A 144,179-nucleotide genomic window follows, 5' to 3' on the forward strand; every position below is an offset into this window, starting at 1 on the left:
TGTTTAGGTGCCACTTGCATTCTAGTCTGTTGACATTTTGGTATGTTTCCTTCCAGTATTTCTTCTATGCATTTACATGCTTATCCATGTAAATACAAATGCAAATATGTGTGTGTGTGCCATAGAGAGTTTAACCTTGCCCCAAAGGAGTCTGGCCTTTGCTCTTGGCTCCTGGGAGGTGATCTTTGTTTGCCTGGGGGCCTTGGGCTAGCCAGATGGCAACAAGGTGATTGAAGGTAGGGCTGGTCAAGCCAGAAAGCCCAGCAATGTGATTTAGGGCGGTGGCTTTGGGTCATGCGCTATCAGTTGACTAGACCAACCATATGGGCAATTGATCAGTCAGTCAATCAATCATGCAGATGTAATGGGGCCCCAGTAAACGCTCTGAACACTGGGCTCTGGTGAGCTTCCCTTGTTAGTGATGCTCTGTGCATATTGTCACATCGCCATGTCAGGAGGGTCACCTGTCCGTGACCCCAGGGGAGAAGACAGCAGAAGCTCCATGTTTGACACTTCTCATGGACTCCACCCTGCCCACTTCTATTCTTGGCTGATTTTAGTCTGCGTCTTTACCCTGTAACAAACCATAACTGTGACTATAAGAGCTTTCATTAGTTCTGTGGGTCCTTCCAACAAATTATTGAAATTGAGAGTTTTGGGAACCCTCCTTAATTTGCAGTTGGTATGAAAAATGAAGGTGGTCTTAGGGAGAGAGCCCTCTAATTTTGTAGTTGGCCTGAACTCATAATTGTGTGTGAATGTGTGTGTGTGTATTAAAATATTGCATAATTGGGAATTACATTCATGGCTCTGGGAATTGAATTATTTCACCTTTCATAGGCTTGGAGACCGTCTTTAAAGCTTCTGTGCCTCAGTTTCCTTATGTGTAAAATGGGATTAATAACAACACATGTGTCCATAGAGCTGTTAAGAGGAGTAAATGGATGAGTATTTGTAAAGCTTTTAGGACAGTACCTGCCATGAGGTTAGGGCTCCATAAGAGATGATGATGATGATGATTTGCAGACCATTGAAGTCTAGCTTATCGCTTTTAGTAGCTGATTAATGGATATTAATTACTTCTATTAGTTCTCTCTGGGTTTCTAACAAAGAGACTTGCTGGCTGGAGTGCTTTATGAGAAATGATTCTTTTGCTGAACTACAAGGTCAGGTGAATTAGCCAACTGGTCTAGAACAAGTATTTATTGAGCACCAACTATTTATTGTACAAACACTAATTTTGCACAGACTATATGCAGGGGCCCTGTCCTGATACCTGTGGGATTATAGAGACAAGTGTATTAGGGGAAGAAAAAGAAGGGAATCCATTAGACTATCTACTAAGTGTCAGACACTGTAAATTTGTTATTTCAGTTAATCCGCATGACACCCCTAGGAGGAAAATATTATGACCCCATTTTCCAGAAAAGAAAACAGAGACTCAGTTTAAGAAATATGCCCAACTTGACATGGCCAGAATGTGTTGGGAATAAGACTGAAGTCCAGTTGTGCCTCATTTCAAAGCCTGTTCATTTTGACCTGCATGTCACTGCTGGACAAGACAGGAAACTTGCCCTGGGAGAGCTCATTGCTTCTTTGGAGAAGGGATGGTAGAGGTGGGGAATATGAGACATAGGACAACTGAAGAAAGCTCGGACTCTTATACACACTTCCCCATTTCTTAAGTTGCTTTATCGCTCGACATATCATTGGACTTTTCAGAACAACTCTGATGTAGGCAGGCATCATTATTCCCATTTACAGATGAGAAAACTGAGGCTCAGTGGGGCTAAGCACCTTGTCCAGCTTAAACATCTAATAAGGGGCAGACCTGGTAGTTGAATCTGCATGCTTCAGTGAGTGAGGGACTTCCATTGTGACCAGGAAAGTCTCACTCCTGTTGGCAGCCCCAAGACCTCTCCACCAGTCCCTGGATGGTGGGCTGCATTTTCTTTGACACCCAGATTTTTTTTTTTCTGGTCTAGCTGCCCAAGTCTTTGGGACACTGTAAGCATATTCCTTTGGGCTCTTGGCAATGGAGCATTTCAAAACTGAACCTAAATTAAAACGAAAAGCCTTAATCAGTTTTCTTTGCAGCTTTATGTGCAAACAAATAAATGGCTGTCTCTGGAAGGTTCTCTCCATTTTTCCAGGCATGGTTCATCATCAGATACATGCTTCCTTTAGGATCCAGTGGAAAACTAATGAGAACTTAATCTCTGATGAGCAGCGTAGGAAAAACCCAAGTTGAGTACAAGCTGAGTGCAGGAATGGTCACAGGGTAGTCAACGAGTGACTTAGAATGCTTTTCTTTATAACCTCAGTGTGGGCATCAAAAGACTGGCTGAGCTCTGAGCTACCAAAACAAGGTCAGGAATAAAATTTATTTTTTGCATAAAGCTCAGTTTCTGAGACACCCGTGGACGGTGCCCTTCCCATGGAGGGAGTTATGTGGGCAGAACCTGGCAGCCTTTGCAAAGACACCAGCCATTCCTCTCTCTGGCACAGCTGCTATGGCCTAATGGTGTCCCTATCTTTCCTGGAACTCAGGATCGTTTTCTTTTTGGAATCATAAATAAACTTGGGACAAATATTGTGACCATCCTCTCAGGCTCTTGTTCTGAGGCCCACAGGATTGCTGGGATTTGGGGGAATTATTCAGGAAACTTCTGCTCTGACAAACCTTTGCTCAGTGGAAGCAATAGCTATTAATTTGCCCATTCATCCAGCTAGTTTTAACGGGGCCCCTACTATGTCAATGTACTAGGAACTGGAGCGACAATAAGGAATGGACAAGATGTGGATTCCCCAGGAAGCTTGAATACTCTTTAATCATGATAAAGTGTTTTCACAGCCACAGCTGTAGCTGGTGCCCACAGCAAATATGTAGGGAGGGCAGGAGCTGGTTATACCCATCTTCCAGATGAGGAAACTGAGGTTGGAGAAGGTAAAGTGACTTCCTGATAATCCACAAACCAGTGATTTTTGGAGGAACCAGGTCTTCAAAATCACAGCTTTTTTTGTTTGTTTGTTTGAACCTTGGACTTCAAAACTAAAAAACTGCATATTTTGCGGGGGAAGTGACTTAATATTTAGAGCCTCTGTTTCACCTCCTATAAGATGAGGGTAAGAGAAACTGTTCAGCAGAGTTGCCAAAATTGTTGAGTTAGACAATGTAGATGGATATTAATTAATAGATGTCTATTTGTAGAAAAAGACAAAATAGATAATAATATGATTAAAGCACCTGATATGTTGCCAAGAACATAAGAATAATCACCATTACAATAGTAAATTGGCTAATATATACCGAGTACTTACTATGTTCCAGAGAAGTTCTAGTATTATCTCCATTTTACAGCTGAGAAAACCTAGGCATAAGGAAGTGAGGTAACTCACACAGTTTATTGATAAAAATGATAAAGCGAGTATTCAAAGCTTATAATACAGGTATATATTTTATATAACTATCATCCATGTCCCCCTTTTATTTCATCAGGGGAAAGAAATGGCGATTATTATTTTCATTTAATTTTTTATAGTTTTTCGATGACAGTTGACATATAATATCATATTAGTTTCAGGTGTACACCATAGTGATTAGACATTTATATAACTTACAGAGTGATCACCCCAATAAGTCTAGTACCCGTCTGACACTGTACATAGTTATTACACTATAATTGACTATAGTCCCTATGCTGTACTTTACATCCTCATGACTAATTTTATAACTGGCAATTTGTACTTCTTAATTCCTTCATCTTTTTCACCCATCTCTCCAACTCCCATACCATCTGGTGACCATCAATTTGTTCTCTGTATTTATGAATTTGTTTCTGTTTTGTGTGCTCATTTATTTTGTTTTTTAGATTCCACATGTAAGTGAAATCATATGGCATTTGTCTTTCTCTAATTTATTTCACTTAGCATAATACCCTCTAATTCCATCCATGTTGTTGCAAATGGTAGTATTTCATTCTTTTTATGGCTGAGTAATATTTCATTGTATATATGTACCACATCTTTGTCCATTCATCTAATTGATGGACACTTATGCTGCTTCCATATTTTGGCCATTGTAAATAATGCTGCAGTGAACATAGGGGTTTATGTATCTTTTCGAGTTAGTGTTTTGGATTTCTTAGGATAAATACCCAATGGAATTGCTGAGTCATATGGTAGTTCTATTTTTAATTTTTTGAGGAACCTCCACACTGTTTTTCATAGTGGCTGCTCTAATTTACAATCCCCGGCAGTGCATGAAGTTTCCCTTTTCTCCACATCTTTGCCAGCACTGTTGTTTGTTGATTTATCGATGATAGCCATTCTGACAGGTGTAAGTGATATCTCATGGTAGTTTTAATTTGCATTTCCTTGATGATTAATGATGTTGAACATCTTTTCATATGTCCTCTTTGTCCATCTGTATGTCCTCTTTGGAGAAATGTCCCTTCAGGTCCTCTGTCTATTTTTTAAATTGGATTGTTTGTTTGTTTTGTGTTAAGCTGTATGAGTTCCTTATATATTTTGGGTATTAACCCCTTATCAGATGTATCATTGGTGAATATCTTCTCTCATTCAGTAGGTTGTCCTTTGTTTTGTTGATGGTTTCCTTTGCTGGGCAAACACTTTTTCGTTTGATGTAGTCCCTTTGTTTTTGTTTGTTTGTTTCCCTTGCCCGAGGAGACATATACAAAAAAAATTACTAAGAGCAATTTCAAAGAGTTTACTGCTGATGTTTTCTTCTAGAAGTTTTATGGTGTCAGGTTTTACACTTAAGTCTTTAATCCATTTTGAGTTTATTCCTGTATATGGTATAAGAAAGTGGCCTAGTTTCAATCCCATTTACAATTACAACAAAAATAATAAAATACCTTGGAATAAACTTAATGAAGGAGGTAAAAGACCTGTGCTTGGAAAACTATAAGACACTGAAGAAAGAAATGGAAAAAGATACAAATACATGGAAGGATATACCATGCTCATGAATAGGAAGAATTGACATTGTTAAAATGTCCATATTCCACAAAGCAATCTACTGATTCGATGCAATCCCTATCAAATTACCAATGGCATTTTTCATGGAACTAGAATAAATAATTCTTCAATTTATGTGGAACCACAAAAGGCCCTGAATATTCAAAGCAATCTTGAGAAAGAAGAACAAAGTTGGAGATATCACGCTACCTTAAATTGAAACTATACTACAAGGCTATAGTAATCAAAACAGCATGGTGCTGGCATAAAAAGAGACACATGGATCACTGGAATAGAATAGAAATATACCCATGTATATATGGTCAATTAATCTATGACAAAGGAGGCAACAATATACAATGGGCCAATGGGGGGAAAGACAGTCTATTTAATAAATGGTGCTGGGAAAAGTGGACCAATACATACAAAGGGCAATGATTTTTGAATTATCAGAGGAAAGGATGACTTATAATAAGCAGACTTTTCAGCTATTATGCTGTGTGTAGCCTCCTGAAGGAAGCCTCAGTTGTCTCACTTTTTCAATGGGGATAACTATATTTCTCTCAAGGTTGTTGTGAATATTGAATGAAAAGAGTCTGAAATGCTTTTTAAACCCTGAAGTGCTTTCCACAATAATATATGCTTATTCTTGTATGTTAAACTCATGGGGCCATAGCATTCTGTTCTCTAAGTGTGTAATGATGGCATTTGACACAATGATAAATCAGTCGTCTAAGTCTACAGCCCAAAAGATGGCATTTTATTGGGGCAAAAATACACCCAGGTGGCCATTTTGGAAATTTCAAGTATACTATTTAAATTATCGTGTTTCCCTGAAAATAAGACCTAGCCAGACCATCAGCTCAAATGCGTCTTTTGGAGCAAAAATTAATATAAGACCTGGTATTATATTATATTATACCCGGTCTTATATTAAAATAAGACCGGTTCTTATATTGATTTTTGCTCCAAAAGACACATTCGAGCGGTGATGGTCCAACTACAGTGTTTCCCCCAAAATAAGACCTAGCCGGACAATCAGCTCTAATGCATCTTTTGGAGCAAAAATTAATATAAGACCCGGTCTTATTTTGCTATAATGTAAGACCGGGTCTTTGTAACATAACATAACATAACATAACATAACAACGGTATGGTATAGTATAGTATAGTGTAATATAATATGTAATATAATATAATATAATTGTATAATATAATATAATATAATATAATATAATATAATATAATATAATATAATACTGGGTCTTATGTTAATTTTTGCTCCAAAAGACGCATTAGAGCTGATTGTCCGGCTAGGTCTTATTTTCAGGGCAACACGGTAGGTCTTATTTTTTGGGGAAACACGGTATATGCCTGGGTATTGATGACTCACTTTTCAAACTGAAAAGCTGACTGTAATCTCATTTTTAAAGGACCTATTCAGAAGCTGTTTTCTCTTTTTCATTTTGCCTTTAATAACCTGTCTCTTGTCTTAAAAATTATGCCTGGTATCATTGTGTTGAGGTTCATAATTCAAAGGAAAAAAGAAAACAACCAAAAATTAAAATTTCTTGTTTCTCAGGAAACAAGAAAAACAGAAATTCCCTCTACTACTCCACCAAATTTCAGATATGAGAAAAAAGAAACTTCAGGTAATAGTTTTTTTATATAGATTAAAAAAAAGGGTATTTTTTTAAATTGTGGTAAAATACATACAATATAACAAAATTTACCATTTTAACTATTTTTAAGTTTACAGTTCAGTGACCTTAAGTACGTTCACAGTGTTGTACAATCACTACTACTCTCCATTTCCAGAACTCTTTCATCTTCCCAAACTGGAAGTCTGTCCCCATTAAACATTAACTTTCCACCCACCCCACAGCCCTTGTTAACCTCTATTCTACTTTCTGTCTCTATGAATTTGACTACTTTAGGTAAGTCATGTAAGTGGAATCACATAATATTTGTCCTTTTGTGTCTGGATTATTTACTTAACTTAGAGTTTTCAAGGTTCATCCATGTTGTAGCATGTTATGAGCTGAATTGTGTCCCCCCAATTAAAATTCATATGTTGGGAGTGGCCGGTTAGCTCAGTTGGTTGGAGCATGGTGCTGATGGCACCAAGGTTGCTGGTTTGATCCCCGCATGGGCTACGGTGAGCTGCTCCCTTCTTAAAAAAAAAAAAAATTAATAAAAAAAAAATAAAAAAAAAATAAAAAAATTAATATGTTGAAGTCCTGAAACCCAGTACCATAGAATATAACCACATTGAGAGATCAGGTTTTTACAGAGATAATTAAGTTAAAATGAGATCATTAAGGTGGACCCTCATCTGATATGACAGGTGTTCTCATACGAAGAGAAAATTTGGACATAGACATGTACAGAGGGAAGACCATGTAAAGACACAGGGAAAAGATGACCATCTAAAAGCCAAGGAGAAGGGCCTAGAACAGATCCTTCCCTCATAGCCCTCAGAAGGAACCAACCAACCCTGAAGAGACCGTATCTTGGACTCCTAGCCTCCAGAACTGTAGAAAATAAATTGTTGTTGTTTTGTGTTAAGCCATCTGGTCTGCGGTCGTTTGTTATGACACCCCTAGCAAAAACCCACATGTATCAGAAACACCTCTCTTTTTATGGTTGAAAAACATTCTATTGTATGTATAGACCATGTTTTGTGTATCTATTCATCTGTTGTTGGACACCTGGGTTATTTCCACCTATTGCTGTTGTGAATAATGCTGCTGCTTTGATTATCGGTGTAAACGTATCTGCTTGAGTCTCTGCTTTTGATTCTCTTGGGTGTATTCCCAGAAAGAGAATTGCTGGATCATATGGTCATTCTATGCTGAACTTTTTGAAGAACTGCCAAACTGTTTTCCACAGTGACTGCACCATTTTACATTCCTACCAGCTAAGCACAAGTGTTCCAATTTCTCCACATCAATGACAACAATTGTTATTTTCCCTTTTTTTGGGGGGAGGTGGGTAGGGGTAGGGATATGTTTGTTTTTTAATCCTTTTTCACCTGGAGGTATTAAAATGAACAACAAGGAGTTCCACTTCTGGGATGGCAACGTAGGCTCCTAACAGGCGGATCCTTCCTCAGAGAACAGCTGTAAACGCTGGATGAAATACAAAAACCAGTACCTGAAGGCTCTGGAAAGTGCATAAAGGGAGCAGATTTTGAAAAGGGCCAAAACTTGAAAGAAGGGACCAACACGGAATAGTTTCCAGTTTTTATGGTTTTAGCTTGAAGGCAGGGTACAGTCACGGTGAAATGAATAGCCGTTAAAACTCCAATAGTAATTCCACCATCTTTCTGGCCTGGGAACCAGAGCTACATTCTGTGGGGCTTCTGTGACCATAGGAGAATGGACAGTGGAGCCCTGGACAGGAGAGAGCTGGAGAAGGGGAACTTCTTTATATTCTTTATATTCTTTATATTCTTTCTCCCAAATGCTTCTGATTGAACACTGAAAACACATGTGCAAGTCAGATGTAAGCAACTTCCAGCCGCGGCTAAACAACATCAATTGTGTTTTTATATATTAGCTGTAAACAACTGGAAAATGACATTTTTAGAAATTACAGTACCAACAATGAATTAGGAATAAATTTAACCAAAGATATTCAAGACTTTTACAAGGGCAGACATCTGCAAGACTTTTACAATGGAAGACATCTTATCGGCAGTAAGAGAAAAGAAAGAAGACCCAAATAAAAGGAATGACATGCCACAGTCAGAGATTGGAAGACTCAAACTTGTTGTGATGACAATTCATCTCAAATTGATGTATAAATTCAACACAATCCCAGTCAAAATCCAAGCAGGCACTTTTGTAGAAACTGACGAGCTGAGTCTAAAGTTTATGTGCAAATGCAAATGACCTCTTTATGTGCAAATTGCAAAGGCAAATGAATCAACCAACACAATTTTGGAAAAGAACAAAGTTGGAAGAGTTAGACTTACCCTACCTTGTCTCAAGACATACTATAAAGTCACTGTGACCAAGGCAGTGTGGTATTGGCAAAGCGTATACATACACATATATAGATCAGTGGAACACAAGAATGTCCAAAATAGACTCACACACACACATGTGGTCAACTGTTTTTCAACAAAGGTGCCAAAGCAATTCGATGGGGAAAGAATGATTTTTACATTCTATTAGCCAAAGCAGCCCGTAAGACTAGTCCAGATTCAAGGAATGGGGAAATAGATTCTACTTTTGATGGGGAGGTCAGCAAAGTCACATTGCAAAGGGCGTGCCGACAGGAAGATGTGATGGACTGGATCCATTTTGGAGTCTATCACCCCAGGGAACATGGATGAGCCTTTGGGACCACTCATCAGACAACCCTACTTGTCTGCCCTGGTCTCAGCTCAAAGGAGGTCTCACCTCCTCTGAGAAGCCTTCCCAAATTATCCTACCTCAAGGTGACTCACAATTACCATTTATCACACTGGCCTGTTTAGCTCCTTCGTAGCTCCTCTAGAATCTTGTTCAGTAATTTCTTCATGTGTTCATTGTCTGTTTTCCCCTTTAGGATGTGAAAATAGTTTAAGATGGCTTTGAAATAAGTGAAAAGAATGAGACTGGGAAGGTACCCAGAGATCAGGTCATGAAGTGGGGAAGGAGTTTAGACTAAACTCCCAGTATGGAGTTTAGACATTAAGTTACAGAGAAACAAAGAATCAGAAGTTTAGAGCAAGAGGCTGACCTGATAAAATCGATATTTTCTAACAAGATTCCTGTGGCAAGGGCAGTAGTGGTGAATTCCTTGGGAGGCAGTGTGAAGGGAGAGTTGGAGGGGGTGAGAACAGGGACACCTGAGGGTGGCTTTGATGGTCTGAGCGAGAGTCGGCCTGCGCGAAGGGTCAGCAGGTCCATCAAGGATTATACTGCTTGACTTCCCAACAGAGTATGGAAATTTAGATGTGTTATGTGGAATCTCGACGATTTTTCATTGTTGGCAGCTAATAAAAATGTTTAAACTATGTTGGGGGTGAGCTGTGGCCTGAGCCCCACTGGACAGCCTCTCTGCCAAGCATAACATAATCATGATTTCACAGGCGTAATTGTAGCATAACTTGAGCGCCTGGAATCCAGGTTATTGCTCTGAATGGCTTGTGTGTGCAACCTAAGATATAGCACCCAGGAGACAGGGTCAAGAGGTGGGAGGGCAAGGAGCGGGAGGGAGCTGTGAGCTCCGTGGGGAGACAGGGGCCAGCTCTCTGCCGTCACTTGGGGGAACCAGGGGTTCTGATTCATGGGGAAGACTCGAGGTGTAGCTCTGCTAATTCTGCACTTCAGTTGCCTCCTCTGCAAAGTGGGAATATCAATTCTTACTCCTCAGAGCTGGTGGGTGGAGAAAACAAGAGCATGTAATTATTTATGTGGTAATGACCGTGAACCACACGCAGTCCGGGACCTGTTGCCTAAGTGAATTCACCAACATTCACAGCAACTCTGTGAGGTCATTATTATATATTCCTTTTTCCTATGGGGACACTGAGGCACAGAGAAGTTCCATAACTTGTCCAAGTCTACATAGCTAGAAAGTGACAGAACAGGATTCAACCCAGGCTTCAGAATCTATGCTCCCCGCCCACCTCTCACGCTATGCTTTACTCCCAGATGTGAAAGTTTCTGGCAGATTTTAGGCCCTCAGTGCAGTTCTTAATGTATTCCATTGGTGGTTATTCCTGTGTACGGGGCTGTGTGCTAGGCTTTGGAGGTGGAGTGGCAGGCAAGACAGTCATGGCTCCTGCCTGCGTTTGATCTTTGTGGAGTATTTGCCGAGTGCAAGGCTGTGTTTGGGGGGAGGATACTGAATTGAATTAAAATGTAGGGTTTTTTTTATTATTCATGTATGATGAGGCTGACAGACCAGGAGAGACTGCCATTGAAAAGACAAGTTTGTTACAGACAGTTCTCAGCAGGAGGGAGTAAGCCACACCCTGGGGGGCCACCCAGGGAAGCACCCTAGTCAGTCAGGAGGCAGGAGAAGCAAGAGGAATGTGTGGGCAGGAAACTGCATTGTGTTTTTCTTGGGAAGGAATGGGGAGGCAGTGTAAGCAGGCTGAGGGTTTTAGGATTGGAGAGTCTGAATGATTTGTGGGGCTCTGGGCTGCAGGGGTGGTCCCTAGTTGTCCATTACAGGATGGGCTTTGGGGTGATTTCAGGCAGGGGGATAGTGTACCTGAGCTGTCGGAGCCCAAGGAAAGGGCAAGGGGCCAGGACTCACAATGGTTGGTTTGCACATCAAAGGTGTGCTCCAGGCAAACTGCTTGCTACCTCTTAGAAGTGGCTAGCCCCAGAGAGGGGCAGCCCCTCCCTCTTCAGTCAGTGAGGCTCTAGAAGTCAGAGCATCAGAATACAGGACAATAACAAAATATAGTTAATACAGGGACACAGTCTCTGACATGAAACAGGCAAGGTTTAGCCCTAGAGGAATTTACAGGCCAGGATGGGTGACCAACCATGCAGGGAATAAACAGTGGCAAACTCAGATGCAGGAATTCTCTTCTTCTTCATTCCTTTATCAAGCATTTATTCATTCATTCGGTCGTACTTACTGAGTGCCTGCTATGTGCCGGGCACTATTCTGAATACTGGGGAGTAAAGCATAGACAAGGCCCCAGCTCCATGAAGTTTACATTCTAGCTGGGGAGACAATAAGTAAACAAAAAAATAAACAGAGGTACTCCTATCGTGATATGCTGTACAAAGAAAATGAACTATAGGGATTATTAAAGAATAAGAAATATATATCGGTCTCTGTGCCTGCTTCCTGAAAACAGAGTTGCCCAAATTCTTGTAAATAGGTGTGCGAGGCGCATCTTTTGTTCTATTGAGCGGACTCTTGGTGGGCTTCAGGATGGGGGCTGGTCACTAGAAACATCAAACCGTGATTCGAAGCTTGGACTTTTTAGCCCCGTCTCCCATTTTCCAGAATGGGGAGAGCAGCTGGAGACTGAGTTAATAATCAGTCATGACCATGTGATGAAGTCTCCATAAAAGTTCCTAAAATATGGGATTCAGAGAGCTTCCAGGCTGGTGAACACACTTGTGTGCCAGGAAAGTGGTGCACCCCAACTCCACGGGGACAGAAACTCTTGTACTTGGGATCCTTCCAGAACTCGCCCCATGTACCACTTCATCTTGCTGTTCATCTGTACCCTTTATGTCTTTTATAGTAAACCAGTAAACATAAATGTTCCCCTGAGTTCTGTGAGTCATTCTAGCAAATTATCAAACCCACGGAGGAGGTTGTGAGAACCCTGATTTATATCTGGTTGGTCAGAAGTATCGGTGACAACCTGGGACGTGAGATTGGTGTTTGAAGTAGGGGCAGTCTTGTGGGACTGAGCCCTTAACCTGTGGCATTTGCGCAAACTCTAGATAGTGTCAGAAATGAGTTAAATTGTAGGACAGCCAGCTGGTGTGGGAGAATTGGTTGGTGTGGGAAAAAAGCCACACATCTGGTCAAGATGTGTTCTGTGAGTAGTGAGTGTATTGAGCCGGAAAAACCAGACTTTTCCGTTAGTTGGTGTAGAGGATTTTTTCCCTCATAGAGATGTAACATAGAATGACTGAGGACGGGCCTTTCAGGTAAGGTGGTCAGGATGGCCTCTCTGAAGGGGTGATGTCTGAGTTGATGCTGGAGCTAGCCATGTGGTCGGGGGAAGGAAGGAGAATCCCTTTGCATAGCAAGTGCAAAGGTCCTGAGGCTGGAGCTGGCTTTGTGTGTTATACCTTAGGCACCTTGAAAGTGAGGGAGGGAGTGGTGGAAGGTGAAGTTAGAGAGGTTGATGTCCACCATGCTGTGCCACAGGCCATGATAAAGAGACTTGATTTTATTCTAGGGGGAGACTTCACAGCCTATAAATGAGAAATGACATAAGCTGCTGCATGTCAAAGTCAGCATGTGGGGAATGGGTCACAGAGGACACGAGTGGAGACCAGTTGAGAGACAAGTGAAGTCCACCTGATGAGTGACGACAAGTGCCTCCTGAGCGCCAGGCGCCACACAGAGCAATGGAGACACCACAGTCCAGTCCCCTGGGGCTCACAGTGTAGTAGAAAGCAGACCATGAGACCATTACAAATGTGGGACAAACACGAGCAGCTCATCCCCACCACCTGCCTTTCCATCGGGCTTTGTGAACCTCGTCACCCTAACTGGGCCATAGGGTTCTCAAAGTGTCCAACTTTCTTTCCAGAATTGCTCTCCTGCTGGGAGAAGCCAGCAAAACCTCTAGTACAGTGGCCTCTGCAGAGCGTCTGAAGGACTTGCAAAGCCCAGCTCTGCCTTGGAGTGCTAGGGCCACCTCTTCCTGAAAGAGCTCGTGATGGAATGTTCTGGGTGAACTGTGAGCAGGGCTCTAGGACCTTCAGCATGTGCATTGAATCTGGGCCGGGATCTTGGGCTGTTTTCCTGCTGCTTCCTGTTATGCTTTCTGGTTGGAGTATATGGCTCAGAACGATTTCCCCCGGCTAGTCAGGGTTTTAGTGTGGATTCTGAGAGAATGGAGGTTATGTTTCTCTGTCATGGTTCATGGAACCACAGTCAAACTCTGGCTAACATAGAGATCTTATCAGCCATCAGGGACTAGGCTCAGTGTGGATGAAACTAATTGGGGTAGCGGGATTCTGTTTTTTCTTAAACTGAGAGCCAGGAATAAATTGCTTTTCAGGGAGAGTCTAAGTGAAAAATTAGAATAAAACAAGAAAAATGTGTTTTGCTGGATATCTGGTAATCTACGATGATGCAGTCAAAGAAACAATACCTCCTTTGCTTTCCTACCGAATTAAATTCTCTGAACTTTGGTCAACAATGAGAAAAACAACAACAAAAATAGTGATAATAACATTATGAATAGTTGCTACTTGTCTCATTGGTTGCTTCCATAATTTAAAAAAATTTTTGAGATGTAATTGACATACAACTTTTGTAATTTTAAGGTGTACAACATGTTGATTTGATACATTTATATATTGCAATACGACTTCCCCTGCAGCATTCGCTGACACTGCCGTCATGTCACATAATACAATTACTTTTCTGTATGAAAACAAGACTGCAGATATTCCTGCATCTGCCAATTCTCAATGGCCTTTAGCTCCAAATAATCCATATGGCAAAGAGCATATTTATTCTAGTATCCTTCACTAATCTAGGCTTAAATTCGTAAACCACCGTTCTTAAGAAGGATCTTGTGACCAGGAACCAGGAAAACCTGGTTTCAGTCCCAGATCTGCTACTTCCTAGCCATGTGGTCTTGAGAAGTCACGTTTTCCCAGGGCCTTGGATTCCTGCAACACATTTTACCATCTGTGAAATGCTGTGACACCTATACTGGTTTGCCTGCTACCAGCCAAGTGACCCTGAGTTTGTTCCATAACTTTCCTGAGCCAGAGTTTCCTCATTTGCAAAAAGGAGATGAATAACACCTACTTCCACATACGCAAAACACGGGCCCACGGTAGGACGGCCCACCACATGCTTTCTAGGTTGTATTACTGACATATTTGCCTGCTTACTTGAACGGTCCTGATGTTTTCCCTGCCATAATTTTACTCCTCTCCGTGCTGGATATCTGGTAATCTACGATGCTGCAGTCAAGGAAACAAACACCATTTTTTCAACTTGTTCTTCCAAGTGCTATGGGGTCTGTCAGTTTTTGGGGAAAAACAGGACTGAGCAAGTGTTCACCAGTAATGTGAGGCGAGGAGCTGCGATTGTGTTTCATGTATAAGATCTGTGTCTCCCGATGTCAGACAGAAGGGGACACCCCTGGGTTCCCTCCGGACCCTTTACAAAGTGGTTCCCTTCCTGCCATCAGCATCTTGTCTGGGATAATGGCTCCAGTCCTCTTCCTGGAAGACCCTGAACTCTGGTCTGGCCACTGGCAGCTCAAGGGCCAAAATGCTGCTCCAACTGGTTGGTTAATTAAGAAAAAGAAATGTGGGGAAATTTCCTTTAGTTCTCCTCCTATTCATCACCATGTGGGTTGCTTGGACAAAGTTTGTGGGATGGGTTTCACTTATAGCATGTGTGAAGCTGTGATGCAAGGCTGAGCTAGATAGGACTTGAAGAGGCATTATTAAATGAAATGTGCTCTTTACAACCTTTGCCCAAATTTCCAACCTCATCTCCAGTCATTAGACTTTTTGCAGTCCTCTCCTCTCAACGACACCCCGTTTCCTGCTCTGCTGATTTTGAACCATGCACTCAAACTATCCGCTGTGCCTTCTCTTCCCTCTTAATGTCCCTCCTTAAGGAACTTCCAGAAGGAGACGGGTGGGCAGCCTGGGAGGACACAGGGGATTTCTATTCCTGCCTCTCTAGTTAGGCGGCCACTAGCCAGGGATGAGAGCCTCATGATGAGATCTGGTGTAGAATTTTTCTCCTGGTTCCTGGTAATCTGAGGTCTATAGGGCAACCTCATCTATTGCTATCAGTTTGAAGCATAAGCTGATTGGACGGGTCTCTAGCTGCCTTCCTCCTGCTGTTTCTTGCAGCCCTACCTTCATTTATTTCACATATGAGGTGATTGTATAAAATTTCATTGACATAAACAGTTCAAAACATCTTTGAACATGCCCAAATTAGCCGATTAGGTTCTACTATGAGAATGTTCATCTCAAACCAGATTAAGAGAAAGCTGATGTTTCTTCTGTGAATATCAAATAAGGAGGCCATAAGCACATAGGGCTCATTCTAATTTACACAAGCCTTTCTTATCTGCTCTCCTATTTGATCTGCTGCCGTCCTCAGAGGTGGGCAGGATGGATGGTGTCTCCCCAATATACAGGTAAATATTGAGGTTTAACCAGGTTTCATGACTTCTCTGACGTAGAAAGCTCAGATCTGAGTTTAGGCTTTCTGTCCTCTAGGCCAGTGTTCCTGTTTTTTTTTTTTTTTTTTTTTTTTTTTTTTTTTTTTGGCAAAAGAGTGTTTAGTCTATAGAAAAGTTTTATAAGAATTTATTTGAGCCAAAATTATAAGGACATGCCAGAAGCAAAATCTCAATGGGTTGAGAAAATGCTCCAGAGAATGGCAGTTTTGCAGCTTATTTTAGACATTAGAATAAAAGGAGGCGAGATAAGGAGGGTTACGTGAAATCCCTTGGTGGTAGATTAAGGGGGCGGAAGAAAGCAAAGTGGAGAAATCTCTGGGATTGGATAAAAAGTAAAACGGAGAGACACATGCTCCTTTTACATTGGTGGGTACAGGATAGTTAATAGTTAACATTTCCAGCACAGAGAGATGGTATGCGGAGAACAAGATAAAAAGAGAAGGGTTCTGTGCTCTTCTTGTGCTCTGGTGCGTGTGGTTGTAACTTTGAGGGGTCTAGAAAAAAAATTATGCTGAAATTTCAAAGGTATGTTATCCTAGATGCACGAGAACAATGGGCAGAGATTATTTAAGGTAAAGACTGACCTTTGCTAAGGAAGCTGTAGGCCTGGGCCATAACTAATCTCCATAGCCTGTCCAGTTAGGAATTTATGACCAGAACGTCCTGTGTGGTCTCTGAGTTTGTGAGACCTGCCATGTGAGCCCTGCCTGAGCTTGTCAGGTTTAATATCTGGCCCCCTTTTCATTCATAGTTTCATATCTAGAACCCCCTAAGAAAAACTGTGGAGCCCTGGGTTGGCTGAAAGAGGACCGTGGCTAGAAAAAGCCTAAGCTAATAAAGGGGACCAGCGTACACCACCCCAAAATGAATTAAGGGCCCTTGAGAATCAGCAGCTGCAGGAAAAGCTGTTAAAACAGGGCACAAATGGAAATTTCTATTTATAAAGTTGTCTCCCTGACTGGTAAAAGGAAGAGAGGAGTCTTATTCTTAACAATGAAGAAAGTTCAGGCTTGAATCTCTCTAACTAACCTTACTAAACAACCCTTGTTTGCTGTACTTTTCCTGGTCACCTTCCCATAACTTGCCTCCCATCGCGAAACCCCTAAGACCCTTTTTCTTTGTTTAGACTAAGATGGTCTCTAAGCCTCATTCATCTGGCCACCTCCATTTTTTTTTTTTTTTTTTGTGAACTGCAAATTATATAATAGGCACTTAGTTAGAACTATTTTTTTTTCTTTTTTTAAATCCATCTTTTATGAGCTTGATTCTCAGGCCCCAGTCAATGAATCTAAGATGTGTAGAGGGGAAAATTTTTTTCCCTTTCCTATGCTAGTCTGCAGCAGTACCCAGATACCAGAGCAGCAATGGGACGGGTGCAGCAAGCACAGTCAAAATAGTGGCCTAGTCCTCAGAAAGTTCCTCTCGCTAAGCGACAACTGAGGTTGCCTCCTTGGATGGGTAATTTGGTGCTGGGGTTTTGTGTCTGCCATTTTTCCTCTTCCTAAATTCTTTCCTGCAACACAGCAGTTACAGTGTTTGCAGAGAAAAGCCAGCTGTTTGGCCCCAAGTTTATGGGTGGTGGAAACCCCTCTTCTTCTCAGTAGAAAGGAAGTCTGATGCTCTATGCATCTCTAAGGTGCACATTCGAATAACCTTTCAGACTGCTGTCCGGTTGTCTGCATTTGACTTTGCCTTTTGGAAACAGCCCTCACTGGAGAAAAGAGCTCTGATTCTGCAAGGAACACACAAAATCCACATTCGCTCCGTTTCTTACTATTCTTTTCCTTTTGGTTAGCGCCCTAACATGGAGAGTGTCAGATTGTGTCATAAAACCTTTGTCTGGATCTGGGTTTGCCTTTAAACTTGGGATAGAAAGAAGTTTCTTAGAGTGAACAGTGCCCTGACCCCAGAGTAAAATTGATCCCCAAACTCTCCATATGACACCAGTGGCCCATAAATAGGGCCATGTGTGCATTTTCACGAGGGGAATCCCATTGCAAGATAATAAAAAGCAATCACAACTTGGGCAAAATACCTCACTCTAACTAGCAGATTGACAGCCTAACAAAACATGAACCAAAACAAATAAGAGTATCCCCCAGAAAGCACTTGTGACTGAATATGAAAGAAAAAAATAAAAGTCAAAAGAACAGCTGTCCTCCTTAGGCCAGCAGTGGACTGCCAGGTATTTTCTGACGAATGATTCAGCTTCTCACTAGTTCAAAGAAGTGTCTCTGGAGCCATTGAAACTGTTGTGTAGTCATTCCAAAATCAGGTATTTTCGTTTTAGGCTGTGGGTGTTTCATCTAGACTATTTGGCATTTTCTTCTAGGCCCCTGTTTTAGTAACCCTCTGATGTACAAAAACCACTTTATTTGAAAAATGTGTATATAGGTAGAATCATGGCTCCTTCTTTCAGACCTGCACACTAATTTGGAAGTTGTGATAATTCAGCCACTACTGAACTGATTTCCTTTAGTGAAGTTACACTGTACATATATGGTGTGAAAACCACTTGTCGGGGAGTGGGGGGTGTGTGTGTGTGGTGGGTGGTGGGTGGTGAGAGAGAGAAGTTTAACTCCTGAAAGGAAATGGCAAATTTCAAACTCTGGTTCGAGATGAATCCAGTCCATTTACCATATCAAGCCATGAGTTTCTCCTAGATGGAAAAATATAGGTTGCCCTGCCTTAGAAATTCAACTTGTCCTACCCTGTCACACTGGGAACTGAGGAGCCAAACAACCTGTGTGTCTAACCAGCTCCCTCCCTGAGGAGGATTTCTTTATAGGAGTTGTTTCCAACAGACCTGATGTCACCATATCCGTGGATTTTAGCGTCCCATCCACTTCAGTAATGCCTTTGTAGGGGCCGGAGGAGGAAACTCTAGCACATTAAATGTACATTTTTAACTCTAAGATGAATCCCCATTTTAGGAACGTGGTTTTCCATGTCATGTGTCCTGTGGAGCTGTGGAAACAGGACAGTGAACGCGTGTCCTCCATATCTGCAAACTCACAGATGACATTACTCACGTGGAAAGACACAAGAGGCCGTTTTAAAATACTGTTTTATAAGTCACGGTTTGTACAAATAGAGACCACCCCTCCCTGCAACCCCTGTTTGTCTAACCAGCTAAGGCAGGATTAACAAACTATGGCCCACTGGCCAGATTGGGTCCAGCTCCTGATTTTGTAAATAAAGTTTTATTGGAACTCAGCCATGCTTATCTGTTTACATACTGTCTATGGCTGCTTTCCCACTACAACAGCAGAGCTGAGTTGTTGCAGCAGAGGACACATGGCCTACTAAGCCTAAAATATTTACTATTTGGCTCTTCACAGAAGAAGTTTGCTGAACCCTGGTCTAAGGTTATCAGGGAGGCGAACTGGCTGCCGGCAGACCCATCGTAGCCCATGGTTATGTTTTGCTGGTGTTTTAAAAAGAGAAGTAAAAAGCAGCCATACATGTAGATTGGCTCCTGCTGTTGGCACCTGGACTACGTCATGCATTTGCCTCACTGCCTGAATCTTGTAGGCACTGGACTTCCCTCACTGGTTAGCAGATCCAGGAAGGGTGTTGGCTTGGAAGTCAGGAGACCTCGGTTGTGGTCTTGGCTCCTCTACCTTGAGCTTGCTTTGTGACACTGATAAAACTACTCTACTCTCTGGCCTCAGCTTCCCCAATTCTCAGGCAAGGGGTTGGGTTACCTAGCCTCTAATCAACCGTTTCAACTCTAACACGCTGTAGTCTTGCTACTCCCAGTGTGGTCCTCAGATCAGCACCATCAGTGCCCAGAGCTTGTTAAAAATGCAGAGTCCCAGGCCCCCACCCAGACCTACAGAACCGGAACCCACATTTTAACAAGCTCCCCAGGTGATTCTTACAAATACGAGGTCTGAGAAGCACTTCTCTAGAATATCACCTTGCTGGTGTGATATTCATAGCAAATGCTTCTCTCCACTTTCCAATTTGAAGGCCCTTGGGGATTTCAATTTCTGAGTTGTTTTTACTCCTAGGGTGAGTTAGGTGACACATAAAATGTATGGTCTTGTTCGTATAATGTTTTCCCAGCCTCCTCCCACGTACTCTTTTAAGACTTCGTGGGACCCATTTTGAGTCTAAGAGTCACTCATCGTTCTTAATACATACACAGCATGAATACAAGACCCAGAAGCAATGGGGGGGACACAGAGGGGAGTCTAACCAACAGATTTGCTTGGATCCTTCCTGCCTGCCCCCCTTAATTCACATATGCGAAAGTGAATATGCTAAGTTTCCCTTCCTGATGCAGGCTTTTCTGCCTGAATTTGTTCAGGCAGGTCAAAACAAAGCAAAACTCTTATTGAGTTTGTTGGACTTTTCCTTTCAGCGTGAAATAACCTGCATGCCAGGGTGGCACGTTCTGGGGAGACTCATTTTGAACCTCTGCGGTACCTACATTCACAACTATGTATGTGGGTGTGTATCAGGATGCTGAAATGTCTCTCTCAGTGGGCATTGATGCTTGGGCATTTATAGAAGGTCTCAGAGATTAGAAAGAAGGAAAGGAAGTTTGCTGATGGACTTTAAAAAAACACATTTTTTTCTTTTTAAACCAGTCTCCAAGAGTAGAGGAGACTGCAATTGAGCCATCTTCTTCCATGGTTTGCCATTGGGTAAAACAAATAACAATAATAATGATAAAAGCCGGTACTTATTGAATACTTACTATGTGTCAAGAGCTGTTTTAAATCTTTAAACATACATAAATCCATTTAATCCTCAAAACAGCCCTATAAGGGAAATACTATTACTATCTACATTTTATAATGGAGGAACCTGAGAACAAAGTGAAATGGCTTATCCAAGGTGCCACAGTAGAGTCAGACTTAGATTTGAGGCCCCTCGCTCCAAAGCCCACTCGGTGCGTGGCAGTGTTGCATGGCCGGATGTGTTGGGTTTGTCTGGTGAGCCCGTGGGAAAGATCATGACTGCTAGTAACCTGTTTGCTAGGAAGCTGGGGTGGAGGAGGTTGGGGAGGGGGCGGATCCTGGGAAGGAGCACAGCTGGGATTCTGCTGGAATTCAGGCAGGTCTGAGTAGATAACTGTCTGTTATTTCTCTCTCTCCTCTGATAGATTGTAACTCCTTTAGCACAGGAATGTGTCCTTTCTCCACCGTTGTATGTCCAACACGTAGCACGTGTAGTAGGTACTGAGTAAGTGCATGGTAAGTGAACGAGTAGAAGCATGAATAATTGAGTGAGTAAGCGAGTAAGTGGCCTGTTGCTTGGAAGACAAACCACGGAGTCTGACATAAGTACAATCTGGTCAAGGTCTAAATCAATTACATAATCGGTTGAGTCTCTGAGCATCTGGAGCAATCAGCAAGGGCTTCCTGGAAGAGAGAGCATTTGTGCCAAGAGCCTAGAAGCAGAGGTGGCAAAAGTGTGGCCTTTCAGGAGGGGGCAAGCACCAAAACTCAAAGTTTGCAAGCCCTGGCCCAAGATGTCACAGACACCTCCCCTGCAAAGGCGGACCACACAGGCAATGTATTGAGCTGACAAATACCTTCCTACTTGGCCTTCCATCCAGCTTTGGCACAAATGGTCCCTTGTGTTGGCCAAGGATGCCCGCCTGCCTGCTCCTGCTCCCTCTCCCCTTATCAGCTGAAGATGAACTCCACAGAGGTCTCTTGTCAACCTAAGCCCAAGCCATTCCCTTGTAGGGCAAAGGCTTGTGATGCTTTGCAACCATATTTCATAATGCAGCAGCCTGCATAACCTAACATATTGGGATCATTAGCAGCTTGTGTCACTCTTCTATTTTAAAACTTTCCATATTTGAACTCATGGAAGTACATCCTTCACGTTTATTGAACTTTTCCCATAAAAGCAATTTTAGTACGTCCCCGTCAAATTTAGTAAGTCCCCATCATGAATTAAACAGAAAAGGCCACAGTAAAACCTTTTAGACATTTCCTTTAGGGAATACCATTTTATTTAGGCCTTTAAAAACATTTGTCTTTTCTTGCCAGTAATTAAAAAAATATCAAGACAAATGAGATTTTTAGTGGCATGATAATTACTTCAAGATGAAGTTTGTGACTTGGCTTCTACGCTCGCTCTTTGTTGCAGCTCCTCCCAGGTCTCTCAGGAACCTCCATTTCCCAATCCTGGGACAATCTTCGTCGCCTAGATTCTGTGGGTTAGTTCTCATCCAGTTTCTTTGACTGCTGCTTTGCTCCTGTAGTTTTAGCCACCCTCTCTCTTTGGTGAACTGGGCCAGCTCCACTTTGCCCAGAAGGCTGTTCTTTGCCACCTCCAGCTCTAACAGTGCTTCTCTTTTTCACAAGGGGCCTGTTTCATGTCATTTGGGTGTGGCTGTCTTTTCGAATCCTTTCTCCTCCCCATCGGAAGTTGGCTGGTTGGCATTGTGCTCGAGGCACTGCCAATCATAGTACTCCAGCCACCTGGGCACAGTAGTTGGTCAAAAGATAGGCACATGACCCACATTGGAACAATCAAAGTCATTCCCAGAAAGCCCCCAAAATAGACACTTCCTTTTCATTGGGGTCACTTGCTCTAAGGACAAAAGTATCCCTAACTGCTGCTGGTGGTGACCGTGTCTGCTACAGTCTGGGTGAGCCTGCCTGAGGATAACAGAGGTGAAAGATGGAGAAAGGAAGCAGATTCTTAACTTCATAATTTGAACTACTGGGTCCAGTTGTTCCTGAAGCTGGTGCTTCTTTTGAACTTTCTCACTAGAAAGTAAATTCTATAATGTGGAGACCTTCCAATTTGGGGGCAGGGTTAAACGAGTTTGAATTGGACTTCCCTTACTTGTAGCAAGGGAGTCCTGGATATTATTTCTTTTGTCTGCAAGTCCAAATCCTTTCTGCTGCTCAAAAACCAATGTTGTCCCAAACTTAGACAAAAGAAACTCTTTATGCTGATGCCTGCAGTTTTTATTATCATAGAATAGAATCAAACCAAGGGATCATTTTGCTTCAAACTAGTAGAATCAGACTGAATGCAAATAACAGTTGAGAAAAAAGAGCAAACACAATTCTTTCAACAGCATCATCTCTAATCTTGTCTTGTCAAAGGCAGAGGCATGTAAATGGCCACCCTTTCGCGTAACTTTCTCGTATTTTAAGCCAAATATCTGGAGCCAAAATCTGATAACCCAGTGAGTCAAGTATTCGTGCCATTATTATTTGTGTCCCCATGGGACAGATTTGATTAAAACTGCAAATGAACTGGAGAGTGTTATGGCCTCAGAAATGTGTAATTCACCCAAACTGAAATGAGAAACATATAGGCATCAGTCACATTGTTTTTGACTACAATTAACAAGATCCCCACTAATGAGAAACTCTATGATGAGGAAATATATTACACAATGAGGAAATGTATCACCCTGCATAAAGAATAAGGAAATATATGTCTCATGTAACAAGAAGCCTAGAGGGGAGTTCTCTGGCTCGATGACATACGAGGGACCTATGCTCTGTTTAACTCTCATCTCTATCATCCTTGGCTTATTGGCTCGGCTTACTTGTCTCTCCAAGGCTCTAAGATGGCACCAGGAATTTCAACTCCAGAGCACACCGTTGAAGAAGAGGGAACTCCTTGAGAAATGGCCGATTCCAAAGCTGGGGTAAAGAAAATAGAAGACGAGCCAGGAACTCCTTCTTGTGACAGGATGTAAAATTGTATTTAAAGAATGATGGGGACATGTCAAAAGGACACAAAGCCAACTTGAAGGAGCTTTCTTGGACCAAATTTGGAACAATTTGAGCATTAAAATAAACGCTAGTAGTAGATGATAAACAATTTGATAAAATAGAAATCTGAAACTCCAAACTGATATAAATAACTGAATCAATCAAAATAGGGAGAAGATAGAGCTTTTGCTTATAGTAGAATGCTAATTAAGAAACATTGAATGAATGATTGAATTAGAGAACTTAACATTTGGCGACTATCATAGTAATAATTCAGTCAAGAGACATCAACGTATGTTAAGAGCCAGGAGGTGGAATTTTGATGAGGAACAGGATATTAACATAGTCTCAAAAGTACCTTCCTGCAAAATGCTCATTAAATACAAAGGGAAAAAGAGCAACAACATTGGGAAAATCTTGCATAATCAAGTGTTTAAAATTAATATCAACACTAATGAAACAAATAAAAATCTTGTATCATCGGATAGGGTACAATGAAAACAGCATCACTTCCATGGCATTCCTACCAAATATGCATAACTTGAATCTAATTATGAAAGGATATCAGACAAACCCAATTTGATGGACATTCTACTCGGGAAGTGGCCTTTAATCTTCTAAGATGTCAAGGTCATAAATGCCAAAGAAAGAACGAGGAACACTTCCAAATTACACGAAAGAGAACACTAAAGAGAAAAGATAACTAAATGAAATATATAATCCTGGACCAGATCTTTCTGTTATAAAAAGCCTTATTGGGTCAATTGGGAAAACTTGAATTAGAGTTGAGGATTAGCTGATAAAGGGTTCATTCCTGATTTTAATGGTTGTTTGTGGTGATGTAGGAAAATGTTCTTGTTTGTAGGAATTACACACCAAAATATTCAGGAGTGATGAGGCACTGTGCCAGCCACACCTCAAATGGTTCAAGAAGAAAACTTCTTTGTTTTCTTCTTATAACTTTTTTTGGGTAAGTTTAAAATTATATCAAAAGAAAAAGAAAGAAGGGCTATTTCCTCCAGAGCATCTCTTTTCATTAAGATAGAAAACTTTTCTAAGCATCTCCCCAATGGAAAAGCCCCTTTGGCTGGGATTGGGCCACATGTCCTTTCTCCAGCTGCAAAGGAGGCTGGGAAAGTGAGTTTATAGAATGGGACGTGGGCTCTTCCCACAAGGAAGACAGATGGGGGTGGAGAATGGCAACATGCAGGCGGTCACCAGAGCCTGCCTCAGTCTGAAGTTTTGATATTTGCTTTAGGCCATTTGGGAATACAGTGCCATTAGCAACAGTGACTCATGCAAGAGCCCTCGGCCGTTGTTTGCTCTTTCCTTTAGTTGCTGGGCATTGTACTAGGATTGGAGAGGCAAACACAAGAGACTATCCTCTCAAGAAGTTCATAGGGGAGCCTTTCACAAACTAATAATTTTAGCACAATAGAATCAATGCAATGATCGCTGTAAGTCAGGGTTATTGCTACAGCACAGGTGAACCTAAAATCCCCCAGAGGGGAGGATAAGGCCAGGGAAGTGTTCCTAGAGAACGGAAGTGATGGGAATGGTGACTCCTCTGCTGACAACAGTTAATAGTGTAACATTTTAAAGCATACATCATTCCGACTCTGGCACAGAATCCCACCCAGCTCTGGCGGCCCCATGGAAGAGGCCGCAGTTGAGCACAGTGTGGGGAACTCCAGGAGAAGGGAGCAGCCTGAGCAATGGCACAGAGGTAGGAAAGGCGTGGGGTGCATACAGGGACCTGTAACCTGTTCATTTGGCTTCTGAAAGGGGAGCAGGAAGCAAGGTGCATTGGGGCCAGGAAAATTAAGAAACCTGAATGCAAGGCAAAGAAGTTTCAACTTCTGTGTGTTCAATAGGGAGCCCCTGAGTATTCTGAGAGGAGAGTGCACGATCAGGCTGTGATTCTGAGCAGTTCACCTGAGCAGTGTGTGGAGGGGGTGAGTTCGTGCCAGGGAGACTCACTAGGAGACTGTTGTCAGTCTGGGCAGAAACTGTTCAAGGTGAAATATGACCTTGGAGCTGGAGGGAGAGATGAAGGGAGAGAAAGGACTGTACTGAGTGACCCCTCAGGTGGGAAGGGGGCGTGTCAGCGACGACTCCTGTGTTCCAAATGCAAGGATGGGGTGTCATTAGTAGATGCAGGAAGGCAGGAGCACGCTCTGGGTGGTGGCCAATGGGGTCTGTTGGGGGTCATCACTCCCACCCACAGTGGTGTGGACAAAGTCATCAGGACAAAGTCAATTAGGCGTCAGGCTGGGGTTTCAGCAGAGGAGACATCATGTATTTGATAATCTCCCTGTCTAGCCATCACCAACCCCTGCTTTTTAAAAACTCTTGGAAGGCTCCCCATTGCTTCCAGAACAGAAACCGGTCTTTTCTGTCACCCACAAAGGTGGAGTACCTCTAATGTCTCAGTGCTAATCAAACGCCCCATCGCTCTTTGTGCTCCGGCTCCACCCATCTTCTTTGAGTCTCATGCATGGGCCATGGTCACCACTGTATCTCCAACACCAGTAAATAGGTGTTGAATAAACTGGTGCTGCTTCAGCCTCAAGGCCTGTTCCAGGTCCATCCTCATCTACATCTTTAACCATTGCCCTTTTCCTCTTTGCCTACTCAGGGGCACTCGTATTCTAGATATTCGTGTCACTATCCTAACACCCCTCACTTGGTCTAATATCTTTCAGATACTCGATAGCAGCACGTACCTCCCCTCTACAGCATTCATCGGAGCTGTAATTTTACACTGACTGTGGGAGTATTTGACTGGGGCCCATCTCCCCTATAGACTGTAAAATGCAGGGGTCGGGCGGCACTGTTTTTCCTTTGCGTGCTGTACCCCTGTACTGAGCATGGCACTTGGAACTCTGTAGTGCTCAGTGAAGATTTGTGGAATGAATGAATGAGTGAGTAAATGGGTGACTATTCCATTGGTGTTTCTGGGGGGGTTGATCGAAGGGAGTTTCTGAATGTGTAGGAGAAATCGGGAAGTATTAGGTTGGTGCAAAAGTAAACTCGGTTTTTGCAATTATTTTTAACCTTTTAAACCGCAATTACTTGTGCACCAATCTAATAAAAGTCTAGAGAAATAATGGGTCCTCAGACTAGAAAGACAACTAAACCAAGTTTTGGAAGGATTCAGATGTCAGGGTGAGAACGTGGTTCTTAATTGTGTCAGTGAGGAGCCATGAAGGTGAGGTGAGGAAGACGACACAGGCACAGCTTCCCGTTGAGAAGACAGACACGACACGACAGGGAAACTGAGTGTGGCTGCAGAGGGGGCTGGCACCTTAGAAGGATATGGCAGTCGCTTTGGTCAAACTTGCAAAGCACATGAATGAGGATATTGCAGGTAAGAGATGATGGCGGAATTTGTGTGGTAACATGTAAGAGACTTGGCAACAGATGGGAAGTTTAAGAAAGAAAGAAGCCCCGTGGTGAGGGGATTGTGAGTCCGTAGGACTTGTGTCTTTTTTGTCCTTATAGCCACAGTAGAAAAAGAGATGTCTTTTCTTAGAAATTGTGGAAAGGAAACTAATTTGGGGGCTGCAAATGCTCAGAGAGGCCATAAAAAGAGAGGACATCTTGACCAAAGACCTATTCTATTTGGTTCATTCCATGTTCAGTTGGCAACATTTAAAGGAAAGATTTCTCATAAAATTCCCGTATTTCTTAGGATCTGTCCACACTGGTCACCATGTCCCATGTGGCACCAACCACTGGTTGACTTAGGTGGCTCTGTTGGGCTGCTTACCTGCCTGGGCTCTGAGGGCAGCTGAGTTGGGTCCCTGCTCTTCAAGCAGCTCATCGGTTCTTAGAAGGCTGCTCTTTGGTACGTCATGACACGTTGCATGTATGTTCCCATCAGTGATCTGGGGGTGCCTGACACTGGGATGGGCGTTCTGCTCCCAGGACCTACACTCCCCAAAGAGCTCTGGTGAGATGAACAGGCACACCAGCACTTACAGTGCCTTCTGCCAGCACCAGCATTCAGGGTCACAGGGCTAAATGGATACTGTGAAATCAATCTCCCGGTGTAAATAATTAGATAAAGGCATATGTGGATTGCATAAAATGTTTATTGATATGTTTATCATGCCAAGAAAAGTTTTTTATTTAACATTCAAATTCCATTTGAAAGGAGGCAACAAACAATTGTTGGGATCCCAGCCTGCTCCTGGAGGAGCTCCCACGCTCACAAAAAAGCACGCACATTCTATAGCTATGTGATTTCATCACTCAGAATTGCATTCTGGGAAACTCCTCCTAGAGATCCCTTGCAAGATGCCAATTGTGTCTTTCGTTGGTAGCTGGGAAACAACAGCAACAAAAACAAAAATAGCAACAAAAACAAAATAACTCCATCCTACGACTTCTCAGAACATTTCTGGCTTTGAAACTATTGACTCTCACCACCACCCCACCTAGAATATATGTGTGTATATATTCCCACTGAAAAAATAAATCATTGTTTTTGTTGCTTGCTGGCTGTTGGGTCAGATGCTTAGGATGGCCTCAGTGCACCTGGCTTTCCTTCTCGGTGGGCTCCCGTGAATTCTGGCTATGGGCAGGCAGCCTTTCAGGAGCGTTTGGACTTGCTACAAGTTGGGCACAGAAGCTGACCCTTGGTGACGATGTACGCCCGGCCACTCAGCAACTGCTCGCAGCCCTCACAGACGAAGTGCTTTCGGTGCCAGGCCAGGTCTTCCACGCGCTGGTAGTCCTCTGAGAATATTATCTGGGGAGGAAAGCAGAAGAAATGAACCTAGTAGAGACAGTGTATTGAGGGCAAGTTGTAGGATGGTGGTTTATCCTACCCTATTCTTGTTTTGACCCTTAGATACCTCAGTGGAGAAATCTGACATCTTGGTGAAGGTTGTGGTTGCATCTTAGCTTCTTGGATGGAAAAAAAAGTCCTCCACCATCAGCAGGTATTATTGATCTAGTCTCTGAGATACTCTTTGGGTCAAATGCAAAGCGCAGTTTTCTTCTGAGACAGGATTACATACCCCAGTGAGGACAGTTTAATGATGTTAGCTAAGTTACCAATGGCCAGCCTTCAAGAGCAAGAACACACAGGGTCACTCAAGCTTGGAATAAAGTGACACTTTGCAATCTATATGGTGAGAAACCCCCGAGGCTCAGAAAGAGAAGAATAGCATACTGGTTAACTATGCTTTTGGATTTTGGGGTCAAATAGGAACCAGGGATGAGGTTTCACTTAAATACTAAACAGCTTCGTGACTAGGGGCAAATTGCTTAATCTCCCTGCATCTCAGTTTCTACATCTGTAGAATGGGGATATAAATGCTATCCATCCCATAGGGTTTTATGAGCTACTACTCATGAAGTGCTTGGTATAGTGGTGGATACAAAGTCACTGCTGTATGACTATCATTGACCTCTGAGCTGCACTTTTCTCACATGTAAAATGGGGATAATGATTCTCTCCTCCTAAAGGATTGTTGTGAGATATCAGGGCACATCACACATAAAGTATGTAGCAAATAACTGACCCATTTGTAAGCTCTTAATAAAGGATAGAGTGTTATTACAGTGAGTATATTGTTGTGCTCACAAAAATGAGGTTGTGGGCCTGGCCTGCTGACTGTCCTTTTCCTTCCTAATATCGCTTGATGACAGTTATTAGGTGAGAGGCTTTAACTTCGCATGGAGACCAATGGTGGGAGGTGGTAGAGGCAGATATTGCCTTAAAGCGAAGAAGACCCTCACGTGTGCCAAAGATGAAGATAGTGAGTTTCCTGTCACCAGATGCATGCAGATAGTAGCTATTCTCCTCCTAGTTAGTATTGTTATTATTAATAGACCTTAGAATTCCTCTAGTGTTAACCCATATTGGAGAGTTGAACCCCTTTATAGCACGTCTAACTACTGTATGGCATCGTGTTACGTTAATGTTGTATTACATCATGTGTGGTATCCTCAGACGAACAGCAGCTCCCACTCAGTAGTCACTTGGTCAGGCCCATGCCAAGCATTTTCATGCAGTATCTCATTATCTGCATAGCAGCCCCAGGGGATGGGCACTGTTATCCTTCCCATTTTACAAGTAATAAAACTGAGGCACAGGAGTTAGGTAGCCACACGACTAACAGTCGCAGAGTGAGGTGTGAATATGGATAACCCTGCCTCCTGGTGCATGTCCCCATGTTCTTCTGAGCACTTACAGAGTGCTAAGGCACTCTGTGTCTCCTGGGGGGCAACTATTTGCCCCATTTTGCAGATGAGAAAACAGAGGCTGAGAGCATGAAGTGAGACCTGAGTCTCAGTTTTCCCATCTGTGGATCACGTCATCAATGAAGCCTTATTCCCCTTGGCCTTTGGGTCCTCTCCCACAGTAGAGGTGTCATCTACCAGCCCCCACCATCCAGCCCCACCAGCTCTTACCTCATCACAGCCGGAGCACCGGGGCCGGACACTCTCACAGTAATGGCGGCCACACCAGGGCGCACCGTCCTTCCAGAAGTAGATGAGGTCCACCAGAGGCTCGGAGCACTTGAAGCACACAAAGCAGGCAGGATGCCACTGCTTGTCGTAGCCTGCCCTGTCTGAGTAGACCACGGGGCTGTCGGCAGGGGCCACTTCCTTGCACAGCTCACAGACCTAGAAGGGTGGAGGAGGACCCCAAAGATACAAAGTAGTCAGGAGGGCGTGGTGACACAAGTTTGGGTTTTGACTCCAGTCTCTTTACTTCCTTGGTGACCTTGAGCAAGTTACTATACCTCTCTGTTCCTCAGTTTTCTCATCTGCAAAGTGGGATAATAATATTGCCTACCTCGTAGATTGTTGTGAAGACTAAATGAAGTACTTGTTTAGCACAGTGATTCTCAAACGTTTTGTTCTCAGGACACTTTATACTCTTAAAAATTATTAAGAACCGTAAAGAGTTTTTGTTCATATGGGTAATAGCTATTGATATTTCCCATAAGAGAAATTGAAACTGAGAAAAAATAACTAATTATGTATTAATTCACTTAAAAATAATAAACCACTAACATGTTAACATAAATATTTGTAATGAAACACAATTCTAGTTTCCAAAACGGAAAAATTTAGTGAGAAGAGTGGCATTGTTTTACATTTTTGCAATCTCTTTAATGACTGCCTCAATAGAGAACTGCTGGGTTCTTGTAACTGCTTTTGCTTTTCATCTTTTGCACTATGTTGTTTTCTTTGAAATATATGAAGACAATCTGGCCTCGCACTGATATGAAGTTGGAAAAGGAAGGAGGAGCATTTTAATAGCCTTTCCCAATAACTGTAGATATTTTGTTTGATTCTATATCAAAATTCAAGGGGTAGTTTCTCAAAAGTTAATGCAGAATTTGAAACCATATCAATCAACCTTTCATCCTTGTTACGTGAAAACTCATTGGTCCGCCTTGCAGTTTGAATGGATTTTTACCCATGTATGAGTATTTTGCATTAAACTTTAAAGTTTAGAACACAAAAATTGCGAAGATAGTAGAGTTCTCATGTATCCCATACCCAGTTTTCTCTGTTCTTAGCGTCTTACATTAATGTGGTATATTAGTCACAATTAAAAGTACTATACTATGTTTCTCCGAAAATAAGACCTACCCTGAAAATACGCCCCAGATGGATACATTTACGTTATGACGATGTTCCAGAAGAAGATGACATGCCTGTATTTGAATAAATGTAGATTGTTGTACATGAAAAAAATAAGATATCCCCTGAAAATATTCCTCAATGTGTCTTCTGGAGAAAAAAATATAAGACCCAGTCTTATTTTTGGGGAAACACGGTACATATGTTATTATTCACTAAAGTCTAAACTTTATTCAGATGTTTTTACATTTTACCTAATGCCCTTTTTTTGTTCTAGGATTCCACCCAGGAAACCACATTACATTTAGTTGTCATGTCTCCTTAGGCTCCTCTTGGCTATGACAGTTTCTCAGACTTTCCTTGTTTTTGATGACTGACAGTTTGGAGGAGCGCTGGTCAGATATTTTGTAGACTATCCCTCGATTGGGATTTGTATGATGTTATTATCATGATTAAATTGGGAGGAAAACCACAGAGAGGTAAATTGTTATCCTCATGACGTCCTCCTCAGAGTACATACTCGGTCCCTAAAATCTTTTGAGTCGTTTTGGTGTTATCTCCTCTTCAAATCTCTGATGGTGACCACAGTGATAACAGCTGTCATTTCCTTAGGGCAGGTCTACATCTAGCACTCTGCTCAGGATCTTGCACTCATTTCTGATCCCTCTTACCAGAACCCTAGGGAGTTACTTTCCCTTCTAGTTATCTCCCTTTTGGAATCATTATTTTCCCCAAGATATGGCAGAACTGAGGTTCCGAGAGATTCAGAGACTGCTTGGTAACGTACAGCTGATAGGAGGCAAAGCTGGGATTTGAACACTGACCAAGCCTGCCCCAAAGCTAAGGTTCATTCTACTATACCAAGTGGCCTTTCAATCAGGTGTTGGCAAACTATGGTTGTGGCCAAATGCCGCCATGGCCTGTTCTTGTAGAACCCACCAGTTGAGAATGGACTTGACGTTTGAATTCCAATTCAGTGAAATGTTTTCTGCCCCAAAATAATTCCGGTTTTCTCATTAGCAGACCTGTGGTATGCACTAAATCGTGTGTCCCCCAAATTCCTATGTTGAGGCCCTAACCCTAATGTGACTGTATTTAAAGATGGGGCCTTTCTGGAGGTAACCAAAGTTAAACAAGGGGGTAAAGGCGGGGCCCTAATCAGACAGAACTGGCATCCCTATTAGAAGAGAGACCAGAGATTAAGCAGTTTTCTTTCTTTCTCTCTCTCCCTGCATGTTCACAGAGGAAAGGCCGTGTGAGGACACAGTGAGAAGGCAGCCATCTGAAATACAGGAAGAGAGGCCTCACCAAAACCCAACCCTCCCAGCACCTTGATCTTGGACTCCAGCCTCCAGAAATGTGAGAAAATAAATTTCTGTTGTTTACACCACCTGGTCTATAGTATTCTCAGTTCCTAGTTATGGCAGCCCAAACCGACTAATACAACCTGTATCACAAAATCTTGTGCTTGCTTATATTTTTATACAGTTGACCCTTGAACAACATGGGTTTAGACTGCAGGGGATCCATGCAGTTTAAACCTGTGGTGTTCAAGGGTCAGCTCTATTTTGAATATAATAAAAATAAAACATAAAATAAAATAAAAAAATAAAACTTAAAAAGTTGTGAAAATTTGTTTTCTCTCTTGTTACATAAAGTACCAATGTGATATCACTGATTTTGGCTCTTGGCCCACAACCCCTGAAATATTGACCGCCTGGCTTTCCACAGCAGATGTTTGCTGACTCTGTCTTTAGATGAGAACTCCATCTTACTAAGCACCACTTACCAATTATGTGTCAACCCAAATCAAAACAGTTATTGGTTAGCCATATAAAGATGAGTAGGCATATGTTAAGAGCCTAAACACGTAGTTGTCTTAATTTAAATACTTTAATTACATACTTAGTATACTCCTGTATACGAAGAGGGAATAAAAATTAAGATGGTCAAAACTGGGGCAAGAAAACCAAGTGACAAAGAATGTCCATGTACTGATAGCAGTCCCTAAGCATAGTGGCTGTTGAATGAATGTCTAAAGAACGTATTTGGTTAATTGATCCTGACTGCCTGATGATGTGCCTTAGAACTTGCCCAATTTGTGGTTTCAGTTATGCCCACAAGAACGACTGGTGTGAAAAATCCCATGTCTCTGCACATGGCTGAGTCCCTGGAATCCATCAGAGGGTCTGAACCAAAAAGTAAGTGATGAGTCAGCATTCATCTCCCCCACCCCCATCTCTTTAGCATACCTTGTTCGTGTAAACTATTTGGCAAGGGCTGTTGGAGTACCAAGCGAGCTTTCTGTCTGGCTTTCTAACTTTTACGGAATGAAATTTCCAGTCCTTTTCTTCCCACACAGAGGGACGTACTGTCGATCCACCACAGCTGGTCAGTTATCACCATGATATATCAGTGGGGCTCCTGACTCCACATTTCCAGATGTTTGCTTAACATGCAAGTAGGAAAGAGGGAGGGGTAGAAATGTGTCTGGATATGTCTGGGGGCAGGCACCCTCGACCCACAGGGGAAACTACAGGGATATGAGGTCAGAAAGGCAGTTTGGGGGTGATCATGGGTGGCTTTGAATCCAGGCTAGAGGTGAGGATTTCCTTCTGGAGGTCATAGGGAGCCATTAACGGTTCTGGAGGTGAAGAGAGTAGTTCTGGTTTGCACTGTAGGGAGATAATTTCGGCGGCTGCATGGCGGATGGAAGAGATTTGAGCTCACAGACCACAGAGCTTGGTCTCAATTTCTCAGCTATCTGAAAGTCCTTTGTCAAGGGCCTCTCTGAGGCGTGCCTCTTCCCTCATTGTTTCCCCAGAATTCCTGGCTCTTGGCCTGTTACTACCAGTAGCCAGCCCTTTTAAGTAAACAGTGTCACTGCCATTTTATGAAAACAAGATGTCTGGGTAATAAGCCCTGTCAACATGTGTCAGAAACTAATTTCCTCTTCTTGCCTCTGAGCTGTTTTCTGTGCCCCTTTCCCTGTCATCTCAAAGAATGATAGATCTGACCGTGTCCTGGCTCTGTCAGCCTGGTGGCCTCTCAGCCACGAGGGCCAGGCTGGCAACCAGGAGGCAGAATGCCTAGCCTGCTTGGGTCCTATGACCCTGGCCTGGCTTTTCTCTGCACAAACTTATTTCTTACAATCCTTGGTACTGAGGTTTACAATTTCAAAATTGCAGTGGGTGGTTGAGAGTGGGGCTAGCTGTGTGACCTTAGGTAAGTTACCCAATCTCTCTGTGCCTTAGTTTTCATTACCCGTCAAATGGGGCTACTAATACCGTGTTTCCCCGAAAATAAGACCTAGCCAGACAAGCAGCTCTAATGCGTCTTTTGGAGCAAAAATTAATATAAGAGCTGGTATTATATTATATTATATTAGACCTGGTCTTACATTATATCATATTATATAAGACCCGGTCTTATATTATAGTAAAATAAGACCAGGTCTTATATTAATTTTTGCTCCAAACGACACATTAGAGCTGATGGTCCGGCTAGGTCTTATTTTCGGAGAAACAGGGTAATAATACTAACAACATTTTAGGGTTGTTGCGTAGATTAAATGAGATAATAGAGTTAATGGCCTTTATAAGGGCTCAGTAGTATTAGCTAAAGTCTCCTGTTATTCCCTACCCCAGCCCTCCTTATACACGAGAAACCTGAGGCTCAGAGGAGTTAAACCACTGTCACAAGATGACAAAGACATGTTAGAGGCGGGATTTGCATTTGGTTTGGAGGCCCGGGGTTCCTTTCTGTAATACTGGGACCGGGTAGGTTGGCCATGAGTTATGCGAGTTTCATCGTCTGTCACTACCCCAGACGCAGCTACAATCACTGCCTGGCTCGGCGGGCCTGCTCCTCTCCCTCTCCAACCCCACTCCCTCTAAGACAGTGATTCTCAGACTTGATTCTGCCCCAGCATCCCCCAAAACCGACTGCTGGGCCCCAGCCCCAGAATGTCTGGTTCAGTAGGTCTGGGATGGGGCGCGGGAATTTGCAGGTTCCCACGGGATACTTACTGGTGTGGCCAGGAAAGCACACTTTGAGAACCACTGGCATACGGTGTTTAAAAATGACCTTATATACAAGCGCAGCGACAATGATGTCACCAATTTGATGTGGTTACAGCCGAAGCCAGTTGGAATTCCTGGGATGCTTACATTCTAAACTATTTAAAAGAAAGCCCCATGTGGTCATTCTTAGGCTACTGCGCCTGTGAAGGGGAAAGTGTCCTTAAGCAGAAGACTTTTGGGAAACTCATAGACACAGACAAGAGTTTAGTGGTTACCAGAGGGTAAGGGGGGAGGGGGTGGGAGATGAGGGTAAAGGGGGATCAAGTATATGGTGATGGAAGGAGAACTGACTCTGGGTGGGGAACATACAATGGGATTTCTAGATGATGTATTACAGAACTGTACATCTGAAATCTATGTAACTTTACTAACAATTATCACCCCAATAAACTTTAATTAAAAAGAAAGGCATAGAGAAGAACATTGATCATCAGCATATTGGTTGGTTCTTATTCATACTTACAACTGTCTAAATTCAGAACTTGATCATGAGATTCTTTCCAACATTTGCCATACAACTTAGTTTGTAGACTTTTTCCCCCTGGGGGGAGGAGGTGAGGCAAAGACCTGTCATCCGTAGAATAAAGGTGAAGCTTCTCCCTGTGCCACTGAAGTTTGGCTCTCTCCTTGTTCAAATGGTGAGCGATTCTTAATGAAAAGGGTCTAAATGAAAGAGTTGGGGAATTCTGTACTTTGGGCCTTTGTAATGTATGAAAACACTTGCTTTGAGAAAGCTGAGGAACGTTTTAGATTCAGCTGTCTCAGGTGCTAAAACCCTGCAGTGTTGGAGTTCCGTCAGTGTGTGGAAATGATGTTGCAAATTTTTAGACCCTTCTCCAACCAGTGGGGTAACTAAGTGCCTTCCTTTGAATGGGATCCCACCTTAATGGCTTGCTTCTATCGAATGGAAGGTTTGCTACAGATCCTCGAGGAAGGTCATAAAAGGCTACACAACCTCCACAGGGCTCCCTCTCTCAGTACACACACCCTGGCCCTGGGCAGGCAGGCAAGAAGTCCCGAGGTCTCTATGCTAGGGCAACTGAGTGCAGAAAACAGAGAAACTCCTGCTGGTCCCACCCCAGGCCATCTGCGTCTTCCCAGCAATAAGGCCAGACGTGCGAGTGAAGGAGCTTCAGAAGGTTCCAGCCCCCAGCTTGTGAACTGCTCCAAATAATGCCACTTGGACAGAGATAAGATATCCCCACAGAGCCCTGCCCAAATTGCTGATTTGTGAGCAAAACAGATGTTACTGTTTTAAGCCTCTACATCTTGGGCTGGTTTGATAGACAGCATTAGGTAACTGGAACATCAAATGCGGGTACGTGGAATTATTAAGACTTCTGAAATGGAAGTCATCAAGACACAAAGTGTTTTAGGCAATGGTAAATTAAGGACAGTGGCCAAGGGTTACACAGCCAAAGAGCTGTCTCTAAGGACTGTGTTGGCCTTCAGAGAGGGATCAGCAGATATGGAGAACCCTCTAAACCAGCAATAATCTCTCCGTCAGGGTTGCCAGAAGTTCTGTTCCAATCCTGTTGTCTCTTCTGGAAGGCTCTTATCCAAAGGCCTACCCAGTCTAAACCCAGAGTGCCTTGTGAAATCTAAACCCAGAGTGCCTTGTGAAAATCTCACTATTACAATACAGTAAATATTAACACAAGGGCCTTGAATTAAGGCGCTGAGTTCTTTCCAATACAAATACTCAACAATTTATTTATAAACAGCATCTCTTCATTTCCTCTTATGGTGATTATTCACCATCTTTGCTTTGCAGCCTTATGTATCCCAGAGTTTTTTTCTTTTTTTAATTCCTTTTCTGGCCCAGTGTCATTTCTGGCATCCTTAGCCTCTTGGGTTCTCTTCCCCTACACTGTCATCTTCCTGAGGCTCCTGATGGTGCAGGATGGGCAGTCTGGGCCAATGGTTAGGTCCATGGCCTTTGGAAGGAGGGCTACACCACGGCTTCATCACTGGTCAGACAAGTCACCCACCTCTCTGAGCCTCAGTTTCCTCATCTGAAACATGTGGCAGGCCACGGCTTGTGGGAAATGCTTTACACGTGGAGGTCAACTGTCGTTGGCCAACCACTTCGCGTCACGCTTCTTCTAGGGGCAAGCTATCCAATATGGGGCTCGCTGTCATGCAAAGTAAAACGCTAAGCATTTCTAACTGAATCTTCCTCAGTGGGTATCTGGTGAAGGGCAAAGGTGGAGACAGGACGTGTTCATAAATGCTATGCTTGTAAGAGAGAACGCCAACCGGGGGTGTTCTCGAATCCAGCTTTGTGTAGGATGTGGGCAACGAGTGACTTTCTGCAAAAGGAGGCTGTTGAGTGGGGAAAAGCCTTACATCTGGGCATGGCCGAGCGGCGGCCTCACACGGTGCCTCCAGCAAGGGGCTCTGGCAATGGGAGCATCTATTATTTGGAATCTTTGTGGGGCTTGGGGCGAGGCAGGCCTGAGTCCCAGTTCTGGCTTAATCGCTCACCAGCTAGCTGACTAGACAATGGCCTTAAGTCTGTTTTCTCACATTTTTTTTTTGTCTGTGACTCAGAGCAGGAAATACATTTTATGGCCTGACCTAGCATATAGACACACGCACACATACACAGTTTCCAGAAGAATATTTACCACCCTTGAAGCACTGTTTGTTTTCTTTTTAAATTAAAAAGGAATTCTCATTGTAATTCACTAAAAGGATTTACTATCCACTGAAGGGTTGTGACCTGAAGTTTGAAAATAATGTCTAACTTTGCTAAAAACTTCTCTTAATGTCCTAGCCTTTAAAAGGGGGGATAATATATGAGGTATGATAATTAAGTTTGCGAACTCATGCTAGAAAAAGTGCTACATACCTCATTGCTGAATATCACTATGGTCACCTTTGATGTACTCCCTTTGGGAAGCTATGCACCGATGCCAGTGCCTAGTCCACCCTTCAAAGCAATTTTGGAACTCTTTTTCTGGAAGGGCCATCAGAGCTGTCGTATTACCCCTTGATGTCCTGAATGTCATCCAAATGTCTTCCTTTCAATATTTCCTTTATCTTCGGGTAAAGAAAGAAGTCTTGGGGGCCAGATCAGGTGAGTAGGGAGGGCGTTCCGATACAGTGATTTGTTTACTGGCTAAAAACTCCCTCACAGACAGTGCCGTGTGAGCTGGTGCAGTGTCGTGATGCAAGAGCCATGAAGTGTTGGCGAAAAGTTCAGGTCGTCTAACTTTTTCACGCAGGCTTTTCAGCACTTCCAAATAGTAAACTTGGTTAACAGTTTGTCTAGTTGGGACAAATTCATAACGAATAATCCCTCTGATATCAAAAAAAGGATAGCAACATCGTGGAAACAAGTTTGCGAACGTAATTGTCAGACCTCGTACCTTAGAGTATAAATCTTAGAATTAAATAAAATGACAGTATGAAGCCTCTGGCTAATGCCTGGCACAACCTAGGTGATCAGTGCATGGCAGATGACATCATCATCATCCCCATCATTCATTAACCCATAATAGCAAAATACAATTGGGTAAAACCAAAGTAATTCATAAAAAGCTAAAAATATTTTTTATGGTTCTTCTAGTCCTGGGGTCAGCAAACTACATCCATGGGCTAAATCCAGTCTACTGCCTGTGTCTGCAAATAAAGTTTTATTGGAACACAGCCATGGTCATCTGTTTAGATACTGTCGGTGGCTGCGTTAGTGCCACAAGGACAGAGGCGAGTAGTTATGACAGACCGTATGGCTGCAAGGTCTAAAAGTATTTGTTCTCTTCCTTTTACAGTAAAAGTTTGCCAAACCCTGTTTTAGTCAATGGAATATTATGCAGTCTACTTCAGAAAGAAAAAAAAAGAAAAAACATGCTTGTGAAGCCTATGTGGCAACGTGGAAAAGTATTTATAGTGTAAAAAGTGGGATAAAGGGAATTTTCTGTGGGAAAAAAAAAATCTCCTTTCATATTATTAAAATATTTCCACCATAAAGAAGGAGGGAGGCAGATGCAAGAAGCCTGGTAACCGTGGTGAATTTTCAGGGCTGCTTCTCTAAGCCTCTTACCCTCCTGTCCCTGAGCTCAGATGGGCACAAAGCATGGGGGTGAGGCAGTGGTTTCAAATTCCCAGAGAAGGGCTGGCAGGAAAGCCAGGCTGCCGAGCCCACAAGCCAAACATCTGCTCAGACAAAGGTTTGGAAGTCCCTTGCCCACAAATATGTCTCTTGTTGGGGCTGGAGTGGGGCTGAGCCGCCAGCTGCTGTAAGTTTCCATCTGAGAGGCAGACCTCAGTGGTTGGGTGGGGACCCAGGCCTCCAGTCCCCCCTCTGTGCATTCTTATGGGGAAAGGGGACCAGATTAACAGATCTTTGATTCAAGGAATGTCATCACTTCTGTTGATCTATTCTCCTTCTCCTACTCACTCTCTTTGGTGCCATCTCTTGACCTGAAAAAGGGGATGGTGTGTGGAAGAGGCTGGCCAGGGGGTTCCGGCAGGGGTGATCAATACCAAAGGGTGGAGATTCCATTCTATGGTATGTTCTGGCGTTCTTTCCCCTTTCTTCAGTTACAAATTTGGGGTGTAGGGAAGGGCGGAAATGCCTGGGCAAAATGACCATGGCCAAGAAATCCGTATATTCAGTTTCTGAGAGAATATCCAGTAAGCTCTCTGAACGCAGGGAAATGGTTTGGTGGAGCTGTTCGCAATCAGAGCACTAAGGGCAATGCCCCAGGGATGCAGGTGCCCACAGGTTCCACCCAGGTGGGAGAGGTGGGGAGCGGAGGGCCTGGGAGGTGGGTCTAGGGCTTCACCATTCTGGTGTGAAAGGGTCCAGGTTGCTGGAGTTGGCAGCTCCCTGGCCACAGAAACTTTTGAAGGCCCCAAGGCCCATGGTGGATGGGACTGGGGTGGGGCAGGCAAATCCTTCAGTTGTTCTTGGCACGAAGACCAGAGGCCCCCCAAATTCTCCACTGTGCTGGGCTGTGAATTACTCCAAACATGGCCATTCACCACAGCAAACCTAAACACATACCCCCTTGCATGGTTGTACCCACCCTGCTGGGTCCCACCCAGGACTGCTCAGACTCCACAAAACTATGACACAGAAGGACCTGGGATGGAATCCCAACGCTCCCTCATCAGCAAGTTAATCTCCCTGTGCCTCTCAGGCTCTGCATCTGTGAAATGGACATATTTCTCTTGCCCATCCTCTCTTGCTGGGTGTTAGTGGGATTCAAAGAGATGAATGGGTCTGCTGTGCAGTAACAGTTCCCTCCCCTCCACGCACACACAGTGGGACAAGTGAGGGCAGGAGAGGGAGGCTAAATATTTTGGGTTTTTAATTGGCCTCACTGACTTAAAGGGTATGCTTTGGGAGGGACGGGGGGTGAGTTTGTGTCTGGGATTTTTCTGCCGTGGTGTTCCCTCATGAAGAAGGATTATGCTGAAGGCATTTTACACATGGCGTCCTGCCTCTCCTAACCTCAGTGTAATCATAACACTTTCAGAGGACTGAAAGTCCGTGTGGGCAGTCGGCGTGGGCAGCCACAGCTCTTGGGTTCATTCTCAGATGTGCCACAGCTAATTTTAGGTCTCCCTGTCCTGTCGGGGGCGGGGGAGGGGCTGTGTAAAGGCCTAGGAGCTGAAAGCTGGGGGTCGCGTGCAGATCTGCTAACTTTGCTCAGACCCGCATAACTAGACAGCCCTCGCCCCTAGGAGGGGTCGCGTTCAGACAGCGCTCTTCCCCCCGCCCTCCCACAAACCGGCTGGCTGGCTGTTATCTGGCTTCTCTCAGAACTCAGCCTGTGGGTGGGAATTCCACACAGGCGAGTTGGAAAAGACTTTTGGCAATAATGTTCCTCTGGTCTGGATAACCCTTTCCTCTGAGGACAGTTTGGTGGAAGGGTCTGGGGAGGGCTCGGCAGCCTGACCCTACTTGCCCCGGGCTGAGCCCCTCCCAAGGTCTCTGGAGAAGGACATGACTGCAACAGGCTGAGCTGCAGCACAGTGGGGCCAAGTGAGCTCACAGGAGAACTGCCCTCCAGTGCAGGCTGAGCACAGCTTAGAGGAAAGTGGGAGCTCATGGTCTCAGATTGCTGCGTGTCCAAGACATGGGTGGCTGAGGCTGGGGATACAGCGATGTGTTAGATTCTGTGCCTGTGTTTCCAGAACTCAAAGGATGTGCTGTGCAGCGTTCACAAAGGTGGACCCCTAAATCAGGAGGCCAAATAAACCTAGAAAATGCCTGGGTTATCATTTTCTGGACCCTCACCACAGACCAAATCGGTGATATAATTTTTGCTGAGCTTATATGTAAGGTGATTTTTCACATTCTTTACCGTTGGTTCTCAAAGTGTGGCCCCCAGGCCAGTATCAGCATCAACCTGGATACCTATTAGAAATGCAGTTTCTCAGGTCCTACCTATACCTTCTAAGTAGGGAACTCCAAATTTGAACAAGCCTTCCAGGAGATACTAGTTTGAGAACCACTGCTTTAGCCTACTAAAAGCTCTGAGAAGTCCTGCTGTAAAGAAACTCATTTTGTTCACTCTAATGTCTCCTAAACTTACACGGCCATATGACCCTTTTATGGCTTAATATCCATTAGCTTTGTGAGGAATAAGCTTTGGGAAACAGAGAAGATGGCCTAGAGGTCTGACAGAGGTTGGTTCAAATCCCACAGCCTTTTCTCACATCTCTGGGTGGTTAGGAGCTTGGAATCAGACGCTGCAGAACTTAGCACTGCCCTTGGTCCACAGCACGCACACTAACTTGTAGCTGGTGCGAACAAGAACCATCACTAGTAGAGTGATAAACCCTAACATACAAGGTGTTACCAGTATGGTTCCGGTGTAATAGTTTCAACCTGTCCTTCATTATGCCTCCATTTTATTCATAAATCTCTGTTTGGATTGGAGGTGTCAGGGGGAGTCCTACAATTTCCTCCCCACACCCGGGTTCTCAAGATGAATGCCCTCACCACTTCTAGAAAAGTTCATTGCCCTCATCAGGGGAGCAAAAATCAGAGTTCGCGCCTGACTCGTGGCTCTGGTAACTGTCCTACACTGCCCTTTTATGAGAATCAAGAGGAGCCCAGCACTCAGGATGGCCAGCACCCCCATCCACGCACTGGGGTACGGCTGAGCAGTTCAGGGAGTATAGCCTGTGTCTGCACCTCATAGGTGTGTGGCCTGGCAGGCTATCCAGCTACCTTTACAGGATTTGCTCCCCGGCTCCGAGGAGACAAAGAAGGAGTTAAATAAGAGCATCTAGTCTCCTTTCTTCCTGAAACAGACAACAAGCCGGGCTTTGTGACTCTAGAAAGAGTACTGGATCTATGTTTTTCTGCTTAGAAACTGTGGGACCTCAGAAATGTTACCTATCACCTATGAATCTCTGATTCCTTATTTGTCAAGAGGGGTTGGTGGAATTCACCCCACCAGGCAACTGTGTGAATTAAGAAAAAGACCCTGAAAGGGTAAGCACACTATTTGGCACAGAGCAGGTGCTTAGTAAATTGACCTTGAGAGCTTATCATCCTCCTAGGCAAAATGGCCATCCAAATTGTCCCCATTGTTCCAGGCTCAATTTGTTCGAACATTCATTTATTCATTCATTCATGGACCACATATTTATTGAGCACCTACTATCTCTATCGAAGGCACCTGCTGCAGATACAGAGATGAGCAAGACAAGACCTCAGCATCTACAGAGGGTGACAGACATGAAGCCACTAGTTACATAATCACTTACCAAATTTAGACTGGGGTTCAGGTAAGGAAGGAGAAGGCTGTCTTCCCCAGCCAGCCCCAGGCCAATCAATATTGGCTTCCTTTGGAGTCTTTACCTTATTTTCCTTCTGTGGAATTTGCCATTCACTGTCTGGTCTTGTTTAAATGCTTCCTAAGTGCCAGCACTATTTCCTAAAATTGACTGTAGGCAGGGCTGTGGGACCTCAGGCCACCTTTGTCCCATTTCCACACTGAACAAAATGTGGGGCTGAGTCGAAGATAAAATACGTTCTCAGATCAGCATCTCTCTCTTGGGAATGGCAACTGGGAAATGTCACAACGACTTAAAGAAGTTGCTTTCTCACTTGGAATTACACAGCCTTTGTACTTTAAGGACAGACAGCTATTTGAGGGTGGAGAGAAGGCAGGGCTGGGGAGGAGATGAGTTTATAAAACATGGTCCCTGGATCTAATTTTTTAAAAAGTCCCCGGGGCATGTATTCTTCCTGAGAAATGGGTCTTTTCAACATCATGGCCAACTTTGTGGTAGAGAAAATAAGTTTTGTTCTTTTGTGTTAGAGTTCTCAGATAAACAGTGTGAGGCCCTCGTTCACCGGATGGCACAATCCCAAATGGGGGTCGGAGATGCAGGATGCGAATTTGGGATCCCAAGTTTAAGTCACCGCAGGGAAGAAAGAGGCCAGCCTTCTCTGGATGTAGTGACAGCATTGTTTGGGCTGGCATTCCCCTGGGATGTCTGGCTCAGCCTGTTCCCAGCAAGGCAGGTAATTTGCTTGAGGGCCTCAGGTATTGGGCTCTATCTCCAAATGTCAAATAGAAGCATGAGGCCACTTGGCTGATGGGGAGTGGGGTGGGGCAGCCAAAGGTAGACGTGAGGCTGGGGAACATGAAACTTAGCAAACAGTAGCCCCCTGGGGCACCAACCTCAAGCTAGTGCTCTTACCTCCTGGGAACAGAATAAGACAAATCCATCCCTGAGGCTTTCACTGCTCAGACCCTGGCCCCTCCTTTGTGTTTCCCCCAACCGTACATGGTCCATACTCCCACTAGAGGAAGCCTTTGGAAGCACAGCTCAGGTCCAGTGCTACTTCCCACAGAAAGCCTGCCATAGCTGCCATGGCCCTCAGCGGACAGCCCTAAGTCCACAGCCGTCTCCCATGTGGGGACAGTGTCCTCTGCCTGTTTGATTCCCTGGGCTTGCCACACAGTGCAGGCTGATCAATACTTGAGTAATGAATGGATGGATGACCTGACTCCTCAGGAAGCCTGCCCCTGCTGACCTTGCCGGCCTCGTGTCCTGCCTCCCCTCAGCTCACCATGCTTTCAGTCACATAGGACTTCACTGCATTGTCTGACTGCACCGTGCTCTCTGGAACTCAGGGCTTTTCCACTCATGCTCATTTCTTTAGTATAGCACAGGTCTTCCCCTCAAAGCCCGAAGGCCGGGGTGACTCCTAGTTCTTCTGAAGCCAGCTTGGGCCTCAGCTCCCAATCCAAGCCTACCCACACCCCAAGCAACCTTAGATGCACTTTCTCTAAGCTACGACAGTTTGGGGGTCTGTGACCTCCACTGGATGATGACCCCTTGAGGGCAGTGGCCTTGTATTATTTTCCAAGGGCAGTGTCTGGCACGGAGTCAATGAGCCCCAAATAGCTGTAGAGGCATGAATGAGTGAGGGCATGAATGAGGGGAAGAAGCCTGGAGCTGGGGCACGGACCACACAGCCCTGGCCTGGGCGGTTGCAGCAGCCCTGGGGGCCCGGGAGACACTTACGTATTCTTTGGCTGGGTCACCGATGCTGCCATTGGTGGTTGGGGCGGTGGGCTCTGCGCCGTCTGGCTTTTCCTGCTGCTTCCCCTCCTCCTTGGGCAAGCCACCCTGCCCAGGGAGAGCCACTTCTCCCACGCCGAGGGCCTCGCTCTTATACTGCTTGACAAATTCTTCCATGAGTTTCAGCTCGTTCTCCAACAGTCCGCGGCAGCGAGAGGGGTCCTGGTCATAGATGGGGAGCTGGTGCATGAGCTGGCGGCGGCGGTAATAGGCACCCTCAGTGCCCGTCACCGGTTGCTTCTCCTTCGGGATGAGCTCCATGTACTGCAGGCCCTGGGCAGGAGGAGAGAAACCAGTCGTGATTCTTCAGCCCCCAGGCAGCGATCTGAGAATGGGTCGGATCTGGAATAGGTGAACAGTTTCCAGCTTCTTCAGGGTTTTGCGGACCCCAAGGATTCTTGGGGAAGAGATGTTGTGAATTTTGGTAACACCCAAGAGAGGCTGAAATAAGCGTTCACGCTCCCCCAAGTTGTAGTTACAGATCACGTTCTCGATGAGAATAGTGTAATTTAAGTAGATGTTCATTTTGGCTTTGCTGGTTTTGCAACATGGATTTTTGTTTCCTTCAACACTAAATATTTTTACTTCACTTACCTCCATGGCAAGGCTCCCAATTGGAAAAAAAATGTCAATCGAGTTTAAAATTGCTTTTCTTTGAAAAACGTAATTAAATCATTATGGGTGTAAGATTTTTCATGGCTTATTAATTGAAACATATGCAAAGGCACCTTCTAATCGAATTGGCAGGGTCTCGAGTCAATAACATGTCCATGTCGATATGAATGGTAACCATCTGAATATTAATATGTTCATAGATAACTGTCCAATTTAGCCTTTTTTAAAATAAATGAACAAAAATCTTATACTTGGTGGGTCCTAGGGATGGGGAGAAAGGGGGAAATAAAGGTCAAGGTGAAACAGCTTGAGAAACTGTGAAAGGAACTGTGAGAGGCCATTGTTTATCCTTTACGCCTGTTCTCCATTTCTATGCCAGACCCTAGAACCTGACCTAGAACCTGACACACCCACCAGGTTGCCTGATTCCCACTGCCCAGGTGGCTGCTGCCAGAGTTTCCCTCTTGGAACTTGCCTGCCCCGTATCGCATCACTGGGGCCGGGCTCATCTTGGGATTGTGTTAAACAACTTGAGAATTCATACTGCAATTCATCATGAGCAGTCCCGTTGTTGCCTGATTTTAAGGAGTGGTGAGGAACCTGGAGGGGTATACTAGTTCAGAGCCTGATGTTAGCTGAGTTTCATCATAAATGAATTCTGGATAAGAGTATTTTTAGAAAAGGGAGAGGAGGTGACCGGGTTCCTGCAGGACTCAGCAATTGAGGGGTGGCTGTGGATGGCCCTTGGTGGCGCTGCCCTAGTTCCCGGGGACACCTGGCTGAGATGCCTTCTGGCACTAGGCGCTCACAGCATACCCTGTTAATCCCTGTTTGTCTGTACAGTCCCTAATACACTTCAGGGTGCTTTCCCAGACACAGGCGAGGGCCTGGAAGGTGGACAGAGTCCTGGGGTGTCAGGACATTTGGATTTCTAGTTCCAACCCTGCTGCTACTTTCTGTGTGAGACTGAGAAAGGACCCAGCCCCCTGGGCCTCAGTTTCCTCATCTGCAATGCTCAGGGGAGACTGCATGATTGTTGGGGTCTTGACCATTGTAAGAAGTCTGTGGTGACCTCATTTGACCCTCACCACAACTAAGAGAAATGGGCAGTAGCAATAACCCAAGTTTACAGCCCAGGAAAGGGGACACGGAGGTGATGGATATTCTGGTTGGCCAAAGAGGCCAAGATCCTTCACCCAAAACTTGGAAGAACAAGAATCCCACATGGCTGATGAGGGCTTTTCCTTGACTCTGTCTTAGGAAGACCAGAGCAACCCGTGATTTCAGTCTTGATCACTATGACATTGCCGGTGGCTTTCCAGCACAAACACGCCAGACAGGTAGGTCTGAAGAACCTAGTTTCCAACTTCACGCTGCATAAGAATCACTTGGAGATCTTGTGAAAAGCGTCCTGGACCCATCCAAAGACTGATTTAGGAGACTGGAGGGGACTAGAAGTGAGCCCTTCTACAGGTCCCCCTGTGTGCGTCTGAAGCAGGATATCCAAGGGTTAGGACCTCTCTGGGGATAGTGGGTGGGGGGAGTGGCTATGACTATCAGAGGACAGGCAAGCTGTAGCCCTATAAGCCAAGAGGCTGGGGCAGGGCCCAGGGCCTGGGGGGTGGTTAGCGACAGCCGCTGAGAGTCAAGCACCCACACCAGCTCTTCCCATTTCTTGCCTGGGGCTTGCCTTACTCCCAGGATCTAAGGAAGGATTCTGGAGAAGTGGAAATGAGAGCTTGGCTCACTCTGCCGGAATGTGTTGAAGCAGTCCCAGTTACATGGCTGGTTCAGCTCATGGGAGAGGAACGTCTTCAGTGAAGGCTGCCTACTCTGTCAGGTTGAGGAGCTTGAGGGATAATAGAAATAAGTAACACTTATGCGATGCTTACTATGTTCCAGGCACTCCTCTGAGTGCTTTACGTATGTAAACCCATTTAATTCTCACAAACCCCTACAAGAAAGGTACTTACTACTTCTTGGGAAACTGAGGCACAGAGAAGTTAAGTAATGCCCCAAGGTTGCACAGCTAGCATGTGGGAGAGACAGCTTTGAACTCAGTAGCTTGGGTCTCAACCCCTTCTATTCTGCCTGTCTAGAAGACGGATGATTTGCAAAGAGAAAAAGGAAATGTCCCCCAATTGCTGGGGGAGTTTCCCTGTGCCATCACGTCAGGGTGAGTGGACTGGGTACGTGTCACCTGGGGCCAGGTTCCCCAGTCCCTGGATATGTCTGTGGCCCTGCACTCCTCCCTGCTTAGCTGGACAGATAAACTCTGTGGTAGACGTTCTGGAGCAGTGGCCGTGCCAGACAGCCTCTTGTTGATCTCTGCATTCACAGTGTCCTTTCATGGCTCCGTCCTGGCTGTGGGTGTCTGTGGCCTGCAGAGCTCATGGGTTCCTGGCTGGGGCCCTGGAGACAGAGCGTTTCCTTCCCAGGAACCCAGTGTTCTTGTTGCAGCTCCAAGCGCCAGCTGGGTACCGGCTCCCTGCCTCTGCACTGTTAAGGCCACAGCATATAGCTGCCACTGGAGTGTGTTTCGGGATGGCTGGCCTTGCCTGGCTGGCCTGACACTCTTGCCTATGCTGCCTAGTCATGCGTTGCAGACATCACTAATCAACCCTGATGAGGGTCTCAGAATCCACCTCAACACAGCCCTTCAGGCAATCACTGTTGATGCCGTGCACTTGGGGAGGGGCTGCTGGGGAGAGAGGGTTGCGTCTGAGTCAGCAGCCTGTGCCACTCAGAGCCTATAAGGTATCTCTCCAGGAAGCCAAAACCTTTAGCAAGAGGTCTTTTCTCAGACCTGTTGGAAAGATTGGTTTAGGTTTTCAGTTTTTCATGAGGACCTTCCTGAATCATTTGGTGCTTTGCTGTCTAGCTGGGACATCGTGGGTGAAGAGGTGCCCGGAATCAGGCTTTATCAAGAGAGAAATCAAAAACGCAGAGAGGAAAGTGGGAGGGAAAGAGGCTCTTTTCTCAGGCTTGGGCAGTAGAACACACATGAATTCTGGAATCAGAAGACCCAGTCCTGATTCTGCTCTTCCTGATTCTTCTCCAGCTGTCAGGCGGGGACAGTAACTGGGTTTTATCTTACATGTCAATCCTAGTCAATCGTGGCCTTTGGAGTGCTGTGTTGAGAAGGATTCTGAGGCCCAATGAGGGACCAGTGGGAGACAGTGCTCTGACCGATCTGCAATGTCTCCTATGGGTATGGGAGTAGAGGGTGTGGTACGAGTGAGTGCCACCCCGTGTAGGCTCCTCACAAGCCTCTGTTTGCTCCTCTGTAAAATGGGACTGTAATGGACTCTGCACATAGCAAGTGGTGAGGTGTTAATATTATATACAAAATGCTCAATGAAAGCTGGTTCCCTTCATCCTCTCCATCTTGCCTCCCTCAAAGCCTGGATAGTTTTCAAAGACCCATTCAAGCCCCTCGCTGTTCTTGGAAGCCTTCCCTAGAAATGTTAACCCAAGATACTTGCCTCCCCTACTACCTGCCCAGTTTGCCTAGCCTGTCCTTGTAGGGAACAGCCCAAGCTTTGGAGTCAGGGAGGACTGACTTCAAGACCTGTCTCTGCCATTTAAATCAGCTGTGGGACATCTGTCTAGCTGCGTCAGCTCTCTGAGCCTTAGCTCCCTTTCTGTAGCTGAGGGTAAAAATAGCACATCCCTAACAGCTAGAAAATTAGGTGAGATTGTACTCGTATAGCTCTTAGCATAGTGCCTCGCACATAGTAAGTACTTAATAAATATTAACAATTAGGTTTATTGTGACCAGTTTTTAAAGGCTTAAGAATGTCTCTGGCTTTCATTCTGGTCGGGAAGGATGACAGGCAGCATGATTCAGTCCAATTTCCAAAATATAATCAGTTCCGATCACTTGGTAATTAAAAAAAGAGTCGGAAGGTGGGTAGGAAGGGAGAATTGTCCAATCTCAGAAATGTGACTTGCTCAGCAGGCCAGATGCAAGGCAGACAGAGGCGCCTTTATCCTGTGTGGTTTCAGGAGCCAGCATTCATCATGGCCTGATGATGCCATCCTCTGATTAGTCTGGGGCCCAAGCATTTGGGGTTTTCACCAGCCAGATCCTGACGCCCAAAGCCAACTCTTTTAGGAGCTGCTTGCTTTAGTTTCCACCGACATCTCAGGGACCCACTTGATGTCTTACCCAGATCTGGGCACTGCAGGCAGACCCGTGTTTGGAACCAGCCAGCCTTTTCCTGAGCGGCTGTTGTTCCGTGCCACCCTCTGTGGCCTGAGATCTGCCCCTGACTAGCCCCTCGAACTGGCGAAGGCCAATGAATCATTCTGTGTTTCCTTCTGTGTAAAATAATTCCTAATTCACAGGGTAGCTGAGCTCAGAAATGCCGAAGTATTCTTTTAAAATATGCTTTTCCAAAAGTACAGCTTTAAAAAATAAATCTTTGCCTCTATTCACTTTATCTACACGGGATTTCCTCCCCCTTTCCCCCCCAAGCTATAGATTAGAACTGTGTTGCTCAAACTCTCTATGGTGAGGGATCAGGGGTATTTGGTTAGTTTTACTGCCTATTGCAGAGTGATTTGCGGGCTCACTGCATGTGATGAGAACATAACACATGCTACGTGAGATTTCCATGTGAGTCAGACCACAAGGGAATTCTATTCAATGAGAGGAGTTCTCTGATCACATGTTTGAATATCAATTGTTGCAAAATTTTCCCAACATTTAGTCTCTACTTCTTGTTGTGGACCAGTCTCAAAGATTTTGTGAAGTGGTGCCATTCCACAGACCACACGTGGCCAGAAGGTGACATTGCACAAATACTCATCAGACCTACGACGTGCCCTGCACAGTGAGAGGTGCCAGATAGGACAGTGCACAGGACAGCATGGTATCTCCCTCGTGGACCTCACTTCACTCTAGTGTGGGAGAGAGAGGACCACTAAGCAAACATATGCATGAGACAATTACAGCTCCCTTCTGAAAGGTTCTAAAGAAACAATGGAGAACTGAGAGAAAGAGAGTAGGACGATGGCTGGCATCTCCTGTAGTTTGGGTAGTTAGAGACCTGACTGTCAAAAGGACCCAGCCATGCTAGAGCAGGGAAAGGAGGGAAGGGTAAGGGAAGAGCAAGTGCAAAGTCCCTGAGGAGGATGAAAGCTTAGTGTGTTCTTAGCAGGAAGAAGGAAGGCCCGTAAAGTATTAAGTGAGGGAGGCGTAGAGAAGCCTGTGTGGCTGGGACTACACACGACTCCAAAGGCTCTCCTTTCCTCCCAGGACAGATGTAACTAAGGGTCACGCTTGCATCTCTAAAATCGTAGGACCTCTTTTAGCTCATTAACTTGCAGAAATCATCTAGGCTCTTGCTAGTTCAGAGAACCAGCAGCATCAGCATAGCCTGCGAGCTTGTCAGGAGTGCAGAATTTCAGGACCTGCCCAACGTTACCGGACGCATTTCTGCAAGCTCCCCAAATGACTGATATGCTTATTGAAATTTGAGGCACACCAGTCTGGTCCACTCGGACTTGAATGTGGCTGCATGGGGCATTACCTGGGGCATCATTTAAATGCTCGCATCTGGTGATTCTGATCCTGAAATCTGGAGCTTCTGATTTAATGGTCTGGGGCAAGGTCTGTGCACGGAGACTTTTTATGGGTCTCCAGGAGATTCCAGGGGGCAGCCAGGGTGTGACCTTGTATAAATCACCTGTTTTCTGTGGGCCTATCCTTTCTACTCTCCTCAGAGTCTCTCCAACCTTTAGCCTAAGCCTTTTCTAGCTGCTTCTTCCACACTGTTGTGAAAAGCCAGTTTGGTTCTCCCTTCTAAGCCCAAGGGACCTCAGCTGTTAGGAAGAAGCAAGGAGTGTTTCTCTGTTCTCCTAGAGGCTTACAAATGGCACATCCCAGGCCACTTTGAGGGGATCTGAACATCTCACAGATGAAGACAAGCATTTGGAGGGTTCTAGATGATAAGCCATCCTCTGTTTAGAAGTGAGGAGCCCAAAGGGAGCCATGAGTGACCCTGTACTAGAGCTAGAAGGGCTCTTAGAGCTCATATGAACAACTCTACCCATTTAATAGATGAGGAAAACTGAGGCCCAGGCAGTCTTTACTACAAGATCACATTGTGAAGCAGGAACAGAAATGAAGCCACAGCCCTCTGTAACCGTGCCCTCTTCTTATCTTGTCTTTGAAATTCAGGAACCCATGGCATGGCTAACATTTATAAGGGCAAGAAAACAACCCCTTGGTTGGAGGAAGCTGTCTTACCAGTTTCTGGGTGACTCCGGGGGGAGCCCACTCATAGGTGATGGTGTCAAAGGTGGGATCTTTCCCAGTGGCAATGGGATTAGTCATGATCATCCGGTTCCTCTTGTAAATCCGGATGCCGTCCCCACCTTTCACCCGGGCCGTGAGGGTGGAATACTTGGAGTCCATCAGCAAGCGGCCAATTTTTCGGTCGTCTTCCAGGTCGGAGCTCAGGCAGTGGTCCTCTTGGCTGCATTTGCATGACTTGCATATTTTCCTGGGGCGGGGTTGAGATGGGGACAAGTGAGATCAACCTCGAGAAAAGAGGGGCAGAGTTCCCTGCTGGCAGCATCTACCCTTTTGAAAGCAAGCGCAAAGTTTAACTTTAGTAACTTGGAAAGGTTAGCAGCAGACAAACGGTAACCTGAGATCAAAGGGCCTTTAAGATGGGGACTGCATTTGGGAGGCGCCAGTCTTTCTATCAGTCTGTCTACCTGTGGGGAATGTGGGATATGACTTTTGCTGGAAAAAAAGCAGCAGTTTTTCCTCATGGTCGTTGTGGTGGCAAAGGCTGGTTCATTCATTAGAGATGCTCTAAAGCAGGAATCTGCACGGTCTGTGGGCAGAACATAGCCCACAATCTGGCCCACAAACTGTAAATAAAGTTTTATTGGAACACAGCCACGACCATTCTCTTGCATATCGCCTGTGGCTGCTTTGAGACTACAATGGCAGCTTGAATAGTTGCAATAGGGACCATACGGCCCTCAAAACCTAGAATATCTACTGTCTGGACCTTTTCAAAAAGAGTTGTGGACCTCTGTTCAAAGAATTATGAAATTGTCTCCCAAGATTAATGAGCCTCCCAGCTTCAGCAACTTTCAAACTCTTGAGCACTCATACGGAAGTTAGATTACAGCTGGAAATTTTCTTCAAGATACTGGTGGACAGGATCCAAGGGGAAGCTTAGAAAACCCCTTGGGCTGGAGGGATTGGTGTTCACAGGCAAGGCTTGGTCATGAGGCTGGGAGAAGGAAAAGCATCCTGGGGAAGCTTCAGATTCCCTGGAAAGCCTGACACATCTCTCTGACAATTAAAAGCAAAAGTGTTTGGCTGCTTTGTGGCATGCTGCTACGGTTTAGAAATCCAGCGAGTTCCACAAGTGTGAGAGGAAAAATTTCCCCCTCTCTTTCGGGCCTGTCACCATAGGTGTGTTGTGTCCCAGATACGCTACACATGTGATTTAAGAACTTGTTAGGTAAAGTGAGCTCCGTCAAGATGTACAGCAGGGATAGGGCGGCCGAGGCACAAGAGAGGGCCCTGCAGCTGCAGGAGCACTTCCCAGCCAGGCATGCCTGAAAGAACCCACCTTTGCTCTTCTAAACTCAGGAAACCAATCCATTTAATCCTATATCATACATAGTGACTGTGGCGCTAGCAGAGGCATGCCTCGATGGTCTATATCAATGGTTCCCAACCAAGGTCAGTTCTGCCCCTCAGGGGGATTTGGCAATATCTGGACGCATTTGATTGTCACAATGGGGTGCTACCAGCTTCTATAGGGTAGAGGGTAGGGACGCTGCTCCACATCCTAGAATTCACAGGACAGCCCCTCCACAGCAAAGAGTTACTGGGTTCCAAATGTCAATAATGCTGAGGTTGAGGAACCCTCATCTAGTATGATGAAAAAGAGGCTCCATCATAGCCTTCAAGGAGCCTACAGTTGGGGTCGGAGAGGGAGAGCAAATCAGACAGAAACAATAACGTAAAGTAGAATCAGGTTGGGCCGTATGAGAACAACATATGCTCTGGGTCGTTCTCCTGGCCAGGACCAGTTCCCCAGGATGTTGGTAGGTGGTACGTGGACAAGGGCTTAGTGGTGATGAGTTTGGAAAACAGTGGGTTACTGAAGGTTAAACACATTTCTTTAGTGTGAGGCTGCCTCTTGCTTTTAATGCACTGATGTACAGCACGGCTTAAAGTGGGGGGAGAAGGCAGCATTTCCCATATAATTTTAGGAGAAGCTTGCAGTCCAAGTTCACCTTCGGTGGGCTGCAATGGAAGAAAAGTGAAAATTGACGATTTCAGGGATAATTCTAGCACTACAAAAGAGAATATGATCTTAAAGGCGAGGCAGGGCAAAAATGAGAGGTCTTTTTTTGTTGTTGTTCTCTTAGGAAGAGGATGCTTGTTTTGTGGAATTGAGGCATTTTATTTGTGATCGGTAATATTCTCTTGCCTCTCCCTTTTACGAGGCATGAAGGAGACTGATTCTCTAAGAAGACAGGAGGTAGTACCATTGGTTTCACGTGGGCAGTGACAGCAGGAAGTGGAAGGAGGAGGAAGAGGAAGGAAGTGAAGAAAGTCTGGTGGCCCACGGGTCCTCTCACTTCCCCAATACTGTCCGTACCTGGGTGAGGAAGCTGCCCTTGGCTTATTTTGCTTACTACAGACTCTCAGGATGCTATTAGAGATGTGGGAATGCAAACACTTTGAAATGGAAGATGTTGATGCATGTGAGATGTGCTTTGAGATTGTGTCAACATTATTTCTCCTTTATTCGTGCTTTTCCTGTTGCCAGGCATATTTCCGGCACTTTATAGAGAGTCCACCCCTCTCTTTCCAGGAACCTGGATTGTAGAGGACACAGATACACTACAAGGGTCCTCAGTGGTGTTAAAATGGCTATTTCTGCCATCTGTCATAGGCAACCTAGAATTGTGGAAAAGACACAGCCTTGGCATCTAACCCCAGTCTGCACACTGGCCCGCCATAGGTCCAAGGTCAAGTTCCTTATCTGTGAAATGAGAGGGTCGGGCTGCATCAGGGTTGGCAAACCACAGCCCGTAGGTCAAATCTTATTTTTGTATAGCCTGTGATCTAAGAATAGTTTTTACATTTTTAAACGGGTAAACATTTTGAATATCTATATCCTTAAATCAGTTAATGCTTTCATGCTACAAGGACCAAGGTGAATAGGTATGACAGAGACCATATGGCCTGCAAAGTCTAAAACGATGACTCTCTGGCCCTTTATAGAAAATTTGCTGATCCCTGGTCTAGTTGATGAGTTTTCAAACTTTGCTGCACATCCAAATCACCTGGGGAGCTGGGTAAACTTAGACAGGCTCTGCCCTGAGCCCCGCTAGTCAGAACCATGGGTCTGGAGTGGGATCCAGGCGTGGGTACTTGTGATCCTGTCCCTGAAGTGATTCTCATGCACATCAAAGTGCCAGAGTTGCGAATGGGTTCCTTTCAGGAAGTTAAGCAGCTCAGGTTGACTTTCTCTACACTGTCTCTCGAAAAGCATAGGAAGCCCAGCTATTACATTACTAAAGGATTATTTATGAAGAACCCTGCCCTGGTGAGAAGAGGTGGAATTAACACTACAGTGCCCGGGCAGCTGCTAAAGCTGGCCAGAACACAGGACCTCATAAGAAGGGGCGCCACCATAAGGAGGCTGGGAGAGTCTATCAAGAGTGACCCCTAAAGAATGCAAACTTTTGTAATTTGAAGAGACAGTTTTCATATTATGTTCGCTTTTTCTCTCAAATGGCGGTTTCATCTCTACCCACTGAAGTCAGTGTACATTGAAAAAATAAAGCTAATTATAATTATATATCTCTATCTCTATGTATCTATGTATCTATGCATCTATCTATCTGCATGCAAGGAAGAGACCTTGCGTTGGGCTCCCTCTGAAACCCCTGGAGTCCTGGAGGTGTGTTTTCCGCCACCTTGAAGGGAAATTCAGCATCCTGTGAGGTTGGCCAGACGGGCAGGGAGCCCCTGGCATGGCATTTGGAAAGTGGGATGCTAAAGGTTTCCGGGGAAATGCTTCCTTATGTTAGTCCTGAAAGTCTGCTCTTGTACCCTCCTCTCTAAGTAATTCTATTCTGTACTCCTAATGCTAATTCCATTCTAATTCTACTAACCATGGGAATCATTCATTCGATTGCAATCCAATTTGCCTGAAACTATGGAAATGTAAAGCGAGAAGGGGATCCGACAGCGCATTAGTTCCAACATCCCTCTTTTTTGGATGAGAAATGTGAGACTCAGAGAAGAGAAGCATCTTGTCCAAGCAGAGTCAGCATGTGAATTCTGTCCTGTGATTACCCGTCAAGGGCCTTTCCCACAAAACCAGGCTGGCTGCCACTTTGATCATTTAAATCTCTTTCAAACTATTGAGAGTATGAGAACTGGAGCATAAAAATGCTTTGACATGGTTTCCCTCCTAAGGGTCTTGGGCCTCACTGCTCCAATATGGCTAGAGTTTAGGTCCCTGTTAAGGTTGTTCAAACCAAAGATGACACTTGATATTCAAAGATGACCTACATGTTGCAATCTGTATTTCTCAAGGATAAATTCACTTCATGTTCAAATCATTTGTAGGATTATGAGGAAATGTAGGGATTAAAACAATGCTGAATGGCTTCTGCCTCCAGCCAGGAGGAACAAGGTCCAGAATTGCCCTCCTTCCGTAAACAACTAGAAAAGCAGACAAAACATATTAAACGACTATTCGCAGATGTCTCAGATTCTCAGACTATTCTCAGACAATAGGAAGCGTGGGACTGTGATCCTTGAGAGAAGGGAAATGTGATGGAACCCGCTCGGTGTGTGCATTTAGAGAACATTAATCCCCTGCCCCAAGAACTCTAAAAGGAGGCCTCCTAAAAACTCTAAAAACAGGCCTCCTGTTTTAAGGATCCAAAGCTGATGAGGAGTCAACATTTTTCTACCACACCCTGATGGCAGATTCAGGACCAATGGGGTGACAGGATAGGGAAGCTGACTTTCCTCTAGGCCAGAGAGAGCTCAAGTGGTCAAAATAGATGTGTGGGGGTTTCCCACCCTGGGAATGTTTTAGCTGTGGGAGGAATTTGTGCAGGGCACAGGAGCCGGGATTGGATGACCTTGAAGGTCCTTGCATCCAGAGACCACGTGAGCTCCTCTGTGGTAAGGACTGTCAGGGCATGAAGACGAGGAATAGTCGTGTGCTTCTAGAGCTCAGGGCACACAGTGTTACAGAATGGTTGAGAGCCTGGGATGGCGTTTCCTGCAGATCCGAGTTTGAATCCTGCCATTTTGTAGCATCTCCATGTTACCCAACCCTGTTTCCTGATCTGCAAAATGGAGACACTCATACCTACTGCTTTGGGTCATTTCAACATTTAAATACTAAAGATTCCGCTCAGTACAATACATAGTTTTGTCATTGCCTTCTCTCAGTGGAAGGCAACATCTCTGAGACAGCACCTTCCAAATTTTGTTCCCCCACGGAGTGCCCAAGGCAATGCTCTGCCAGTGGGGACAAAAGCTCCATCTTTGCTATTGTGGCCTCTAGAACTTACCCTCTCACACACAGTCATACAGGCTGTGCCCCACACAACTCCTGGGGGTGCCATCCACATAGATGCTGATGTGAATAGTGCCAGGAGTTGTGCAAAGTGGCAGCCCTACCTCAAGTTTCCAGAGTCCTCAGTTAACAAAAAGAAAGAAAGCAAAGTCCAGCTGGATCTTATGGCCTTCCTGAATAGACATGAATCCCAGGTCCTGGTTTGTAAGTACTGTGGATACAATGACTTATTTCTGTCCCAGGGCACTCTCAGATCAAAACTCACCAACAGAGATGATAGAGCAGGAGGAGATCAACCCCATAGACCCCATCCCAGGAGAGACAGTTCTACCCAGAGTGGACCAGGCTTCAGCTAACAACTGGCCACACTTTCTCAGTGGAGTCCTTGCTGGGCTGAGCCAGGCAGCCTCCACCTTGAAATGGTTTATGGAGCGCTAAACTCCTTCTTCATCTGGGCTCCCACGGGCTTTTCTGGCATTTCTGAGTTAGGCCAAGTGGGAGTGCTTTCACTCTGGAGCCACTCCTCCCCACAACATGCAGTCCCAGCAGAGAATGACCAGGGTTCCCCGAAAGGACAGCCAAGAAGTGAAGGCAGGCAGGGCCTCCCTTGACAAACTCTGTTACCTCCACGAATGTGGCTCGAAGCCTGAACACGTCCCCTTGCATCTCAAACAAGGCACACCTCTTGCTGATTGCTGCTGGCCCAGGGACATCTGGAAAATAAGCAGAAAAGAGGGTGTTTTCCTTCTAAATGTCTTGGACCGGGGATGCTTGACCTCTGAAAGACTTGGCATACCAGCAAAGGGATTGTGTGGGGTTCAAAGGGCTTGAGATGAACACAGCATCCCTGTTTACCGGGAGCACTTACTGTTTACCATCACTTACTGTTTACCGGAAGACCAGCTGGGAAAGTCGCCATGGAGCAGGCAAGTGTGGAAGGGTGGGGCCCTTCCCAATACAAATGCAACGGGGCTCATTCCCTGTCTCCAGTGCTCTCTCCAGAAACCAAGGCTGCTATGAGGGATCGTCTGCTCTTTCTCCCACCCTACCCACTTTCCTGATCCACTTGTCACTGGAATGGGACCCTCCAGGGAGTGCCTCCTCTCCTTCATTCATTGATAGGGTGTGATTAAACCAAAGCGCAAACAAATGTTCATGCTGCCAAATGTTTATAGCTCAAAGCATAACTTACTTTTGCTAAAACATGAAAACTCAGGAGCATTTGAAGTCTGGTCACCCTTTGGAAGGAGACCAACGTACGAGTCAGGTTTTATTATTTGTTACCAGCCAAAGGTAACAAAGGTGCAATGGCTGCTGCTGATGATTGGTTTAGACCTAAATGACTCTCAAATGGCGTCTTTGAACCAGCAGCATTACTGGAGGCTCGCCAGAAATGCAGACCCTTAGGTCTCACCCCAGCCCTTTGGAATCAGAATATGTACTTTAACACAATTCAAGAGACTTGTATTACATTAAAATTGGAGAAGCAGTGGGTTAGCATATGGATCTGCCAGCTGAGAAACTTACCTGATTCTCCACTGGGAGTGGGGGGTGTATATAGATGAGGTGGTACAGGTATGTACGTGCATTACTGTTTTATCAAAAGCAAGGCTCTGTCAATTAGTAAGATAAAGGGATAAGCTCCTCAGTCGACAAACTATTGATTCGTATAAACATTTATCCAGCATCTACTATATGCTAGGCACAGGGATACATCATAAAATTCAGGTGTGCCCTAGAAGAAGTCACAGTCTCGGGGGAGGTGGAGAGTGAAAAACATACTTATCATTTGCTTCTAGAAGGGGTAAGTTTGAGGCAAGGAAACTGCCTCTTGTGTAGTAGAAAAGGCAAAGACTTCGGAGTGTGAGACACCTGGATTCCAAACCCAGCTTCACAACTTAACAGCCACATTGACCTTGCCCAACTGAGCCTCAGTTTTCTTAAACCTGTGTAATGGGTACAGAGATAATGTATGTAAAGTGCCTGACTGTATTAGCTTCTAAAAATGGTAGCTGCTATTTTCACACAGACTTGAGGAGCACAGAGTAAGATGTCAGTAAATCCATATGGGAAATCCAGGGAGGCTTCTTGGAGGAGGTGGCTCTGGGTCAGAGCTATGAAGATGAGCCAGCAGAAAATGAGAAGGGGATTCCTGGCAGAAGAAAGAGAATGTACGAGGGCAAAAAGGTACAAAAGGGCTTGATGGGGAAGGTGTCAAAATCTGAGCATGCTCTTTGGAACATGTCCGCTCTCTTTGTTCTAACACACATTCACAGCCTTGGAGAGTAAGAGTCACGTTACACATATGTGAAGGGAAGTGAGTTCATATTTGTGCCTATTTACTATTGAAATTGAAAAACAAGATGGTGTTCACACCAACTCATCATCCTAAGCTGGGAGCTTTCATTTGCGGGCAGAGCTTTGCTCCCTAAAGCCACTGGCATATGAAACCTTGCAAACTCCCGCCTCTTATTCTTGACACCTTGGATTCTACTCGTTGAAATACAGTGATCCTTTCACAGTTACTATTTGAGTGATTCAAAGGTTGCTTTGGAAGGTGTACAATTTATGAATAAGGCTTCACCGTTGGATTGTTTTAAATAGACCCAGAGGAGTAGGGCTTGGAAACAGAAGAGCTATGTGGAAGCGTTTTGAAAGTGGCCAAGCACCCTGCAAGCTTGAGCTTTATTGTTTTTCTAATGAGTGGCTGATTTAACAGTCATCCTACAAGAGGATTAGTCCGGATGCTTGGCCAGGGTTTGGTTCAGAAACGGTGATGTCAGGTAGCGCAGCACAGCGGAGTCCTGGCCTGCGGGATGGGGGCTGGCCCTACGTGCCAACTCTGACACGTCAGCTGCGCAGCTAGAGGCAACTCATTTCTTTCCTCGCCCAGCCATAGTTGCTCCTCTGTTAAATTACAAAACTGGCTTGGATTGGGGTTGCCCAAGTCTTGTTCTGCAGCACCCTAGTTCTGTGAAATGATACGAAGTGGTTCATGGCTGAGGGTGGGAAACATTATATGATCAAATAAAAATGGCGGTCACTGGCTACAAAATGGCTTCTAGAACCTGTGAGGTGGTAGCCTACACTGGAAGCGAGAGGAGTGGGGAAGAGCAGGCAGCTATGTATGTCTGAGGTCCAGGATTTGGGCTCAGATGGTCAGGGTTTTAGTCCCAGTGTTTGTGACTTCCTTCTGCTGGACTTGGGCCAGTGACTGGACTTGCGGTGTCTCAGTCTCTTCATTTGTGCTGTGGGGATAATAGGCGCCAACCCGCCTCATGGCGTTACTGTGATGGTTAATCGGGTTGCTACACAGAAAGGGCTGAACCTGCATTTATTATGTACGGAGTATTTGTTACTGTCATTACAACTTATGTAAGCAGTCCGAGAGACCCTGAATCATTTTTCCCCCCACTTCAGAATTCTAGGGAACTTCAGAGGAACTACTTTTCTAACTGCACACCGCGTGTACTTTCTTACTCTCTCCTTTGTTTCATGTGTATAAGAGTTGGCTTCTCTGACTAGGTGTAGGAAGCAGAGGGTTGGCCCTCGTCTTCTTCCTGCTAGTGGGACAGTTTCCATGGTGACAGAAGTCAGTGGGAGAGAAAAATAAATGTCCTTGTGAGGAAGAAATAGATTTGGGCCATCAGGCCATACTTGCAGCCAATTTCCTGGCAGACTGTTTAACAACAAACAGCCATTTGTCCACTGCATGCCATTCATCCAGGAGCCAGCCAGACCCAGCTATCTCCGACACAGAAAATGACGATCCCATTTATTGAGGAGGGGAAAAAAATCAACCAGTGTTTCCAGCAAGGTATTCCCATTTATAAACAGTGGGTTTTTCTGATGTGGACTTTTTCACAGAGGAAAGAAGGCACAGTGGCCCATAGTAGCTGAGAAGAGCCTACAAGGACTTGTCACCGAAACAAATGAGTTCTTGGAATGTAGCATCTATTCTGCCTTTTTTTTTTTTTTTTTTTTTTTTTTAGGGAAGAATAAAATGTTTTGACAATTTTCTTTGGCTCACGATAGTAGGATGTGGTTCGTCTGATGTGGAACTTAATTGTGTCAAGGACTTAAAAGGACTTAGATCAGGAGTCCTCTTGGGGATGAAGGGGCAGGGGCAGCGGAGGACTCCCTCGTGCTTTGAAGATTTACCTTCAAGTGCACCCCAAGGGAAATCTTAAAGGGGGGAACTGTCACCAAGAACAATGTAGGACTGCGATGGAGAGGAACTGAAAAGGGGAAATGCAATACAGAGTTTAGGGATGAGCGTGGGACCTGGAATTAGAAATGGGGGCTTTCCTCCCAGCTCAGCTTGTCTCTCTTTGTGTAACTCCCTTTCCTCCTCTGAAAAATGGGGTTTTCCCTGCCCTTTTGGTCTCAATAAGGCTGCTGTAAACATCATGTAAGACTAAAAGGTTGTTTGTAAAGTGAAATAAGTAATTATCATTGTTAAAAAGAGTCATCCAAAACTTGAACATAAGGCAGAAAGACGGGTGGCACATCCTTTCAATATCACATGGTGGCTATATGACATGGGTCCTGCCTCTGAGCCCCCAAGGATTATCAAAAAAATGTACTTTGCTCTACTCCAAGACTTGGTGTTACATGTTAACGTGTAGATTTTTCTCTAGTTGAGATACGAATACAAATAATTTTTGTCGTTTTGAAAAAGATAACCCTGAAGTTTTGCTGTCTTGTAGGATATTAGCTAGTTATGTACCTAACACATCAGTCTTGTCCTAACATTAAATACCTAGCTCCTCAAATGTTTTTTGAACTAGTCTAAATCTCTGATGACTCCTTTTAATTAATGAGTTGACTGAAATCTTTGCCAAGTTTCATTTTATATTTGCACAAGAGTCATGATTTTAACTTTTGGAAAAGAATATCTAACACTATCACACGCCCTCTCCCCTACGGGGTCCCAGGAGAGAAGGTGGAGTGAGGGTGGAGGTGGTTGGCGTGGGGTGGAGTTATGAGAGGGTCCAGAGAAGAACTGAAATCATATACAAAAAAATGATCCCAGAACTACCTTACCACCATCAACAACCCCCAAATAATAATAACTTGAGAGTCCACAGAGTGATTTTGCTTACTTATGCATCATTCTCTCCCTTAACAATTATGACAAGCCTGTGAGGTTTAATCATTATTCCTGGTCAACTGGTGATGCAGGACAGTGAGTCTGAGGCAGGAGAAGCAACTTGTCCGTTCAGAATGCTCTGGACTGGAGTTTCTCTAGGGGAGGGCATCTTCTAAGTCTATAATTATCTGTACTGGCCTTTAAGCAAAAATGTTTTATCTTTCTTAATGTTTATGACTGTAGCTAACATTTATTGAGTACGCCTTATGTGCCGGGCAAATGCCAAGCATTTTCATAATATTTAACTGAGGCTTCTTCATGAACCTACTTTTAGTAACATCATGTTCAGATGAGAAAATAGGCCCAGAGAGGTTAAGAGCCAATAGCTGGTAAGTGGTAGAGTCGGGAAGTGAAATCAGGCAGGTCTTCCGAGCTATGCTCTCATTCAATCTGCGATGGCACTTTCCACCAAACACTTCACAGCTTACAAAGTATATTCATATCAGCCCTAGGCTGTAGATATATTTGTGTGGCTCCTGAGAAAAGCAAGCTCATAGGACTGAAGGGCACTGCTGCTCAGGACGTGACTCACACTCACGTCTGTGGCATCCAGATCCTGTGACTTCCTACCACACCAGGAGTCTCCAGACTCCAGACACCCTCCTACAAGTCTGGCCTGGACTCTGAGCATCAGGCCAGTTGGGTCCAAAGGGCAGGGCTAGTGTGTCTGTCGGGTGGGAAGTCCTAGAAGGGTCATGGTGGGGAGGAGTAGGACAAGGTCATGATCACCTCGGTCCCAGGAGTTCTACCATTCAACCCTGTTCTGCTAGATAAACTAAAGTGTAGAAGTTCAAGGCAACGGACAGGCCTCAAGGGCAGTTGGAGAGGACATAGTTAGAGGAGCAAGTGAATCAGAACCAGAGTCATGGAAGAAAAGTGCCACGGTACTGGCTTCACTTAGTTTACCTGCATTAATGACTACAGGTCATGTATGCTTAGTATCAGCCCAGGGAGCTGGAGTACACACTGTGACCCAAGTTCTGGAGCTGGTTAGATCCATTGCCTAGAAGCTGTTTTCATTTAAAAAAACAAAAGCAAAAACCAAACCAAACCATAATAACCAACTTGTTAGTCCTTTCTGGATTTATTCCCAACTCTTAAGTTCGTTTATATTGAGGATCTAAGCACCCACCTCATTTTGAAGTTATTCTGAACCACTTTCAAAGGGATAAAGGTTGTTGAATGTGAGACGTCACAGGGCTCCCACGATGTGGCCCACCTCACCTGTCCAAACTTACCCATTTCGACTCCCAGATCATCTACTGTTTCTACCCAGATTCTTTTCCCAATCACCCGAGCCTCTTGCAGTTCTCCTAAATATACACTCAGCGTTTTTGCTCACGGTCATCTAAACTTCAGAGAGCTTCAACCTCAACCACTCTTTAGAGACCAGCTGAAGTCCCATCTTTTCCATAATAGAAAGAATTAATAGCCGCTGTAACAAGTACTAGGCTTTGTGGTTTTCCCAGTCACTGTGCTAAGCCTGAGCTCATGAAAATCTTGTACCGCCTGTGTGAGGTAAGTCATCTTGCACTGTTCTCAAGGTGTGGGCCCGCAGTGTCTGGGAACTTGTTAGCCATGCAGGTAGATCCTCACTACTGACCCGAGACCTGCTGAATCAGGCTTGTTGCTGCCCCCACCTCCCTGCCCCATCATTGTTCAAGCCCTCCAGGTAATTTGGATGCACAACTAATGCAGGAGAGACACTGAGCTTTGCTGGTATCCTCAGGTGGCACGTGAGTGAACTGAAAGGTAACTGATTATTTTGGCTGACTCTGTGCCTGGATGAAACACTTTCAGTGATAAAACCAGGAAAGCACACCAGGAAGAGTTGGGCTCCCTAATTCAGGGGATTCAAGAGATCAAATTAAAGTACTGGAGCTTGGATTTGAACCCAGGTCTCTCTAAATCCCGAATCTCCATTTTAATTTAACCAATGAACTGCAGGTGATGCAAGAAGCCTTTTCCAGATGTGTTGGGGGCCCTTTCACTTATGTCTCAAATAACTCACAGAAATGTAGAATTACAAATGTGACCAGTGCCAGGAAGGAGAAAAAGCATGGCTTCTCAAATTCATCTGACACTCCGATTAGCACGAAGATCACCTGGGATCTAGCTGACATGCAGATTCTGGCCTAGCGACTGTGGGGTGAGCCAATGCTGCTGAGGCACTGACCATAGTTGAGTTGTGAGGGGCCACATCAGTGGTTCCCAAATGTGTCTGCACTTTAGAACCACCTGAGGATCTTTTAACACTTCCAAAGCCCAGGCCACATCCCAGAACAATTTAGTCACAGTCTCCGGGCACAGGGCACAGGCTGCAGTCTTTTTGGAAGTTTCCCAGGGGATTCCGATAGGCAGACAAGTTTGGGAGCAACCAGGCCGCACTGTTGTGCCCTCGGCTGCTCCAACTTGGGTTTTAACATCTTTAACATTATTGGCTTAACGTTGCCCCCACCCCCCATACTCAGCTTGCAGACCCCCACTCCTACAAGGGGAGCTTTCGTGGCGTGCCTGACTTTTGTTATTGTCATTTCATTTTGCTCGCCTCTGCCCTGGCACAAGCCTGCCCTGCAGGCTTTCATGCCAAATGCAGTAACTCTCTAAACAGCCGGATGGAGGGGAAACTACACCCTTCGTCTTCTTCTAAATGTCACTGGCTGGCTGACTCCCCTCGGGGGCTCTCTTGGATGTTGAGACCCTCTGCTAAGCCTGAGGTCAGGGGTGGCCCTCCTCAACCTGTGGGGCCACAGCGGGGAATGAGAGATCCTACCTGACGAAGGAGCCCAAGCTGGGAATACCTAAGGCCCAAATGGTTACCAGCGGCATCATGGAGAGTTTGTTTTTCTTTGTTTCCTTAAAAAGTATGATCCTTTAGGGGAGTGGCCTGGCTGGGAGGTATAAAGGGAGGCTGGCACGTCACTTTCCCGCTCAAGAACCCCAGGATCTTGCTAGAGGTCTGGATTTCTTCCACTTTTTGAAACTCCCCAACGATTGAAAACATGAGTTACCAAAAAAGGGTTATAAAATATTAACAGAGTCATGAAATCAATATACTCACCAGTACAATAACTGCCTGTTCATAACTTCAGGTCTCCATTTGCCACCACTTCCTGACCATAAACCCTCCCAGTGACATGTTCTGTCACCAGAGATGGAGGCCGGGGCCTGGAAACCCAGGGATACTGAAGGAAGGCCAACAACAAGGCTCTTTCCAGCCTGTTTGCTCGTACATTAGGGTGACTTTTGGCATGCTATTCATATATATATATATATATATATATATATATTCTTTTATAAAATGAATGCTCCCTGTCCTCTCCAGTCCTAAGCAGAACTGTTGTAACTGTTGTTCTGTATTTGTCCTCTGGCTTCTGGCTCCCTCACCTCCCCACTGAATCTCCTCTGGTTGGGGAGGCCTCAAGCTAGGGCTACAGTTCGTGGCCAAGAGAACTTTTCCCTAAATATGAGATGAAAGAGTAGGACGTGTAGCCCAAATTCTGGAGGGTTCTATTTTTTATCTCATCCAGCCTGAAAACAACTGGCTTAGAATATGGTAGCAAGAAGCCTAAGAGTGTGCAGAACTGGCTGCTGGCAATCTTTCTCCTTGTGCGAATTTCCACCCTGTGCTGTCCACCTACGTTCTCTATGATAACGTGCAAACCAGCCATGGAAACAACTTTGGATGACGCACCTCCTAAAACCACAGCGATGCTCCCACAGACAGACACAAGGTCCTCGTCTACATGAGAGGTGATATCTGGGGGCAGAAATGCTCTTCAGGGGGCTGTGTGTGTGTGTGCATGTGTGGCTGTGTGTCCAAATCTACCTTTCTCCCCAGGTTGTCCCTTGGCCATTTGTCCCTACTCCTCTGTCTGGACAAGCACAGAGGTCAAGAAATCTCTTCGGGCTAGATACCCTTTTTCCCGAATTGTGTAATGTGGATAAAAATGCACAGACTAAACAAACTGAGATTAACCCAACTGATCTAGTACTAGACTTCTATGGATAGAAAATTTTTCTTTTCATTTTTAAAGACCAATCCTATTTAAAGCAACAGAATAGGAAAACAGTTGGTGAGTGATGAGCTGACTACAGAAGTGCCTGAGTCCTTAGCATTTCACAGTGCAGATTCAATTACTTTCCTATTAAATGGTTTGTGTTCAATTTATCGCATGGACTGGCTGTGGTAGAAAGGGGTTAGTGTGATGGATTTAGTTGGTGAAGTTAGGAGTGTCTGATGTCCCAAATAAAATTTTAAACAAATGCTCAACAGAAGGTTACTTTTTTACTCTCTATAAGCAACGGTGTTTTGTTTTGTTTTTGTCTGTCAAGATAGTTTGTCCAGGTTCAACTTTAGGAGAATTTGGGGTTGGGGCCAAATATACTACGTTCTCCTTCCTGTCCTCCCTCTCTCAACACATCATGGTTAACAGGGAAAATTAAGTTCAAATCCGGTGGCCAGGAAGGAGCGCTGAATTCACAGAAGCCTGACACGGTGCTCTAGAGTGTGTGAAAGGTTAACGGGAGGTGTGGTGGTCCCGGACCCTTGGGGGTGGTGCAAGGGGGCCTGCTGCTCCTGTGTCCCCCACACCAGCTGTCCCCAGAGCATACCCTAATCATCTGTTCAGGCTTCTTGATGAACACGCCAAAGGGGAAGTTGTAGAAAGCAGCGTCCAAGTCTTCCTTTTGCTTTCTCAGGGAGGACCTTGATTTTCCCAGACTAAGTACCCCCTTTCCTTCCCCCATAAGAACCTAACCACCATGTATGACCCTTTATGGAACATTTCTCTAGTTGTAATCACTTATTTGGTTCTGTCTTCCCCTCCAGGGGAGGAAATTATCAGAGATCCTCAAGGTTCACATCATGTGTGAACAAAAAGGGTTAATCTGGCTATGAAAACCAAGTAGAAAAGCAAATCCATATGTGGAAAGGGAAATATAAAATGAAAGGTTTCTCTGTTTAAGACCCTGCTTTTGCCTTCCCCTCCCCTCCCCCTCTGGTCAGCCAAGCCTCACTGATTCCAGCTGGTTCTAGAAAAGCAGGAAGGACCAGACCCAAGGCCATGAGAGGAGTAAGCTCATGAAGCCTGCCTTTGGGGTGCCTGGCTCTAAAACCTCACCCCACCCTAACAGTGACCCCATCCTTAACCGTCTGCGTTCAGGAAGTCTCCTCCCGATTACAAACAAATTATTACAAGCACAGTTCCCTCCGCTCTCTGGCCTGGTCCGCTAAAGGACTCTGTTAGTAATGCCTACCTCTTACCACGTTACCACTTGGCACAATGGAGCAGCAGACACTGGGTCCTCCACCAGTCAAGAAAGGGGATTATCTGCCCCCGTTTCTCTTCCTTCTTTCTGTCTGCCTTTTGGATAATTTCCCTCTTTTGTACTTTTAGCACTTTCATTTAAAAAAAAAAGGCAGAGAGGGGATAAGACTCAAATCGGTACATTTTTTAAGGGTTTGCAGCTCTTGGAACGGCCTGGCAGGAGGGACGCTTGGAGGGAAGAGCTTTAGCAATGCTAGGAAACAGGGCGCATGGCTGGGCTCCCTTGCCCTGTTGAAAGTGGGCAGCCTCAAAATAGTCTTTGCAGACTTTCTTTTTTATCTTTCAAAGGTGATGGGGCTGGGTCACTTGGAAAAGAGTAAGAAACAAGGCAAGAAGTTCCAAATCCTAAATAAATGAGCGATTGATGGTTGGATGATCAGATCTGGGTGCGAGGCCAAAGACAATCTAGGAAGTTGTCAGTCCCGCCCGGGGTCCAGGACTCTGACTCCTTTGATGTTCCTTTGGAAATGGATGGAGGCAGAAAAGAAGCCAGCCTCTTCTCTGCCTGCTTCTCGCTGATAGCTGATGTTTACATGTGGCTGTATCCAAAACAGGTCCACAAATCTTACATAGAAGGGACCCTGTCCACTGAAGTGATAGGAGTTTTAAGACTGAACAAATACAGTCTTTGACACCTGCTCCCTTTAAACTAGCTGCAGACGTGCACAGTGAATTGTACCAACAGGCTGACAACACCAGCTGAGGGGGCAAAACCATTCTCTTCTGTTTTTGAGACCTTCCCAAGTTTCTAGAAAAGTAAACCCATTATTTGAGGGGCCCGCTGCTTAATTGAGATAGTCCTAGGGAGTAGGGTCTTCCTGCCTCCTCCACTGCCAGACTATTTTTTTTTTTTTTGGACCTTTTGAGACCATTCAGCCTCCTAGGGGGTAGGCTTTGTGTTCCTTGACTATGAAAGGAATCCCCACCAGGCAATAGCTATCCTGGCATTTCTTGTCAAATTAAGTGTGTTTAGAGACTCCGATGCCATCATGTTGTCTTGAAGCTGTCCTGTTTCTTTGCTGGACGGGCCCTGCCAGCGTTTTGGAAGATGTGAGGAAAGCCACCAGCCTCATCACGAGCCAGAAGCTAGCCACGTCCCCCTGGGGAATCTTATCTAGAGATTTACCAAGTAGCTTCAGGGATGTCAAGAGAAAAGGAAATAAAGTCCCTGTAGGGACTGCCTAGTCCCCCATCTGCACTTTCTAAATGAGAACAAGTAGTTGGTGTCCCCAGACCTAATATCTTCAGATTGTACTTGAAATTAAAAATCTAATTGGCTTCATAGTTCTTAGGTTTCAGCTCTTAATAGACTACTTCTCAAGTGGAAAACTCTAAGTGTGAGGCCAGCAATACTTCCTTACCATACCTCCCCCATTTTATAAGACTCTCGTTATTTGAGTGGCCTGATGTCTTAAGAACATCATCCTTTAACAATGTAATTTGTTGTGTGTGTGTGTGTGTGCACGCGCATACATGTCTGCTTTTTTTAAAATTCTCGCAGCATTACTGATCTTTCCAAAGATAACACACTTTTATTGGAATACTTTTGGAAATGGGAGATACTTAGCAAACCAAGTTGGAGAATTTTTAATCTTGCCGATTTGAATCTTAATATCTCAAAAGGAAATGTGCTGTATAAATGTACAGCGCTGTTATTACAAGTCTGAAGGCTTTGCTTATGCAAATGATTCCTGCTGGGAATCTCTGGCCCAGATTCTTAGGTTAACTTATACAACAATGGAAGCATTCACACACACACACACACACACACACACACACACACACACACACACACACACACTTCCTTCATCCAACATTGGTGCCTTGATGTTAAAAAAACACTTGTGTTTTAGTGTAATGCCTTTAGCCAGAATTCCCCCTCCCTTTGGTTTAAAACAAGTATCCTTTTTATAAATGATTTCCCTCTTCTCGCCTTTTTGCTATCACGTGTTTTTAAAATTAACATTAAATGTGCTTTCAAACATTTCATCTTTTCCTTTATTTTCCCCCTGCATATGCACTAGTTGTACGTATTTTATATAGTTGAATTCTGCATTTAAGAAAATCTAACACAGGAAAATCATAGATTCTTAGAAATTAAAACATCTTAAAGAGTATTTAGGCCAAGTTCTTCTAAGCCCAGTTTTATGAAATGGAAATTAGCAGATGGTCATTCACTTTGCAAATGATTCACTTTCTTGGTCTCACCTTTGAAGCTCATGTAACACAATGAAAATGTAAACTCAGAACTATAGAAGCCATGTTCCTTTACTGGAAATTCTCTCAAGTACATTTAGAATTATTCATTTAACCACACGCCCCAGAAAAAATGCCAAATTCTTATACACCTCTGAGCCTGCCCACATGCCGTTGCCTCTGCTGGGACCATTTCTCTCTTCCTTCACCTAACAAACTCGTATTCATCCTTCAGATACCTGTATCATGTGATCTTAGAAAACCCTGTATCTTGTACTTCTTAGTAGTATCTATCATGAATGTGATTATTTAATCGCGGATATAACTTTTTAATGTCATTCTTTTCTGCTAGACTATAAATTCTCTGGGGGCAGGGTCTCTGCGTATCTAGTTCATTGTGCTGTCACCAGTGCCTGAAGTAATGCCTTCCACATAGTAGGTCCTCGATAATCATTTGTTTCAATAGCTTCTTTTATAACTTTCTTTTTATGCCTTTGATCAATGCTTCTTGGAGCATTAAAAGCTAACACATACAAGATAGCCTACATCTAAGGCTGATGCTTGCACGAGGGGTTGGAACAAAAAGGAACCCTGCTGGTTTCCAAGATTCTAGCCTTCCCCGGTCACTTAACCCCCAGAGCCAACCCTTCGCTGCCCCCCTCAATGGTTCCCCTCTCCCTTCCAAGGTTCTAGCCCTGGCTCTTATCTCCTCTTCATTCTCAACATGCTCTTCCCTTATGTTTGAACTTACTCAAATGGCTTCAACCATTCCTTCCAGATCTCAGCTTTATGTTCAGGAGTGTTTTCAGCTCCCGGAATCTCTTCATGTGTAGATTGATGGAACTGCCAGTCACCTTCCTTGGCACCCGAACCCCCTGGTTCTCTCATGTGTATGGTATCCCTGCCCAATGCTGTCACCTGGACCTGTCGTCTGAATCCCAGTCAACCGTTCAAGGCAAGCAGACTTGGAAAGAAAACTCTTCTTAGTGACCATAACCCAACCCTTCCTCCTTTGTGTCATCCCTTCCATGGTGTACCCCAGAAGGTAGGAGATGATCCTCTGATGAGAGAGCCAGTTTCTGAACCTTCTGGAAGGCGGCTTGCTAGAGAGAGAAAATCAGACTTCTCCAGAGAAATGCAGAATGTAGCAACCGCAGGCTTTCCATGAAACAGAATATATACAAGCACTAGGAAATTGTGAAAACTCAGGCCAATTCGTGAGAGTCATTAAGTTCTGCAGAATTTCCATGGCATTTCTGGTCTTGGCTCCTTGCTTTGGAATATCCTTTTATCCACTCCTGCCCTTGACAGGATTTGCTGGCAGAGTTTTGGGGGAGCACTGCTCATGTTGGAGCTTGAGGACTGGCACCTGAGCCCCGGCTACTTTTTTCACCACCTGTGTGAGTCCAGCAAGCAGTTTCTGCCCTCTGAACCTTGATTTTTTTCATCTTTAAAATGGATCATAATACCATGTTTTCCCGAAAATAAGACCTAGCCGGACCATCAGCTCTAATGCATCTTTTGGAGCAAAAGTTAATGTAAGATCTAGTCTTATTTTACTGTAAGACCAGGTCTTGTATAGTATAATATAATATAATATAATATAATATAATATAATATAATATAATATAATGTAATATATATAATAAATATAATATAATATATACCAGGTCTTATATTAATTTTTGCTCCAAAAGACGCATTAGAGCTGATGGTCTGGCGAGGTCTTATTTTCGGGGAAACATGGTACCTACGAGCTTCATGGGATTGTTGTGAAAATCAAATAAGATGATGCATGTGAGATGATTTGCAAACTGTCAAGTGCTGTAGAGATCAATGATTATGAAATATTAGATATTTATGGGACTCCATATTCCTCCTTCATTAATTTTATCCTAAATATGCTATTTGTGTGATTATTTACTTAGAATGTTTCTTTAAACAAATTATTTGAAAAAAACCCTTATTTATTGAAAAAACAAAACAAAAACACTTTATCCCTAAAATGTTTTAAAAGTAGAAGGTAACCATAAAAAAAATACAGTAAATATGAATCAACATTATTAAATTCTAGCTAATACAATTGCCTTCTAAAAGCTCTGAGCCTGAGGACCACTCTCCATCTGTTTAAAATGAAGTTGGCTAAGTGTTGGAGGCATTAAAAATATCTTAGCAGCAGGTGAAGACTTTCTCCTTGACATACTCAGAAGGATGGAAGAACTGGAAAAGGAGTAAGATTCTATTGTGGTTCAGTGTTGTTAGCACATGTCTATGTACCAACTAAGTTCATCTTGTGACCAACATGTTCACGGCTCATCCTTCTGAAATCCTGTAAACATGTTTGGTACAGATGGGAAATGGCATACAGTGACGAGTGTGCAGCTGTGGGCTGAATTTCCTACATTTAATTCACATCCATCACATTAGTTATGCCACCGAGGCAATTTACTTAATCCCTCTGAACCTTAGTTTACTGATCTGTAAAATGGAACTGGTGTAAACACTAGGAAAAAGCTATGTAGAACAATGCCTGCACATGGCCCATACTTGATAAGTGCAACTACTATGCCTACTGCAAGAGCAAGGCTTCTAGTTTTGCCCCTCCTATCAAGGGGAGAACATGGTTGAAGTTTCTATAGTTTTGGTTCTGAGAGGTATGGAATGACTAATAAAACTGAGGAGAAAATGTGGGGCCATTTCTCTACTGGTCAAGGAAAGAGAAGAATTAAAGTGATTAATTGAACCATTATAAAAGATGTAAAACCATTTGTAAAAGATGGGAAAACCTATCAACCAACAAAGCAATTTCCCCCCGCAAAACTTTGCATAGATTTACCATCCACTCTTTCAAAAGAGTGTTCACGGTCAGCTCAGTGTCAAGGGCTTGGCTAAAACTATAAAGCACTGAGAGGTGTTGATATTAAGTGTTTTTTAAAAAGGAGTGCCAACTCTAGAATAAGAAGAAATATGATGGGTCCAGGGCCTTCTCAGAATTTCTTGCACTTCAAAGACCATGTACTTGGCAATGGATCCACCACTTTCCTGAGTTTGGTCAACGTGGCTGAGGAAAGGCAAAACTCTTCAAATCCACACAGATGGAACTTTTCCACTGGCCCTATTTTGGTATAAATATTAATCAAGGACTAGAAACTTAAAGTAGATATCAGGCTGAGCTATAAGTGGTTTGGACTAAATTGCATCCAATTTTCAGTCGTCTTGCTGGCTCTTGTCTCTCAGGAGGGCTACCTCTCCTGAGAAGTGGCTGCTGTCGTCTAGAGATCTGAGCCAACTGCCTCCCCAGACCATGGAAACCATTGGAGTTTTTTCTCAAGAGACTTCCAGCCAGAAACAGGGGCCTCAAGGTTCACATGAAAGTTTGAGTTAGTTGTTTGAAGGAAGGAAACGAGATAAGGCTTGGCTCACCCACCATCCTAAAGTTGATCCTTTTGTAGACAAGCTTGAAGTAGGATAATACACTTGGAACCAGATATTAAAAATTCAGGGTCTGGTTTGGAATGGTGCTTTCCCCACCCTCTCACTTTCATTTCCTTTTCATCTCAAGATCCTTCCTAAAATCCACCAAGGACAATCCCTTCCACTCCTCTCGCCCCACTCCTATCTTGCCAGTTCCGATTGTGGTCCATGAGTCAGAGGGTTTTAGATTAAGCAACATGTGTGGGGCACTGGAGGAGGTTTATGGTCTCATCTATCCTATCCCACACGTGTATATTCAGCACTCATGGTCTGTCTCCCCCTTTCTGTCCCTGAAGGATTCCCCATCTCAGTCAGGAAGGAGAACCAAGTGGCTCTTACTTTCGATAACTTTCCTTCTCTCTCCTATATCCTTATTTCATTCCATTTCCTTTTCTACCCATTAACATTGTGGATACCTTAGAGCAGGACAGGCTTTCGGGGGTGAGAAGCACACAAAGGAGACTAAGGCATGTTCCCTGCCCTCGAGGAGCTTATAAATGGGGAATTTTTAGGGTACAGGAATTAAGTGGACAAGACACCAACTGCATGTGTTCCCGGGCCATTCAGAAAACGAAACACCCATTCAGTAGGAGAGTAAATCCATGCTAGGAGTTCAGATGAGAGAGAACTTGGTTTGCACTGACAGCTTCCTGGTGGAGGGGACTGAGGAATGGAGAGGATTTTGTCCCCTCGAGAGAAGAAGGCCTTTCATATGCATGTGAGGAAGAAAACCTATGGTCAGGGAACGAGGGACAGGTCAGTGCCCAGGAAGTAAAATGTTGTAGTGAGAGACGAGGATGAAAAGGGACCCATCACATAGAAACTTGAATGCCAGACTAGAGTCGATGGAAAGATTAGAAAGAGTCCTGGGGGCAGGTCTCTAAGACAAAGCTGTCCACGAACATGATACCTCCACAGGCTGCAGCAAGAACTCAGCCCTCAACCCGTCTCCACACCCTTCTGCTGCTTGGAGCCATACTTTCCAGTTGTTTTACCAAATACTGTCTTTTTCACTTTCTAACAGTATTCCAAGGAAAATTTGCATGTAGTAAAATTTCACAAATCTCAAATATTCCATTGATTATTGTATATACCCTGTGACCACCATCCAGATAAAGACATAAAACCCTTCCTGTGCCCCAGAAAGTTCCCTCATGCCCCTTTCTCGTCAATAACAATCTCTTCTTGTAAAGTTCCCACTACTCTGACTTTTAGCACCATGGATTGGTTTTGCCTGTTTTTGAGTATCACATAAGTAGAATTACACGGCCTATAGTCTTTTATGTCTGGCTTCTTCTGTCACGATTACCCTTGCAGCAAAACTAATTTTTACTACTAATTAGTTTTCTGTTGTAGAAATCTAAAGTGTTTTGTTTATCCATTCGCCTGTTGATGGACGTTTGAATTATTTCCAGTGTCTATCATGAATAAAACTGCTGCAAATATTTACATCCAAGGTTTTTTTTGGACACCTGTGCTCCTTTCTCTTGGTGACAAACCTAGAACTAAAACTGCTGGACAACAGGGTAGGTATACACTTAACTTTACTGGAAGCTACCAAAAGTTTTCCAAAGTGTTTTTATCGCTTTCCATTCTTCTTGGAAATGTAGCTGAGTTCCAGTTGCTCCACATTCTTGCCAACATTTGCTATTGTCATTATTTAATTTTACCATTCTGCTGGGTAGAATAATGCTATCTCATTGTGTTTTGAATCCGTATTTCTCTGATGACTAATAAGGTATCTTTTCCTATACTTATTCGTCATTTAGATATCTTCTTTTGTGACATGCCTGTTTAAGTCATCACTTACTTTTTAAAAAAATTGGAATGCTTTTTAAAAATTATTGATTTATATATTCTGGGTTCAACCTTTTGTCAGATGTATGTCCTATGGATATTTTCTCTCTGTGGATTGTCTTTCCCTTTCTTCGTGGTATCTTTCAATGGAAGGAAGTTAATTTTGATGAGCAAGCTTTCATATTTATTCATGAGCATTCCCTCCAGATGGAAAAGTCACAAGGATATAAAACTTAGGAGACTTTCTTAGTGTTCTAGCATTCCATATGGTAGTAAGCTATACTATTGCAAATAATTTTTAAAAGCTTTTAAAAGATATTACCTCTATTTACCAAAGTTTTCATCTTTTCCTCCATAACTTTCTGATTTTATATTACTCTTTCCTCCTTTTTATAAATTAGGAGTACCTAATTTATGCATGTAGAAGAGTGCTGATTTTTCATGAGTATTTATGACATGGGTTTGGAGTACTTCTCTTAGTGCTTTAAATTTTCCTATTCCCGTCTCTCTTGGCAAGTTTTTCCACTTTAAAAACGCTCTTCCAAGAAACAAGATAGTTTGGTGGCACAGAAGTGGGTGAGGAGGGAAGGAGAGGAAAACAACCTGTCTAGATGGAGGAGGTGGCACAAGTCACAAAACTTATGCCAAACAAAAATGGGGGGCTGTCCGTTGGCCATCTCACTCAGCTAAAAGCAGACGTTAGGGCTCCCAGAAGGTAAGAAGAAACCCCCCAAAATAGATACTTTGAACTTAATCCTGACCAATATGTAAGAGTTGCTTGGCGAACCAGACTAGAACATTAAAAAAGTGGCCACTGCATCTTGAACAAAGGAAACAGGGAGAAGTTCGAGAGGGACAGGGAGAAAGAGAGGGAGAGGGAGAGGAAGAGGGAAAAGGAGAGGGATTTTAGCTCAAAATAAAAAAGAGCTATCTAATAATTATAGTGGTTCAAAGAATAAAACATCTTTTTAGGAGGTATAAGTACTCATTAGTGGTATTTTTACAGCACCTGGCTGCACATTTCATCTCACGTTTAAGGTTCTGGATGGTGTACTTGGACAAAATAGAGTTTTTAAGTCTTTCTGGATTTGAACTACTATCACACCCTGAATTCTAATCCTAGCTCTTCTACTAATAAATTCTGTGATTGGGAGCAAGTCACTTAACCTGCTAGATCTGTTTTCCTTGTCTGTTAAACAAGGAAGTTGACCTAGAGAAACTCTAAGGCCCATTCCACCTCTTAAAAATTAATTCTAAGTGCTGCAACATACAGTACACGCATTATTCAAGTAGGTAAATGATGATTTCCCTTGTGATGGTCCCAGCCCGGCTGGGTCCAAGGAAAGGTACAGAGTGGATGACAATAGCCATCCTAATTACTGTGGATCTTCTTTGAGGGTGTGTTCTCCTCACAGGCTGTTTGAGCTTGTTGGCTACATTGGACGTAAGACTTGAGGAAACACAGCTTTTCCATCAAAGTTCACCTCTTCTTCAGGTCCTTGTAAACACAGGGATGATCCCCATAATTTCATTTTTCCAGTTAACTGGCAGGGAATTGTCTGGGATTTTTTTTCCCTCTATTTAACGTACCATATGCAACTGACAAAAATCAAGAACAATTATCCCAGTGGTATTTCGATATCCAAATCATGTGTTTTTCATTTTGATGCATCATCTGCTCTAAAACATGGCACAGAAGGACCCACATCTATAGACCAAGTCAGAAATCTGAAGTCAGAACAGTGCAAAAGGAATTGTTTTGCTGCAAGATTCTCGATCTTGTTAATCAAGTTCCCCTATTTCAAAGGCCAGTTTTCTTCCTCACAGTTCACTGATGCATCCTACTTGGGATTGCTCTTTCTTGAATGATCACTTACATGGTGTAAGAGTTTAAAAAGTGACTGTACTTTGAAATGTTTTCTTGTTCTGCTCACATGTGCAGTGTGCTGAATCTCACTGGTGTGTGTGTGTGTGTGTGTGTGTATGTGTGTGCCTTGCTTTCCATATGTATTGCACATCCTCAGTTACCTTTTATTTTCTTCTGTCACAAACATGAATTTACATCTTCCTGCAAAAATTCAAACTCAGTGGGGCTAAGTTTGCTGGCACTCCATTGCTGGGCTTAAGAGAGTCTCAAGAAACCACCATCAGAAGTTTTCTGCGTGCCAGCTTGGCAGGCCTTACTGTCCTACCACCCCAAAGGGTTTCAGTTGAGAGGCAAGAGGAAAAGTTCTCAGATCCAAAAATAACAGATGAGCATCATGGATGGATACAGAGGAATGCATTTCTCCACAGTTTAAGATGAACGGTATTCCCCAAATTAGAAGTTAAATAGGATGGAATATCTGGGTGTCAGACTTGGAAGGCATAAAACTGGACTGTGACCCAATCCTAATAGCTCATTCATCCTTGTGTTTCAACATGCAGCTCAAATGTCTCCTCTTCAGTAAGCCTTCCCTGACCTCGCCAGGTAAGGTTAAGTACTTCCTCTTCTGATCTCCCTCAGTCCCATGTTCGTACCTCTAATCAAGGTCTTTTAGACACTGCTGTGGTCTCTGATGGCTGAACCAGCTGTTCCTTTTCTGAAACCATCAGCCTCTGGGATTCTTTTCCTTTTACTTCTCCACTTCCCAGCTCAGTCCCTGGCATATAATAATTGCATAATATATGTCTGCACAGAATAAATTCTTAAAGTTGGCCAAATCAGAGGCAGGTATAAGTTTCATCAAAATAATGTTTTTGTTCTCTTTACTATTTCACTCTTATTAGCTCTTTTAATAGTGATGATAACTCATGTTTAATACACAGTCATTCTTTGTCAAGTATTGTGTTAAGAACTTAGTAGATTATTGTTGTGAGGACAACTTTTAGGCCCATTTTATTGATGAAGAAACTGAGGCTCACAGCTAATGTGACTTGTCCCAAGGTAACAGAAAATGTGGCAGAGCTGGGCTTTGAACCCAGTTTGTCTACACCAAGAACCTCAGATTCAATTCATTATAGTTGTATGTGTGTGTGTGTGTGTTTATATATGCATACATGTGCATATTTGTGTGTGTGTGTGTATGTGTGTGTAGAACACTGTTAAAGCTTTATTTCAATGGCAGTCTTAATATATTTGGGCTCTTTTGGCTGTTTGACATGAAAGCATCCCTTCTCAGAACAATGTTTTAAATGCATATAATAAAATATGTAGGATCACAAAGGAAACCAATATTACTGAAATAGTGTCAATACATAAAAACAAATCTGTGATTAAGTAACATATGTGCCTGTATTAAGTTTATTAACACGATTTAGCAATGGATCTAATTACTGTTATTTAAGAACAGGGATGAATATAAGTGGTACACTGGGCATCCACCACCGCTGAAATAGGTTATGAACAGATCATATTTCCATTGGTATCAAGACACAGGGCCTGCATCTAGTTATCTTTCCAATGTGAATATCGTGTACAGTAGCTTTATTTGATTTTTTTAAAAAGGCACAGGGGCTGCTAAACTACCAGGGCTTTTGTCTTCATGCATAATTGAAGGACATGCTAAACTTCAATTAGAGGTTAGGGTTCTAAAGGTGCAATACTTTTCTTCATTTACATTCCTTGATAACTTCAATTCTATCCATAGATCCCTGGTTAGAAACCTTTCCTCTACCTACTAACAAGATTTTAGAAAACATTTTCCTCCCAGACTTCCTCTAAAGTAAGAAGCGCAAGTGCTGCCCCTCCCACTCTTAGGGTCAGGCCCCCACCCACAGCGCCAGGACTAGGGTGGGGAGCACAGGGGTAGGTGGGTGGCTTTCCTCCAGGACAAGGACAGGGTTGGGCTCCACTTTCCTTCCACCTCTTCCAGCCAACGGGTGAACGGGGTCAGGGACCTCTGTGGTCAGCGTCAGGACAACGCCACTTAGTCACACAGCCCCACAGATACTGTCTTCTTAAGGCAGGTTTCTTCTGGAGGCATTAGTCAGCCAAGAGCCCTTTCCCCCGGCTCCTGACCCTTGGTGCCCCTGACACCAACACCGTGAAGGACAGAGCTTCTGAAGACATAGACTGAACACAGACAACTTGTCTACCACCACAGGTCTGCAAGCAGGCTGAAGGGGCCATAGCTGAGGCCAGTGACTGGTTGCCTCCTCAGGCAAGAAGAGGGCTGCTGTTTTGAAGTGTAGCCACCAGACACCCAGGCCAAATTCTTGCCATTGTCATGATTTTGTATAGGATGTGCCCTGAGTATATTTATGACTAGGTCTAAGTTTAGCTCTAAAGAGAACGTCTTGCAATCTGATATCTTAGAACCACATGAGACGTAGGTAAACTGACCTTGGTCTTCCGTGTTCCAGCACTTCACTACCTATGGGATTCCTGCACCGTGCTGATGAGAGAGGATACCAATAACAGCAAGAGGAAATATTTTTTGAGCACTTACTATGTCCCCAGGCACTTTGCTATGGTTTAAATGTAGAACTATTGCTAACTCTTCTTTCTCAAACCAGGAACCAGAAATCCAGATACAGGACTTGGCAAAGGTTGCAGACGTAGCAAATGGCAGAACTATGAGCCACATCTAGATGCCGATACATGTGATTAACCATTCCTCAAGATGGCCTCTGAACCTTGTGGCCAAAGTTAAGTTCATGGCCAAAATGTTCACTTGACCTTCTGAAGTTTGAGGGTATACAGTGGACATGAAATCAGAATATTCTGAGCATTGAAGTGACAAATATAGATGCTACCCTTTTCTCCTTCATTCATAAATGATGCTGTGAGTCAATGTACCTCTCAGTTATGTCACATGTAACTTTTGGATATGCCATTTCTTCCCCATGTCCCATCTATCACACAAAGGGATTGGCTCAGCAGATCACTAAATTCTGCTCAGCTTTTTTATGTAATATTTCATTTGCATTTTCTCCAAAGATTGATTTTTACAAAGAAGGCAATGTTTGAACACAGGAGAAGGTTAAAAAAAATCTGGGAACAAATCATGTGGATTTGCAAAAGCCACCATAGGCTGGACCCCAGTGCTTCTTTGTCCTTCCAGAGTGACTTGCCACATGGAGCCTTTGGTTTCTGCACCCTCAGCAATCTTATTTCCTTTTTCAAATATGTTCTGGTAGGGGCTTGGGCAGTGTTTCGCTTGGTCCTGATTCATGCTGTTGGGTAGACCATGAGTCAGCCTGACCAGGCACGGTGAGGTACACAAACTTATCCCCAGGCTAGAATTTCCTGGAAGCTCTGGGCCTGGGATCTCTAGGATTTTTTTTTTTTTCCTTTTTGTCAAATGTTACTGCTTCTTCAGTAATTTCAGGATAATATTGTATGACTCCTTAGATTGTCTATCAGCCTCTTCCCTAGAGAGTTCTACCAGTCTTCTAGAAAACCAGAAACCAGGAGAAATCTAGAAAGCCTTTGTTCTGTACCTGGGAAATGGCTTTGACTTGGTGTGGGTGGCAATATACACCTGGTCGTGACCAAGAGATATCAGAGACATACAGATGCCTGGTACCATTTGGCAACTGTTGGGCGATCCTGAATTGAACTATCACGGTATAGGGAGACCTTGATTTCTGTGAAGCTCACAGTAATAGGTCACAGTTCCTCTCCACCAGACTTCCGCTTGTGATGAAAGCCTTCTTGTTTTTTCTTGTAGTGGAAAGAGCTTAAGTTTTGGAATCAGAGAAGACTGGGTTTGTATTCCTAACCTGTCATCATATGGTCTTAGGCGAGTCATTTAAACCCTTAGTCTCAATGTACTCGTGTAAAAAGGACATTAATATTTTTTGCATGGCAGCCCTTAAGGCAAAATGAGATCAGATGTGAGAAAATGTCAAGCACCCAGTGTGTATTCAAGAAATTATCTTTCCTTTGTCTCTTGTGTCTTCCCTCAAACTTGTCTGTCCTACTTGTAGAACTGTTGTAGAACAGGTGAGGAGAAGGTATTGGAGCTGAGATGGTTTAGATTAAAGCCTAGGGATGCTCTGATTATTAAGCTTTTTCCTGCCTCCCACCACCACAGGTGTCAGACACACTAGTGAAAGTCAGTCATTAGCCCCCAACCCCACATATTCAGACACAATTTGACAAGCACGTGCAATTTACAAAGTAATGGTTTTAGCATCTGTTTTTGGACATCCTTTAAGGAGGATTCGGATAACTTCTTTTTCTTTCTTTATTTTTTTTCTTTTTTTTTTCTTTTTTTTTGTTTTAATAGGCTCTCTTTTGGGCCAAGTTGCTTATACACCTATGGGCATGTCTCCAATGCCTTGGCTATTAAAGTCTTTAAGTGACAGCTTAATATATTTTTAAGATTGAGGGAGCCAACGACAATTCTCGAGGAGCCGTGTTTACGTTGGATCGGCTCTCCCAGGCGACGTGCCAGCAGTTTTGCAAGCTGCAGGAACTGGAGGTGAAAGCAGGAAGGGCTGAGTACAGAGGGGAGGAGAAAGCTGAAGGACAGGAAAGCCAAGAGGGATATGATGTGGAAAGGGTGGAGGGAGACGCCCAGCTGAACCTGGCAATGCACTTAGAAGAACCATCATTTAATGCTCCTCTGACATTGTGCTGAGGGGTGAAAAATAGAACCCTTTGGAGCCAGTCCATTGGCACACGCTCAGTCAACAGTGAACATGCTCTTAGATCTCTTTGTTCTGTTCCTTTCTAAATTCCTGCAAATGGCTCCTTGGCAGCCAAATCGCCTGTATTCTTGCAGGCTTTGGCACACCTTCTCAGCAATCTCAGATAAGACGTGTGACCCCCTCTGGGCCTCAGTTTCTTTATCTAAAAAGTGAAAAGTCTCCATGTCCCCTTCCAGGCCTAAAATTCAATGGCTCCAGAATAAAATGCTCAATGACAGGTAATCTCAGTTCTGTGTAAGCAGATTTTATATCTGTTGGACTAGAATAAAGACAGGTGGTCATTGTCCTAGTTTATCAAGGCTGAGCAGTGGGCTTTGGTTCAGCTGAATGAAAATTAATTGCTCTTCAGATGAGATAGTCTAAAGAAAAGTGTGTCCTTCACTCACGAAAAAGCTCTTTTCAGCATTCACACACTCCTCGACGTGCATCAGCAGCACCCACACAAATAATGGCTACCTCTAGTTGAGCGCTCACGTGCTGAGTCCCGTCACATACATCATCTCACTGGACAATCACAGCCACCTTGGGAGGTTGATGCCGCTACTGTCTCCCCGGTGATCAGATGGAGACAGAGACTCCCAAGTTCACTCACTTGCCCAAGAGCACACAGCTAGGAAGTGGTAGTGGTGGGGTTTGAACCCAGATCTGGTTATAAGAATACTAGTAACCAGTGTTCTTAAATACACTTAATGAGTCCACAATAATGGTTGATTCCACCCAGAGAAATAGCATTTGGCCTTCGAGACCCTTTGTTACCAAGGTATGTTGGCTATTTCATCATTCACAGGGAACTCTCTGTGCTAGGAAACCTCCTCTTTCCTAGGAGAAACATAAGCAACTTAAGAGTATCCGATCAATGGGAGCATTTGACTTAGCACAGATGAGAGGAAGCAGGGAACTGTTTCTAAGCTCTTCTACTAACTATGTGTGTGACCCATGGAGAGTCCCTCAGTCTGTCTGGGACTGGTAAGATGACCTCTAAGACTACTCCAGTGTTTAGATTTTATATTCTCTTTTGAAGACCTTTTAATGATTTTCCAGCTGCTGGGGATTCCCCGCACCCCCACTCCCCTGGGGGCAGGGCAGTGGAGACAGCTCGTATGCCATTTAAAACCATTTCTCATTTTGTAAAGAGGTCCCTTGCAGCTCTAAGAGTCTATAAAATTGTTTCAAAATGCCTAAGTGTGATTACGCATCCTGAAGCCAAATGTTATAAAACCCCCCACTGGTGCAGATTTAAAAAGTAAATATGCAATAAAAGCTTTTCAGCATGCTGTTGATATGACACAGTGTTTAATCACGGCTGTGCTGCTCAGCAAGGAGAGCTACCCCACTCTCTTCCCTTCCCTCAACTTTTTTGAGTTGAAGACATTGGTTAAGCTACAAAGTGGTGGTGATCTTCCTCCTGGTTGTCACAATCCCAAGAGGTAAAAAAATATCTCCCCTTTCATCTCTACCCACCACATTCTTTCTCTAAGCCTGTAATTGGATCTAAATGAAAAATAAACCCTTTGCAGGCCAAGGAAGTTGGCACTAGGGGGGACAAGAAGGAGAACATGTTCCACCTCTAACCCAGATAATCATACTGTCTTATGCAAAGAGAAATAAAAACAAGATAGGGAATACAGTCAAAAATATCGCAAATATTTGTATGGTGACAGATGGTTACTAGACTTACCACGGAGGTATACAAATGTCAAATCACTATGTTGTACACCTGAAACTAATATAATATTGTATGTTAACTGTACTCTAAAAAAAAGAAAAAAGCAAATTATAAAAACAAATAAAAGAAAACAAGGCTTCCTCTAGGTGGTGGCCTCGGCCTTCAGTGAGGAGAGGTGTGTCTGTGTACCCGGTCTCACGTCCCACATAACCATCAGCCAGCTTGTGCTAAAACCACTTCAAATCGTCTGACTTTCCAGAGGACTGTGGAACTCTGCCTCTTTATCCCTGAACTTTTCACTTCGACTGAATTTGGGGGAGGCTATTTAGATACAAATATCCTGGTGCTACAACAAATTTAAAAACAACAATGCACAAAATGTACTTGTCCGTGAACATTCTGATCTTAGCTCGGTGGATATTCAGAGATTCACTAGTGGTTTATTAAGTCCCACTGCGTATGGCATGCTATTTTGGAACAGAGATGAGCAAGAAAGGTTTGCCCTCAAGGAGTTTAGAAAGATGTGTAGAGAAATAAGAGCAGTAAATGCCTGACTCACTACTAGGTAGAAATTAATAGGTATTTTACCATGGTCTAAAGTTTATGAGAATGCCATAGAAGGAGAGATGACTTGATTCTGCAAATAGTCTGGCAAAAGCAAGGGGCATGGTACATTCCAGAGAGATGTCCTGATGAAATCTGACTTAGTGCACACACTCAGAAGGGTCTGCTGGACTCTGTGTGGGAGTCTGGGGAAGGTCAGCTGTGTCATAGCGCAGCTATAAATCAGATGCATGAACGCTGTGCCTCTAACTGGCTGGTTTGCATTTTATTTTGATTCTGACGTAGTTTCTTTCCTCTTTTCCCTCTTGTTTTACCCCACAGGTATTGGCAGATGTCTAAGGAGCACTTTGCCCTGCAAGACCAAATCCCCTGAAATCAGAGTTTAAACACGATTGATTTGGAACTTTTTGGAGCACCTCTCTGTTTAGGAGAAAAGATGCTGCTTGATTCGTGAATACTTCAATAAAGCCAATTAGAGCTTAAAAAAAAAAATAAGACTGGTTTAGGAGATTAACCCAGAAAAGTGACTTGGTCAATATGTATGGTGCAGCAAGGAAGTGTCAGGGCCAAGGTTTCAACACTTAAGGCTTTCCTTACGCTGTGCTGCCTGCTGGAACCAACTCTCTGTGACCCTGGGCCTCAGTGTCTGCATTGGCCGAGGCTGTTTCTCTGCTCCCTTCCAGCTCACATGACCTCTAAGCTTCTGGCATGTACCACCCCCAGCTGCATACAGGTAAGTAACCAGTGGGTGTTGGAGCTGCAGGCCCCCCTGCAGTAATTCACCGGTGGTGACCTTCTGGGTTCCTGGCCAGCTCTTCTTGAAAGGGAAACGTGCAGACCTTAGGGACAAAAATTAGTTCCCCAGTGCTGGGACTGCTGCCATTGCCAACATCAGCAACTAAAGAAACGTGTGTGTGTGTGTGTGTGTGTGTAACAACACAAAACACAAGGATGACGGCAAAAGGGGAAGATTTCTTGTGAGTAAATATTACATGCCCCCCCTTCAGCCAGCCACCCCAACCTTCACCTTAATCACAGGAGGGGGAAAGGAGAGGGGAAGTTAGCGTTTTCCTCCCCTACAGACCATAGGATTACCATATAGAAAAGGTTTTACCTTCTTTAAATTTCAATTAGCATCACCAAAGAACTAAGATCCTTTGCAAATACTTTACACAAGGGCTTTTCAGAGTAAATTTTGGGAGGTGTGCCTATTGGCTTAAACAAGTATTCCCAACTATTTTGTTTTCTGTGAAGTCTTGGAATTTAATAAGATTCCCACTTACTTCTAGGCAAGTCTCCGCGAACACATGGGTGAAGGAAACGGGGGGGAAAAAAAAGATCTGGGTAAGTACAGACAGATCGCAGCTCACCTTCTGAACTCCTGGGTTTAGGTCCTTGGCCACCTTTGCCATCTTCTTCGGGGCTGGAAAAACAGCGCCTGGCTTCTCAGGCGGAGGCGCGAGGGCGCGCAGTGGGGACAGCGGTGGCTGAATGGCCAGATTCGCGGGCCTAGGGGGAGCTCTGAGCGCAGCGGGGCGCGGCGGGGCCCTTTAATTGGAGAGTGGGACTCCCTCTAAAACCTCGCCAGCCAATCCGCGCAGGCGCTCGCACTTGGCCAACCAATCCCAGCGCGCGGCTCCCACCCCCGCCCTTTGGGCGGCCGCGGCCAGGCGGGAGGCTGCCGCCGAGCGAGCGCTACCCTGACGTCAGTGCGACCGCGGCCCCTGCCTGCCCGGGCGTCTCTCGTCTGTCCCTCGAGCGGCAGGAATCTGTCCCCACGCCCTTCTCCTTTAAAGGACTACGGGCAGAGGGTGGGGCGCGCCGCTGGGCCCCGAGATTCATTCAGGTCAAAAGGGAGAGTGATCAAACAGGAAGGCTGAAGTATTTTTAGTGAGCTGGGTCCAAAAATAAATGCTGAGCTGTAGTCCCCTTCCCACCCTTTCTGCCTTGTCGTAAGGGGGTGCAAGGAGAGGGGGAAGGCAGGTGGTATGCAGCAGCATTAATTTGGCTGAGTAACTTTCCCCAAACCTGGGCAAGTTCTCCAATCACCAGAGAGGAGGTAAGAGTCCAGTGAGTGTATGATTTATTTTTACAACTTAATGTTTGTAAAGCATTAATCTGCCTTTCATAACTTGCTCTAGTTTAAATCCTCCTGATTCAGTGAGAAAGAGAAGAGTAGCCTGATTTTATAAATGCCAAGCTAAACATCTTCGCTGCTTTTGCCCTCTTATTGTATCGTTGTCATCAGGTATTGTTGCCGTGGTGACGATGATGACGATGCCCACGACCGTAATCATTCCCGTTTGACAGGTGAAGAAATAGGATCAGAGTGGGCACCTGAGCTAAAGTTGAACTCTTCAGCAAGGCTTTAACCTGAGAGAGTGGCACTTGCGGGGGAGAAGAGGGTGCACAGGATTACAAGCCATAATCGAGGAAACCTGTGCGGCAGCATCTACCATAACAACGGCCATAGCAACGGCCAGGTCTGCCCTCACTGCGCCATGTTGTCTGCCTATAAATGCACATCTCTCTTGAGATAGTTCCACAACCTGGGTTCCCAGAGGTATTTTCCCTGCCTGGACAGAGCACTAAACACAAGCCCTTTTTCACCCCCGGGGGAGAAAACCCGCTGTCTGTCATGAGGGTTTTGTCTTATAACCCACATTGGCAGTGCCCCCTGCCACAAACCAGGGCTCAAGTGGGCTAAAATAAAACCGGGTTGCAGGGTGACTGAAGGGTAGTTTCAAAGTACATCATGTGGGAATGACATGGAGATACGGGGGGTGGAGGGGGCTGCAGGTCACATTTTAGGACTTCCTTTCTTATTGGAGTCACTTTCCTCCTTAAAGCCTCCTCCTGTTGGTTCTTCACACATCATCTCCAGCAACCCCGAATCTTGACCAAGATCCCGAATTGTGACTCCTTTTTCGTATTCCTGGAAAGGGCTTTCTGTTTGTGACTCCCCTTTTCCAAGACAAGAGATGGCCTTTTCCTTCTTTCATGGATGTTTGCTCTGATTAATGTTTGTCTTGCTCCCAGCTATAGCTCCAACACCAGCTCATGATAAACACTCAGAACACATTTGTTGAATGAACAGAGGTGGGAGTCTGGCTTTTAATCAGCAGTGAGCAGGCAAGGTGGGAGTAGGCAGAGATGGCGCAATGCTACACCTAGTCTGGTTGGTCCGAAGTTCCAAGGTGGGCTGCATGTTAAACCAGTGTGTAAATAATTAATCGGTGGCCAACAGTAGCCGGGCCTGGGAGAGGTTTCCACATGAATAGGCCTTTCAGTAGCAAATCCTAGGCACAGTAGTGCTGGACTGGGATGGCATGCCTGAAGCCCGTATATTTCAGAGGTATGGGAACAGAAGCCAGGAGAATAACAAAGACAAGCTTTATCCCTTGCAAACTAGGCAGAAGCCTTCCCGGTGAAGTCATTTCCCACTCCCTTCCCAGCCATCCTTCTTGCCCTATCTTGAGAAATCATTGTTCCATGGAATAATTCTAATTTTATTAATGTTAACACTGTTAGCCAAACACAAGGCCCCCTTCTCCTCTCATTTGTACCCTTGGTCTCAGTTTCAAGTGAGGAGGCAGATATTGTGGCTGGTTTCTTAGAATGTGAGAATCAGGAGCTGCTGCCTGGGGTGGCCCAATGTCTCCTTTCTGGAAAATAACCTTTTGTGGGCAGAAAGGTGATCCCTGCTTCCTGCTAGAACTTGCTCTCTCCCCAGCTGAGGATGCTGACTCTGACACTTTAAATCCTAACCTCGAGCCAAATTTTCTAGGGGACCTATAGTGAGAATCTTGGCTGGAAACCTGGACAGACTACTCTAATTTGGGACTGTTCTGGAAAATGGAGGCAATGTGGCCATTACCCTTCAGCCTCACTCCAGCTCTGAGGTCCTTGTGCTTTTCTTTGGAAGAAAATGGGGTCTGTTTTCCAGGTTGGAACAGAGAGAGATCAGACTTCCCCAAGGTTCATTGCTTTGTGGCACTAGGGCTTACTAAAAGTTTCATTCATCCATCAAGCAGTTTTGAGGGACCTGCCTTAAGCCAAGCCCTGTGCTTGGTGCTGGGAACACCCAGGTAAATAAAAGGATCTCTCCCCTTCAAGAACGACTTGGTCTAATAAATATCAGTGGTGCTCTCTAGTTGACAAAGCTGTATCTTACTTGAGCTTCAAGACAGCCACTCTGGGAGAAAACAGAGATTTGGGACAGTCAAAGGCTCTGTCCAAGGTCACATAGCCAGTCAATGGCAGAACTGAAATTCGAACTCAGGGCTTCTAACTCCAGAGTATGTCCTTTCAATTATACCGCACTGCCTCCCATGATTGTCAAAGTTGATTACAGGGAAAGGAGTAAGCACCTGGAGTAAGACGGTGGTGTCCTCATCGTTATCACTGGGTTTGTCCTAACTGGGATTTTTGACTCTGAATCTCATGCTCTTTTCACTGTTTGTTTGCTCGTTCATTCATTCATTCAACAAACATTAAGCTGAGAACTACAATGGATTAGGCCCTGAGTTGTGACAGACAGTGAATAAGACAGGACAGGTTCCTGCCCTCACATAGCTTCCATTCTAGTGGGGGGAGACAGACATTAAGCAGGTGAACAGATAATTAGATAAGGTAACTAAGAATGGCAATGAATGCCTCAGAGGAAACTAATAGAGGAAAGATTCATTGAATATGTGATCCCTTCAGATCAGGTGGTCTAGGAAAGCCTAATGGAGGAGGTGACATGTGAGCTGAGACCTGAAGAAGGAGAATGAGTCAGCTATGAGTAGAGTTGCCATGGAAGGAACATTCCAGAAGGATGGAGTCATGAGTACAAAGACCCTAAGGTAAGCATGGTCTTGCTATGTCTGAGGGATCATAATGTCAGTGTGGCTGGAGGGTAAGGGGGAATGGGGAGAAAACGAGAGGACCTGACAGAGCGAGGCAGGGATTCCATTGTGAGCATTTTTTTTCTGAGAACAGTGGGAAGCTATATTAGTGTTTCCAATGGAGACATAATGTGCATCACATATGTCATTTTAAAATTTCCAATAGCCACATTAAAAGAAAAAGTAAACAGAAACGGGTGAACTATTTGTAATATATTTTATTTAAGCCAGTATATCCCAAATGTTGTCCTTTCCACCTGTGATTGATATAGAACACTGTTGAGATATTTTATATTCTTTCTTTCATGCTACATCTTTGAAATTGGGTGTGTGTTCTATACTTATAGGGCATCTCCAACCCTGATCTTTTGGTTTCATGCCAGATACTTACGGAAGTCCCCGATAACCCTAGCTCACAGTGACGATGTTTTTATTGTTACAGTGTAGTAAGCGTGGCTTAGTTGAGTGATGGCTTCTCTTTGGTTATGATTTTAAAAAACATATTATGTTCATTAAAAACACTCTACACTTAAGCGTAGGTAGATATAAATAATCCATGAACCACAGTATATTTTAGTGTGTACTAATTGATATAGATATACCATGAGTCACATAATTTAATTTGTATCAAATCGGACATCATTTGTACCGTATATATGTGAATTGTCCACAACTTAAAATTTTTGATTTCTTTCCTGCCATCCTTATAGTAACTTTAATATTGGAATAACTAAAATTCAATTTTAGAATAAGATTCTACTCATAAATAATGGGTAAAATCAGGCCTGCTCAACCCATCAGAAAATCTCTAGTTAGTAAAGGGTGGGGGGAGCATCATGGCACCCCTGTTTGTCAAGAGAACTTAAGAGACAGGGAAGAGATAAAAATCAGTATAAAGTCCTCATTAACATCTTTTCTCAGTATCACATTTTCCATTCTGTTTGCCCTGTGGGCGTTTTATTTTTCCAAAGCCTCATCAACTTGTGTTACCTGGTAACATCTCCCCATGGAATACTGAAATCCTCCTATACTCTGGAAAAAAAATGGTGAAGATGTTTCTGTATGTTACCTTTGGGGGCAAAGTTGGCCTAAGTGTTTTGGTCGGGTTGAACTGTCCAGAGTCCTATGTATCATTTGTGATTTGAGACCAGTTCTGCAGCTTAGGCTCAAGGGCAAAATTGGACTGAATTGTGAAGGAGGTGATGTCTGCCTTGACCCATGTCTTCTCTGTTTCCTGCCTTGCCTCAATGACTAAATTGACCTGTCTGAGCATCCCATTCTGACCTACTTCCTTGTGTCTTATTCCATGCTGCGGCCTTTTTATTCCTTTTCCCACCCATCACAATTGACCTGTCCTAAGTACCATTTTCTCAGTGTGCCACTCAGCCTCTACCTCACTGGGTTTGGCAGCGTTCCACTGAGAAAACAGTGAGGTTTTGAAGTCTGGCATGTCTGAGTTTGAACCCTGGTTCTACCACTTATTAGCTATGTGGCCATAGATAAGTTAACCTCTCTTAGCTTGTTCTAGCTGTCAAATGGAAATGATCAGCCCTACCTCAAGAAGGGGGTACCAGCTTTCGTGAGGGAACATGTATAAAGCACCCAACCCATTTCTTGGCACACAGTAGTGCTCACAGTTTCTTTCCTCTCCCAAGATTCCTCTCCCTTCTAATGTCTAGCCAATTATTCCTTGTTTATCCCAAGTAGGTACAGAATAACAGTTCCCCATTATTGCTTCCTCTCGCCTCGAGGAGATGAAACTGTCATGTGGACTGGTTCTGCATAGATAGTTTTACACACTTGTCTGTGGCAGATAGTGGCTGGGTGCAGGCAAGGGGGAACGAACTTTCTTAACAGATTAGTGAGCACCAACCCAAAGCAAACTGGTACTGGGAGTTGGACAAGACCTCTCAGGTGTCTCACCCTCACCTCTGTGGCACCCAGCAAGACATTTCCTGCCCTCTGCTTGGATGCCTTCCATGTCCAAGAGCTCATTCTGTCACTGGACAGTTGCAGCAGTTTTGGACAGCTCTCATTGTTAGAAGATACTTCATTACTTTGGGCTGACACCTCTCTTCCTAGAGCTGTCACCCATCTGTTCTTTGCAGCCTTTGGAACCTGTTTGAGGGGTTCTCCCTTTCTCACATCATGACAGTTGATCTGTTAGAAAACTTTGGTCATGTGTTCATGAGGTCTTCTCTCAATGCTTTCCTCTAGATGTTAGCCACCATTTTTTTCTGCCTAAGTATGATTGCGTTATTCTATTCGCTCCGATCTCAGGGGCTATGGTGCAACCTGTGGAGGGGGTAGGAGCATCGGCTTTAAAGTCAGACAGACTTGCTTCAAATCCCTGTGCAGGCATCTGCTGGGAACCTCAGTTTATCTGTCCATGAAATGGAAGCAATAATACCAATCTCAGTACTGCCATGCAGATGAAATGTACTGATGTATAGAAAGCATGCAGTCTAGTGCCTGGCATGGAGCAGATATGTGATACCTGGCAGCTATGTAATTATTATTTGCTAATTGCCAGGTAGGTAGTCATCATGCTTGGTTCTTTTAGAAAATCTTCCGAGTGACCTTTAAGGTTTTGGTCAGGCTGGATTTGGGGAGTTTTCCCCTCTATTACACCAGGAAAACGCCATTAAATAACTGTTTCACTTATTTCATTAAAATCATAGATTCATAGGAGGAGGGTAGGGTAGTCAAAATACTACTGTTCAACGGCCATTTTAAGTATGTTTATTTGAGACAGATTATAATTTAAAAACAATTTACGTCTTCTATGTCTAACCATGTACATCCTAAGAGGGCCCCTGAGAATGCAGCACAATGTCCAGACATCCGTGGGCAGAATTCCAGAGCTCCTGAAAAATGTGCATGTCCTGTGGCTGATTAATAAGGTATGAAGACACCAAATCCCCCTGACGAAGTCCAGCACTGCCTTGCCACTGACCAGCCTTTCTGGAAAGACTGGATGAGCTTACCAGAAGAAAGGGGTGGGCAGGAGAGTTCAGGAAAGATTCCTAGTTATCAGAAATGAGGCAGTAAAGCCTTCCTGTTGATTCCCTCAGTTCTCACAGACCAAGACACATGGTTTGGCCATGATGTCATCTGACATGGGTAGACACGCTGAGGCCGGAAGCTGTCAAGCAGATCCTGGATTCTGATGGAAATTGGGAAGATTTTGTAATGTGAGTGTGGAGTAATATTTTCTGGTAGGGTATTATCACCTATTCCATCATTGGGGGGAGGGGAAGAATATCTAATTCTTCTAATTCTAAGATATTCAGAAGCTGTTACTATATATCCCCCCCAAAGACCCTACTTTTCTAAGGTAAAATCCTGTATTTAGTGGTCTTATCTTTTGTCATGCTAGGGAAATATTTTCGTATCAACCAGTTGAATTTAAGTGACCTATTCAATCATAAATTAATTAATTAATTCAGTCACTCATTTGGTCATCTAGTCACTTAGCCTTTCGTTCAGTCAGCCATTCAATCTGTCATTCCATTGATTCCACTGGTTATTCAGTCTTTCAGTCATTCAACAAATAACTGTTTCACATCTCTTTCCATATGGAGACCTCTGCTGGGTGTTGTGCCTGCAGCAATGAAAAAAAATTCCCAGTATCTACTCTCCTGGGGGAAGACAGATCTTAAACAAGCAATTACAACAAAAGGTGATAAATAGGGAGCATTATGACAAGAAAAGCACAGGCCCTGAGGTGAAATTTCAGTTTGGCTGGAGGTTACAGTTTTTTATTACCTAAAGCATCTGATTCCCGTGGCTTAATGTCTGGGGTATCTGAATAAATAACTCCAAACACTCCTCCATTAGAAAGAGTAAGAATTAACATTTGTGGAGCTCTTGCCTCAAAGCCAGGCACTGAGCCAAGTCCTTTGCAGATATAATCACACTTAATCCTCCCAATAATCCTCAGTTAGGAACTTGCTAAGTATGTCCATTTCACAGATGGGGAAGCTGAGGCTCCAAGAGGATAAGCCATTTGTCTGTAGTCTTGTAGAGTGAAGTGGCAGAGCCAGGAGAGCCAGAACCCTGTCTGATTCCAGAGGTCATGGTAATAACCATGAGTGCTTTTGCCCCACGTCATGCCCAGGAACAGGAAAACCTGTAACAAAAGGCACTGAGAAGTCAGGGCAAAGAGAGCCTCTCAACCTTCCTAGTGTACTTCCAAAGAGCTAAGAGCTCTGCAGTGATGCTCATAGCCCATGGGAACAAGAGCAAGAACCTGGGGTGGCCAGGTCAGAGAGCATTTTGGGGCGGGCGACTGTCCTGGATCCCAGAAGACATGAGAAAGCTTTGCGAGAAGTTATTTGTAATGGTAGAAAGACCTTAGGCAATCCAACCGAGAAACAATCAATCTTGTGCTTGCATGTGCATTTTAAATGTAGCTGGAATAATATAAACTGACTTAGAAAGCCTCATGTCCACATGACATCTTTATTTGGTTGTAAAGCAATCTGTTACACATACTCTCTTTCCTTTTCAGTGATCAGAAAAATAAAATGAGTCAGTCATTTTTGCAAAAATAGATCCTATATTTCAAAAGAACATAGTTTTCTTAGCGAACATAGCCTTCCTTCTATTTTTTTCTCTTTCCTTACGTCCCCTCCTCTAACTCAGTAATGTATTATCTCTTGTCCAGATGTTAGATCATTTTGAGCTAATTTGGAAATCTTCATGCTTAATTTAGAAATGATTCATCTACAAATTGAGTAGTACCTAAATTTGGCCAGGGATGTGGGTAGTTGCTATCGGTGGTGGTGATTCAGGCTCGCCAGTGAGTGATCCGTCTTCTGTCGCTTGAGATGTTACTGAATTGCTATGATGACTCAGCTTGAGTCCGTACAACCATGACTACAATGCTGAGCTCCCTCAGCAGCTTCTCCTGGTGTCCCTGCACGTGCTCTGAGATGATTCTGTGCTCCTGGGCACTGCTGAGTTTGTGCCGTGTATTCTCAATGAAGGCGTGAGTGAGTCATGTTTCCATCTGTTTCCCAGTCAGTTCTATTTGGGATTCTGCAGTTACTACAGGATTAGTTCATACATCATCTCCTTTCCCAATGGGATTCTTTTACCCAATATCTCATGATCATAAAGATGTCTCCTTTCTTTCCAGACTCAAGAACAATGAGCCGCAGAATCTAACTAATCTGTCTGGACCTGGTATAACTACAATGGTACTACCTCTTCTCGGCAACAACTAGTACACTCTACTAGTGCAGTACTGCAATGACCGCTACCACTACCACCGCCACCATCACCATCGCCGTCACCACCACCACGACTGCCCTACCACCACTACTGCCACCATTATCTCCACCATCACCACCACCGTCACCACCACCACGACTGCCCTACCACCACCATCATCACTATCACCACCAGTTCTCTTACTACTAGTAGGAAATATTTTGGAACACTAACAATGTTACAGACACTGGTTGTATATGGTGTATCTCAGTTAATCCTTGTACCAGTCACGTGATAGATGCTATTTAGATCCCGATTTTGCTTGGGAAGAAAAAACTAAGGCTCAGTAAGCAAAGCAACTCACCTAACGCCTTACCGTTAGCCAACGGCAGAGGCATTATCTAAATCCAACTTCTCTGACCCTATGTTTTTAACTGCGACATCAGTATTTCCTGCCTTCATGATCTTTTCCACCACCCAATAGCATATCCCCTCTGCTGTTACTGACATAATACTGGCTGCCTGGTACTCGCCACTCTCACATCCACAAGGCTGTAAGAGCAGACCAGCCATTTTCAGCATGCGGTACTTTTAACCTACTGATACATTGACCACAGTCTTCATCAGCCATCAAAGTAAATCCCGTGAAGGGAAACAGAAACGCTGTGCTAGTATGGACTCAGAAGGATGGGTTTTAAGCTCCTAGTCTCCCCTCTGTGGCAGAACCTTTTCTTACCCATCTCCATTCAAGAGAGCCATTCTCTAACTCGTTCCTCTTCTGCTACATTACTTCTTTTCCCTACTATAATTTCATTTATTCTAGAGAGGACCTTAGTTAGTGCTTTCTGGGAATAGTCTGAGGGCATCTATAAGGTTTGGGGCAAACTTTATTTCTCCAGGTGGAACAACTCTAATCTTTGCCCAGGAGGACCTGGTGGCATTTTTGGAAATTGAAAATTATCTCATGGTTTCTAATTTTAAGGGGCCTCCAGTGAATGGTGGCTCCCAGCATTGTCTTTAGACTCAGGCAAGAGTGGCTCCTGTCCTCTGGCCCTCTGGTCATCCTTCCAGGCCAGACTTAGGTTCCCTGGACCCCAGAATTCCCTGTTTGAAGGGACCTCATCCCACTTCTAGAGCAGAGTGGGCTTCTTTCCTAGGGCTATTCTTCTCCAGGGATGGACCCTAGATCCTGAGGGTTGGGGGAAGCCAAGAGGTGGCTGTTTATGGGGTGTGGATGGAGTTTGAGTATCTGCACTTATGTGAGAAAGACGCCTTGTGGGGTGGGATAGAGCTAGGTGTGGGAAGAGAAGGTGGAGACAGACCAGAAGCCAGAGGGAAATCCCAGAGCTCAGAGTTCAAACCTGGCCTTCCAGGTTGTTTCGAAGACATTTATTATGGTAGGAGGATGGAACATATTTTTATTTAGGAGTGTTTTAGCTTGATTTATAACTTCTATATATTTAGACATACACTACAGAAACCTCTACTTACACCTTTTTGTCCTGGGTCACTCAAGCATCAGGGTTAGGTGGTTAGCTACTATGAGGGCAGTTGGTCATTCCAATTTACCTGAGACTAAGGGGTCCCCATGGATGCAGAATTTAAACTACTAATGGAGAAAGCCCCAGGCATACTGAAACAAGGCAAGTTGATCACTCTAGACCACCCACTATCTAAAATACAGTGACAGTTATTGATTTGTATAACTATACAGAACTCAGACTCTTTCTTTCTGGAGCAAGAAAGAACTTCTGTTTACCTTTTCATCATAATAGCACACTGGAAATTCCATTTAATGATAGACCTGCTTTCAGAGTCAGAAGATAATTAAAGGTCATTTAACCCTAGGCAGGATGCAGCCATTAGCAGTCGCCTTTGTAAAATTGCCTCCAAAATCAACAGTGAGCATTCATTGGCCACGAGAAGAAACATTGAAATTATTGCTGGAAGTCAAAATAGCTTTCTATACCTAGGACTGTCTTATGTCTCCAAGAGCACAGAGGCAGGGGATGATTCCGTGTGACATTTTCCTATCAATATCCAGTTCCAGCTTGGCCACTAAAACAACTTTCCAGATAGCCTACAGGTAACTAAGATCTGTGGATACTTTGAGGTATTTGGCAACTGCAAAAAGAGCAGGTGGAAGGACCTTTAGCCAAACAACTTTCTAGGCAAAATTGAGAAGTAGGTGAAGTTAATTTCTACCCATGCTGCTACTTTGTTTTTCCCACCATCTTGTTTCCTGAGTTCTTGGGAATATGACATTCATTTATTCATTCAGCAAATGAGGTCAAGAATAGTAGCATAGAGCAAAAGGAACTGCCAGAGTGAAGGCCCAGTGGCAGGAACATACTTGAAGATGTAAAAGCAGAATAGAGAGGTGGGCTGTGAGAGGCGGAAAGGGGGGTAAGATGGAGACAGGGGTGGGGGAGGGGCCAGGTCCCAGAGGACCTTAAGGGTCATCTATGGTTAAGACTTTGGATTTTATCAAGTGCACTGGAAAGGCAGTGTGACAGGCTGAATAGTGATCCCCAAAAGATAGCCACACTCTCTCCCCGGAACCTGAAATTTGATATCTGTTATGACAAAAACAGACTTTGCAGATGTGATTAAGTCAAGGATCTTGAGATGGGAGATTATCCTGGATAACGCAGGTGAGCCCTAAATGCCGTCACATATCGCTCCATAAAGAGGGACGCGGAGGGAGAGTTGATACAGACAGAAGAGGAGGAGGCAATGTGACCAGAGTCAGAGATTGGAGTGGTGCAGCCACAAGCCCAACAATGCTGGCAGCTTCCAGAAGCTGGAAGAGGCAAGGAGCGTTTTCCTCCGAGCCTGCAGAGCGAGCACAGCCTGGCTGCCATGTGGGTTTCAACCCGGTAATACTGAGTTTGGATTTCTGGCCTCCAGAACTGGGAGACAATAAATGTTTGTTGCTTCAAGCTACCATGTTTGTGGTAATTTGTTACGGCAGCCAAAGCATACTGATACAGGCTGTTCCTAGCTTTAGGCTGGATTGAGTTCTGTATGGGGCAGAGATCAGAGCGGCACAGGAATCGGAGCAGAGAGACCAGCTGGGAAGTGCTTGGCAGGCATGAGACGTGATACAGCAGTGGGGGTGGAGAGAAGGAGAACATTTAAGATTTTCTTAGGAGGTAAAATGACAAGACTTGCCAACAGATTGCCATCAGGGAAAGGAGGCCCTGAAAAGTCATCAACAAATTAGTCTGAATGTGAATGTGCTTTTTCTTTCGAGGAAAACCTGTAATTTTAAAAAAAGAAGTAAGAGGATAACCCAGTAGTGGGATTTTAGGCTCCGTAATACCCCCAAATGTGGAGTAAGGTACTTAGTGGGTTGTGGGCTTGTAGAGTTTTCCTTTAATCTACTCTGTTGTGCTGCTTTGCTGACCACCTGCTCTGTTGAAAAGCTGTCACACATCCTTTTTTAGAGGTAGATGGGCTACAAATCCACTGATGATATTGTCCATGACATTTCTAAGAGAATTTTTGTGACACTCCCGGGTGGGGGAGGCATCTGAAAGATGTAATTTGAATGAATGCCACCATATTGACGTCCTCAGGACATTTCACAGGTTTTCTGCTCTGGTTCTCAAAGTTCGGCATGTATCCAGTTCACCTGGGGCGTTTCCTATGTCAAGCAGATTCAGAATTGTAGCTCCAGGGATTCTGATCCAGGTGAAAGCCTGCTTGAGGACAGCACTTCTCTGGCTTTAAGGATTCTCATTCAGCTGGTCTGGGTGGAACCTGTGATTGTGCGTTTATGACGAGCCGCTAGGTGATGCTGCCCCTGCTGGCCTCTGGACAATATCTGGAGTAGTGAGCTTCCCACAGCTCATTTCCAGAGCTTTAAGTCCCCATGTGCCTAGGATGAGCCAGTTTGGATGCAACACCACATGTGTTAGAAACAAAGGTAGCCCAGGCCGACCGCCAAACCCTTCTGTGCGCTGGCCCAGCTGTGGTCATGAACAGCAGATCCTTTTCCTCTCTAACCGGGGACACTCTGCATTCTCTCCTGCTGAGCTCATGAGTGCCGCTCTGCCAAACCCAACGGGGCAGCTTCCCAGACTGGGTTACGAGGCTGAGGTTGGCTAGGCTTGTTTCTTCCGGGAGTGCTGGAGGCCAGACGACTTCCTCAGCCCAGCCGTGTCTGTCGTGCGTGGGGCCCCACGCAGGCTGGCACACCACACACAGCTTGCTGTTTCTAACACAGTCTTGGCCATGTTCTTCCCCCATTTCACCCCCTGCCCTGTGCCTGGTCAAGCTCATTGGCACAAAACTCTCTCCATCTCCAGCCTTCACAATCTACACACTACCTACAGGGAGCCACCATCTGTTCCTTGTTTCAGATGCTTGCCTTCTCTTCTCCCAGGCCTGAGGAGGCACATTTTAACTCGGAAACCTTTTTCAGACGATGGTGAGGGATGCGTATGGAGAAGAGAGAGGGGAGCATGACTGAGGCTTAAGGAGAGGCAGTGCAAACTAGTGGTTAGGAGCACAGGCTTTAGCGTCAGTCCCGGCGTGGTCGTACCGCAGCTGTGTGGCCTTGGGTGTCTCTGGGCCTCAGTTTTCTCATCTATTAAACAGGAAACATAAATTCTTCCTCTCAGGCTGCCCAAGGGTGCAATGAGTGAATGCGCGTAAGAGGCTTAATTTTGGGGCAGGCTTATACTACGTGTGGAGATCAGCAGGTTGGATCAGCTGTTTCTGCCTGGCACCCTCTTCCTTCCCAGCCTTCCCGTCTTCTCCCCTCTTTCCTGGCTTTTACTCGCAGGATCTCGGGGCCTTCCTAGAAGTACCATTCTCGACATGTCCTCTAGATGACATTCCACAGGGGTAGACCACTGATTACATCCCAGAGACTGGATTTGATCATTGACGATAGGAATGGTTTGGGACCGTTCAAGTAGCTCCATTATCAGTAACACTTTAAAAGGAAATGAATAGAAATGCTCATTATTCTGGCCATTAGTCCAAACTTAGAGCAAACAGGAATCTTGAGGTCCAAACATTTCCCCTGTAAAGCTTTGTTTATGTTGGAGACCAACGTCAACGCAATTAGTTTTCAATATCAACAACGTGGGAAGGTTTGAAGTCCAGGGCAGCGGAAGCCTTTTACACAGCTGGTGTCAGAGGCCACAATTAACACCTTCCTCTCTAGAGTCAGAGTACCCTGTTTCCCCGAAAATAAGACCTAGCCGGACCATCAGCTCCAACGCGTCTTTTGGAGCAAAAATTAATATAAGACCCGGTATTATATTATATTATATTATATCATTATATTTTACTATATTTATTTTCGGGGAAACACGGTAGGGGGACATTTCAGGGTTGCTCCATCAGATGAAATAATCAGGAACTGACATTAGATTCCAGGAGTGGTTATATCTAGAATTATGGGGGGAGGGCGGTTGAGGGGACTCTTTGAATCTGGGCAGATAAAGTCCAAAGATGAGCATTTGCTGAGACCCGGGCCTCTTTACTGTCAGCCAGATGAGGCATCATTTATCTTTGGGTCACCTATGGAAGGAAATAGAGGCTTTGGCTGCGGTTCATTCATCCACATTCACCAACAAAGCTTTCCCAAGCGCCTAGGAATTGACAGCCACTGTTGTAGACACTGGTGGTGCCTCCGTGAAGCAAACCACAGAAATTCTTGCCTTCCTGGAGCCCACATTCCAGTTAGGGTACCGCTTTAAGTCATAAAACATCTACTTGCTCCAGCCTGACTTCAGAGACAGAAAGGATTCTAAGTCCTGGGGCTTGGGGGAGCGGCGGGGATGGGGAGAAGCCTTAAAGATTACTTGGTCTATTGGTTCATTATCTTTCTTAGGCTCACAGTCTTCTTGGAGAATATTATAGGAGCTGCGAACCCACTCTGGAGTTACACAAACTTCTGCCTCCGGTTTCAGACAGCTTGGGTCTCATCCTCCCTACTTCCCTACCTTCAAGCTTCTGATCTGGTTCTACCACCTTGAGAACAATGCTCAGCATCCTTGCTAAGAGGGGCTTACCACAAGGTAGGATTTTTGTTTTAGGAGATGAAGCACTTGCTACCTCTCCGGGCCTCCCATTCCATCCCAGAGCTCCATAGACTACAAGCTCGACCAATTTTTTTTCAGACCCAGTTCCCTGCCTCTGAGCCCGGAGACGGAGATCTGGCACAGATATGTCCGGCACCCTCTTCACTGGTGTTTTCATTTTTTTCTTGAAGGTGCAATGAGAAGTGCCGAGGCCTACCACCCCCTAGGTTTGGGGCTAGTAAGGGCTTGGCTGCTATTCTTTTCCCTGAAAGGGAAGGACTCCAGTAATGTTTCTTCTAGTTTCTCTATAAAGAGATTGGTCTAAGATAGGCCTCCTTAATCTCCTCCATCCCCTGTTTACCGTCTTATCTGAAAATATGACTGGATTTGCAAATTAGCCAAAGGAAACAGAGACATGTTTTTAAGGCTGGCGACTTGCTTTTTGAGCCTGCCGGTATTTATAAGGCTTAAAGGACTTCTCTGTTCTTTGTGTTGTGTGGGAGGAAAAAGAAAACTCTCACCTACAGCCGGGCGGGAGAACAGTGTCCACAAGGTGCTCGCCCACCCCCAACCCCGTCCCCTTCCTGCTGAAAGCCCGTTTTTCTTTTAACCCAAAGTCCAGGCCAGGCGAAATCTCTCACAAGGACAGGGCCAGAGACCCAACTATGAGAGTTCCTTCTAAAGAAAAGGTGGTGCAGACAGGTCACAGCACTTTAAAGAGATTACTATTCAAAAAAAGGTTAGGGGGGAGGGGTGTGATAGATGAGGGTAAAAGGGATCAAATATATGGTGATGGAAGGAAACCTGACTCTGGGTGGTGAACACACAACGGGATTTATAGATGATGTAATACAGAATTGTTCACCTGAAATCTATGTAACTTTACTAACCATTGTCACCCCAATAAACTTTAATTAAAAAAAAAAAAGGTTTGTGTAGATTTTGGAAATAAGTGGGTCTTGTCATTATATTTACCAGATGATAGCTGTGTGATCTTTAAACCACGAGGCCCAAGACAGCCAAGAGGTTATAGTGATTCGCGAAATCGTTGGAGCCATAAGACAGAGGGAGGAGAAGCAAAAGGACGTGCATTTTCTTTAGTTTCCTTCAAGCTGTTTTTGAGCCACATATACGGGTAACCCAGAGCTGGCTGCTATTATGGGGGTGCCTGGGAGCTGGGCCACATGGCATCCCTGCCAAGAAGGAATCTGCGTTGGCGTTGTCATCGGTCTTCAGCTTCACAGAATTAAATTCCTAATGACTCTGGGTTCCTGACACCATTAAGAACTACATAGTTGAAGAATGCAGTCAACGCTCACGACCTGCACTTTCCAAACAAAAGCTTTGACATTGACACGAACTCGCATCTAAGACTACGGCTCCCTCCCCGACGCCATCAGAGGTAACCATGGTCTTGAACCCCGTGTCCACCACCCTCTGCGTTTCCTCTGTATACAATTGTGTGCATCTATAGACATTTGTAAATATATATGAGATTATTTCATTTTAGTTGTTTTCACTTTATAGAAAAGGCTACCACACTTTACCTAATTTTAGGGACTTGGTTTTTCCATATAATGCTTTGCTAAGATCCATCCATATTATGTACTTCCCTGTAGTTCATCTATAGTAATGGCTGTAGGTAATTACACTGTGGGAATATCCTACGGTTTATTCACTCACTTGTCTCAGGAGCTTTTGCGTGATCACCAGACTCTGCTGTTGTTGACAATGTGGTCTTTGAACATTCTTGTGTGTCTCGGTTTTCCAAAATGGTTGCACAAATTTAGGCACCGCCAACATATCAAAGAGCTTTCGGATTACATTCAGTGTAGTGTTTGGAATTGTCAGATTTGAAATTTTTTTCCAAACCGGTAGACATAAAAAAAGTGGTCTCCCATTGTGGTTTTGATTTGCATTTCCTTGAGCACTAGTGATATTGAACATCAATTCATATGTATGTATATATACACACACACATATATATGTATGTATATATCTCTATGTTTCTTCTTTTGTGAAATATCCGTTTCTTTTGCCCACTTTTCCTGTTGTATTGGTTGTATTTTACTTATTTTTTTGAGAGTTTTCACATGTTCTTGTACTAATTCAAATGACATAATATCTACATTTTATCAACGGAGAAACCAAGTGTCCTAGAAGTTAAACGATGATGACGTCACTTGTTTTCTTTCTGTTTCAAAGAAATCCCTCTAACATTTATTGTAATACTGGTTTGGTGGTGATGAACTTCTTTAGCTTTTCCTTGTCTGAGAAGCTCTTTATCTGTCCTTAGAGCCTAAATGATAGCTTTGCTGGGTAGAGTAGTCTTGGTTTTAGGTCTTTGCTTTTCATCATGTTGAATATTTTGTGCCAATCCCTTCTGGCCTGCAAAATTTCTTTGGAGAAATCAGCTGATGGTCTTATGGGGCTCCTCTGTAGGTAAGTGACTGCTTTTCTCCTGCTGCTTTTAAGATTTTCTCTTTGTCTTTAACCTTGCATTTTAATTATGATGTGTCTTGATGTTGGCCTGTTTGGGTTCATCTTGTTTGGGACTCTCTGCACTTCCTGGGCTTGCATGTCCATTTCCTTCACCGGTTAGGGGAGGTTTTCATCATCATTTCTTGAAACCGTTTTTCAATTCCTTGCTCTTTCTTCTCCTTTTGGTATCCCTATGATGTTGTCCTAGAGACCCCTTAAACTCTCCTCATTTTGGGGGATTCTTTTTTCTCTTGCTGTTCTGATTGGATGTTTCTTGCTATCTTCTCTTCTGAATTGCTGATTTTATCCTCTGCTGCATCTAATCTACTGCTGAGTCCTTCTAGTGTATTCTTCATTTCAGTTATTGTATTTTTCATTTCTGACTGGTTCTTTTTTATGTTTTCTATCTCCATTTCTATTTTTCCTACCTTTTATTGAAGTTCTCCCTGAAATCACTGAGCATCCTTATAATTAGTGTTTGGAACTCTGTGTCTGGTGGATTGCTTGTATCCATTTTGTTTCGTTCTTTTTCTGGAGCTTTGTTCTGTTCTTTTATTTGGGACATGTTTCTTTGTGTCCCTATTTTTGCTGCCTCCCTGTGTTTGTTTCTATGTATTAGGTAGGGCTGCTATGCCTCCCGGTCTGAGTAGAGTGGCCTTATGGAGTAGGTGTCCTATGAGACTCAATAGTGCAGTCTCCCTAGTCACGAGAGCCGGGTGCTCCAGGTGTGTCCCTGTTGTAGTTGAGCCTTGGTAGCTGTTTGCATGTCAGTTGGAGGGTTGGACCCTCAGGCTGATTGCTTGTGAGGACTGGCCATGACTGCAGTGCAGGAGCTGTGGTGCAGGGGCTGATCCTACAGAGCAGGGTTCACTTTAGTGGGGCTCTGGTACCTGCCCAGTCTGCCCTTTGGGTGTATCATCCTTGGAGGCAGCAGGATGATACTCCAGCTTGGTCTGAAGCTGGCCACCACGTGTGCCAGCCCCAGGGCCTCCTGGGAGGGGATGTGCTGCACGCCAAGTTTAGCTACAGCCTGTGCCCTGCCCACAGCCCCCTGGCATGAGCCATAAAACAATCTGCAGATGGCCTCTATTCACACTGGCCTTGGATCTGCCTCGAGAGGCCAAGCCTCGAACTGAGGCCAGCTCTTGCTAGTGCTGGATTTGGGGCTGCTCAGCGACAGGTATGGGACACACTGAAGCCAGATGCGACTTGTTTGGGTTTTGTGAACCTTTGAGAGATTTTATGAAAGTCTGTAGCATGAGCTAAGACAGGTTGTTTGTATAGAAAAGCCACCGGAAGTGGCTTGGGTGTGCCCAAACTTTGGGTGGGACAGGGTCTGATGGAATCACTAGGGTGGAGCAGACAATGGTGGTAGCCAGTTTGATAGAGACTCAGATATGAGGTCTGCCTCTGTCTGTATGCAGGGCAGGGGAGGGCTCAGCAAAGAAACAATAGCTTCCCCCAGCTCCTGCATCTGGGAGAAAGCTGCCCCTCCAGCCCTCACTCTGAAGCTCAACAGTTCAGTTCCTCCCCATATGTCCCTGGCACCTTTTGAGCTGCTGTCCCAGCACTGGAGCTCAGAGTAAGTGAGTCCATCAGCAAATAAGTTACTGTGTAGGCCCTTTAAGAGGAGCACCTGGGCATGCAGACATCCTCTAGCTCACTCAGGCACTATCTCCGCTGGTTTTCACAATGAGAAATCATGCGACTTCTCTCCCCAGCACTGAAACCCTGGGCTGGGGAGCCTGGTGTGGGGCTGGGACCCCTCGCTCCTCTGTGGAAGGGGGCCTCTACAGCCAAGCTATCTCTCCTGATTTTTAATGGTCACACGTGGGTGTGGGACAGCCCTTTTTTTTTTTTTTATCTCTGTCCCTCCTACCAGTCTTGAGGTGGCATCTTCTGTATGTATATAGTTGTAGGACTTCAGGGGATTCTCAGTGATGGTCCTCTGTAGCTTAGTTGTAGTTGATGTGGTCCTGAGAGGAGGTGAGCATAGCATTTGCCTACTCTGCCATCTTGACTGGAAATCCAGACAGACTTGAGTTTAATGCCTTTTACTAGTTGTGGGAACATTTGGGTTGTTTCCACATTTTGGCTATTATGAATAATACTGCTATGAACATTGGTGAGTACTTTTTAAAAGTGGAACATTGGGAGCGTAAAATGAGGTAAGATATGCCTCAGCAAATAATAACAACTCAATAAATAGCAGTGATGATGAAGGTGGATTTTACCAAGGGGAGGAAATATCAGTGAGAAAGTGCCAGAAGACTAGATGACTAGAAGAGGTCATCTAACTACATGCACACTTGAAGTCACACAGATTGTGAGAAATGCATCTTGACTCAGTCAGAACTTTTTGTTTAGGGCTAGAAATGGAGATAGAGACTGATGTTGATAGTGGTAAACATTTATACAACATTTATACTTACCATGTGCCAAACTCTGTCCTAAGTGCTTTAAACACATTAACTCATTCAATGCACACAAGAACTTGATGAGATAGGTGACAACTAGAAATCCTATTTTACAGATGGGGAAACCGAGGCACAGGGAGTAGAATTCACTCATCCCAGGTCACACACTAGTAAATGTTTGAGCCAAGGGTGTAATCCTGTCCAAACGGCTTGACAGTACCATGACAAAGTGAGGACAGCCAAATTCTTGTCCTTGGAAAGTTGATGTGTCCTAGGATAGACAAACATTTCAGTGTAGTGTGATCAAAAGCATCTGGATGCATTCACACAGAGTATTGATGATGTTTACTTCTGGAGAGAGCTACAGGGTTGAAAGAGAGAATTTTCTCACTCCATGTTTTGTTAGGATTACATTGAATATGGCACACGTTGGTAATAAAAAAAAATCACCATATGTCAGATACAAAACAAGGAAGTATGACAGAGGTGATAACAGAGTTGTAGACTGTGTCTGTGGGAGCCAAGATGAGGCAGTGCCTAACTCTGGAGGAGGATGTGGTGGAGGGTTTTGCAGGATGAGTAGGAGTGCTCTGGATGGAGATGAACAGAGAGATTATTCCAGAAAGAAGGGACCCTTGGGTAGAAGCAAATATAGTTGCCCTCAAAGTAAGTGTTGGCCCAGGGTGTGGGACAGAATAGGTGCTCAGTTAATGTTAGATTCCCAATCTAGCACCTCAGGATATAGGGGGTGACTGTTTGTATGTTTCTCCTGGATTCTACTTATTAATATTATGTTAGTTACAATTTTTTGGTAGCCATTGATAGAGAACCAAACTTTGCATTTGTCACAGTATAAGCCTGGCCACCCAGGGAAAGTGAAGTTTACTCCTGCTCATTTGGCAATAAAGCCTCAAATAGGCAAGAGTCAGTCTCCCTACCTATCTCTCAGCTTTCCCCTCTGGCAGGGACCCCCTCAGTCTCCCTGCCACCATACTCCTCATGCAGGTGCAGGCACAGGCAGGAAAGGAGTGCTACTCTTCCTGATGTTTTCCCCAGAAGCCTCAGGCTCCTTCTTAGGGGCCCAGGTGGAACTGTGAGCTGGTCCTGAACCAATCACTGTGGCCAGGCAAACAAATATGCCAATTGGTGAGACCTGGGTACATCAGGTGCCCTTGGCACTGGGAGGAGAGCTCTCCTTTCCTAACCCCCCTGAACACAAATGGGAGGTGGTAGTATTCCTCCAGGAAAATTAGGATGATGCTTTCGTAAAAAGAGAGAATAGATGCTTGGCAGACAAAACCAAACCGAACAGAAAAAGCAGGTTTTTAGAAATAAAATATGGTTTTATTATGATATGAGCTCATGTAGGGAGCCCCTGATAAATCCACATGGAAACTCCTTGTATGTCTCTCTGAGCTCATGAAGATTTTGGATTAACGAAGAGAAAACTATCATAGAATATGGCTCTTTTCTGTTTCTTCTAACTTATCTCTCTTATCTCCATTTTTGGATATTTTCAGGCTGGGAAAATGATTCTTTGGAATACATTTTTAATAATGTTTCTCATCCAAGAAGTGACTTACTTTTATAGACATTCATTCAAATCCACTGTTGTCATTGTTTTCATTCTTGGTGTTTCCAAAGGTGAGCTCCAAAGGCTGGGTCAGGGCAGCTGCGTGAGGGAGTAAAGTTCATTCCCAAGGCATAGTTGAAGCATCAGCATTGCCATACACATAGACAGTAGCGAGGTCCTGTATCTCTAATAGGTCTGTGTATCTATTGTGACTTTGAGAAAGCTATGTTCTTTAGAGAGTTGTTTTCCGGACTGGTACCCACTTCTCAACTGGTATGATTGGGCCATAAAGTATAGACACCTACAACCTAAGGAATGGAACCTTATTAGGGATTCAGACTTGTGTTCAAATCCTGGCTCTACCACTTATTAGCTGTGTAATCTTAGGCAAGTTACTTAACCTCTCTGAGTTTTAGTTTTTCATCTGTAAAATGAGGATAACACTGGCATTGAGAGGATTCGATGTGATAATGAGTGTAAAATTTAGCCCCGGGAGAGGGCAGACCCAGTCTTTGTTCTCAATGAGTTAATAGTAAAATGACTATTAATAAAATAGGCAAGCCCCTCTAGTGTGTTATAGCAAGAATGCAAACAATGGCTTCCGATTATCTGGATTCCAACTCTGGCTGTCCACTTAACAACAGTGTGGACTTACTATTCTTTTCTGTGCAATGAGTATAAGGATACTACCTCTCAGAGTTAGGAGGCAAGTTAAGGCAACGTGCTTGTGTATGAACCACTTGGCACAATGCCTGGCACAAAGCCCATGCGCAACTAGTGGTACTGTCCTTCACTTTCCTTTCTTCCTGAGAAGCTGGGTCCAGTCTGCATCCCTGTGGTCCAGGCGGGGTGGCTGCTATTGGTATGGCACAAACCGGTTGAATTCACTGGGGTGGAGCGAGGGTATTTCACAACGTATCTCAAACACCGTTATTTCAGTACTGAAAGCTGCCAAATCCCCACTTCTGGGTACCCAGAAAGTGCTTATTGAATTCCCCTTTGAACAGGATTTGACTTGTAAGACAATGCCTCTGCTATGCCCAGAGCAAGGATTGTTTGCCACACAGGGAAGCCAGGGGCCACGACCAGGGGTGACCTCAGTTTTCCTTCATGGCCAGGGTTGTACTGTGGTGGCTGCCTTTCTCACCATCTAAGTTACCGGGCGGCTCTGAGTATGAAGTCTGTGTGGCATTTCACTGCCCTGACCCCATGTAAGAGAGCACGTCAGCAATAATGAATTGCAATGTAGGAATCTGGGTGGGAGTGCTTGGCTTCCAGAGTGAATCATTCACTCCACACAAACAGTCCCCAGCCACCTCCCACCGATGGGATGCTGCTTTTCATCCTTGCACTGCTGCAGCTCGGGGCTGGCTAAATTTAATAGGCAGTGACAGGGTAACATGGCCAGAAGCAGGATTAAATGAAGGTGGGTTTGCCTAGAGCTGAGACACTTGCAAGTCCCCTTTGGGGGCCATCAGCAGTAGGAGATAGTGAGGATACAACATGACACTTGTCGCTGGTGACGTTTTTCTCATCCTGACCTGTTATCCTTTTTGCATTCAAAACCATTCTTGTCTCTCCATCCTATTTTGTTTCCCACTCTGTCCTCTGTGTCTTTCTCATTGTCTGACTCAGTAGTGTCTCACAGGGCAGCCCTGCTCCCAGCTGGCTTGAGAGACATGGAGAACTCAGCCTCCAAACTGATCCTCCTTAAAATATATTCCTCATTGTCTCCTTGCAAGGGCCTGAAAGTCCACTGTGCCATAAGACATTAGGATTTCAGGAGGCTCAAGCCATAGGGGAATAGATTACCCAGACTAGCACCCAAATCCACAGATGCCCGATGTATTCGTCAGCTGTTGCTGGGTAACAAAGCAGCCCATGATTGTGGGGTACACAATTTTTTTTTTAATTTATTGGGGTGACAATTGTTAGTAAAATTACATATATTTCAGGTGAAAAATTCTGTATCACATCATCTATAAATTACATTGTATGTTCACCACCCAGAGTCAGTTCTCCTTCCATCACCATATATTTGATCCCCCTTACCTTCATCTCCCACCCCCCAAACCCCTTACCCTCTGGTAACCACTAAATTACGTTCCCCAGATTAATTTTCAAAACCCCGTGGCCATGGGGTACACAATTTTGCTTATAGGTCTGTGTGTTGGCTTCGGTGGCTGTGTTGTCTCAGCTGCACATGTGTTCATTCTGGGTCCAAGCTGAGGGGGAGGTAAGTTCCTGGAGGACCCATTTCATGGGGATGGCAGATGTATCAGAAGGTAAGCTCCACTGCACAAGCACATTTCAAGCCCCAAGGAAAGGGATGGGGTCCTGCAATTTGCCTTTTGTGACAGAGCTGCATGGCCTCATGGCAAAGTGTACCAGTTACAGAGAGGGCTGAAAAATTGGGGTCAATAATACAATCTATGATAGCCATTAACACCTGAGTATGAATTAGGTGGCTTAGACCAGGAAGAGAGTAGTGATGAGAAGGCGTGGCAGCTAGGATTCATACAATTCCATGAGGGGAGGGAAGCGGAATAAAGTCTACTTGTTTCCTAGATGGAGCAGCAATTTGGACCCCTCGAAGACAACGTGAGGGCACTGGTACCCAAGAGCAGTGGTCCTCAAACTAAATGCATCAGAATCTCCTGGAGGGCTTGTTAGCACAGAAGGCTGGGCCCCACCCCCAGAGTTTCTGGTGCAGTAGGTCTGAGGTGGGGCCCGAGCATTTGTATTTTCAATGAATTTCTAAGTAATGCTGATGCTTTTCCTACAGGAGCCACACTTTGACAACCACTTCTCAAGGGACCTGGTTATTGCTGATGGCAAGCTGATATTCATTAGTGACGTATGGCCTCAGCTTGGTTTAGCCCTCTCCCCTCTGATTTCATGCCAGTCCTGTTCCAACACCTTTTGTCCCTCAATCCCATCCGTCTCCTTCTTGATTCTACAACTCTTTTTTCTTCCCAGAGAGCTCCTTCGCCCTTCTCCTGCTCCCTAGCACCTTGACACGTGTTCCCCTTCTCCTGGCTCCTAGAAGGTGATAGAACCCAGAGGGTGGCTGGAGTGTCCCTGACAAACACCCCATCAAAGCCAGGCAGATGAGTCACAACCTCCAGGAAGAAAGCACTCCCTGTCCTGGATGGAGATCGCCAGGCGATGTGAAGATAATATCTTAGGAAGTTGATGGGTCCCTCGGCTCTATTTTTGATGGTTTATTTTTTGCATCTGTGCTACATCTTTGTACTTTCACTTCCCAAATTTGTTTGGCGCCTGGTGGCAACCATCACAAGGCACTGACTTTAATGACTTTTGAGGGATGAAGATAGTCTCCGAGGGACCATAACAAGTGTGTCGTGAAGCTTACCCAGAAGTTTGGGAAGTGCTTGTTCAGAATTCAGTCCAGTGCGGGTGCTATCTAGTCATCATGTCACCCAGCTCAAGTAGTGGACTGAAGTGCCAGGGAGACCAAGAGTGTGTGTTCTCCGGCCTTCCCTTAAGTTCCTTCCCCAAGCAAGGCAGTGATCTGAAGATGTTTATAGCTGTTCGCAGAGAGAGGTCAAGAGAGACAAAAGAGAGGGTAAGCTACTGCACTGGGGCCCACCAGTGACCCTTTCTTGCCAAGCCCCCCTTTATATTTGGAGCCCATGTGGTGCACAACAAAATGTTTTCTTTCTTCCCTTTCTCACAGACCCCAGAGTCTCAGTCAGCTATGTTCTATTTTCAGTAGCTGCCACTACGTACACCATCCCGTGGGACTTTCTTCCTCAAGGCCTGGCTGGAGAGTAGAGCAAATCTCCCTGACTTTTCCCCTGCTTTCCAGAAGACAAATCCACAGGGACAGTTCATTAATTTAATGCCAACTACCAGGGGACATCATGACCATATTGGCCACTGGTTAATACACTTTGTCTCTGAAATGGTAAATAAAAGCCTCACGGTCTTCATTTTTTGATGTCAGGCTCTATAAATTCTAATTGCTTCTGACTTGGTCTTACTGCAGACATCTTTAGTGAAGGGGCCTTTTTTCATGTAAATAAGTGAATGAATGACTTTAGTTTCCTCTGTATTTGTTTTCTATTGCTGGGTAACCATTTACCACACATTCAGTGGCTTAAAACAACACAAATGTTGCTTACTTCACAGTTTCTGTGGGTTTGGAGTCCAGCCCCGGCTGAGCTGGGCCCCCCCGCTCAGAGAATTACCAGCCTGCCATCAGGTGTCAGGCAGGACTGTGGTTTCATCAGAGGCTTGACTGTGGAAAGAACCACTGTGAGCTCCCTCAGGTGGGCAGAATGCGTCTACTGTGGTTGTAGGACCGAGGTCCCCGTTTTCTCTCTGGTTGTCATCTGGGGGTCACTCTCATATCCTAGAGGCCACCTGCAGTTCCTTGCCACATGTCCCTCTCATAACATGGCGGCCAGCAATCGAGAGAGAGTGTCTCTCTCACTCCAGTCTGCTAAGATGGAGTCTGATGTAATACAACACACTCATGGAAGTGAGACGACTCCATCACCTTTGCCATATTTAGCCCGTTAGAAGCAAGTCACAGGTCCTGCCACATTTACACAAAGGCCTGACAAGCTGGAGGGTCTGTCTGTTACCCTCTCCTTCCAATCTGAATACGTAGTGCAGGCAGAATATGTAGTGCAGGTACCTCTTAGTCCCATAAATCACTTTGCTTTTCTGAGGACTTCTGGCTGGATGTCGCTCAGTTCTGGAGACCTCTTCTTCTATTCAGAAATGATACCCCACAGCATTTCCACAACAACCCTGCTATTTGGAAGAAGAACTCCAAGACCATCAGACATTGAGAGGATATCATTACCATTGCATGTTTCATTTTTCATCACTTATTGTTAGTTCATTCAACAAATACTGACTGCACACCTGTCGGGTACTGGGCACTGTTTCAGGCACTGGGGAGATAGTTGTGAACTTGACAAAGTCTCTGCTCTCATGCAATTTATATTCTATAATTCTTATGGGGGAGAGACAATAACACCTAACCAAAGGGATGCATAAGCAAGTGACAGGTGCTCTGAAGGAAATAAAATGTGGATAGAACATGCTAGAGGAGTGCTTTAAATGGGGGTGATCAAAAACGGCTCCCTGAGGATGTGGTATTTGAAGTGAGCCTTGAATGATGACAAGGAGCCAGCCATCTCACCATTTGGGAAAAACAAATGGAAGGTAGAGAATGGCAAGTGCAAAGGCCCTGTGGTTAAAAGGAAGTTGGTCTGTTGGAGGAACTGAAAAAAAGCCCATTGGCTGGAGCTGAGGGAATAAAGGGGGCTAGCCGGTGGGAGATGAGGTTAGGATATTGTTTGAGGGCTGATCTCTCAGGGTCTTCCATCACAAAAGTTTGGATTTGATTCTTGTGTGGTGGGAAGCCACTGAAGGGCTTCTGTAGGGATGTTATGTAATGTAGTTTATACTTTGAGTCACACTGTTTGCTTTATGGAAAACAGAGTTTAGGGCATCAGGAGTGGAAGCCAGGAGACCCATCTAAAGTCACCAACAGTTTTCCAGGCAGTGACACCATCTACTGGGGCTAAGGTTGCAGCAGTGGACTTGGGGAGAAGTGGTTGGAATTGGAATATATTTGCACTTGCCTCATTTACCTCCTAAATGGGTAAGTTGAACACTGTCTACTTGTTCATTAGGTAAAAAGATCAGTCCTCAAATCGAAAATGACCAATTTCTTTAGTTTTGTGAATGCTCGCAGATTTCTATAATAAAAAGTTAGGAAGGCGATATAGATCTTTTCCACTCACCACCTCAGGCTGTGCTCTGAGGCTCCAGCTCTCAACTCTCAGTAACACGAAGCTTTGCTTCAAAGGGAGGCTCGTGAAATCATTAGAATTTCGCTGACTGAAGAAGTCCACATGCTAGGCCCTTGTACAAACTGACTTCTGCCCCTGCAGTGCGATTGTGGGGCATCTATAAATATTTTCTCTGTGGTTCAAGGAGTGAAAAAAAAAAAAAAAAATTGCCACTACATTCCCAGGGCAAAGGAGTGGGGCAGATTTTGTGCTAAAGCTTGAAGCAAAATCTTCTTGTTAACATGGAGGCACCATCTAGCATCATGGCTGAGAACACAGATTCTGGAGTTAGAGATTCTGGGATGGATCTCTGCTCTGCTGAACAGAGTTGCTTAGCTGCTCTCTGCCTCAGTTACCTCATCTACAAAGTGGGACAACAGTAAAAAGACCTCACAGACCGTTACTGGGATTTAATGAATTAACACTTGTGAAGTTCTAGAGAGTAAAAGTAAATGCTATAAAGGTGTTTGGTAAATTAGAAACTAAGTCATAAAAATGAAATCATACATTTTGATTCTCTTGAAGACCCTCGTGATATTTAAGGAAACAAAAATGCAAGTTGCTTCCTCTTTCTTTACTTTAAATGTCAGAACATGTATTGTGGAAAAAACCATGGGATTTGGTGTCAAGCAGATTTGATTTAACCCTCAACTCTGCCATTTACTGGCTGTGACGTTGGGTAAGTCACTTAACCTCTCCAGATGCATCATTTTCTTCATGGGTAAAAATAGAAAGAATAACTAAAGTGGTGTGCTGGTAAATAGTTGATAACAAGCTCTCTGAAAATAAAAAGCCCTCGTTTGTAGTGATTTCTGATTTCCGTGATGTAAATACATCCACGATAGCTGATTTCAAGCTATGTACATGATGTCACTAAGCGCTGAGTTGGGAAGAAGTGCATACAATCTGCTCTCAGGAGCCAGCATACTTGCCCCAGCACGTTCATGGATGAGAGCAATAGCTACCGTTTACTCAATACTTACTGTGCATACAGTTCCAAGCTAATCTAAGTGAAATAGGATATTTCACTTAATCTTCAAAGCAACCGTATGATGATGATGTCATTATTATCTTATTCTGCAGCAGATGCCATCGAGGCATAGAGAAGTGAGTTGTCTAAGGTCACACTGCCAACAGAGATCCCTCAGCTCAGTGCCTGCCTCCTGGGAGACACTCAAGAGACAGACATTGATATTATTTTTTCCGCAATAGGAGGAGAAATGAATACTTCTTAATATTCAGTCATTTCTCGGAGGTTCCATTGGCTTTCATAAACTTCACCCGAAATTTTCGTACTTCTAAAGAAATTTAAAAATTTTGATCTTTCCATTAAAGTGGGGATGAGAGTATGAGGTTCAAAGAATCACTCTCTTAGTTATTTAGATAAAAGTTGTGGATTTCACTCTGCTACAGACTTGGAAGAAGGATTAGGGGTGGAGAGAAGATGTGGATGTTTATTGAATACCTACTATGTGCTAGGAGCTCCATGTGCCTTACATCACTTAGTCATTTCAGAGGTAGAAAGAATTGTCCTTACCCTGCTCGCCACTCAACAGATGAAGACACGAAGGCTCAGAGAAATGCCTCGACTTGCCCAATGGCACATCACTGGTAAGAGGCTATGCTGAGATTTGAACCCAAGAGCATGGGCCGAATTTTTTTTTTTTCCATTGTACCGTGTTGCTCATGCTTGGGTTCCCCTGTGCTGTGAATTTCAACGAGGCTGTTTTCTAGAACTCAGGTTGGAATTCTGTGAAATAAGCAGCCTTACCAATCACAGAGCATCTCTTGGCAGCTGGCCCAGCCCTCCTCCCTCTGACCACCATCAGTCAGAGCAGTGGCACAGCCAATGTCACGATCAGTGGCCTAGAAAAACACTGGGGCCCTGCTGCGGGCCTCTGGTACTGTTTATATGAAGTTGCCGCTGGAATGCCCAAAGCCCTCGCCGGCATCCCATGTTGAGGGAAAATATCAGCCAGTGCTCCATTTCTGGTCACCATCTGCACACATTCCAAGAGACAAACACTCCGTTTTAGTTCGTGACCAAGTTAACTCCGAGACTGCAGAGACCCAGCCCTACTTGTCAGTACTCACGTTCATCTTATTTGCCTTTGGTCCAGGGCCAGTGTCCAGAGCAATCCTGAGTGTAACTTACCTGCATGGCCAGAAGGCCTGAGTGGAGGAGATTACATGTGAACAGACCTTTGGGATCACTGGCAAAATATTATGACTGTGTTATCTGGGGTTTTCTGACCCAACTAACTGAATGGGGAGAATTGTCTTTTTCCTGCCTAACTGGGATAGCAAATCGGTGTATTTTCTAAGCATTATAAGGAGCTCTAGAATATCCAAATGGAAAGGGTCTTCATTTCACACATTCATTTATTCATTCATTCACCAAATATGGCCCCTGTGTTTTGAGCATCTTCCATGTTTCAGAAATTGTTGGGTGTCCAGGTTAAAAGATGAATTTGGCATAATTCTCACTAACAGGAAGCTTGTGGTCTAGTTGGAGAGGCAGCTGCATAAAACAACCCTATACATACATCTAAAGCTGTAACTGTGAAAATATTATGAAAGGGAAGTACATGGTCCAATGAAAGCACTTAATTAAGGGTCCAGACCTACACTGGGGGTGGGGTGTCCTGGAGGCTTCCCCAGGAAGTGACATTTGAGCAGTGAGATGGAGAGGCAGCAGGTAGTAGAGCGAACCAGGTAGAAGGGACAGCATATACAGACTTGGATGTGGAAGATAACATGCTTGTTTAAGAATGGAAATGGGTCAGAGTGGCTGGATCATTGAGATTAAGTGAGGGGGTGGGATAAGACGGGATGGGGAGGTGGCCAGGAATCGGGTCATGGAGGGACTTGTCGGCAAGTTAAGGACATTGCTCAGTCTCTTGAGAACAATGAAGACATTGAAGATTTCTACACACCAGGGTAATATGATGGATGCTGTCCTTACAGATGGTATAAAGGGAGGAAAATGCAGGTGGAGTGTGAGGCTGGGAAGTTCAGATACGTCATTTCAACAGTCAAGAGGAGAGATGCTGGTGGCCTGACCTAATATGGTGGTATTGCAGATGAAGAGAGAAATGGAGACCTTCTATTACCGGGAAATTTAAGAAGTGCACTGATGGAATGTATAGGTTTTTGGGGTGTGGGGGTGGGAAGAGAAAAGAGGCAGCAGAAACAAATTCCAGATTCATGGCTTATGTGGACATTAATCTCCTAAATCAAAAAAGGACAAGTTTTGTGGAGTTCAATGGTCAGCTTAAGCTAAGTTATGCTGAGGTAACAAGTGACCCCCAAATCTCGGTGGCTTCCAAAAACAAAGGCTTATTTTTTGCTGTGCCATTTGAACACAGGGGCCAGCTGCATTTCCATTCCATATCATCTTTATTCTGGGACCCAGTGTGATGGAGCAGAGGATGCTCAAAGGGCGGGGGAAAAGAACCACAGGCTGGTTATTGCAGCTTTGGAAATGACACACATCGCTTCTTACTTTTCATAGGACAAAGCAAGTCACATAGCCATGCCTGAACATATAATCATGCTACAGGGAGGAGCCCCCCAGGGTGGGCAACACATGTTTTAAACAATAAACAAATCGACAGAAGGGAAATTTAAATTTCAACTTCACCATCTGTAAAATATGGATGATAATAGTGTTCGCATCATCGGATTACTGCGATGACTGAATGAGTGAATGCACGGAAAGTGCTTTCAGCATGCACACAATATATCCTGTGGCTCAGAAAGGAAAAGGAATTTGCACAGTGATTTCTATTCAGGCATGCACCCACTCCACCTAACTCTTGGGTGGGTGGTAAAAATAAAATTCTGTCTGACAAACATTTACTGGTACCTTTATACTGTCGACCAGGCACTGTGTTGAGATAAGATTCTGATAGGAGGACTTCCCCATTAAGGAATTTATGGTATAATAGGACCAACGGATGTGGCAACAAGTACAAAACCCAGGGGAGGTGTAACAGTGCTAAGTCAGAATGGTCAGCTTTGGACTTCCATTTTTTCCCTTTGGATGAGGAAATAAGTCTGAAATACCCACTGTTTCTCAGTAGTGATTCTTTTTTTTTTTTTTAAGATTTTTATTAAAATATACTAACATACAATATTATATTAATTTTAGGTGTACACCATAGTTATTCAACATTTATATACCTAAGGAGTGATCACCATAAATCCAGCAACCATCTGACACCATACCATGCTATCAGAATATTTTGACAATATTCCCTATGCTGTACATTACATCTCATGACTTCTTTGTTCTATACCTGGACATTTGGACCACTATTCCACTTCATATTTTTCACCCCTTTTTGATTTTTTACAATTACAGTCTGACATTCAATATTATTTTATATCAATTTCAGGTGCACAGCATAGTGGTTAGACATTTGTATAATTTAAAAAATGATCCCCCTGACTAGTCTTGTACCCACCTGGCACTATACATAGCTATTACTATATTATTGACTATATTCCCTCTGCTTTACTTTACATCCTCTTGACCATTTTGTAACTGTCAGTTTGTACTTCTTAATTCCTTCACCTTTTTCACCCTGCACCCCAACCCCTTCCCATCTATACCCTGATAAATCTAGTACCAATATGACACCATACAATGTTATGGACTATATTCCTTATGCTATAACCTACATTTCCATGACTACTATGTAACAACTGATTTGTACTTCTTAATCCTTTCCCCTTCTTTCACCCGCACCCCCAACTCCCCTCCCATCTGGCAGCCATCAAAATGTTCTCTGTATCTATGAGTTTGTTTTGGTTTTGTTTGTTTGTTTATTTTGTTCTTTAGATTCCACATATAAGTGAAATCACATTGCATCTGTGTTTCTCTATCTGACATACTCCACTCAGCACAATACTCTCTAGGTCCATCCATGCAACCGCAGATGGTGAGAACCTTCCATGACCAAGCAATACTCCATTGCTTATATGTACCACCTCCTCTTTATCCATTCTTCAATTGATGGACACCCAGGCTGCCTCCACATCTTGGCCATTGTAAACAATGCTTCAGTGAACATATGGATGCACACATCCCCTCAAAGTAGTATTTGGGTTTCTTAAGATAAATACCGTGAAGTGTGATTACTGGGTCCTTCTTTGTCTGTTGGTATAGCCTCTGTTTTAAAGCCTATTTTGTCTAGTATAAGTATTGCTATGCCAGCTTTTTTTTTCTTTTCATTTTCATGAAATATCATTTTCCATCCCTTTACTTCCTATCTGTGTGTGTCTTTCAATCTGAAGTGAGTCTTGTAGACAACATATGTAAGGGTCTTGTTTTCTTATCCATTCAGCCCTCCTATGTCTTTTGATTCGAGCATTTAATCCATTTACATACATTGAAAGTAATTATTGATAGATACGTAGCTATTGCAATTTTATGATTCACAATTTTGATTTTTTTTTTTCCATCTTAAAGAAGTCCCTCTAACATTCCTTGTAATACTGGTTTGGTGGTGGTGAACTCCATTACCTTTTTCTTGTCTGGATAGAAGCTCTTTATCCTTAGATTCTAAATGATAGCTTTGCTGGGTAATCTTGATTGTAGGTCCTTGCTTTTCATCACGTTGAATATTTTGTGCCAATCCCTTCTGGCCTGCAAAGTTTCTGTTGAGAAATGATCTGACAGTCTTATGGGAGCTCCCCTATAAGTTACTACCATGTTTCCCCGAAAATAAGACCTAAGTGGAAAATAAGCCCTAGCATGAGTTTTTCAGGATGACATCCCCTGAACATTAGCCCTGATACGTCTTTTGGAACAAAAATTAATATAAGACCCAGTCTTATTTTCAGGGAACCACAGTAGTTGCCTATTTCTTGCTGCTTTTAGGATTCTCTCTTTGTCTTTAACATTTGCCATTCTAATTATAATGTGTCTTGGTGTGGGCCTGTTTGGGTTCATCTTGTTTGGGACTCTGCACTTCTCTGTTATTTCCTTCACCAGGTTAGGAAAGTTTTCAGTCACTATTTCTTCAAATAATTTCTCAATCCTTTGCTTTCTCACTTCTCTTTCTGGTACCCCTATCAAGTGAATGTTGTTATGCTTGATGTTGTCCCAGAGATCTCTGGTTTGGAGCCAGTGCTGAGCCTGGAGTGACTCAGCAAAAATCTCAGAGCTCATGCCACCTTCCTGGGGCCCGTGGACTTTGATAACTTTTTAAGAAAGATTGCAATGCGGGAGGGTCTGGCAGGTCTTAGAGAAAGTGCCTCCAGTGTTGGGGGAGTCGGGTGGGATGGGGTCACAGTGAGTCAGCAGAGCAGAGCTCACCAGACCAATCAGATTTAGATTTGGCCTGTGGGGGCGGGCTCAACACAGGGAAGATGGCTCCCGCCTCTCCTGCCTGCTGGCTTCACGAGAGGAAGAGCTCCTCATAGGGAAATGGCAACTGTCCTCCAGCCTTCAACCCAAAGCAACACAACTCAGTTTGCCTCTCGTATGTCTCCGACACTCCCCGAGTTACTGTCCCTCCGCTGGAGCCTAAGGTGAGTGTCTGTTCGCAGGCCTTTTAAGAGAATGCCTGGGTTTCCGAAGCCTTTCATCCCACCTGGATGGTTGGAATCCCCACTGTCTTTCACAGCCCGGTGTGGGTGCTCCTCTTCCTGGCACCAGTACTCTGGGCTGGGAAGGTCGGTGTGCGACTTGGGTCCATCACTCCTCTGGGGGGAACCTCCACAGCCCAGATATCCCTCCAGGTTCTCATCTGCCACACGGAGGATTGGGGTTAATCAGTTCCGCATCTCACCCCTCCTGCCAGTCTTGACGTAGTTTCTTCTTTATAGCCTTAGTTATAAAACTTCTGTTTAGCCAGACTTCAGATGGTTCTCCAGGTGGGTTATTCTAGAATTTAGTTACAATTTTAATTTGTTCACAGACGGAAGCAGGCACTGTGTTTACCTACTCCACCATCTTGAATCTCCTCCTGTACTAGTTGTCTCAGAAGTAGTGATTCTTTATTATTATTATTATTATTTTATATTAGTTTCAGGTGTACAAAACAATGTAATAGTTCGGCATTTATCCTTTATATCCCTCACACAGTGATAACCCCCCTCCCCCATCTACTATCCCTCTGACATCGCACACAGCCATTACATTTCCTCTGTCTCTATTCCTAATGCTGTACTCCGCTTCTTGTAAATATATATATATATATATATATATATATATATATATATACACAAACTTGTAGTTGACATTCTTTATTGTTCAGCTTTAGGTGCACAATGCAGTGGTCAGGCATCTACATTATCCCTGAGGTGGTCTCCCTAATGAGACAAGTGTCCATCGGATACCCTACAAAATCTTTACAACATTATTGATTACATTCCCCAAACTGACTTTCATATCCCCGTGGCCATCTTGTGGTTACCGATTGTGCTTTCTAATCCCCTCACCTTCCCCCTTATCCCCACCTCCCCTCCCATCTAGCAACCCTCACTTTTTCCTCTATGTCTTTGAAACTATTCCTGATTAGTTCATTCATTTATTCTTTTCTTTAGATTCCACATATAAGTGAGGTTATATGGTATTTGTCTTTCTCTGTCTGACATATTTCACTTAGCATAATGTTCTCTAGGTCCATCCGTATTGTTGCAAATGGTAAGATTTCATTTTTCTATATGGCTGCGTAATACTCCATTGTAAAAATGTACCACAGTTTCTTAATCCAGTCATCTACCGATGGGCATTTTGGTTGTTTCCATGTCTTGGCTATTGTGTATAGTGCTGCAATAAACATAGGGGTGCCTACATTTTTTCAAATTAGAGTTTTGGATTTCTCTGGATAGATCCCTAGAGAAGTAGTGATTCTTGACCTGGGTCTTGAAGCCTTAACTAGTTCATCAGATAGGTAGTGTCAGAAGGGCCTTCCAGGAAGAGTGAACAGCATGTGCATCCATGGAGTTGGAGCTGCCTGAGGTATTTGTAAACTCTACACAGTGAGTTGAGCATCAGCACCCACCTCTACCCAACCTGGGACTCTCCAGGAACCTGTCGGCTAGTTCCTGGCTCTTATTTTGTTCAGTGGATACTTGAGCTAAGAGTGGGGTGAAGAGAACTGTTCTCTTCAGTTAGAGAACAGTTTTTGCATAGAAAGGGGAGAGATACACTTGACAGTTATCATGGGGAGGTACTTTGAGGAAATATTTTAAAATGAATAACGAAAGGATTTGGCCAAATGATGTACAATAGAATACCCTTCCGTTTTCTCTCTGTAGACCTTTAGTAAATTCTGCTTTACTGTCTGAATTCTATAGGAAGTGTATTTGAGTGTAAATGTATTTGTGTTTATATGTGCGTAAGCATGTACGTTATTGGCAGGGTATGATATGCTGAACTTGACTTTAATGACTTTAATTCAATGATAGGCTAGCCATGGAAGTCCAGGTACATTTGGGTCCCAGATAAGCAGCACAGTATTGTTAGCATGTCAAGTGAAACGTAGGCCGTGCTAGGACATGAAAATTCAGAAGCAAGCTGGACCAATTGTGAAAATGGTCTTGAACATCAAGCTAAGAACTTGGAGTCGAGCACTCAAGGTTGATAACTGTTTAAAAGTATTTAGGGTTAGTGTCATCATGGGGGACTAGAGATAGAACTACAGTCCCTTGGTAAAGATGGCTAAGGTGTCCTCACATGCTCTCAAGAGAGCTTGCCAACACTGTTGTGATTGAGGAGTGAGAGCAAAAGGGGGAGAATTCCGTTCAGTTTCAAGATAAACAGTATTGCTTAAAAAAAGAAACCAAAACCTGCCGTATCTCTATGTGGTGTTGCTATGGAAAGAGCTATTTTCATCGGATATAAAAGCAGGAAGCCACATAAAACAGAGAGAAATGGCCAGAATGCAGGCTTGAAATATCCCTGGGCTGCCCTAACTTAGCAGCATTTTAAAGGAGGGCTGTTTCTTCATGTGTTTATATGACAGGAATGAGAAAAATGAACGATCTCAATGACCTATTCCTTCCGTTTTCCCATTGAGTGAGAAAACATGCCTAAAATCCATGGAATGGAAGAGATAGTCCAAAGAAATGCCAACGTGCTGAATGAAGAAGGGTCTCCGGATGGCACATCTGTGACCTCAGGCCCATCACCACCTTCCCCTCCCAACCCCACTGTCATCTTTGAACGAGGTAGCAGACTCGTCCTCCTGTTAAATGTATGCACTGAAGCTGTTTAATCAGTTGTGGTTGACTTTTTAAGGGGCATATTATGCTCTGCTGAAGTCTGAAAGACTGTAATGAGGACATACAGATCTTTCCAAGAAAAATATGTTTTAAAAAGAAGCATATTCATAATGTTGGAAAAAAGAAAGCATAGTTAGAACTTGGAATAAGATGCTGGAGCCACCTTAGGTGTCTGAGAAAAAGACTGGTGCCTGGGTGAGTGGTGCAGCTGTGGGTTGGGATAGGAATTTGCAGAGTCCTGGGGCTGTGTGAGCTGAAGGCTCCTGTAGAAAGCACGAGAAACCAGGGAAGCAAATAATATTTTGTTAGCATGTCTGGCTCCTCTGTGGCCTTGTGGTCAGGATCTTAAAGTTGACACAGTGCCTGAGGCTTAAGAAGGGAAGGGTTGGCAATTTTAGGCAGCAAAGAGCTAGGCCATTAGGTCTTGTGTTTCCTGAACAATTTGGGGGTGGAGGGGGGAACAGACCTCTGCTTGAGAAGCGACTGAAGATGCATCCATTTCGGGGAGGGATGAGAGGCTTAGATACCAACCAAATGTTATTTCCTGCTTGTTCTGTGCAGTTTCTCTTAGTAACCTCTTGATTGCTCACACTAATAAACATGAGTTAGAAGGGCAGAGGGCAGACTAGACACTTGATTGAAAACAATTCTGTTTGGTGTGGGAATGCAGGGCATGGTTATTTTCTCATGGCTGGCAACATTTCTTCTTAAAGTTTTGCTTAAGACATGAGCCATATGGGTTTGCTTTCTCTAGATACCTGTAGGTCAAGGAGAAGGAGCACAGAAGCCACTCAAATGTCTGGGTCATGTTGGAATGGCATCCAGTATAATTCGACAAACATTTATTGAGCACCTCATAAGTTCAAGGCAAAATGTTAAGACATGAGAATACAAAGAGAAGCAGCCTGCTCTAATTCCTGAAGAATTCACAAGCTTTCAGTCCGCACACATCCACAAATAGCTGTGATTAGTGCTAGAAGTCTAAAGCCATGGTGTGAAACACTGGGCTGGACATTTTCTATGTAGTTGATCTCATTTTGTCCTCCCAGAGATTCTGTTAGTTGATGTTATTATGATCTCCATTTTTCAGATGGAGAAACAGAGGCCAGGAAAAGCTACACATGTTTCTGAGCACCCATAGCTAGGAAGCACTGTAGCCAAAAGTCAAATGTGGGGCTGACTTTTAGAGTCTATGTTGTTTCCATCATGCTCTACCCTTCACCTACCCCAGTGAGATCAGAGAGAGACAGGAGCCTTGACTGGGCGGAATTGACACTATCCTGGGCTGGTGTGCAGGTTGAGGCAGGCTGCAGATGAAAGGTGACGTTGGCCGAGGCCCCAAAGAATGACGGGGGCTCATTGGGTTGTCCAGGGTATGAGAGTGGGGCAGGATGTGCTCTCCCAGTAGAAGGAAGCGCCTATGCAAGAGTTTAGGGGCACCCAAGGACACAAGAACCTGGGGTCTGCTATGGCCCCTTTCTGGGTTCAGTATCAGGGGAAGGGGCCAGACATTATCAGTCCATCTTTTCAACAAATATTTGAGTGTCAGTGCTGTGCCAGTTGCTGGTGGAGGAACTAGCCATATACTGGTGACAAAGAATGGACCAGGGGCCATCCTTGAGTCAGAATGTAAACAAGTCTACGAACATGCCAACAAACCACATACATACTGTGTTTCCCCGAAAATAAGACCTGGTCAGACAATCAGCTCTAATGCATCTTTTGAAGCAAAAATTAATAATATAAGACCTGGTCTTATTTTACTATAATGTAAGACTGGGTCATATAATAATATAATAATATAATATAATATAATATAATATAATATAATATAATTTATAATATAATATAATATAATATAATATAATATAATATAATATAATATAATATAATATATAATATAATATAATACCGGGTCTTCTTTTACTATAAGACATTGTATAATATAATATACTATACTATCATATACTATAATTCATATGATATAATATAATACAATATAATACTGGGTCTTACATTAATTTTTGCTCCAAATGACGCATTAGAGCTGATCGTCCAGCGAGGTCTTATTTTCAGGGAAACACGGTATCAGCTGGTGAGATGCTGAGAATTCACATAATGCCACGTGAAGTGTAATGTGTGGTTGGGCCTCTCCAACAAGGTAACATTTAAATAGATATCTCAAGACTGAGCACGAGCCAGCCGCACAGAGATCACGGGGGAGGGGCATTCCAGTGAGGAGCACAGCAAGGGCAAAGGCCTAATGGTGGGAAAATTGGGCCAAAAAATACATCCTATCGTACCTCCATTGCAGTGTGTTCTTATGTTGGGTCCTGTGATCACCCCAGTGGGCCGTGACGTTGGATGCCTCCTCCAGGCTCGTGCAGGAGGGCCCCATCTTGGAAATCCTTCTGAAGTTAGTGCATTTATTGTTGGTTCTAAATTACGTAAAACCTACTCAACGTGTTCAACCCAACTCTTTTCCCAAATGGACAGGCATCTTGGCCTCTAACTTAGGCTGTGCATTGTTAGAACATGCCGACTGTGTTTGTTCCGCTCTGGCCCTCTCCTAACCCTTTCCCATCTGAACAAATTAACCAGTGATTCAATTGCCACATTTTAACCAAATGGCACTAATGATGTTTCCCCCCTGATTTTCACGGTGGCCATGCAAAACACAAACTTCGTTAATGATCTCTTGTGTTCTCTTGCTAAACCGAAGTGAAATGAGGTTTTTACCACTGAGATAGATCATTTGAAGACTGTCAGTGTCCATGCATTAGACATGAACTTCTTTCCCCATCTAACCATTCCCCTCTGGGTTTGAAATGATTCTTGGAAGTGCTTTTTGTTGTTTAGCAGGGAGGAGACTTTTGAAATGCACAAACTATTCAATTGTTTCCTACCTTCCAGAGAAGAATCAGGTGGAAGATGTGAGGAAACGATGGAAAGTGCCAGAAGGAGACAAGTCACATTCTTTTGCCAGCCTCTACCCTGTTCCTCATCCTGTGCCTGTTCTGCCTCCCTTTTCTGCCCTCCTGTTCCCTTCTGCTCCTCCCTCATCCCCTGCTCACGGCATGGTCATGTGACCCAGACCTGATGGGGCTGTGACCCGGAACTGACCAGTCAGCCCCCTCCGGACTGCAGGGACCGCTCTGAGCATCAGATCAGGGACTTGTGCTGGAAGGTCAGGCAGAGAGCCACATTTTTGGGGTTGTTGACTTGGAAGCACTGGGGCCTGCAGCTGCTGTTGACCATTTTGTGAAAAGCAGAGTCAGGAGACAAATTGAGGCAGGTTCCTGAAAAACCTGTTGGAATACGTGGGATGAGCCCCGTCCTAAAGCCAGTACAGTCTCAGACTTTTCAATTATATGAACCAATAAATAGAATTTATTCTTCTCTGAAACTAGTTTTGAACTGGGTATCTATTTCTTGAAACTCAAAGGGTTATGTTGAATATATGGCCACAGCTGCTGTGCTGCCCCACCTATTATAACCATCCCAACTTGCTTGTTACTTTTCCTTGTTCAGGAAACATTTATGGAGCTCCTACTGTATGCCAGGTACATGGTCACTGCTGCAGACAATGACCCATATCCGTTTTCCACCCACCCCTACCTTTCGTGGCTCACAGACCCCTAAGAGTTTACTTTTGCCCTTATCCGTAGAGCCAGGGGCCAGGCACTTTCTCCATTCCCCATGGTGGATCCAGCCTGAGCAGTTCTCTTTCTTTTCTTTTTTCATTTTAAACCAAAGTTTGGCCTGATTATAAGGGGCATGTGACCAATATCTGGCCAATGAGATGTGAAGGGAAATCTTCTGGACGAGGGGGGCACTTTGGGGAATAACAATAGAGCAGGAAAAGTCCCGTTTTTTTCTAATGGATAGTATTTCTGTGTGAAACACCAGGAGCTGTAGCAAGACAATGGCGGAGCAAAAATGTGGAGAAAAAGAATCTGGTTTGTGATGACATCACTGAGCTACTGAATTAAGTAATTCTGGAGCCTCTGAACTTCCTGATACTTGAAAGAATAAGTTCCCTTATTGTCTGAGACTTTGGACTGGGTTTTCTGTTGCTCACAGTGGAAGGGTTTCTAACGGAGGCAGATGCTCAGTTAACACTGCTGCGTGGGTTGGCCCCGGTGTGCCTCCCTCCTGCAGAGATTGTGCAGTCCTACCTACCGGATAGGTCCACGGGGAGTGAGGGCACCATGTGCCATGGCTTCTCGTTGTGTGGACTTGGACACTCGGGTGGCTGGGCTCCAGGGGACGGACGTACTGGTGAGAACCAGATTCACTTCATAATGATAAGTACGAATTGGAAAGTCAAGGCGTTGATTTGTATTTCAACTTTAACTCCTGTCTGGACATTCTCTCGCTTTAGACAAATCTTCGTGGGGTGTCAGTGATAACTAGAGAGAGAATAGCTGGGTGAGCTTGGAGCTGGAGCCAGAACTAGGAGACTTAGTTCTTAGTTGTGTGATTGTACTGGCTCATAGCACCCAGCCCCCACCGACTGAGGCCTCTATCTCCCCCATCCTTCCACGCTGTTTGAAAGTCCCCGTTCTTGCCTTGCTTCCTCTTTCCTCCAGGTCTTTGTTCATGCCATTCTCTCTGACCAGAGCACTGTTTCCTAGCCAACATTATTCACCTGGCTGATTGCTGTTTGTCTTTGAAAGAGCAGTTCAGTGTCGCCTCCTCCAGGAAGCCTTCCTTGACTGTCCTCTCCCTCCACTAGGCTGTATCAGGTTGTCTGGCAGATTGCTATGGTTCCTTTGTGTTAACCTAAGCATTTCACTTCTCCTACTGAATGTAACTTTATTGACTTGGTGTCTCTCCCTCAACTGTGAGCTCCTGAGGGCAGGAACTGTCCATCTTGGTTCCTGCTGTATCCCCAGTTCCTAGGCATTTGCTTGCCATTCCAGGTGATTAGTACATGTCGAATGATACACGCGTGGCTGTGAGGCCTCCCCCTCCCCATCTTACTTAGGTGGCTGTCAGTGACCTCTGAGGACTTTTTTCTTGTGGGGCTGATGCTAACTGACATTTTTAGTTTTTCTACAGTTACTTAAATTGCCTTAGCTGGTTATTTGCAGCTACTTGCAGTCAGTGAGGGAGTTCTGGTTTGGATTCCAACAGACCTGTGTTTAAGACCTCCTCTGTCACTTGTGACCCTGGGAATTTTCCTTAATGCTCCGGAGCTTCAGGTTCACCGCCTATAAAATGTGCTGATGGCAACACCCTATCTCATAAGGTTATGGTGAGAATTAAATGAAAAAGGTGCCTATAAAATTCTTTACACTGTGCCTGAAATACACTAAGTGCTCAATTAATGTTCTCGATAGTATTATTATCCTGAAGCTTTGTGACAGTTTTTAGGGCTGCGGCTGGAGAGGAGAATAATCCTCCTAGAATTGTAAAGGGCTGACATTTTATGCCCTTCATTACAGAGGAAGAAAGAACTCGGAAGAGAGAACTCGGGGCTTCTACTACCTAGCATTTCCAATGATTATGTTTTTCCAGAAATAGTTTTTTTTTTTTTTTTTTTTTTTTTTTTTTTTAATGTGAGAATGTTTGAGTCTAGCCCAAGAATGTATGTTATGTTCTTTAAAAAGGAAATGTCAACAGAGTGTTGGGTGACAACCAGTCTCATGCCGATCTTTCAAATAAAGCAAAGAGGGCATTCCATGGAAAATATTTATGAAGAACCTTATCTGAGGGAAGTTAGTTTTAAATTTCCTTCCAATTCAGAGGACAAGGGGATCAAGTCATTAGATGTAGCAAGACTTTTGGAATGAACATTATAGAAGCTGAAAGGACAGCCACTCCCCGTGGGGCACGGAACGGGAAGCTTTACAGAGGCTGCCTGGCCTGGTGGGGGCGCCCCCGTAACAGGCAACACGTCAGTCCACCAACGTACAGACTCTACCACCTCCTTGCACAAGTTAACATCTCCAAGTCTCAGTTTTCCCATCTGTAAAATGGGCATCACGATAGGTAGCTATCTAACAAGAGAGATGTAAGGAGTGAGTGCACAGGACACATGGTACAGTGCCTGCCCCACGGGAGGTCAGCAATGAATGTTGGCAACTTTACCCTCTCCTCCTCCTCTTCCTCTCTTCCTTAGTGAGTACTTCTTTTATTACTACTAATAATACTTCTATCATGACTTCTTCTATTACGGGGACTACTATTTATTTTACTACTCATTCTGTTACCACTACTACTATTACTTCTATTCGTAGGACCACTGTCATTACTACTATGATTGTTTTCTTTAAATACGACTTCCTGTATCGCTGTTATTACTATTTCTTCTCCTCCTCCTACTCCCCTTTATCTTTCTAGCACACTATACTACTGCTACTACTACTTCTATTATTATTGCACTTCTGTGACTATTACTTCTTCGATTACCACAAGTACCACCTCTACTATGACTTTTAATATTGCTACCACTGCTGCTGTTACGTGAGCTCATCATTTATATCAATCGGGTAATTTTACAAATGGGGAAACGTGGGCTAAGAGATAGGAAAGAGCCCGCCCAAGATCAGAACTTGCTGGGGGTAGAAGTGCCACCAGAAACCAGATCTGCTAACTCACAGCACCGCGTTTCTTTCATCCCTCCACAGGCTAGCACAGCTGGGCTGTGTGCTACACTAGTCACCATCACGGAAACTGAAGATAATGAACTAATTAGATGTGAGACTCAGGGGGCCACTTGCTTGCTGTGTGATTGTGAGTGAATCAGTTCACCCTTCTGTACCTCACTTTTCTCATCTGCAAAATGGGGATCATGAAGGGCCTATCTCACGGGGCTGTTGTGGGGAATTAAACGAGTCAGTGCAGGGTTAAAGTGCTTCTACCAGGAACTAGCATGCCTCTAACCAATGAGAACTCACTTATCCTTGGCCCCAGCCCGCAGCCCTCTGCCCATTTCAGTTCCCTCTTCAATACTTCAATTCCTCCCTGCAAAAGGAGGGAATAAGTCAGCCATTGCCTGGACAGATGTCAGACTGGAAAACCAGATGATGCGGTCCCCTTACTTGTAGGCACCAGTGGCTAGCAACTCCAGCCCTTTCTGTCTGTCTGTCCTTCCCTCCCTGTCTCCTTCCTTTCCCCTCTCTCATCTCCTTCCCTCCTTCTCTCTTCTCCTCACTCCCTTCGTCTCCTGCTTCTTTGTGTTATGGCCACGACTGGGGTGCTGGTTGGGGAGACCACGTTTACTCTGAATAAGTGCTGTTGGGGGCCCTTGATGCCTGTGAGTCATCATAGGTCAGGAGCACATCTGCTGGATCCTGCTTGGGTGTAAACCCTGCCTCTGACACTTATCCGCTCCGTGACCTCGGGACAGTGACTTCACTTCTCGGAGCCTTGGTTTCCACATCTGTTGTGGGGGTTTAAGAATTGAATAGATGCAAAGCTCTTAGTATATAGTGCCTAGCACATTCTAAGTGCTAAGTCAGAGAACGGCCCACTTTACATCGTGTGTGTGTGTGTGTGTGTGTGTGTGTGTGTGTGTGAGAGAGAGAGAGAGAGAGAGAGAGAGAAACCCTGACATACCAGGCTTTCCCTACCTGTTTACATGCTTCAACCTTTCGATGCTGGGAGGAGAGGCATGCAGAGCTCAGTGGGAGTCAGGGTGGGGGTTTCTAGAATAGTTTCTTCCACCCTGAAAGAGCATGGAGCAGGATTAGCAACCCTCTCCTCGGTTCTTCACCTCCCTTCCTTTGAAGCCAGACCCGTGAGGTACAAAGCGCATTGGGTTCAAGGCTCAACTCTGTGACTCGCTTGGGGTGACCCCGCACACACTGAGAAGGAGAGAGAGCTCCGAGCAGCAGACTTGGAAGGGGCTTGAGAGGTTGTCCTGTCCAAACGTCTCACATCACAAAAGAACAAACTGAATCCCAGGGAAGTTCATGGCTTAAGACTGTAAGCGTGATAATGAGTCAAACTGGGGGTTGAGGACAGATGCTGGAGCCAGCCTGGCTGGGGCCTGTTTGTGCTGCTTCTTGGCTGTGGGACTTGGCGGGGTATTCAGCCTCTCTGTGCCTCAGCTCCCTTATCTGTGGCAATGGCACCTACATGACTGGGTTGTGATGAGCATGAAATGAGTTAACACGTGTGAAGCCTGGCACGTGGTTGGTGCCACGTGATTGTTACAGTTGCTATTCACTGTTACTTTTATCTCATGAAACCTTCACAGAATCCGTTCCTTCTCCTTGTCTAGCTTCGCCAGGCCACCTCCGATATCCCACGCTGACGCAGGGTAGGTTTTCTGGCAGCAGAGCCTGAGATGTGTGTTGGTCCAACATGAAGCTTGTGAGGGGCCAACACCAATGAAAGGGGGGGAGGAAGCGGAATTGGGCAGAGGAGGAGGCTGAACTGCTCTGCAGGCCCCAGGCAGCCCCCTCAACCCAGGGCGGGCTCAGGAGCCAGTACTGCCTGTCGGAGGTGTCCCATGGGGTGTAGAAATGGCCAGGCCTTCATATCCCACCTCACTCCATCACAAGCTGCTCCCAAAAGGCCGTGACCTTGGATGGGGCCGCTCTGGGACTGCAGGGACGGGTGGCTTTTGACTGTTTAGGTCTCTATTGATCACTTGAAAGATGGCTCCTCCTGAGTTGTTCTCCGAGACTGACTGCAGGACAGAGGACACTTGCAGGTCTTCTCATCAGCACCCCCTTATTTGCCAGTAGGGATTCTGAGGTCAAGCAGGGATGTGACTTGCCTGAGCAAGTCACTGAGCTGGAATTAGAACGCAGTGCAACTGAAGAACCAAATTTTAAATTTTATTTAATTCACAATCATTTACATTTAAATAGCTACATGTGGCCAGTGGCTCCTGGATCAGACAGCTTCATAACCTTAGAAGAATGCATCCTCTTGGCCTCGCTGAGAACCCTTAATGAACATTATTACCTGACAAGCAGCAGAAAAGGCAGAGAAACACGAGTTGTTTGAACTCTTCTTCCCTTCCCGCCCTGAGACCTCTTTTCTGCTGCTATGCAAGGCCTCTTCATACCTCTTGTTTGATTTCGGTCCACTCCAAAGACTTTGTTTGCACATCGCGAAGATTGCCTACTTTCCTTTCCTCATCTCTGCTGCTTGCAAACATCTAATTTTTTTTATCTGCAGACTAGTAATCTCTTATATTTCATTCATAAGGCATTCATCTAAACCTTGCACATCAGCTACTCTAATTTCCACCAAGCAACTAGCAATTCAGCTCCCCAGGGGTCCACACTTTGGTTTCTCCCGTGCCTTCCTCCATCTCATTTCTGTGATTAAGCATCCTAATTCTCCCTCTACATAATCTTCTCTTCCTGCCTGGATGAGCCGGCTGCCTCTCCAGCTGTCCCCAAGGATGATGCCTGAGGCTTTCCCGCGCAGGTGATTTTGCTGTATGTACTGGTAATGATTAGAAAGTGTCAACCTGTTACTAATGATGAGAAAGTATCTTGGAGCCTTAGTTCTCTGCTTCTGCTTATGAAGATGTAATTCTAGGTAACAGACGGGCCTGCATCCCACCCATCACAATTCATCTAGGTTGGTGCATTTCCTGGCCCCTGCTTCTTAGCTAACTTAGATTCGGAGACCCTTCTTCCGTTCTTCCCTCCCTTCCTTCTTTTTTATTTTTCCTATTATTGATTTTCAAAAGGTTACCATGTACTTGAAATTTTTTTTTTTTACTTTTCAATTACAGGTGATGTTCAATATATTAATTTCAGGTGTACAATATAGTGGTTAGACAGTTAGATCATTTGTGAAGTGATCCCTCCGATAAGTCTAGAACCCACCTGACACTATACATAGTCGTTATAATATTATTGACTAAATTCCTTATGCTGTACTTTACGTCCCCATGACTCTTTTGTAACTACCAATTTGTACTTAATCCTTTCACCTTTTTCACCCAGCCGTCTAGTCCTACTCTCATCTGGCAACCATCAGTTTTTTCTCTGTATCTATAAGTTTGTTTCTATTGTTTGTTCATTTATTTTGTTTTTCAGATTCCACATATAAGTGAAATCATATGGTATTTGTTTTTCTCTGTCTGACTTATGCATATATCACTTAGTATAATATTCTTTAGGTCCATCCATGTTGTCGCAAATGGTAAGTTTCATTCTTTTTTATGGCTAAATAATATTCCATTGTATATACAGAGGGTGCCAAAAAAATGTATACACATTTTAAGAAAGGAAAAAACTATTAAAATTATATTACTCAATATGTACCGATAACGAAAGATGAATACAAGTCATGTGTGTACATTTTTTGGCAACCCCGGTGTATTTACCACGTCTTCTTTATCGAATTGTCTATCAATGGACACTTAGGTTGCTTTCATATCTTGTCTCTTGCAAATAATGCTGTAATGAACATAAGGATGCATATATCTTTTCAAATTAGTGTTTTGGATTTCTTCGATTAAATACCAGAAGTGGAATTGCTGGATAATATGGTAGTTCTATTTTTAATTTTATGAAGAAACTTTATAGTGTTTGCCATAGTGGCTGCACCAATTTGTAATCTCACTAACGGTGCACAAGGGTTCCCTTTTCTCTAAATCCTCACCAGCACTTGTTATTTGTTGGTTTCTTGATGATTGCCATTCTGACAGGTGCACTTTTAAATAAAAACAATGAAGTGAAGGTATTCATTACTTCACAAATTATAAGTGTCTTACTCACCTTCCTGCAAATCCCTACTTTCTGGATTCACATCCAAAAGTGAATTTGTTCAGCTCTAATTAATTTATAGGAATAGTTTTAATGAAAACTATGAATAAAAGATTCTATATCTAATTTTTAATAATCATAGCATCTGTGTTTGATGAGTATCCATAAAACACTCCGCACAAGAATGAACACTTCTTCTTCCCTTTTAATCCTCAAGACCACCCTGTGAGGTAGGTCCTAACATTATATGCATTTTAAAGATCAAAAGGGAAAAACTGAGGAAATGACTCATCCAAAGTCACACAGTGGCAAAACCAGGGTTCAAACCCAGGTTTGACTGCAAAACCTGTGCACTTAATTCCTGGGTCAACCAGCAACCTGTCAGGTAGTGAGGAGAGAACTGGAAACCGAGGTAGGCAGGTTTGTGTCACTATGGTGGATCTCTGTTGTTTTTGACTGTCCAAAATCTTTTCTCTTCTTACTTTTGGTAATAGCACCTTGTCATAGGTTAGGTTCCCCATATGATTTATTAAGAAAGTGTTCCCAGGAGAACCTGGTAAGGAAGTGGGGAAGTAGGTCTGGGGCAAGAGGAGATGCCAAACCAGAGACCAGCAGCCTCAGCTGAATCCTGTGGGAGCTCTGCAGTGTAAACTGCACCTGACTTGAGGCAAGAGAGCTGGGTTTTCCTCCCCGTCCCCGCCCCCAATGCAGGGTCACCCATGGGAGATGTAAACTCTCAGGCACTCCTAGCTCTCTGAGCTTGCAAATGGCTCGAGCAGCCCAAGGAACGTCCTTTGAAGCAAGTTGCCAATGGGAGCTGACAGAAAACAAGCTGGGGCAGGGGAAAGAGAAACCGCCAAAGGGATTCAAGGGAATCTGGGCGGCATAGACAGTTGGTGTGCCCTGTACACAGCTCAATTTTTCCTTGAGGAAATGTCCTTTTGGCACTCCTTTTGGGTCCATCATTTGGGATCAGTTGTTCTCAACCTTGGCACTATTGACATTTGGGGAAGGGGGATTCTGTGTTGTAGGGGTTGTCCTGTGCATTGTAGGATACTTAGCCGTGTCCCTAGTTGTGACAACCCACTGATACCCCAGAATATTTCCAGACAGTGCCAAATGGCTCCTGGGGGCAAAGTTGACCCCCCTTCCTGACTGAGAACCACTGGTCAGATGATCTGCCTTCCTCTGGCCAGAGGATGGACATTTGACCCAAGCTGGAATAATTACTCCCTCCGAGGAATGTCACTCTTGCTGAGTGACACAAGGGTATACATGGTTAGGGTTGATTACTCAAGAATGCTGTGTCCTGAAGAGACCGAGCATTTTGTTGTTTTTGTTTTTCAGTCTCCTCTGATGAGGAGTTTTCCTTTGATTCCATGAGTGACCCTATATCCTTTAATAAATTCCTTCTCTGCTTAAGTTGATCTGAATCAGTTTCTGTTGCCTTTGATGAAAGACTCTTAATGAACACAGTGATTCATTTGTTAAACTTTATGACTTGACAACTCTAATCCAAGAAATAAAAAGTATCTGTAGACACAGAATGGAGTGGAGGACACTGCTTGATCCTTAACCCTCTACTTCTCCTTAACCCTCTACCTTCTCCCTCTTTTCCCCCTTCACTTACATTCCTTTGACAATTTTCCTGTCGCTCTCGGGTATGTTAGATTAGTTAACTAAAATAGTCCGCAGTCCCCTTTGAAGAAAGCCTGTTGCCGTGCTACTTCACCCAGCATTGGCTACTGAACAATCTCTTGCTTCAGAAGACATCATCTTATTAGGAGACATATATCTGGATTTTTTCCATGGATTTCTCTTTCCCATGTCTCAGATACAGTTCTTCCTTTCCAAAAAAGGAATTACTTCTTCTTTTTTTTCTTTCTTTTTTTTTTTTTTTTGGGACTTGGAAACTACCCATTCTATTTTCCTGGAAAGCTATCTAAGACTCTGGAATTGTTCCATTCCTAGAGATGTGTAGTGCAGACTGTTCTCGAGGCTTGAGGATGGCTCTGTCAGGGATGACACGTACGGCTGAATGTGCGAGCCCTCCGAGGCCTTCCCACAAGACTCCTAGGATGCCGCCTTCTCTTAGATGTAGCACATAGCTTTCCGTGTTTGCGAGGCGCTGCTCTCCGGCACAACATCAGGGGAGAGCATTAACGGTGTACTGGCAGTTTTCAGAAGAACTTATCAAAACTTCTGTTTAAATCATTAGGAGACATTTTAACCATTTGACAACATGTATGGGAATTTGCCATTCAGAAAAATCTTGTCTTTCTTAAGTTTTTGTTAAGAATCATTGGTCCTGAGATGAAGAATTCTGCAGTGTTTCTTTCCCCCCCCCCCACTGCCAGGGAGCACACAGAGAAATTGGGTGCTCCACATAGATTCTATGTTATTTATATTCCCATGACTCATATTTCCTCTTTCCTTTTGTCTAGGCTTACTATTACTGTATTTATTTTACTACCCTGTTAGACCCTTTGTTGTTGGCTTCTGCAAACCCTTTTGGAGAAGGAAGTAGGGTATGAACAAACAAATAATTTTTAGCTAATTATTGCGCCTGTAGGACTGACAATATTGTGCTAAGCATCTTAGCATGACATTCTCTGATTTGATTCTTCCCCCACTTCTCCATCATTGAGTTTAGCAAATAGACCAGCTCCAGACACATAATTATTTTCCCTTTGTTTTGTTCCTCTTTGGTTTCTTTGGATTGGAGATGACCATGTACCAGGGTAGTTTATTTCAAAATGAGGGAAGGAGCAATTTCAGTAGGAATCACAAGCTGGTGGCTGGGGTGAGGGCCATCACAGCCCATGGAAGGGTTTCACCCCACTATTTTGTTTGGTCTGCCCAGTGTCTTAAGAAGCAGCGTAGCAAGACAGGGAATCCACCAGGTTGTACAACAAGCAGTTCAGTTCTATTTCTTTTCAGCCCTTTGAGTTCAACATTCAACATGTTATGGTTCTGTTAGGTCCTTGTAGTTATTTGAATTTGAGACTCTTGCTTTATGATTATTAACTCATTTCACCAGTAAGTAACAAATATATTATATATTCTGAAATATAGGCAATGTCTACTATTGAAGCCATTCCTGATTCCCTTTGAATGGGTTATCTATTTTACTTTCTCTTTGCAAGCTCTGACCCCATAATTTTAATGGAAGATGATCCAGTGCTGAAAGTCTAACTTTGAATACATTAAACTCTGTAGGTGTATTACACCTTGACTTTTGAGAAGAAGTAACTTTCTATGGGTGTACGTCAGTTTCCTTGACATCCCGACACAAGATGACATCATGTGCGTGTGTACGTGTTTGCATGTGCATGTTTGGTGTTGGGGAAGTGGACTGAATGTCCTCTAAGTCCCAGTCAATACTGATGAGTTTCCGCGAGACCTCAGGACAGTCACTGTAGCTCTTTGGGCCTCGGTTTCTTAGGAGAGCTTTTGACTGGAAGCGTTCTAAGCCCTTATCTGCTATGGACGTCTATAGTGCTGACATTGCCTTGGAATTTAATTAATCTTCAAGATGGTATGGCCTATCAAGAGAGTGAGAAGACATCCCACAGAATGGGGTAAAATATTTAATAATCAGCTATCTGATCAGGATCTAGTGTCAAAAATATGTAAATACCTCTTACAACTCAACAACAAAAAAACAACCCAACTAAAACATGGACAAAAGACTTGAATAGACATTTCTCCAAAAAATATATAAGTGGTCAACAAGCCCATGAAAAGATAGTGTCATCAGTCATTAGGGAAATACTAAATCAAAACCACAATGAGGTAACAGTTTGCATCCACTAGGTTGGCCATAACCAAAAAAAAAAAAAGAAATACAGGTGTTGGTGAGAATGTGGAGAAACTAGAATCCTTATACACTGCTGGTGGGAATGTAAAATGGTGCATCCTTGTGGAAAACATTTCGGCAGTCCTCAATAAGTTAAACACAGAATTATATGAGCCAGCAGTTTTATTCCTGGGTATAGACCTAAAAGAATTGACAACAGGTATTCAAACAAAACTTGTATAGGCAGACCTCAGAGATATTGCAGGTTTGGTTCCAGAGCACCATAATAAAGCAAATCTAGGACTAAGGTGATCATATTAATTTTTTGGTTTCCCAGCACTTACAAGAATTATGTTTACACTATAGTGTAGTCCAGTAATTGTTAATAGCATTATGTCTAAAAAACATTGTATATACCTTAATTAAAAAAATACGTTATTGCTAAAGAATACTAACCATCATCTGAGCCTTCAGTGAGTCATAATCTTTTTGCTGGTAGAAGGTCTTGCCTTGATGCTGATGGCTGCTGACTGTTCAGGGTGGTGGTTGCTGAAGGTTGGGGTGGCTGTGACTTGTTAAACACGAGACAAAGATCTTTGCCACATCTATGGACTCTGTCTTTCATGAACAAGTTCTCTGTAGCAAGAGATGCTGTTCGGGAGCCTTTTACCCACAGTAAAACTTTTTTTCAAAATTGAATCAATCCTCTCAAACCCTGACACTGCTTTATCAACTAACTTTATGTAATATTCTAAATCTTTTGTTGTCATTTCAACAATCTTCACAGCATCTTTAGCAGGAGAAGTTTCCATCTCAAGAAACTATTTCTTTGCTTATTCATAAGAAGCAACTCCTCACCCATTAAAATTTTATCATGAGATTGGAGCAATTTGTCACATCTTCAGGCTTTACTTATAACGCTAGTTCTCTTGCTATTTCCACTGTATCTCCAGTTACTTCCTCCCCTGAAATCGTAAACCACTGAAATTCATCCATGAGGTTTAGGATCAACTTCTTCAAACTCCTGCTAATGTTGATATTTTGACCTCATCCCATGAATCATGAATGTTCTTAATGGCATCTAGAATGGCGAATCCTTTCCAGAGCATTTTCAATTTGTTCAACGCAGGGTTGCCACAAATCTTCAATTTGTTAAAAAACAAAAATAAACCCCACAATATCTGCGAAGCGTAATAAAACAAAGTATGCCCATACTTGAGTGTGTACAGCAGTAGTATTCCCACTAGCCAGAGGGTAGAAACAGCCTAAATATCCATCAACTGATGAATGGGTAAACAAAACGTGATCTATCCATGCAATGGGTTATTATTATTCAGCCATAAAAAGGAATGAAGTTCTCATAAATGCTACACCATGGATGAATCTTGAAAACATGCTTAGTGAAAGAAGCCAGACACAAAAGGCCACATATTTTGGTTCCATTTATATGAAATGCCCAGGATGGGCAAATCCATAGAGAAAGAGATGAATGGTTATCAGGGATTCAGGGAAGTTAGGCAGGGAAGTAACTGCTGAGTGAGTGCGGGATTTCCTGCTGGGGCGATAAAAAATGTTCTGGAACCAGATAGTAGTCACAGTTGAACAGCACTGTGAATGCACTAAATACCCACTGAACTGGTAAATGGGAAATTTTTTATGTGTATTATCACACACACACACACACACACACACACACTAACTCAGAAATCCATGGTGTCCACTTTTTTTAGATTAAAGGAGATTTAAAAGACATAACAACCAGGAAAGAAAAAAAGGCATGGCTATTTTTATTTCAATAGAATTTGTATAGATTCTTTACATATAGGTATATTTTAAAAAATAAAGACTACTCTCTGTTTTACTCTAGTGCTACTCCAAGTGTGATCTGCAGATGGGCAGCATGTGCATGACCTGGGAACTCGTATTCTTGGGACCCTCCCCAGACCTACTGCATCAGACTCTCTGGACGCTGGATCAGGAGTCTGCTTTCACAAGCTCTCCAGGTTTGTACGCACGCAAGTTTGCACAGCTCATTAGGCCAGTGGTTCTCAGCTTCTATGTGGGTAAGAATCGCCTGGAGATCATGTTCCATGTGCTGGTTCTTGAGTCCAGAGATTAAGGTTCCTTCGCTGGGTGATGATCAGGGACTGCCTTTCTAACAGGCATCCAGATGGTCTGAGCACCCATTGAAGAAATGCAGAAGTAATGGAGGGAGACTTGATTTTCAGCTTTACTGGGCATGACTATCCCCTGGGAAGTTTGCTGAAAATGCAGGTTTCTGGGCCCCACTCCCAGATGTTCTGATTCAGTAAGTCTAGGATGGGTCCTGGAAACATGTATTTTCAATAATCACCTCAGTTAATTCTGATTTGGAGGGTGGGGTGATAGACTACATTTTGAAAACCACTGCTCCAGACAGCAAGCTCTCTGAGGATACAGGACAGCTTTCTATTCATGTTAGACTGGAGCTGTGGCCTCACTCTATTAAAACGGGATTAATTGGGATGGTTGACAAGTCCAGGACTTTAATCCAGATCATCAATTACATTGGTAAAAAAAAAAAAGGAAAGAAGAAAAAGAGAGAGAGAGAGAGAGAGAGAGAGAGAGAGCGTGAGAAAGAAAGAGAAAGCATGAGATGTGCCTTAGCTGCAGTTCATGTAAAAAATATAAAGGAAAAAAGTCACTTTGGTTTTATTCAATGGTGAGTACTGAGAAGGCTAAGGTAGCTTTAGGCTTACTTAACAGAAATATTGTGGGTGAAATGAAGAAGTTAATAGTCCCATACTTTTACATGGTGTTCAGACCATATGTAGAATTTCTTTAGTCCTAGATGCCATACATTATATGGATACACTGGAGTGGGAAGTGAAACTAACATTTATTAAGTACCTTCTATATGCCAACTATACATTTATCTTATATTAACCTGTGTTATCTCATTGAACGGTCACAGTGATTCTTTGAGATGTAGATTATACCCATTTTAAAGGTAAGCATAACTGAGGCTGCCAGAAAGAGGAAGTGACTTGCCCACTTATTTCCTTCTTCTCTCGAGAATAAGTTGACATCTATCTTGCCACCAGTACCTGTAGTCTGGAAAGACTACAAGGTACAAGATACTTATTCTAACAATAGTTGACCCTTGAACAACTCCAGGGTTAGGGGTGCCATTTGCCCCTAGGCAGCTGAAAATCCACAGGGAACTTTTGACTCTACAATTGGTGCTTTGCATCTGTGGATTCAACCAACCACAAATCGAAAACAATATTTTCAACAGTATTTCCTGGTTGGGAATCCATGGTTGGAAACTGTTTGGGAATGCGAAAATACTGTTTTCAATCTGTGGTTGGTTGAATCTGTGGATGCAGAACCTGTGGATACAAAACCCGCGAATACAAAACCTGTGAATACGAAGGGCTGACTGTATTTATTGAAAAACTCCATATGTAAGTAGACTTGTGCAGCTCAAACTGTGTCCTTCAAGGGTCAGCTGATCTCTAGATGCCCATCGTCAGCCCTGTTGTATTGCAAGATGGTCCTTTGTAACATGAGAAGCAAGCCACACAGTTTTCCAGTTTAACATTTCCCTGTGGAACTCTGCCAGCACAGCGTTGGGATGACTTACTATTTGCTTTGTGATTCTGGTATGTGCCTGGTGTAATATTTACCAACCGGTGGACTCTGTGGACACAGCAGGCCGTGAGACTGTCTGTGTTTGCCCCAGTCGGCTTCCCAGCGGGGCCCGTTTCCATGGTAATGGCCTTTCCTGTCAGTAGCCTTGCAGGGAGCTTTAAAAGAGCACACTGTTGGGTATTGCTGTCTGGGGTCTAATAGGGTTGAATTTTTCTCTTGGATCCTTAACAAAACAGGAGTAGGTTCTTCACTTAAGCCTTCTCACAGTGTTTTCCTGTGCTCTGAAAACCTACCTTTTCTGTTTTGGGTTCTGCATTACCCAGGAAGGTTTGAGTATGTGATTCGCTGAGGAGTAGGAGACTCCCACTAAAGGACGGTAACTGGGTCGTGTGTCTCTTTGCAGTACAGTAGTCTGAATTGGACCTGCCGTGTGTTTTCTCCTCTCCTAAATAGCTCTCCCAAATCTCCCTTCTCTGCTTTGTTTAGACATAAACACTTCTGATTGAGGAAATCGTAATGGCCGCCAGAGTGCCCTCCCAACCCCACACCTTCCTCTCTCCTGGCTACACCTGCCAAAGGTGTCTCTAAACCCACAGCATATCGAACTGCTCCTCGGCTACGAGCTTCTGATGAGCCCCTCTTGCTACAAGATGGTCCTCAAGCCCCTGATGATGACACGCGCTACCCTCATGCTCGAATGGTTTCAGTGCTGTCTGTGGAGATAAAACGTCAGCCACAGATGCCGTCCTAAGTGTTCTAGTATCCCTATTAAAGTAGTAAAAACAAGCAGGCGAAATTATTGGTTAAAAGTATATTTTATTTAGCTTAGTATTCCCAAATAGTATCATTTCAACAGGCAAACCCTGTAAAAATATTAATGAGGTATTTTAATATCTTTGTTCCTACTCAGTCTTCAAAATCTGCTGTGTATTTTACATTTGTGGCGCATGTCAATCAAACCAGCCACGTTTCCAGTGCTCAGGGGCTAGTGGCACTGTATCCTGTCCCTGCTGACCGCTCCAGTCTCCTCCTGTTCCGCCTTCCCAATTTCTCCAAATTTCCCAGTCCCCCAGGCACACCAGAACTTGTGCCATCCTGTGGAATTTTCATGCCCAACGCCTCTGTACCCGCCCTTCCTGTTGGCTGGTTTGCCCTTCCGTACCTGAAGTTTTCTCTTCCTCTTTTAAACCCAGATCCAGTGGTTTCTAGTTTTTCCCTCTCAAGTCTCTCCTCTCTTCCCTGCTTTCTTTTTACCCCTCCACTAGTACTTCACGTGTATCTCAAATGCATTCGTCCCTTGGTGTCTGTGGGGCATTGGTTCCAGAACTCCGCAGATATTCAAGTCTCTTATATAAAATGGCATAGACCAAGGCATACCTACAGTCAGCCCTCCACATCCACAGACTCCCAGCTGCAGATTGAAAATACTTGTTTTTGATCCTCCGTTGGTTGATTCCATGGATGTGAAACCCGCGAATTGTGATTAGTATTCACTTTTAGATCTTCTCCACTGTGGGGATTGTCGTAAACGCAAGGGTGTGCCTTGGCCCCTTCTGTGGCTCCAGGAAAAGTTCAAAAGCGTAAGAGGGAATAAGTACTTTGAAAACTGCTTTGATGTTGAGATTTTCCAGTTTCTCTTTTGGTATATGCAGGATCATGCTCCATTCCCAATTGTTCTTGTCCCTGGACTCTTGATGTTTCAGCGGCAAATTTTGACCCTAGCTCAGTTTTCTAGGCCTGTTAGTAGGCTATGTCTCTCTTTCTATCTACATTCACATCCATTTCCTATATCAGACAATACATATATTCAGATAAATGTTATCCCATGTCAGACAACATTGAGAAGCTAAACACCGTGTTTCCCCGAAAATAAGACCTAACCGGAAAATAAGCCCTAGCATGATTTTTCAGGATGACATCCCCTGAACATAAGCCCTAATGCGCCTTTTGGAGCAAAAATTAATACAAGACCCGGTGTTATTTTCGGTGAAACATGGTAGGTTGATTAAAAACACCCATACAACACCTATCTCATCTCCCCAAATAAAGTACAACATGTACAATGTATGTCAAAAGTTAAAAAGAAAAAAAAAGTTCTGCTGTTTGGGGTAATCCAGGTTACCCTTTCCCTCTATTAGCCATTAAAATTAGCTGGTGTAAAGTCAAGGAGAGATACTTATAGTAGAATAATGGAGTTAATGAGTTAAAGAATTGCTCTGGTCTGCCTTTGAGCCTTGTGCCAGTTGACTCTGTGCTGGTGAAAGCAAGTCATGTCGCTGGGATGTACATCGTGGTGTATGTGAAAGAGCCCAGAAGCAAAGTCAGAGAGATCTGGCTTCAATCCTAGTTCAGTCACTTCCTAACTGTGTGAACTTGAGTAGGTAAGATTCTCTCAGGTCCTCAGTATTCTCACCTGTAAAATGGGGCTATTAGTGGTACTGCTCCTTCTGGGACGTTCTGAGTGTTCGCTGAGATACTGTGTGGCTGAGATACAGACACCAGGACACCTGAGTCATGGCATCTCTTTTGTCGACAGTTAGGAAAATCAGTCCTCCTTGACCTAGAGTGATCTGGGTGTAGCATTCCTTAGCTTTAGGACTTTTCCTGGGCTCTGACTCCAGGAATTCCTTAGGATCAGATTCCCTGGCTTGGTTCTCCCGAGTTTCCAGTGGGGTTTTGCGTTTGGTGACATCTAGTGGTTGGGTGAGGTAGTTGTCAAAGCTGAATGCCTCACTTCCCATTTGATTTGTTCTTTTCCTGCCCTCTTCTACATCCCCCAAATGGACGCTCCATTCCTGAAAAGCGGTTCCCTCCTATCTGCCACTTTCATGAGTCTCTGTTCCTCCATCTCTCTGGAGTCAGGCAACATCCATCTTCCAACATTCCGCAGCAGTCAAACCTAATGGGTCCCCATCCCATACCTTCTCCTCTGGAAGGCCACTGCTAGGGTGACTAGAGTGAAGATTTCCGTGCTGGGTGATGGAGAATGTTCCCTCGACTTGGAATCCCATGGTCATCTCCTCTGCCTGGCAAAGTCAATCTTCACGTATCACTACCCATACCGCCAACTCCATGAATCTTCCCAGCTCTGCCCAGACCAAGCCAGGCCCTTGCTCCTCTAGGGTTTCAAGACACTTCTTATTTCCCCTTATTTTAGCTCTTTAAAAAATTTTCTCATCTAGTCAATTCCCTAAAACCCACTACGTATCAGGCACCGACTACACTGAATTGTAGTAATACATTCACTAGCCTGCGTCCCCATTCCACAGTGAGATTTCCTCCTCCTCCCTTCTCTCCACTTCTTTCCCCTCCCTAACTTCCTCTTTGATATTCTGGGTGCCAACACACAACTTGTTCTAAGCAACCATTTATTTTTAATACCGTTTTTTTCGGTGTTAAATACCAAAGACTCATAAATGCAGAGAATGTCAGTGGCCTTGGCCCTTGAGATGGGTAGTATTTTTGGTCAGTCGTAACTGGCCTAGTACTCTTCAAATTATACCCTAAGCCATCACATATTTGACCAATAATCAGAATGGACACAAATCTATGGCCACTCCAACTTAAGATAATATGGCAAAATAAGTAACCAGATAATTGGAGGAAAAGTGAAATGGATTTTGGGGGTGTAAAGATCAGGAGAACAGGAAGTTATGTTGTGGACTTTGACTATTTGACGCCCTTGCCATTTTTTTTTTTTTTAAAGTAAGCTTCCCTTGGCAAATGCAGTGATTTTTTAGTTTTTTTGAATGTGCCTCAGTGGCAAAAACTCTGAGAACCCCCCAGTATATGTATGTTACTTATAAATTGTACGTGTGTCCTTGTTCAGTAATACAATATTTTCGTACATTATTTTTATATTTTGTATTTTTGTTATAAAGCATACAAAAGAGAAACTTAAAGAGAAAAAGTAAACATAAATAGGTGTTGGAAGCTTTCCTCCTGTACCCCAGGGATTCACCTCTGTCTTTCGGGGCTGTGTTGTCCCACTTTGAAGAGCACGGTTAGTGGTGACACCCAGCGCCTGCTGCCATCTGGACCCACTGTTTGGGCACAAACTCTTCTCCAGTCAGTCTGGTTTACACACATATCCTGGACCTGCTCCCTGCCTTGTTGATGCCATTCCATCCTCCTGGAACTCTCTTTCCCTTTCCTCCTTGCCCAGTCAAACTCTACCACCTTTGAAGATCTGGTTCCAGAGCCTTCCATTTCAGAAAACCTTAGGGAAACTGAGGTCTAGGAGTGTAGGTTATTGCACAGATTAGAATGCAGGGAGGAAGGGGATGGATCCAGGTTTCCCAACTGATTGTTCCTTCATTCAACAGATATTTATCGAAGACTTGCCCTGTGCCAGGCCTGGAACCTGGCTCTATTCTATTCTAGCAAGTTCTCCAAGTTTGGTGAACCAGGGTTTATTGCCCTTGAAGTATCAGTAGGCTGGAATGATATTTCAATAAACTATGAAGTCAGTTGGATTTCATGTCATGGTCTGGTCGGGGAAGATTGATTTCTGAAACC

At 44.1% G+C, this 144,179-nt stretch overlaps 1 protein-coding gene and 1 long non-coding RNA gene across 2 annotated transcripts; one reads left to right on the top strand and one right to left on the bottom strand.

Annotated features, from left to right (window-relative positions):
* Positions 1-27,641: 27,641 nt before the first annotated feature.
* On the bottom strand, positions 27,642-85,404 carry LMCD1 (LIM and cysteine rich domains 1). Its single transcript, XM_033132780.1, has 6 exons — positions 85,220-85,404; positions 57,656-57,744; positions 51,691-51,946; positions 44,763-45,092; positions 29,989-30,204; positions 27,642-28,318 (listed from the first exon to the last, which is right to left on the bottom strand). The coding sequence occupies exons 1-6, from the start codon at positions 85,259-85,261 to the stop codon at positions 28,160-28,162; spliced, it is 1,092 nt and encodes a 363-aa protein (XP_032988671.1). The 5' UTR covers positions 85,262-85,404; the 3' UTR covers positions 27,642-28,159.
* A 285-nt stretch (positions 85,405-85,689) lies between these two features.
* LOC117037056 (uncharacterized) lies at positions 85,690-101,420 on the top strand. Its single transcript, XR_004425468.1, has 4 exons — positions 85,690-85,908; positions 88,557-88,696; positions 99,807-99,993; positions 100,975-101,420. It is a non-coding gene; the product is annotated as an uncharacterized LOC117037056 (long non-coding RNA).
* The last annotated feature ends 42,759 nt before the right edge of the window (positions 101,421-144,179 follow it).

This window comes from Rhinolophus ferrumequinum, chromosome 17 (genome assembly GCF_004115265.2).
Source record: "Rhinolophus ferrumequinum isolate MPI-CBG mRhiFer1 chromosome 17, mRhiFer1_v1.p, whole genome shotgun sequence".
Taxonomy (NCBI): Eukaryota; Metazoa; Chordata; class Mammalia; order Chiroptera; family Rhinolophidae; genus Rhinolophus; species Rhinolophus ferrumequinum.

Coding starts and splice junctions, on each gene's coding strand:
- LMCD1 (XM_033132780.1), bottom strand. CDS start 85,261: ATGGCAAAGGTGGCCAAGGACCTAAACCCAGGAGTTCAGAAG. Junction 51,947..57,655: donor TTCGAGCCACATTCGTGGAG/GTAACAGAGTTT, acceptor ACCCCGCCCCAG/GAAAATATGCAAGTCATGCA. Junction 28,319..29,988: donor GGTGCTCCGGCTGTGATGAG/GTAAGAGCTGGT, acceptor TTTCCTCCCCAG/ATAATATTCTCAGAGGACTA.